This window comes from Nelumbo lutea, chromosome 8 (assembly GCF_056320005.1).
Source record: "Nelumbo lutea isolate HS-2025 chromosome 8, American lotus-T2T, whole genome shotgun sequence".
Classification (NCBI taxonomy): Eukaryota; Viridiplantae; Streptophyta; class Magnoliopsida; order Proteales; family Nelumbonaceae; genus Nelumbo; species Nelumbo lutea.
In genome coordinates this window covers 41,785,010-41,929,188 of record NC_142691.1, presented here as the reverse complement: position 1 = coordinate 41,929,188, position 144,179 = coordinate 41,785,010, and the positions used below count along the sequence as shown (strand labels likewise).

The following is a 144,179-nucleotide window of genomic DNA, read 5'->3' as shown; positions in this document are numbered from 1 at the left end:
AGCACATAAATTGCAGTATCTAATGCATAACCCCAAAAGGATGTGGGTAACTCTGAGTGTATGAGAAGTGACCAGACCATATCCAATAAGGTCCTATTCCTCCTCTCTGAAACACCGTTAAGTTGTGGTGTAGCAGGAGGAGCTAATTGTGATACAATCTCATTGTCCTTTAAGTAGTCCCTGAACTCGTTAGAGAGATACTCGCCACCTCGATCAGATCGAAGGGCTTTAACTTCTCTCCCCAACTGTTTCTCGACCTATTGTCTAAACTCTTTGAACTTTCCAAAGGATTCAGACTTGTGTCTCATTAGGTACACGTAACCATATCGTGAGAAATCATCTGTGAAGGTGATGAAATACACATGTTGATTCCGTGTCCTAACACTCAGGGGGGTCATTTTGTCATCTTGCCTTGCAGGCAAGGCTCACAGGTGGGAAGATCTTCTACAGTTAGAAAATCCAAAGGGTCATTCTTTACCAACCTTGTGATTCGGTCAACACCGATGTGGCCAATTCGTAATGCCACAGACACGTGAGATTAACCGTATCACGAGCTCTCTTCTTGGGGATTTCAGCTGACGTAGTTTCGATTATGTTAGTTTCTAGAGAAGAATGTAGAACATAGAGATCGTTCTCCAGTTCCCCATATGCAATGAATCTGTTGTTTCTTTTATTAGTAATTGTATTGCTAAAGAAGACAAAATAACCATCTGCACAAAATTTTAAAACATAAATCAAATTTCTTCTTAAGTTTTGTACATAAAGACAATCTTTTAGTATAACTTTTCCTTCTCTAAAAATTAACTCCATGGTTCCTATTGCTGCGGCTGCAACAGTTGCAGTAGTCCCCAAGTAGAGAGTGACTTCCTTCACACAGCCTTCTGCTTACCTTGAACCCCTACAGTGAGTTACACGCATGAGTTGAAGCCTAGGAGTCAATACACCAGGACGCAGAAGCTACCAATAAGTTGGTTTCTATAACACAAGTTTTCAAATTACCTTTCTTGGATTCCAGGTAGGCAGGACAATTCCATTTCCAGTGGTCGGTCTTCTTGCAGAAGTGACAGGCATCCAATGCTTTGTCTTTTTTCTGCCTTTTGCCCTTGGTGGCTTTCTTCTAACGCTTCTTTGCCTTCCTCTTTCTCTTGCCCGTTTTGCTAGCTTCAACAAGCAAAGCGACAGGCTCATCCTTTTTAATCATTCTTCACCTCTTTGCAACATATTGCTGAGCTCTTGCAAGCTGACATTCAGCTTGTTCATGTTATAGTTCATGATGAACGGATTAAAGGAATGAGGCAAAGAATTAAGGATAGCATCTATCTGGGTTGCAAGGTCTAGCCTAGATCCAAGAGCCTCCAGTTCGTTGATGTAACCCATCATCCGAAGACAATGGTCATTAACTTGTTGGCCCTTAGACATTTGAGTGGTCATGAACTGCTTCAAGACCTTTTGCCGAGTAGAATAATTATGCTCTTCATACATCGTCCTCAGGCTGTCCAATATGTCCTTGGCAAGTTCTATCTGATCGAACTGCCTCTGTATTGGGTTGTCCAAGGAGGCGATGATGTAACACCGGGCTAGGGAGTTCTTCTCCTCCCATTCCTGATAGTCTCTCCTTCGGGCCTCAGAAACCCTGTCACCCGGACGCTCCGGGGTAGGATTCTTTGTCACTCTTTTCTAATGCTGGGACCAGCATAAGGTTCTTGTGCCAGTCGGCGTAGTTTGGGCCCTTAAGCATGTTGTCATCAAGAAGCTTTGCAAAAGATTCGTTTGCCATTTTCTAATAAAAGAGCAAACATCAGTCCACAACCTAATTTGATTCATGTTCATTTCATAGATATGGATTTTAATCTACGATCCATTTGCATTTATTCATCTTTGACATTTCCCTCCTTTCTTAGTGATGGAGACTACGGGTTGTCTCTAGAAATGTGGGAAATCACATAGGGTGCATGGGGCCAACTGTTTCAGCTGCATAACCCCACCACCTTTCTGTGAAGGATCATATCCACTCATCATATGAGTTTTCCCTTTGGCCTCAGTCAGACAAGGTTCAGAGCCGTTTTCAGGTAAACTTTTCTGTCCAGTGAGTGCTTTCCCATTATATTCGTGAACGCCAAGGTACCGTGAGAGAGTTCCCATTTTCTGGTGAGGCCCCTCCCACATCGGTCTATGACGCCCCTATCATCTTATGAAACACTCAAACAAGTCCAACAGCAAATGGATAGCCCATTTTCTGGTGCGTTTCCTCATTACTGAAGGACCCATCCTCATGCTAATGATGGAAGGCCTTTAGAGAGTTCATCATATGAATCTCCCTATCACATGCACTCATATTAGCTGGAGGGAACAAATAATTACGCCCTAGTTTGATTTAGGTCAAACCAAAGTGGCTCCCACTGACTTTCATAAAGCCAGATTTCGGTGGGCCTTAAATCGACTAGGGTTCCGCACGTAACCTCTCAATGAGGTGTGGGGCCTACCACTAAGGGAGGTCATCCAATGATCAAAAGGGACACCATGGCAATGATGTGCATTCAGCCATGGTGTGCGCAAGAGCCATTGTCAAATGAGCATGGGCCAAGTACTTATGGCCCATGTACGAAGCACATCACACATCCATACATCTCATGTAGGGATAAATTGATCTAATAAATTAATTATCTATAATGCCCGTTGGAAGCCCGTTAAAATTCCATAATATTAACCATTAATATTATCTAGGTATATGGGCTGAATTAGGGTTACCCAGTTCGGCTCATATAGCTTTATCCTTTAAATGGGCTTTTAGCAGTTTAAACTATTTAAAACTAGGCCTTTACAGGCCGGGATGAATTAACCATTTAATTAAATATCAATCCTCAGGCCCCTTAGTGGGAAAAATTAGGGCTGACTTTCAGCCTTGATTAAACCCTAGAATTGGTCCAAACAGTTTGAACCAATCTTGGTTCAAATGGGTCTAGGGTTTGATTTTTTAATTAAATCCTTAATTCAAGAAAATAATCTGAAATTAAATAACTGATAAAAGAAAAACAATAATCAGTTAATCAGGGCTATTCGCACACTCCATCCCTCAAAACAGAGGTTAGATCACAGATTGCAGTTTCTCAAACTACAAATCGCTGATAGCGAATCTCCAATCTGCGAAATATCCGTCTCTGCACCGCCATCTTCGATCCAAAATTAAAATTAAATAGAAATCCTATTTCTATTAATTATTACATCAGATCGAATGCCTATACATTGAGTCTAAAAATTAAAAAAAATTATTTACAGACCAAATGTAATAAATAAATTCAATAAACTGCAAATCTTGCAGTTCTCCCTGCGCAAACCAAGATTTCGATCTCCTCTTGTACGAACAGCCCATAAATCAAGAAAATTATAAATAATTATTGTAAACAATAATCAGATTTATTTAAAATTAATTTCAGATTATTTGCCCATTTGTTTTGGGAACAAATTTCTCAAAACCCATAGCAATGCAAATTGGGTAGAACGCCTTCTCCCTTTTTCGCAGGTTCAGATCTGAAACAGAATGGTTCAAGATTTGAACCATGGCTCTGATACCACTAAAGGAATAGGAAATCCATCACATGGATGCCCAAGATTGCGGAATAAATGGGGTGAATTTCAAAAAACTTTTTCTTTCCCTTCAACTGGGAATAGAATTCCATATTTAGAAAATCATATTTTCAAAGATCATTCTTGAACCATAAACTGAACCAGATCTGAATCAAAAGGAGGAGAGAGAGATAATATCTGATACAGAGAAATAATATCTCTCAATGGAGATGTTCACGCCGAAGGTAAAAACCAAAAACTGCTCCCACTGAAGATGGCGCAGTGCAGGGTGGAGCAGAATCAGCAGTGTCCTTCCTAAGAACTCGATTCTTCCTAAGAATCACCTGGACGGCTTGTGAATACAACTCCTACCAATCTTTTCTACAAAAGATTGGAATCAAGATCCAATCTTGATTTCTCCCAAGCAATGGAGATCGAACTGCTATAGGCGGCGGCTGCAGGAAGGAGGCGGCTAGAAAGAATTTGCAGGGTACAAAATTCTCTCCTCTGTGATCTCAGCTCTGAAGACAAGACTTGAGTCTATTGGATGTTGTGTCTAAAGGCTGCTGCCCCCTCTTCCTTTTATAGACTTAAAGGGATCAGCTCATAATCCCATTAGGAGTTGCTAACCCAAATCATATCTGGATTAAAAGTCCCTTTAAGATAAGGGATAATCCTTATCTTATCTATAGATTAGATCAGCCAGGTCCTAATCTAATTAGGAAGTTTATGAATCTAAATATCATTTAGATCTTGGACTCTCTGAGAGGATAGGGTGTGGGCCCAATCCTATCAATTGATCTTATCTCAGAATTCGCCCCATAAAGACTAATCAAATTAGCCCAGTTCGAAATGGGCTTAAGGCCCATTTAGGGTTATGTATTCATCAAGCCTTCCAATCTGCTGCCCAGTTGGGCTTCCTTGTATGGCGTGGGACCCAAACATTGATCTACACATCAGCCACATGGGTTCAGCCCAGCCTTCGTTACAAGGCCTGGCCGAATACACTGTTATGGACAGTGCACCCCCTGTAAACCCATCAGATGGAGCCCAACACTTACCCTAAGTGGCCCCTGGGCCAAGCCACCTTGTAACACCCAGGGACTGTGGGCAGATGCAAGATTTGCCCATCAGGTATTATCCTCAATGGCCTTACACCTAACCTCTCAGCCCATAATGATCATACACTGCCCGACAAGAAAGGACCTCTCCCTCAGCTGCAAGGAACAGTGTTGCACTCTCTCAAATATGGATCCCGGGAATTAAAACATATTTGCAAATATTTGGAAACCATAATATGCATACTTTTATATCTCATATAAAATATATTTTTCAAAACAAATTTCAACGATTGAAATCGGCTGCCGGTAGTCTTGGTTTCCATCAGTGAGAGTGCATCCCCGATCATTACCTTTGTCCGACAAAGGGGCTGATCATGTCACTATGATCACCCACTCAGATGAATTCTTAGATTGTCCCAACATACCCAGGTTTTGACCCCCGCTAAGGATCTCACTGATTGGTACATCAAAGATAGCCCAATCCGACACCTAGTGCAGTATCATAATCGAGTCTAGGGGTCGGGTGTAACTTTCCAATTTTGCCCATCAATCTCCAAGGTCCAGGGCAATACTGGAAATCTGGTTCAGTTCAAATATTCAATTAATCCCACACTGTGTGTGCCTAGGGTCTCACCCTGGTATCTGAGACAAGCCACCCCAACCGACTTGGTGGCACCACAGTGTCAGCCTTGTCAGGATAGGTCTCCCCAGACCGACCCACTGGCTGTGAACATTCTAAACTAACACGAGTCCCATTAAGTGTCCAGTTTAAGGGTATTACACAGAAACATAACAAGGGAACATGAATCAAATATGCAATTTTATCCATTTACAATAAACTCATAAAGTACATCATTTTGATTGAAGCTAAGGGCATACAAAACTGTCTAACACGGTTCCCTTTGTATGGCGTGGGACTCTATCATTGATCTACACATCAGCTACATGTGTTCAACTTAGCCTCTGTTACAAGGCCTGGTCGAATTCACTACTGAATAAAGTTAACCCTTGAGTCCATCACTAGGGGCTCTTTATGGGCCCAACATTTATACTAAATGGTCCTTGGGTCCAGCCATCTTATGAAGGCTCAAGGACTATGGGTAGATGCGAGATTAGCCCATCAGGTATAACCCTCAATGGTCTTACACTTAACCTCTCAGCCCTTAATGATCAAACATTGCCCAACAAGAGAGGACCTCTCCCTCGGTTATAAGGTACAGTGTTATACTCTCTACTCAAATGTATCCTAGGAATTTTAACATTTTGCAAACAATTTGTGAAAACATAATATATAAGTATATCTCTATATAAACATATTTTGAAAAACAAAATTTCAAACACATATGAAATCCACTACCGACAAATTAGGTTTCTATCAAAGAGAGTGCATTTCCTCGATAACTCACTTTGTCTGACAAAGAGACTGATCATGTCACTATGATCACCCACTCATGTGAATTCTTGAACTGTCCCAACATACCCAAGTTTTGACCCCCTCTAAGGATTTCACTGATTGACATATCAAAGACAGCCCAATCTGACACCTAGTGAAGTACCATAATCGAGTCTAGGGGTCAGGTGTAACATTCCAATTTTTCCCATTTGTCTCCAAGGTCCCGGGAAACACTAGAGTTTAGTCCTGTTCAGGGTTTCAAGAAAACCCACACTACATGTATCTCAGGTCTCACCCTAGCATCTGAGACAAGCCACCACAACCAACTTGGTGGCACATCAGTGTTAGCCTTGGCAGGATAAATCTCTACAGATCTATCCAATGGCTGTAAAGATTCTAAACTAACACAAGTCTCATATGGGTCTAGTTTAAGGGTGTTACACAAAAACACTCCACAATAACATGATTCAAATATGTGCTTTATTCATTTACAACAACTGACATAATGTACATCAAGCTGATTGGGGATAAGGGCATACACTGTCTAACAGCTCCCACTTGCACTTAGGTCCAATCGGGTACAAGCTGGAGTCCTATACTTTCCACGTGTTTTTTGAACATTTTCTGTGTCAATGGCTTAGTCATTGGGTCCGCCACATTCTCCGCTGATGTTATCTTTTAACATCAATCTTCTGTAAAAATAGTGTTGTCAGACAATAGTGGAATGGGTGATGTGCTGAATTCCAAATTCTATAATGTATACCTTCATTCATTAAGCAGCCTCTCTTATGGCAATGTGTTTGCCTTGCATTGTGGAATCTACTATTTTTACTACTCATGACCCTATCGTGAAGATGTAACCAAATGTAAATATTCTATCATCTAGGCCTGATTAGAAGTCGATATTAGTATACCTGATGATGTGTAGTGAATTACCATCGAACACCAAACAAAACTCTTTTGTCTTTCAAATGTATTTAAGTATATTTTTTACAGCAGTCCAATGCTCTTGTCCTGTGTTAGATTGATATCTATTTACCACACTCATGGCCTGAGCAATGTCTGGCTAAGTACACAGCATGGCATACATGATGCACCCTACAGCAAAGGCATAGGGAACTTCCTTCATGCCCTCAATCTCCTCAGGTGTCTTGGGAGACATTCCCTTGGAGAGAGTGACTCCATGCCTGAAAGGAACATTTCCTTTCTTAGAGTTCTCCATACTATATCTCTTGACTATTTTGTCAATGCAAGTAGATTGGGATAATCCTATTATCCTCTTCGATCTATCTCTATAGAGTCAAAGTCCCAAGATATAAGAGGCTTCTCTAAGATCTTTCATGGAGAATTGTTGTGAAAGACATACTTTCACCGTAGTCAACATTCTTACATCATTCCTAATGAGTAGAATGCCGTCTACATATAGATCCAAGAATGTAACCTTATCCCCACTAGTCTTCCTATAAACACAGGGTTCATCTGGATTCTGTTCAAAGTCAAATTGTTTGATGGTAGAGTCAAACCAGATGTTCCAACTCCTAAAAGCTTGCTTTAAGTCCATATATGGATCGATTAAGTTTACATACCATGTGTTCCTATCCTGCAGCTATGAAACCTTGCGGTTGCTACATATAAATATCTTCAGTAAGATCTCCATTCAGGAACGCAATTTTGACTTCCATTTTCCAAATCTCATAGTCACGGCATGCTACTACAACTACTAGGATCCTAATGTATTTAAGTATGGCCACGGGCAAAAAGATTTCCTCATAGTCGATTCCCTCTTTCTGAGTGTACCATTTCACCACAAGACGAGCCTTGTAGGTCTCAACCTTACAATTGGGGCTCTTCTTCCTCTTATATATCCATTTGCAACCAATTGCTTTTACTCTACGGGGCGAATCTACTAGAGTTCATACTCCATTGCTCTCCATTGAGTCCATCTCAGCTCTCATGGCATCTACCCTCTTTAAGGAATCTATGTCCAACATAGTTTCTGTATAAGTCACAGGATCCTCCTCACTGGTCGTGGCTTCCACCAAGTAACTTTCTTTGTCATAGTTGTAACGAACTGGAGGCCTGGATACCCTGGTAGATCTCCTAGGTTGGTTATTAACTGGAGCTTGTGGGACATCTCCCACTACCCTTAAGCTCTCCTCATCAAGAACAACTTCTTGATGATGATTGTTCAGGATCCAATCTTCCTCCAAGAAATGGGCATTTTGACAATAAAACACTTTCTTTTCTCCTAGGTCAGAGAATAAATACCCTACAAAGCCTTTGGAGTAACCTACAAATAGGCAACGACTGGTCTTGGATTCCAATTTGTCAGCATATGATCTTTTAACATGTGTTGGATAACCCAAAATCTTCAAGTGTCTCACACTTGGTTTCTTACCGGTCCAAAGCTCATAGGGAGTCTTCAGAACGGATTTAGTTGGAACTTGATTCAGCACATATATCGCAGTCTCTAATGCGTATCCCTAAAAGGATGCAGGTAATTCCGAGTGGACGAGAAGTGATCGGACCATATCCAATAAAGTCCAGTTCCTCCTCTCTGACACACCGTTTAACTGTGGTGTAGCAAGAGAAGCCAGTTGTGATATTATCCCATTTTCCTTTAAGTAGTCCCTGAATTTGTCAGAGAGATATTCACCTCCTCGATCTAAATGAAGGGCCTTAACTATTTCTCAACCCCCTGTCTAAACTCTTTGAACTTTTCAAAGGATTCAAACTTGTGTCTCATTAAGTACACGTAACCATACTGTAAGTGATCATTGGTAAATGTTATGAAATAAACGTGCTGGTTATGTGTCCTAACATTTATGGGACCACATACATCAGTATGTATGAGGTCAAGTGTGCCTATTGATCTTTTAGTCTTATCGGTAAATGGTTGTTTCGTCATCTTACCCTAAAAACAAGGTTCACAGGTTGGAAGATCTTATATAGTTAAAAATCCAAAGGACCATCATTTATCAACCTTGTGATACGATCTATGTTAATGTGGCTAAGTCGGTAATGCCACAGGCACGTGAGATTAATTGTATCACGAGTTCTTTCTTGGGGATATTATTTGACGTAGTTTCAGTTATATTTGTTTCCAGAGAATGATGAAAAACATAGAGACCATTCTCAAGTTCTCCATATGCGAGGAATTTGTTATTCCTTTTTTATAATAATCACATTACTGAAAAGAACAGAATAACCATCCACACATAGTTTTTAAACAGAAATCAAATTTCTTCTCAAATTAGGTACATAAAGACAATCTTTTGTTGTAATAATTCATTTTCTGAAATACAATTCTACAGTTCCAATAGTTGTAGCTACAATACTTGCAAAAGTCCCCAAGTAAAGAATCACTTCTCTATCACTCAGTCTTCTGCTAGTCCTAAACCCCTACAATGTATTACATGCATGAGTAGAAGCCCCAGAGTCAATACACCAAGAAGCAGAAGTAACCAACAATTTGGTCTTTATGACAAAGGAATCGAAATTACCTTGTTTCTTGGCCTCTAGGTACTGAGGACAATTCCTCTTCCAGTGGCCAGTCTACTTGCAGAAGTCGCAGGCATCAGATGTCTTGCCCTTCTTTTATTTTTTAGGCTTGCTAGTTTTGTTCCGAGGTTTCTTCTTTGCCTTCCTCTTTTTCTTGCATGATTTTCCACTTTCAACAAGCATGGATATGGGCTAACATTTAACTTGTTCATATTATAGTTCATAATGAATTGATTGAAAAGAGGCAAAGAGTTCAGGATGACATCAACTTTGGTGACATGATCTAGCCCAGACCCAAGAGCCTCCAGTTCATTAATATATCCCATCATCTAAAGACAATGGTCATGAACTAACTAGTTCTTGGACATTTGAGTGGTCGTAAACTACTTTAGGACCTTTATGTGAGTAGCATGATTCTGCTCTTTGTACATGTTCCTTAGATTATCCAAGATTTCCTTGGATACTTGATCTGATCGAACTATCATTGTATCGAGTTGTCTAAGGAGGCAATGATGTAGCACCAGACAAGAGAGTTTTTCTCCTCCCATTCTTGATATTTCCTCCTGTGGGCCTCAGAAGCCCTATCACCTGGACGATTCGGAGCAGGGTTTTTAGCAACATTGTCCAATTTCTCAAACGTCAGAATCAGCATAAGGTTACGAAACCAGTCAACGTAGTTTAGGCCCTTAAACTTCTTATCGTTCAACAGTTTGGCAAATTGTCCATTTTCCATTTCTGATAAAAGGCAAAGCAAAAATTATTCCACAACCTGATTTGATTCATGTTATCTACATAGAAATGACTTTTAATCTATATTCCATTTCCATTTGCTCATCTCTGAGATTTCCCTCCTATCTCAGTGACGAAGACTACGAATTATGTCTCTGGAAATGTAGAAAACCACATACTGTGCATGGAGCCAACTGTTTCAGCAGCATAACCCCACCACCTTCTATGAAGGATTATATCCACTCATCTTATGAGCTTTCCCTTTGGCCTCTATAAGACAAGGTTCATTGTCATTTTAGGTTAAACCTTTCTGTCCAATAAGTACTTACCCATCATATTTGTGAATGTCAAGGTACAGTAAGAGAGTCTTCCATTTTAGGATAGGCCCCTCCCACATCCGTCTATGACGCCCCTATCATCTTATGAAACAATATGACAGATCCAAAAACATATGGGTTGCCCAATTTTATGGTGCATCTCCTCATTACTGAAGGACTCATCTTCATGCTAAGGATGGAAGGCCTTTAAAAAGTTCATTATATGAATCTCTTTATCACTAGAGGGAACGAAATATTATGCCCTAGTTCTGATTTAGGTCAAACAAAAGTGGATCCCACTAACTTTCTCAGAGTTAGATTTAAATGGGCCCTAAACGGCTAGGATTCCACACGGTTTCTCTTGGGGAGGAAGTTGATGTGAGGCCCATTAAGCAGGGAGATCATCCAATGATCTTATGGATACCATGGAAATGATGTGCATTCAACCATGGTCTGAGAAAGAGCCACTATCGAATTACATGGGCAAAGTGCTTATGGCCCATGTACGTAGCACATCACACATCTATACATGACATGCATGAAACAAATTGATCCAATTAATTAAAATATCTATAAAACCCTAAATTAATTAGGTTAAATCAGTGTCAACCCAATAGAGCCCATAATATTATCAAATAACATTATCTAGGTATATGGGATGAATTGCAAAGAGCAGTTCGGCCCATATAGTTGAATCAGGGCTGATGCAGTTTTAACATATTAAAGCTGGGTTTTACAGAGGTGGGCCAAATTAGAACTTGAAGTAAGTCATCAACCCTCTGGCTGAAATTGAATTTGGGACAGAAAAACCAACCCATCAAACCAACAATTTGGTCCAACCAGTTTGGACCAAATCTGGTGCAAATCGGCCCAAGTTTTGGTGTTCAGTTCAAGATTTGATTCAAGAATAATGACCTGAAAAATAAAGTAAATCTAAATAATCAAAATTATCAAGAAAACGAAATCAGAGGGCTGCACTGTGATTTTCTTGGACATCCTGCAAACCTACAAAGAAAAAATAATCGTAGGTTGCAGAATAGATATCTACAAATCACAGATCGCATAACTTCTTAATGCGAAATCTTTTTCTCCTTTGTCGTGCACTCCAACAATCTCTAGATGAAAATAAAATAGAAAAACCTAATTTTTCTATTATTATTACATCACATTGAAGTCCTATACAATTTGTCTAAAAAATTAAAAAAATATATATTTATAGACCAAATTGAATAGAAAAGAAATAGCAGGGTACAAAAATCTTGGCACCAAAAAGATTCGATCTCCATCACACGTGCAGCCCAAATATTCAAGAAATATTCACAGAACAATTCCATAAATATAATATAATAATAAAGATTTATTTTTCAGATCATATGCCCATAAATTTGGGAACTAATTCCTAGAGAAACTACTAATTGCGCAAATCGGGTAGAATGTCTTCTGCCCATTTGCATAGATCCAGATCAGATCTAATTTGATTCAAGACCTAAAGCTGTCTCTAATACCAATGAAGGGTGGGATATCCATCATATGGATGGCCGAACCCTACAAGAAGGTTGGGCGAAATTTCAAAAATTTCATCTCCCATCCGGGAATCGTATTCCCAATTTAGAAAATTACATTTTCAAGGTTTGTTCTTGTAACCAAACCAGACCAAATCTAAAGCCAAGATTAGGTCCCAACGCAAGTGTTCACACCCAAAGAGTGTACCAAACCCTCCCTCCACTGAATATGACATAGCTTAGGATGAAGCAGGATCAGTAGGTAGTTCTTCACCAAGAACCTCTAATTCTTCAATAAGAATCGAATGGGGTAGTGAGCACAGCTTTAGAATAGTTTCTTCTAACAAGAAATAATACTAAGATCTAATCTTGATCAGTTCCAAGTAAATGGAGATCGAACAGGGTAGGGCTACAAGAGCAAAGAGAGAAGAAGGCAGAAACAATCAAACTGTGTTTTCTATGTATCCTTTATTTTTTAGTTCGCCCTCCTCTTAAAATTTAACCCTTAAAAAGTCAATCTCCTAATCTGATTATGAGTTTCTTGATCCAAATCTTTATTTGGACATGAACTATTTAAGTGATAAGGATAATCTCTTATCTTATCTGCAGATCAAAATCAGCTACTCCAAATCAAATTAGAAGTTCCCTAATCCAAATCTCTATTTGGATCTAGACTCTTTAAGTGGATAAGAGTTATCATCTTATCCTCATCTGCTGATCTATACTCAGATTCGCCACTAATTAATTAATTTAACTAACCCAATTCGAAATGGGCTTTAGGCCCATTAAGCTTTTAGGCTCACTTTCTTCTAATGCTGGCTAGCTTGGTTCTCTTTGTATGGCATGGGACCCTTCATTGATCTACACATTAGCCACATGGGTTCAGCCTAGCCTTTGTTACAAGGCCTATTCGAATTCACTACTGAATACGGTGAACCCTTGAGTCCATCACCATGGGCTCTTAATGGGCCCAACATTTACACTAAATGGTCATTGGGTCCAACCATCTTATGAATGCCTAAGGACTAAGGGAAAATGTGAGATTAGCCCATAAGGTATAATCCCCAATGGTCTTACAATTAACCTCTCAACCCTTAATGATCAAACAGTGTCCGATAAGAGATGACCTCTCTCTCAGCTACAAGGTACAGTATTGCACTCTCTACTCACATGGATCCTAAGAATTAAAACCTTTTGCAAACAATTTGTGAAAACATATATATATAAGTATATCTTTATATAAATATATTTTACAAAACCAAATTTTAAACACATTTGAAATTCACTACCGACAATTTAGGTTTCCATCAAAGAGAGTGCATTTCCCCGATCACTCACTTTGTCCAACAAAGGGGCCGATCCTATCACTATCATCACCCACTCAAGTGAATTCTCGAATTGTCCCGTTCACTCACTTGGACCCCCTCTAAGGATTTCACTAATTTACATATCAAAGACAACCCATAATTGAGTCTAGGGTTCAGGTGTAACATTTTAGTTTTGCCCTTTGTCTCCAAGGTCCAGGGCAACACAGAAATTTAGTCTGGTTCAGGGTTTCAAGAAAACTCACACTGCATGTATCTTAGGTCTCACCCTAGCAACTGAGACAAGCCAACCCAACCAACTTGGCGGCACATCAGTGCTAGCCTTGATAGGATAAATCTCCCCAAATCTATCCAACGATTGTGAAGATTCTAAACTAACACGAATCTCATATGTGTCCAATTTAAGGGTATTACACCGAACCACACCACAATAACATGAACCAAATATGTACTTTATTCATTTACAATAAATGTCATAATGTACATCAAACTGATTGGAGCTTAGGGAATACACTATTTAATAGGAAATTCATAACCATTATGGTTGAGTATACTTTATAATAAGATAATTAATGAAAGGGCAAACTAGAAATACCCCACTATACAATCATTTGCAACAAAGGCATCCTGAACATTACTGGAGCTTGTAGAGGAAACCTTGGCTCTGGTGGCGAGGGGGTATCATTAGATATAATGAAGGCAGATTCGTGGCAAGCTTTATGTTTCTTCATGGCTAGTGCACATCAATGCAAGCTGAAGTGTATTCCCTCTATGATGGACTTCGGTTTTGTTTAAACCAAGGATGGAATGATATATTGGTAGAATGTGATAATTTAAAGCTCATTAGTCTCATGATCATAGGCAAGACTCCCCTTCTAACGTCTATTATCAATTTCATGAAGTGACTATGATCTCTTCCCAACTAAGAGTGTTGTTTAATCACATCTTTAGAGAAGCAAATAGATCTGTGCATTATCTTCCAAATTTGGGTATTATTATACATCCACAAACAGTTGTACAATCAACCAAGTCTGTTTGCTTGCAATGTGATCTCTGATTTACCCAATCCAAGGTTATTTTAATTCTTTTTGTTTTGTTTTGGGTGGTTCTAAGAATGAGTGAAGGAACATACAACATAAGTGGTTCTATGTCCTCCCCTTTATTGTTGATCTTACATTGGTTTGTTTAATAAAATTTTAAGATGCAGCCCCTCCACCTGAAACCAAGGAATTACGATTGGAGACTGCAAGTTACCTTAGTGTTATATCTTCCATTACCTTCCTGATTTGATAAATTAAAACAAGAGAATGATCAAGGAAAACATCATTCGTAGAATTAAAGTGGGCTGGAATAAATGCAGTACATCTAAACTAATATATGATGTAAGGATGCCACCAAGACTAAAAGGAAAGTTTCATAAAATAACTTCATGTAAGGCAAGCAATGCTGTATATAAAGTAAAGTTTTACATAGTCTAGAAATGAATAATCCAAAAATTTACTGTGGAAGAGATGTGAATGTTGAGATGAACTAGATTTAAAAATCCAAAAAAAAAAAATGATAAAGAGCAAGCATATTCATAAGTAGACCTGTTAGTGGGCCAGGTTTCGGCCTTAGGTGTTGCCAAAATTTGAATGGGCTTGGACTTCGAGCAATGTAAAATGTTCATAGGCCAAGCCCCAAGCCAGCCCATGAACAAATCTGCTCATAGGAATCTTAAATTGCCCTAGTGAATGATAAAATGAGGAAAGGTAGACTTACATAGTCTGATCATGTGCATGAGGTACCATTTATGGAACAAAGGGAAAAAAAGAAATGACTTGTTGCATGTTAAAGTGGTCTAAAAGAACTAGACAATGTTCAACGTATTGAAAACACAAAGAGTATTAAAGGGGCGTATCTAATAGATATGCTCTTAGCTCCAATTAGATTGATGTACAGATACATTTATTGTAAATGAATAAAAGTATATCATTGTTTCATGTTGATATTGATATGTTTCTGTGTAATTACCCCTTAAACTAAACATTTATGAGACCCGTGTTATTTTAGAATGTTTTCAGTCATTGGATAGACTTGGGGAGTTTATCCTATCAAAACTTGTTAAACAGTGTATGCCCTTAGCTCCAATCAGAATGATGTACATTATGACATTTAATGTAAATGAATAAAGTACATATTTTATTCATGTTATTATGGTGTGTTTCTGTGTAATACCCTTAAACTGGACACATATGCCCGTGTTAGTTTAGAATCTTCACAGTCGTTGGATAGATCTGGGGAAGTTTATCTTGCCAAGGCTGACACTGATGTGCCACCAAGTTGGTTGGGGTAATTTGTCTCAGCTGCCAGGGTGAGACCTGAGGTACATGCAGTGTGGGTTTTCTTAAAACCCTGAACCGGACTAAAATTCCAGTATTGCCCTAGACATTGGAGATAGATGGGCAAAACTGGAATGTTACACTTGACCCCTAGACTTGATTATGATACTACACTAGGTGTCGGATTGGGCTGTCTTTGATATTCCGATCAGTGAGATCTTTAGAGTGGGTCAAAACTTAGGTATGTTGGGACAGTTCAAGAATTCATCTGAGTGGGTGATCATAGTGACAGGATTAGCCCCTTTGTCGGACAAAATGAATGATCGGGGATGCACTCTCTCTGATAGAAACCAAAATTGCCGACAGTCGATTTCAACCGTTGAAATTTGTTTTTGCAAAATATATTTATATAGAGATATACATATATATATTATGGTTTCAAATTATTTGCAAAAGGTTTTAATTCCCGGGATCCATGTGAGTAGAGAGTGCAACACAATACCCTGCAGCCAAGGGAGAGGTCCTCTCTTGTTGGGCAGTGTTTCATCATTATGGACTGAGAGGTCAAGTGTAAGACCATTGAGGGTAATACCTGATGGGATAATCTCGCATATGCCCACAGTCCTTGGGTTTTATATGGTGGCTTGACCCAAAGACCATTTAGTGTAAATGTTGGGCCCATTAAGAGCCCATGGTGATGGACTTAGGGGTTCATTGTCTCCTACAGTGAATTCAGCCAGGCCTTGTAATAGAGGCTGGGCTGAACCCATGTGACTGATGTGTAGATCAATGTTTGGGTCCCATGCCACACAAGGATATCCAACTGGGTAGCAAATAGGAAGGTAAGTAAGCAAATGGACTTAATGGGCCTAAAGCCCAGATCGAACTAGCTTAATGTGATTAATTAAAAGATGGCGATTTTAGGATTCAGATCAGTAGATAGGACAAGGGGTTATCCCTATCCTATCAGAGAGTCCAAATCCAAATAAAGATTTGGATCAGGAAACTCCTAATTAGATTAGGAGGGTTGATCTTTATCTGTAAATAAGATAAGGGATTATCCTTATCTCTTAAAGAGATTCTAGATCCAAATACAAGATTTGGATTAGGAAACCCCTAATGGGATTAGGAGAACCTCTCTTTAAAGGCTATAAATAGAGCAGCAAAGGGCGAACCAAAAAACACAGAAAAGAAGAGAGATCTTCTGATTCGCAGATCACAAGAAATAAATCTTGTAGTCTAACTACCTCAGATTTCTACCCTTTCTTGCTCTTGTCGCCTCTACTAGTTCGATTTCCACCTGTAGGAGCAATCAAAAAGAGTTATTGATATTATCTTTTGGGAGAAAAGATAATTAGAAGTCGTGTTCACCTCCATCGAGTTCTTGCTGAAGAAACATCCTGTTGATTCTGTTTCACCCAACGCTGTGTCATCTTCAGTGGGAACAGTCTTTGGTGTTCTCCTTGGGCATGAACACATTCGTTGGGGGTTATTATTACTCCGTATCAGGTATATCCCTCTCCTACCTTTTAGTTTCAGATCTGGTCTGGTTTAGGTTCAAGATTGGTCCTTGAAAATGCAACTTTCTAAATTAGGGAATGTGATTCCCACATGGGAGAGAGAGAAATTTTTGAAATTACGCCCAACCTACCTGTAGGGTTTGGCCATCCATATGTTAGATCTCTCATCCCTTCAAAACTGACACTGATGTACTGTCAAACAAATTGGGGCAACTTGTCTCAGCTACTAGGGTTAGACCCGAAGCACATGCAGTGTGTGTTTGGATGAAACATTGAACCCGAACCATTTTCCAGTTATGCCCTGTAACTTGAAAATTGATGAGAAAAACTAGAAAGTTATACATAATCCCTAGACTTGATTATGGTATTACACTAGGTATTCGACTAGGCTATCTTTGATATGCTAATTATGAGATCCATTAAGGGTCAAAACCTGAGAATATTGGGGTAGTTTGAGAATTCATCTGAGTAAGTGATCATAGTGTTAGGATCAACCCCTTTGTCGGAAAAAGTGAATGATATGGTTTACATTCTCTCTGATGGAAACTTAAATTATCAATAGTGAATTTCAATTGTATTTAAAATCTGATTTTGCAAAATATATTTATGATATATATTATTAAAAATATTTGCAAAAGATTTTAATTCCCGGGATCCATCCAAATTGAGAGTGTGACATCGTATCTTGCAGCTAGAGGAGAGGTCATTCTCTATCGAGTAATGTTGTGATCATTATGGGTCAAGAGGTTAAGTGTAAAGACCACTACAAGGTTGATTATCTTATGGACTTTATCTTACTTAAGTCTATTATCCTTGTATGTTCATATGATAGTTGAATTCAATGATCATTTAAGTGTAAATCTTGGGCCCATATTGAGCCCATAGTGATGTGCTCAGGGGTTTACGGCATTTAGTAGTGAATTCGATCAAGCCTTTTCATAGAGGCTGAGTCGAACCCATGGGGAATTATGTGAGGTCATTGTGGAGTCTCACACCATACAAATCAGGCCTAAGTTGGCCATGCAACACCCTTGGGTCGTGAGCCTTATAGCTGATGGGCATAAGGCCCATAATTAATAAGATCAATTAAACTGTCACATGATAGTTGTCATGTTCCATGGGGCAAATCTGGGTTTGGATCTGAGTATGGAGCACCTAATTTTATAAGAAAATAAGGTATATCTCTAATTGGAGTCCATATTTGATTTAGATCTAGATTATCTCCTAATTAGATTAGAAGATAGCTCCATTAAAAGATGAGGGGGTGGACCAATCTAAGACAACTTCATATTTTTGTTGTTTCTAGTTTTCTCTACACCATTTTATCTCTCAGTTTTTCCTAGTTCAACATCAACTACCTGGGACTGGTATAAATCCGTTTTTCCTATGATTTTTTAAATAAAAATTCAGGGGATATCAGGCTCATCATCCTCAAATCGATTCAAGCAATTGGATCTTAGTTTTGCTGAAAATTGTGTTGTTGAATCAACTTCACATATATACTGTACCATCTTCAATGGAGGCTCATTTTAGGACTGATTTAGGTGTGAAATTCCACCTTGGGACCTACGTTTGTGGTATCTATATCAGGTACAAATCTCCCTCTTTGTTTGGTTTCAAATCTGGTCCGATTTAGTACAAGACTAATCATAAAAAATGTAGTTTTTCAAAACATAGGAAATTCGATTCCCAAAAGGATTAGGAAATTTTTGAAATTTCGCCCAACCATCTAGCATGGTTTGAACATCCATATGATGGATCCCAACCCTTCTAACAATCATGATACACTTTAATATGGTGAAGTAATTAAAAATACACTTGATTCGCTAGGAAAACTCATGTAAATCCCAAAATACATCAATAACACTAAATCTTAAGTTCAAAGGACTATAAATAATGCATAAAACATATTTGGAAGACATCTAGGGAAGATGTGAAACGATAGAAGAAATACTAAATGATAAAATAATTATTCTCACTCTTCTTCTTTTTTTAATTCTCAAGTTGATATAATACCACCAATAAAAGCACGTAAAATGTAAAACCTATGTCATTTTGAGAAACAATTGTGATAAGGTGTAGTGGGTGTGCAAGAGAAAAAACTTGCCTCATACCACGTTGGAGGACATACACCCTACCATATGCATTTTACACACTAGTTTTAGGGTTTATGGGATTAGAGTTTATGATTTAAGGGTTTAGAATTCAGAGTTTATCTTTTAGGATTTACGATTTAAGGTTAGGATTGTCTTAAGGTTTAGACTTTAGTGTTTAGATTTTAGGGTTTTAGGTTTAAGATTTAGGGTTAGGGTTTAGGCTCTTAGGGCTTTAGAATTTATATTTTAGGGTTTAAAACTTTAAGACTTAAGGATAAGGTTTAGGGGCTTAGGATTTAGGGTTTAAGAGTTTAAGAGTATAGAGTCTAGGGCTTAAATCTAAAAATCAAGAGGTGGTAGAACATATGTCCTCCAACGTGGTAGGAGCCAAGTATTGCCCAAGTGCAAGTCAGGCCAGGTTAGGTTGGGTTAGACCAATCCTAACCCAAACTGAGCTATTGAACTCCACCAACTTTATCCCTAACTCAATCATGTTGGATTCAGGTCAGACCAATTTCTCTGCCTCCTTTTGCCAAATGTTGATATTTCCTATACCAAAGGGTTATCGGGTCACTTGGGCAATACTTGGCTCCAACCAGGCCAGCTTAGGTTGGGTTAGATCAATCCTAACCCAAACTGAGCTATTGAACTCCACCAACCTTATCCCTAACTCAATCATGTTGGATTCAGGTCAGACCAATTTCTCTGCTTCCTTTTGCCAAATGTTGATATTTCCTATACTAAAGGGTTATCATTTTTAGCATTATTATGGTTTAAAAAATTCTACCTGTAAACTTCAAATTGTTACATATACATACATATATTCATACATACATACATACATATATATATAAAGAAAGAAAGAGAGAGAGAGAAGGGTAGATGGATATATTTTTTTAGCCCCAAACAGTGAAGGGGCAGCGACCTTAAATTTTTATTAAATAAAACCAGTAATATCAAAAACAAAGGGGAGGACAGAACTGCCTTCCCCTAACCAAATACAAAGATCTCACCCTTATCCACTCAACCCTCCCAAATACAAGAAAAAGAAACCAACAAAACCTGAGAACAGGAAATGCAGACTCTCATTACTAAAAGCACTTTTATGTGATTGAGAAGAAAAAGGCTAAATGAGTATAACACGTACCTGAGTCAATGCCCCAGTTAGCAAGAGCTGACTGATAATGTGATGAAAGGAAACCCTCAACCAGGACCTGAGTTGAATCGCATCATGAAACTGATGATAGATATTCAAAAGGGGAATGCCATCGTGATTCTGGAGATGCACCAAGGTTTGATTAATTATCACGTTCCACCATTATGTCATTACCAATTAAGTGCAAGACATAGTTGGAGCCCATCTTTCAGAACATTTACCTCAGCATTAAATAAGGGCGTTGATTTGTCAAATTAGAGAGGTGATTAAATATATGCAGAAATTAATTAGAAAAGACGATTAAATATACCTGTCAATACCCCATATAGTTGGAACAATGCTTACGAGTTGAGTTGAATAAGAGATTTTTTACTATGGACAAAGAGGATTTTATTAACTCATAAAAATGGTCCAAAGTACAATATCCTTTCAAATTTCCTCACTATAAATTTCAATTGTTGATTTAATTTTCTACGTGAAATTACAAAAATTGGCCATAAACGTAACCACATGTTTAATGGAGCTTTTGTGGGACCCCAAAAAGGGGGCATGCAGAAATTTATGTTACAGAGTAACAACATTCATAAATTTTCTCTTTGCAAATGCTAACCACCATTTATTTGGAGTTCCATTAGGTCTGTATGCAACACTCAGTAGTCTTCCACTGGTTTCTTCCCTTATCTGCTTCAGATAATTCCTGAACAGATCTGCAATCACATGATACAACACCAAATAAATGTTCCTGTCAAATATTTCCCGCACTTAATCCAATCATTGACAGACCAAAATTAGAAAGGATTTGTCACCGTTAATCATATCTGATATTAGCCACAATTCACACCATAGCTCAAATAGCCAAAATTTGTATTACTGAATAAATAAAGAAACAAGTAAATGGGGGGAGTGCCTTTGCCAAGGAAATATGAGATTAAAGCATGTAAGAAAAAAGTAGTAATAGACAGAAGCATTAAGCTAAGCCATACAAAAAAGTATTCATCAGGAATGGGGCAAACTGAGCTATTAAAACAGCCAAGAAAGTGCACACATAGAGAACATTCAACAATACGTAGTCAAACCACATTAAATTGGTCAAGTAGCTTCCAAATCCCATAGCATGTAAAAAACTCAACCTTTCTGACAAGCGTAACCAAGAGTTTTATTAATCACTTTAGCAGCCAAAAGCCAACAGATTAGAGGTCCTAGCCCTACAGTACTGGAATCATCCAGAAAAACTCAGGGTTGGTGGTTTCCAATTTAGCAAATAGTGAAAGGGCCAGCTACCTTACAAAAACATTTGACTTTTTATTCTGATAGTAGAGAAAAAATTTCCATAAAAATAAAAGAGAACAAGTGCTGACAAAAAATCACCACAATGACAACAGTCAACAGACAACTACCACCCCACCCTACTTGGAGCATTCAAGCCAAACCTTTAACATAAATAATAAACCATCCCCCCAAAATAAGGAAGACACTCCCCTTTTCAATTAAAGCACCCAGCCACCACAATGACCAACTTGATGTAGTCAGATTCATCACCGCAATCATATAAGGACATGTGGCATGCCCACGGGGGCAACATCGTCATCATGTAAACCCCGGAGGGCACCCTTGGCATTTCCTCATCAACTTAATGAGGAGCCTTAATAACAGGCGTTACGACCTCGGCCGAGCCCCTCTTGATGAATTCATGACAGGGTAATGCTCGGCCACGTGGTCATCACCTTAATGACCCCAATCTTAATGGCGCCCAATGTGTGGAGCCATTACCAAGAACTCACCATGCCAATGTAAGGGGGACTTTGACTATAAGTACAGACTCAAGGCCTCGGATAACTCTCTTATGCTTCCTAACACACTTAACTGCTCTTGCACTCTTACCACCTCGGCTTCCTTGAATCCTTGGCTAACTTAACTGTTGGAGTCCTCACCCTTGGGACCACACCCTAGGGCATCTGATGTCTTTTCTATGCTTACAGGTGGGACCTTCAACCTCATCACTTCAGAAGTTCCAACTTTAACATTGCTGCTATCTTTGGTAGCATCACAATCAAACAACGATACTCCAACAATTATACTGTCGACTTTCAAATGGGAGAGAGGAAGGAAAAGGCTGGCCTATCATGAAGCAAATACAATTTGCAGGATCAAAAACCACTAGGCCAAGCTTGAATCCTCAAACACAACATCCAAGTGCCAGCACATCTAGAACCCTTAATTTTATGGTATTCTGGTAAATTGAGTGTTATTATACAGGCTACTAGAAAATTAATCTACAAGTAATAACTTATATAACACTTAATTCCCTCTCCTCCACTCTCCCAAAATGCTCCCTATTCCGCTCTTTAATTTTTCCTTTTAGCGTTCGGATTTTCTTATGGAACTTACCACCCTTGCAATGAGCTGCCACCACTTCATTCCACCACACTTTAACCTTATGAATAAATTTAATATGTGTTAGCCACATATTTTCAAATCTAAAAGGTTTAGGACCACTCAAAAATTCTTAGATCCAGTGCCAACCAAGCAGTGACCTGAAGTGACTCTTGGCAAAGCTCTAGCTGACAACCCTATCCAATGTTCTTCCCATACAGAATTGAAGATGAAACTATCCAGCTTAGAGCACCTTGGGGGAGATTGTAGATTGAACCAAGTGAAAATAGTTTACTGGAGGGGAATTTCGAATAGATCACACTCATTAATGAACTCATTGAAGCTAGTTGTGACCGCTTGAGTGGGATTATTTCTCATATGTAAATCTGATCACATTAAAATCACCACCTAGGCGCCACGGACCATCCCACAAACCCCTCATATCAGAGAGCTCTTCCCACATTTCACCTCTCTCTCCATATTTAATTAGGACCATAGACATTTGTCAATACCCAAGTAAACTCTTCTCCCAAACTCTTGAGTTTTAACGAAACCAAGAACCAACTTGTTAGTTCCTCCAGTGGCTCCACTACCTCCTTGTCGACATTGTCGCTATACCCCCTAAAGCCCTCGATGTGGGTATAAAAGACCAACTTATCCCTCTAGAGCTCCATACACTTCTCACCCATCTCCTATCCCAATCTACCACTTTTGTTTCATATAGCATGATTATGTCCAGATTTTGTTTCCAAATCAGGTCTTTTATTACCCGCCTTTTCCTAGCACTACCCAAGCCTCTAACGTTCCTGCTAATTATCTTCACAGAAACACTTCAAAGATTCCACCCCCAAGCAATCATTCCCTCACTTTGTGTCTTTCCTTCTCTCCCCCTTGCACTTAACTCTAAATCTGCAGCCACATCTACATTTAATCTCTCAACCTATGTCAACTTCCTCTTTCTTTGACATTCCTCCTTTTCCCCCTTCTTTTTGGTCTTTCTTCTTTATCTTCCTCCAGAAACAGTTGCTCAATGCTGAAGCTTTCATCCCCCTGGAAAAACCAGAAGTTCTTTCCTGACAAACACTCCCAATACTCGAAATATCTGTCTTATCCAAATCAGAACCTTCCTCTCAAGCTCCAATGAACCTTCTGCTTCACCTCATTCCAAAGACATTTTCCGATTTATGGGATTGGATCTTTCTAGTGCAACATACTCTGCTACTAAAGGTCTCCACTGCAACAAGCTTCCCCGCCCCAAATCCTTTGGCTCTGTGTGTGTGTGTGTTTTGTTTTTTGCTTTGGGGACAATGATGGACCAGAACTAAAGTCCATCATTGGCCTCACCAGAGGTCCCATGTGACCACTTAAATCGTCACCTGACCCTGTCTTCGTAAAAATACATGGGCCTGGCCCATTTGTTCTTCTTTAAGACCTTTTAACATTTTGGACCATGAACTTTTAATACTATCTCGGCCCAGCCTGCGTTCCACCTCTTGGGCTCCAAGTTCCTGTACTTTGGGCCCATTCGATCTACACTCCACTTGGTTTTAATAAAGGTCCATTTACTTTATTTTGAGAAGATAAACAGGCACCTTTTCTAATCGTGCCCACATGGCCCTCCCCCCTGACCAACTGACCTCCTTGAATATTTAATCTTTGTTTTACCCCAGTTACTCCTAGTTGACTATTCAGTTGCTTCTTTGGTGAAAATTGCTGACCTAACGTCTGCCTACTGATGAGAGTAGAATTTATCACATTTTTATCCCCAAATATTCTGTCTTGCATACTTAATTAGTACTTAATTGGACTCATATTTCTTGTATTTCGGTTCAGGGCATGAAAGAAGGCATTAGGAGCAAAGAAAGGCAAATCGGATGATTTTTCACAGTTTAGGCATCGTTCAGTAATCTGGGCCTAACCCGCGTATCCGAACTCCGATTGGGCTGATTCAAGACCCACTGGATAGATAAGAGAAAAAGCCACAACTTTCATGTTTTGGACTTCCGCAGATTCGGCCTGCATCGAAGTCAAATCCGGGCCCGAAGTCGGGGAAAATTCGCAGGAAGGCCCAATCCACAGCTTAAGCCCAACTTGCAGAAAAGCCTGGCAGTAGCCCAATTCGCAGAAGAGGTCTAATACGAATCCAAGAACAAGAAACTGAGGAGTCTTATCAGATCTAAATTCATGATGTAATCCCATAAAGATAAAGAGAGACAGAGATAAAGAGTAGGATTAGACTAGGACTTTCTATTTTTGAGAGATTAACTTCAAGAAAGAGTAGGAGACCACCCCCTCCCCTTAAGCTATATAAAGGGGTAGGGGACGGACTAGAGAGGCATCAAGAAGCAGAGGAGCAATCCATCTATCAAGCAAGAAGTCTACAAGAAGGAGGTGGCGGCAAGGAGAAGAGGAGATCTCAACTCCAAGGGCAAAACCATGAGTTCTTTCTTTCCATTTGTTTGTTTTATTTCTACTAGTATGAACTAATTTATCTGTAGTTAGGGTTGTGGAAAGCCTAATCATATCAATGAATATATTTTTATTCTGATTTATTCAAGATCGTGATTTCCATACAGTCTATGAATTATCTTGCTTAATGCTATTAGGAGTGACCATCTCTTAATTGATCAGGCGTATGTGAATGAATCGAGAGAGGAATTCACATAGCTGACCACATAATTCATGGTGTGAATTTAATGGTATATAGGGGTATATACACATGATTCATCTCAATATAATAGTTTTTCCTTGGACTTAATGCGCTTCTCTCTTGAGAACTCCAGTCGAGAGATCGAGGGGTTACCTAATAGAAGTAGTTTTAGTATATATCGAGAGAGAATATTAAATAAAATTGGAAAGACTTCAGCTTATGGGAATGACAAATTATCTTGGATAAACTCATCTATTAATATTCATTGGAATGGTTAGGTGGACCGAAAGCCCTAGCGAATTCAACCAATCGTTACATACTTCAGCATTGTTACTTCTGCTCTTGTTTTCCTGTTTCTGTTTTTTTCATTAGTTCTTATTCTCAAATCTGAAATTCGATTGTCCAAATAATTAGGGAAGGCTGTAGTTCTAATACTTATTTTGTTAAATCCTCGTGGGAACGATATTTTTATACTACTTGATAATTAGTGCACTTGCTAGGGTTATATTTATAGCTATCACCTACAGCCAGCATCTATCAGCACCTGAACATAGGACCTTTGGCATGCTTCCTTTTCCTTTTCTCTTATTCATTCCTCCCATCTAGTTGCTGATGTCTTCCCCTTTAATTCCTTCTCCCACAACTTATCACATTAGTGAAAGGCTCACCCAAATTTGAATGAACCAATCCCATACTTCCACATAACCAGTCTTCTTCTACCTTCTCCCCTCTCTCCACAAGGCAGCTTCAATGGCCTCACAAGCCAAGCTGAGTAGAATACTCCATCAACCAGCACCTTTACTAAATGGGGGATATCTTCAGGGTTCACAATACTTAGATAAACTGCAGCTAAATGGAGATCTTTGAAAAAAAACCATCCAGTCTCGCCTTGCACAGAGAAGCTATAGAATCAAAAACTTCTAAAGTCCAAAGATGAAAAGGCAGACCTAAGATCTGAACAATTACTCTGTCTCTCGCATACAGGTCAACTGAATCCAATTGATAGCACACAGCATGGAGTTCAACCTCTTCTCCTACTAACTCAAGAAAGGCCTTACACTTGTCAAAAGAGTTTAAAATGATGGTACAGGTCAACTTTAGCATCTGTAATAACTCTTCAGCAATTCTCTTCCAATCTTTCGGTGAGGCTGTAAAAAACAAACTTTCTCCCATCCATTCTTGGATAAATTGAAGACTATTCTACAGTCCTTTGATGCTTGACCTATGACCTGCATTCCTGCTACTTATTTGGACTGTTCCATCTGCTTCCCCGCTACAGAATCTCCACTAACAACCTGTGTCTTTTCTTCAATCTCCATTCTCCTACCTTCCCCAACTTCCTCCCAGGTAAAAAACTCCTTCAGAGCACTTGAAACCTCTTTCCAACCAGTCCCAAGCTTTCCTTCGGGAATCAAACCATTCGCTTTTTTCCTTCCCCAAAGAATTACATAAGCACCATATACCTTCTTTTTCTTCTTTCTGCTACATACCTCCTGCCATTAATTAACCTCAGTTGAATCTTTGCAATCTATCTTCCAACTCATCTGAATAGCATCCTCCATGAAAGTCTGGAACCAACCAAGTGCTTCTTCCCTACCAGGAAAACCATGGCCATATTTATTTCTCTGATTTTTAAAGCTTTCTTCCCCTTCACCCTGAAGCTTTCAAAGAGGAACTGCTTTGCTTCAACCTTTAGAGATCTCCAAACTGCTGCCTGCGGAAACTTCCCTTTCTCCATTGTTTGCTAGTTATAAACTCTGCCACTTTTGTTTCCACAATTTTTTTTTTTTGAGAAAAGATTAACTTTATTCAAAATAAGAAAGGTACATGAGGAGATGTACACAGAAATCAGACACTCAAAGAGTTACATAGGCAGAAAACTATCACTGAATAAGTAATCCCTGTAAGCGCCAGATTTAGCTAGACTGTCAGCTTCAGAGTTTAGCTCCCTTGGAACCCAGCCCATGTGAGCATTCAAGGAGGAGAGGATGTCTCTCTCTTCAGCCAAGTAGTGAGCTAAGGCCCAAGGCCCACTATCAGGATTAGTGAACCAATTAAAGGTGTTGGCTGAATCTCCTTTAATGGTAAGATTTAATAAACCCAGGTCTCTTGCAATCCTGATGCTTAAACCTTTGTTGAGGAAGCTATCCCAACCGGCCCAATAAAAGCCCAACTGATAGTACCATCTCTTCTTCGAATTACACCTCCAATACCCGTTGCACCTGGGTTTCCGAAAGCACTCCCATCAAAGTGCAAAGTTGTCTCCCCTTCCTTGGCAAATCTAAAACTGCGGTAAGTGTTGAGGTGTATGTGATTAGAGTGAAGAAAATTTATGGCATTTCTTTGGAGGTCGGAAAATGTGACACCTCTGAAATAATTTGAGCTGGAAGTCCACAGGAAGCATCTGTAACAGATTAGAGAAATAAGCTCCTCACAGATTTTTGTTCTGTTGTTAAACACCCAGTTGTTTCTCACTTCCCAAATGCTCCAAAATATAGCATGTGCAGCAGATTGCCAGAGTTCCCCCCCCCCCTTTTGCTTAAACCTCTTCCTGACCATTGTCCCAAGCATACGACCACATGTTCTGGGAAAACACAACTGTATTCAAATAATGTTAGGAAAAAGTTCCAAAATGTTCTAGTTTCCTCACAGTGAAGTGGGATGTGGTTAGCAGATTCCCCAGCCTTAAGGCAGAAGCAACAGACATGAGGGGAAATAAGACCTTCCATGGTTCTTTTTCTAAAGGAGATCATAAGTGTTGATTTTCTTTAAGCTGGCCTCCCACACGAAAAAAAAAAAAAAAACAGACCCTGGAAGGGATATGGGCATACCAAATTCTCTTGTACGGGTACTGATCAGTGGTTTGTTCATCCCTAACTAAAGCCTTGAAGCAAGATTTGGTTGAAAACTTACCAGATGGGTGAAGGGTCCACATATGAAGGTCAGGAGAGGTATACCTCTCTGAGAGTGTGCAAGAAGTTAGTGATTTCACTAAGTTCCAGGTCCCTTAGTGGTCTCCTAAGAGTTAGGTTCCAATTAAAATAAGGGGGGAAGGGGGTAAAACCTGGGATATGGAAGCTTCTTGGTTTGAGATAAGGCTGAAAAGGTGAGGGAAGGAGTTGGCCAAGGTTGAGTTACCCCACCAAAGATCAGTCCAGAACTTAATTCTATCACCCTTTTCCCACCTTATATCTGATAAAAGAGATGAAAAAAGTGTAAGTCGAGGTTATACCTTTCCAAGGGTGGGTGTATTTGACCCAATTCAAGTGAAGCTTGCTATCCCAACCGTTGGCGTTCTTCCTGTATTTGCGAGTGATTACAGCAGTCTATAGAGCACTTGGTTCTAGGGGGAATTTCCACAACCATTTACTGAGAAGAGTTGTGTTTATTTCTTTCAAGTTGCATACTCCCAATCCACCACCTTCCTTTGGTTTGCAGACCTGAGACCACCTCACAAGGTGAGAGCCCCTTTCCCCACCTCCTTCCCAAATAAAATTTCTCTGAAGCTTTTCTAACTGAATAGCTATCTTGTTTGGCAAGAAGAAAATAGAAAGGTAGTAGGTGGGAAGGTTTGCCAAAGAGGCTCTAATGAAAATGAGTCCCCCCCCCTTTGGACAGGTAGTTCCTTTTCCATGAGGCTAGCTTCTTCTCACATTTTTCTAGTATTGGTTCCCAAAAACTTTGATTTCTTGGATTCCCTCCAAGAGGCATCCCCAGATAGGAGAAGGGGAGATTCTCCGCTTTGCATCCCAAGATCTCTGAAAGTATTCAGGGAATGTGCACCAACTAGATTTAGGCAAACGATACTGCTCTTAGAGAAGTTGACTTGCAGTCCAGAGATCCATTCAAAGCAGGTGATGACCCTTTTCAGATTTGAAACAATTTCTTCATCAGCCTCTAGGAAAAAGATAGTGTTGTAGGCGAACTGGAGATGTGAAATCTGAGTGGCTTCCCGTCTGACTTCAAAACCTCTCAACAGACCCAGAGAAATAGACTTATTCATCAATTGGCTAAAAATTTCTGTGACAAGAGTAAAAAGCAATGGGGAGAGAGGGCAGCCTTGTCTTATACACCCCTCAACCCACTGAATCCACTTTCTTCCAAACTCCATTAACCTCATAGTTTCCATGAGACACTCCCAGTCTACTTTGTCGTATGCTTTTTCCAAGTCAAGTTTCACAATTACACCTAGTTTTCCATTCAGCTTCCTCTCTTCTATACATTTGTTTGCTATTATGATGCTGTCAACAATTTGTCACCCTTTGACAAATGCAAATTGATTTGGGAAAATGATTTCACCTAAAACTTTCTTTAGTCTTTCAGCTAGAACCTTTGCTAAAATTTTGTACATGCTCCCAATCAAGCTGATAGGTCTGAAATCTTTTACTTCTAAAGTACCCTTTCATTTCCACAGATGGAATGACAAGCCTATAACACACACCAGCACACCATCTTTGATGAACTCCTTGGAGTTAGACGTTGGACTCCATTTGGCAACTGTAAAGGACCCAACATCAGACTGAATGTTAATAGCCAAAACATCAACTCCGTTTTCTACCAGGTCTAAAAGAGCTTTACATTCATCGAAGGGGATTACTATGAACACTCCTTTTAGTTTCAATCTTAAGTCCATTAAGCCGGAAACCCTCCTCCAATCACTAACCTAATCCTATGCTTGGATTACAAATTTTCTCCCCCACTCTTCTCTCTTTGAAGCACCCACCATTCTGCACTGGCCATTTGTTTTCACCATGAACACAGGCTCCTGTTCCATGGCTTCCTCCCTACTAATACTTTGGTCCACCTTCTCCTCCCTTGTGAAGATTTCCTTTTCAGTTGATACCCTTTGACACAAAAACTCATTAAGTAATCTGTTAATTTCCCCCCAGCCATGGCTCTGTCTTCCTTCTGGGAAACATACTAAGCTGATTTCTTCCCCTACCAAAGTGTTCAAACAGGGCTATGTAAAATCCTTTGATATTCCTCTTACATTCAACCACATATCTTTTGCCTTCTTCAGTACCAGACTCCTGCCCATTTGTTTGCTTGCCTTCAGAACATGCTTCAGTTATGAAGTCCCTAAACCATTCAACTACTTCTAGCCCTTCCAGCGGAATCATACCCTTCTTGCTTCCCTTACATTCAGGCTTGGCTTTCCCCTGATTCCCATTTCTTCAAAGAATAACTCCTTTGCTTCTACCTTCAAAATTCTCCATAGACCTGCCTGCATGAACATCTCCATTTCCCCCAATCAAGACTTTGCCAAATTCTTTTAAGCAAATCAATCCTTTTGTTGTCATACTCTGTTTTTTCATAAATACAGCAGAGAAACCTGACACCCAAACCTGTGAATTGGGAGCTGCAACTGGAGCTGAATCGACAATGCAACCTCTAATCCTTCCCATCAGAGATGGATTCTGCTTCTGAAACTTCTTGAGAATAACTCCATACCAGCTATTTTAATGAGGCTGTGATGCTAATGATGTTAGTAATATAGAAAGAGAGTATGCCTTCTGCTTCAAAGTTGTAATTGAGTTGTCATACTATTATGACAGCCCAATAATCTCCACCAGGCATGCTCCTTCTCTCATAACAGAGTTCTTATCCTGTCAGCTTTTAGTATTGACAAAGCAAATTTTATCTATTTGTTGTTTTTGTTATTAAATTTTTGCTATCCTTGAATAGCACAATCTAGATCAGTTTCCCTTTATTTTTCTTAAACTTTCTGGCACTCGAGTTCTTTCCAGACCCTTTGCAAGTTACATTAAGCAGTTTCAAAACTAAGCAAGCAGACAGCCTTGCAGCCAGTTTCCAGCTTGATATAGATTCTTCCAGGCATCACTATTCTTTTCTTCTGGAGATCCAGTATTAGGTAACATACATCCATGCAAGAAAACTATTTTCCACTACCACAGTCACAAAGAACAGAAAATACAAACACATATAAAGATAATCCTTCAGCCTTACCCCCTGTCTATCACCCAACCCAGAACCTTAGAACTTAAATATAATACCATAACCACACAGAATCCACAAAAAGAAACAAGAGACATGACCCAATTACCCCAATAGACTCACAATCCTACAACCTAAAATGACACACTAACATACAAATCCTGCTTATGGTAATACAATGAAAATAGCCCCTGATCAGACCTATCTGCCTGACCTGACCCAAATATTATGTCAGACTCCAAATTATCTGACGAACACTCCAACACTGGATGGAGAACTTTTATAGAACTTTTTTAACATGAAAAGAGGAATGTAGATTCTCATATTTTGACAAAGCTAAACTTTATGGTTTATCTAATAAATCATTGGAATAAAAAGGTAAATGTTGATGAGGTTTTCTTGTATCATAATGGGGATGCGCTTAAACTATGACAGCACAAACAACCACTTTACACCCTAAAAGTGATTTATAAAACACTGAAGATAACTAGAGACATAAACGGATACTTACCTGCTTCTTGCGGAGACTCAGGAGGTGCAAACAGGCCCCCAAAGGGAAAACCCGGCTCTCCAGGAACAGGGACCTTCTCAAGACCCAAGTTGATGACAGCTTTTGTTCCTTCAGCCAAAGTTCTGCAGCCTTCTATCCTCTTCAATGCTACATTGATGTAAAATGTGAGATAGATGAGAAGCTTGTCAGCTGCACTCTGGATATCAAAGTTTCTGAAGAATACATTGGCACGAAAGAATGTAATAGCTTCATCAACAATATCGGTTGTGTCTGCAAAAAATAAATGAAGTAACAAAGGTAATCTTAGGTGATCAATGAAAGTCCAAGAAATATAATGAGACTATAGTTGAACAAAACCTAAGAGCATAAAATAACCTTGATCTGAAACTGGAGCAGGACCCTTTATATGGCTTTTTAGAGGAAGTAGAGGGCATCCACAAGCCTTTGTAATACCTTCCTCATCAACAAAACTCGAATGGTATACCTGCCATGATAAACCTTCTAAGTTTTAGTTCAGGTAAGCAACAGTTACCAGTTATGCAACTAAGAACACAATAAACAAAATAGCATATGAGCATGAATTCCACAAGTCATGGTTAATCAATAATAAAAATGTAATACAGTTTTGATGGCAGTGAAGAATCAGAAATTCATTAGGGTATCAAACTTCTAAGCATCTTTAACATCCTTGCTCTCTTGCTCTTATTTATGGAAGGACAAGCAATCTGCATGCCACATTTGTGAACTTACAGAATCTAGCATTCTAATAGACCACTCAACCTCTTTGACTGCAATCTTTACATAACACTGACTCTGAAACATGAAAGACTTCAACATCCTTCATTTCCTTTTGAGTGAGTTGGCATCCTTTTGTCTTCAATACAGTAAATTCCTCTTCTATTTGGATATATAGCAGAAAGTTATCTGTGTTATCCCAATATGCTTCTTTTATTGCTATCAGGTATCTGTTTCACCACAGAGGCAACTGAGGGCATCTACCCCCTCCCACCCCATACACAACTAAAATCATAGTTTAGTAATAATAATAAGAATAATAACAACAACAACAACAAATGCGCATTGGAAGGCAACATACCCTTGAAATTGTTGAGTGTTGATGGGCCCCATCAATAAAACTCAACTCCAAATAGAAGAAATCCTATTGATTTCGTCGCTAAGGGAATACAGGAAACACCTCTACTCTAAAAACCTCTTCATCTTTTACAGCAAACATTCAGTACTTAAGTACTTAGGTGGCATTTGATAAATCTGAAAAGTTAAAAAGATATTAACGGCATCTAAAATCTGAAAAGAGAGATGCTTTTCGACATTTTGGATGCTCTGAACAGAGAAGGTTGTTTGTGTTCGATCAAACCTTCAGCATCTGAAATTCCTTAATTTTACTATTTTACCCCTAGAACATTTTATTTGGTAATTTTGAGTTCAAATTGTACTATTTCATAAAATATAATTTATTAAATTCAAAATAATATTGAAAAATATGAACAAATTACTATAAATTATAAAAAAATAAAAATTTATTAAAATAAGAATAATTTTGAAAATAAATATAAATTTATAAATTAAAAACAAATTATTAAAAGTTAAATAATAACGAAAATAGTAATAAAGTCCATGAAGCAATGAAAAAAATATTTAATAATTATCAAATTATTAAATTAAACCTGTTAAACTATTTAATAATTAAAAAATAAAATAATTAATAATTAATACAAATAAAAATTATAAAAAATAATTTATTAAAATAAGAATAAAATTGGAAATGCATATAAATTTATAAATTAAAAATAAATTATTAAGAATTAAAAGAATAATAAATTATTAAGAATTAAATTCTAATGCCACTGCTAATAGTTGCAGTGGCAGTGGTGGGAATACAGGGGGAGAGAGAGGGAGAGGGAAAGGGAGAGGGAGAGGGAACCCAAACGCCACTGCTGAGAGTTGCAGCGACAGTGACGGGAAGACAGGGGAAGAGAGGGAGAGAGGGTGAGGGTGAGGGAAATCGAATGCCAATGCAAAGAGTTGCAGCGGTGGTGGCGAGAAGATAGGGGGGGAGAGAGAGAGAGAGAGAGAGAGAGAGGGAGGGAGGGAGGGAGAAGGAAATGCCATTGCTGAGAGTTGCAGCGGTGGTGGAAAGAAGACAAGGGGAGAGAGAGAGAGAGAGAGGGAAATCGAATGTTGCTAGGGGGAGGAATCCTTGATCAAGATGGGAAGATCCTTTTAAACCACTGGGCCTATCAACTTATTGGCAATTAATGGCTGATCCAGTGGGAATATAGGATATTTGGCGGGGCACAGGGGGGAGGAATCCTTGATCAAGAGGGGAAGATCATTTTGTCTTTCTTTCAGGATCTATAGAGATAAGAGGGTGACTGTTGTGCTGTTATCAAATGGATGAGAAACAATGGTGAAGAGCCTTGGTCTCTTCAACCTCGCATCAAATAGTCTAGATCTTTTTGCATCCACGTGAATATCTTCATATGGGTGCAAAGATACCAGTTCTTTGGTTGACTCTCTTGAAATAAGGGGTTCCAAGTTGTACTGGGGCACCTATTCTCCCAAATTATTTTTTCTTCTCTTTTTCAGATTGCTTTTTATGTGATGCCATGTGCTTGAGGGCTATTTGTGTCTTCTCATGAAGAATTACCACTTTTCTTCTATTTTTCTTAACAAGGCTCCACATAACCAATAATAGAAGGCCTAGCTTCAAATTTTCAAACCACCAATCTAAGACATAACCTTGGATTCTATCCCCAAACCCCAATCAACGAGATCTTCTTGCAGAAATAGGGTTTGTAGACAAATAGATCTTTCTGAGTTCAATGTAATAAATCTGAAATTATATTTCTTAGGCTATAGAAGTTTATTTTAATTAATATAATAGTTATAAAACCCCAGACCAGCATGGGTTGATTAAGCATAAAGCCCTGACGCCCAGTAATCTTGAGTCTAGATCTGCATAAAACCATGAATTCCAGCTACAATAGACTGAGTCTAGTTTCTCCACTTACTCTATGACAAAGTAAAGAAATGATGCCCCAACAAAGTTTCATGAATCATCACCCCAGCTATTGATAAATATGATTGAGCTTTAGAGTCTAGGCATAAATGGTAAGTGGAGAAACAGTGAGTAAGCCTGTCTAAACACAAGAAGTCCAGAATTTTGTTCAAATATATGGAATTTCACAAGCATAGTGAGGAAGATGTTATCCTCCATATGATCATGTCCCCAAAATTCAAAGATCCATGCAGACAAGTGCCACCTAAGGTGTGATCCATAACACTTCCAGGCATAACTCTATTCTCCAAAAAATGCAAAATGCCTTCACTGAGAGGGAAGGAAATAGAATGTCCACAATTAGGCAACTCTTTGTGGATTTTCCTGACTAAACATCCTCTTTTCTAGTCTTGTAATTTTTATCTTTCTGATCTTTAATGAACTCCCATTGTTGGTAATATAAATAATTAGACTGTCAGGTCAATATAGAACTTGAATCATTTTTAGAACATTTTCAAAGTGCAAGGAAACTGATCATCAATTCTCTGGTGTGTATAATCCATAAACAATTGTCAAAACTGAAAAAAAAAAATCAAGTTTAGCATCAGCTGTCTAACTGAATACAATGTAACTAGAGTAGGAATTTTAAGAATTTAGTTGATCTATAATAACATAATTATTTGATACTCCGAAAATCCCTTGTTTGAGGTCCTTTATAATTAAGCACTAAACCCTTCCAAGGACTTGGTTTTCTTACCATTACATGCATTTTCTAGAAAAGGCATTCATGCCTTTACTAGTAATTTGGTTAATCCAGACTCCAGCCTGCAGGATCAGAGGGAATGAAAAATACGGTCAATGTAAACTACCAACTTATACAGCTTGGTGCCTACAAGGTTGACGTTTCCAAAGGATTGGCTCTTTCTTCAATGCCTAACATCACTGATACATTCAATTTTCATGGTGGAAAATCGAGAATCCCTATTGCACTAAGTATGGTTGAAGCATACAATTTTCATTTTGACCAATGACAATAAAGCAGTACAGTGTGTTAACCACCATTAAAATAGTCACCAAAGGTAACATTGAACGAGATTCCAACTTGAAAATTACAAATACATAAAGGTAATCATATAAACAAGGCCAGCCAAGCGAAGTAAGTCAGAAATCAAATAAATTGGATTAATTACATTCAAGCCTTAGCAAGTTGAAAGAAAGATTATCTTTCTAAGGGTGGAAGAATTGTTTTAATCAAAGCAGCCTTAGCAGATCTCCCAACATACTTTCTTTCAGCCTTCAAAATTTCAACCCGAATTAGAGACAGAATTGAAAGGCTTCAGAGGGAATTTCTTTGGGAGGGTACAAATGGTCATGGGGAACATGGTCAAATGGGATATGGTCTGCCAACCTAAGAATGTAGGTGGTTTAGGAATTGGAAGAATCAGTCAGATGAACATTGCTCTACTTGGGAAATAGCTCTGGTGGTATCCTCTTGAACAAGGCAGCCTATGGGCTAGAGTCATGAAAAGCAGGTATGGACAGCATGCCAACGGTTGGGATTGTAGACTCCACACCAACAGAGTGCACTCCCAATTCCCTAGGAAAGGTACTTAAACCATACGCTCTCTTTTTATTACACACTGTAAATATACAGTAGGCAATGGACACCATATTGGGTTCTGGACTGGTCTTTGGTGACGTAATAGTCCCCAAGCCATGTCCTTACCGTCTTTCTAGACTCTCTCTTAATATGCCAATGTTTCTAGTCTTGTTGCTCATTCTGCCCCCCCCCCTTTCTTGGAATCTTCATAGGCGTAGACCCCTACATGATACCAAAGCCCAAGACCTTTTGAGACTCCTCACTTCCCTTGCAGAGATTTATCTCTCTCCACGTCACTTGGACCATAGAATCTGGATAGTTCAGGCTTCAGGCAAGTTCTCAACTAGCTCTTTTTTTCAGGTTCTAAGCTCAGATGTGCATGCTCAACCTTTCCCAATGAAGAAGATCTGGAACACTGCTTCTCCAAGTAAAGTTAGTTTTTTTATTTGGGAAGCCTATCTGGGAAAATTAACACAGCTGAGGTCAGAAAAAAGAAGTGTGCAAGTCAGGTTTTATTTCTCACCACATGTGTGTTTTATGTTTCCAAGAAAGGGAGACGATAAACCACCTTCTTCTTCACTATGAGATGATGAGAAAAATGTGGATCTTTTTTCTAGTGCCCTAACTCTTCACTGGATTTTCCCTCTTCATGTTTCTGATTTAATCTGTCAATGGAGACTAAAAGGTTTGGGACAACGAGGTAAATTAGTTTGGAACCTTATCCCTCATGCAGTATTGTGGGGAATATGGGAATAGAGGAACTGACATATCTTTGAAATTAAAGTGAGTAGTTTCATGTCGATCAAAGATAATATCTTAATGGTATGCCAGTTCATGGGCTTTGGAAGATTAGATTTTTAAGGGTATTGCCTCAGATGGCATTCAAAGAAAGCTGCATTGCTACCTCTGGTCAAGCCCGATAGCGAGGTCTATGGATTTCTCTTTTAATCTTAACTGGTCTGGTGTATGGCTATTTTTTTATGGCAGTTCTTCTGGAAACCTGGGTCCTGTGGGAATTGGTGGTCTATTACTATCTGCTCATGGTGAGACCTTATCACTTTTAGTGGCCCACTTGGTGTTGCTAATAACACAAAGGAAAAAGCAATGGCTGTGTACTGCGAATTGCTATTAGGATAGGCACCTCCTCCCTTTTTGTGCTTGGTGATTCTGCTAATGTAATCAAGTGGTTGGGGTCACAAGAGGGAGATTCCTGGAGGATTTTTCATTACTTAACTGAATCCCAAAACCTTGCAAGCTCATTGCACTCTCAATTTCATTGGATCCCAAGAGATTATTTTGAACTCTGTTGCTTGATAGTCCACCAAAGGCTGGAGTTCTGTGATCTGATTTGCGTAGCAGTCATTTAGTGCCCTGATTTTTGTTTAGGCACCCCTGTTTTTTTTTTTTACTGTGTACATCCTCCTATATATCTCTCTCCTTTTTTCTTACTGAAGTTAACCTTTTCTCCAGATGGGATAAGTTTATCTTCTCAGTTTTGAAGATTTAGCCTCCTCTCTGGGTTCACAATAGTTAATTGGATTGCAGATTATTATATTTCCATTTTATCATGATAAGTGAATCATATGCCACAATGAGAAAGAACCATAAAAAGGATAGAGGAGTTAAGAGTTTCCTCCACAAAACCCAAGCTTATCTGCGTTTGGTTTCTCACGAAACTAGTGAGAAAGGGAAATTTGTGGGGAAGTCCTTCACTTCCTTCAGGAATTTTATGAAATTCCTTAAGAACTTTCTCTCAACTTTCTGCTTCTCACTTATTTTCAAAGGAATCAAACACAGCATAACTGAAAATTTGTCACCTTCCTGATCCTAGGGTGCCATATTAAATGATTATCTGAAAAAAGCACCCTTCAAGTTGGGAGATCCCACTAAAATCCAGCAAAAATACCAAACTTATATTAAGCAACCCAAAACAAATCATCAAAGAAACATCTTTTATTTTCATTAGTATGACAATAAGGATTCAGTTATACCTTGAGTCACAAAAACAGGATGTTAAGTGGCATGAAGATATTACAACATGTAGACATCTTGACTCTTGCATAGAAAACAATTCAAATGAATGCCATGTTACCAAGTCATATCAGACAAACCATCACTTGCCATCATTTCTGAAATTATGTCGCCAACCCCAATTAAGTTGTTTTCAAAAATAAACAAAGAGAACTGTGTTACCCAGATATGACAAGAACATGGATGGACAACGTATCCAGATAAAAAAATTACATTAAAAGATCAAGTACCCAACACAATATGCATCTTTGTACAATTATCTCAGTATCATAGACCATTGTTACCAAAAAACCAAGGAAATAAAGAAAGAACCTACCAATTTCTCAATATCTTAAAGCCCACAAGAGGGCCTAGACATGTTAATTTTGTGTGCTGTGCAGCTATATAACTCACTGACCCATAATGATAACTTATGCTTTTCCTATTGAAATTACCCTGAAGTGTTGAAAATACCACTGGAAGCAATAGAAACAGGTGGTATAAGTTGTTTCAAATAAATTTATTTGGAACAACGTATAGCTAGTTTTTTCTTAAGGTTAAGAGATCACATGAAATAGCATTCTTTAGTTTCTGAGCACAGCCAGAGCATATGATCTCTGAACCTCAATAAATAACAATAACAGGTTTTTATGTAAATGATTTTATAACATCTTGATGGTAAATGTTAAGATTCAGATATAGAATGCTATTTCATGGGGTCAAGCTTTACTGATTCAATATTGAACATTATCGATATATGTCAAGCTTCTTGTGAATTGACAACCTAGATCTCTCTCTCTCTCTCTCTCTCTGCACCCAGTGGTATTCTATCCACATGGCACCAAATCCTGATATTGGATTTGCAACCTAAGGAATTAAGGAAACAATACCGGAGATTCAAACTGACCCAAGAACTTCATGGGGACAAATCTGAGTACTTGATCCAGAATTATGTAAAATTCATATCATCCAGACTATCATAGCAATAATATAATTTAATCCTCCCAAATCAATTCACTGATCCGAATCACATCAAAAAGAAATGTCCAATTCAATAAAATTAACCCAACATCAAAACTATGACACAAAAAAGAAACAAATCAAATCAAATTCCGCTATTTGAAATCCAAACAACAATACAGGCCAAGATCCAAAAACCTCCCAAAATTCGAAAAGAATCAAATTGGAAATTCAGTTCCGTACCATATTCTTCCCCAAATAAATTGACCTCTCACTGCGCAAGGAGTCCAAGCTTAACGAACAGAATGTCCAACGGAAAACGCTAGAGATTCTGCGAAGAACATCCGCACTAAATTCAACCGCAATGACAATTATGATCAGCGTGAAACTCTAAATCCCAGAATCAAAACTTGCAAACTAAATTTGAAATGCGAAAAAAGGTTCGATTTCCCTCAAGAAATGACCGGCAGTGGAGGGCGAGATATCTCTTTCTTCGCACTTCGCAGGGAGAACCGGACGGAAGGGGTGAGCTCGAGCCGAGCCAAGGATTCACCAAAAAAACATCGGGCTCGAGTTTGAATTCGGACTCAATTCGGGTTAAAAATTTGAGTTTGAATTCGGCGGCTTGGTTGGAGCTCGACCTTTTTTATTTTATATATATAAATTAAGAATTATAAAAATTATTCATTTAAAAATAATAACATTAGTTAAATATTATAATGAGCCAAGGTTTATTGAGCTCGAGCTCGACTCAATTAACAAATAAGATTAAATATTGGGCTCAAACTCTACTTAAAACTCGGTTTAGATCGAGCCAAATCCAACATTTCATGCATCGAGCTCGAATAGCTCATGAAATGTTTGTTTTGTATCACCCTATTCGTAATGAATATACATAATCGTCTCTAGGGCTCAATGGGTCGGGTTTGCCCAATCCAAATAATTATGTTTTGACATTTTCTCTCGATTCTTGATTAATAACTGGGCCAGAATTGGTTCTTGTTGTTCTAAATCAATTCAAATTCGAACGGATTATTGTTAATAATATATAATGCCTCCTGGTTTTCTTATAATATTTGTTATACTTTGTGTCAAAAGTATAGATTTTATATATTTTATATAAAACAATTTTGGTTAAAACATTTGTTTTATCAATATAATTATTTTTATGAAGGCAGGAGAACATCACTTACCCCCACCTAACAAATTCTAATTTCACCATACAATTGGGGAACAGTGATAGGAGGGAATTAATTCCAATACAAGGGGACAAGGGGGCTATTGGTAGGGGTGAGCATTATTCGGTTAAAACCAAACCAAAAACTTCAATTTCAGTTTTTTCGGTTTGGTTTTTCTGGTTTTGTTAAATCAGTTTGATTAATTCAATTTTTTATTCATTTGGTTTTCAGTTTTGATCTTAACAATTAGAAATTAGGTTAATCGAATTAATAGGACTTTATAATATATATAATAGATTATATATTATTAAATTTTGATTTTAATCGAAACCGGATTGAAAATCTTGGTTTTTCTATAATTTAGTTTTAGTTCAGTTTTTAATCGAATAAACCGAATTCTCACCCCTAGCTATTGGTGTTTAGGGTGGGGTGTTGGAAGTTTCGGTTGAGTTAAAATTTCTAAGATGAGTTTGAGTGAGATTTTTTTGTATAAAAAAAGCTTTACATTTTTATTTTTATAATATGTATTTAAAGATCTCAAGTGCAATCAAGTTTAATCAGGTCAAATCCAATTATCCCAATTAATAAATACAACAGTTCTAGTTCTATCATATGAAACCGATTGATAAATCAATTTGGGACTAATGCACCTGACCCCAACCCATTGGCAATGATACTACTCATGGTTTAAAATGTTGGGACATGTCGTAATATCTCTTGACATACGTTGGTGTTGAGACCCAATACAAAAACTTTTAGGTGATAAAGAAAAATACAAGATGTCATTCGATATTTTCGATATTTCAATCAAGTTCAACCAAGTCGGCCCAAACACAAAATATTACATTGTTTTCTAATATTTTGAACATTGGGAATTTTATTTAACATAAATAAAAATCAAAGAGTGAGAGGTAGAGGGAGCTGTTTGAAAAGAAATAAAAGCAAAACATGTGTAGCATGAAGATGCGAGCTTAAAGAATGGAAAAAGGAAGAAGGGTTTCATATTTCCATACTCGTTAGCTTGAACATCTAAATCAACAATATTAGGGTTCAAATCAATTGGCTTTACAGTTGTAAGTTGTAAGGTATGGCTACAAAGGGGTTTACCTGAAGGATGAATGTAAAGGTATAGGCTAGAGCAAGGTAACAAGGAATTCTAGGAAAGCAAAAGGTTATGTTGCTTGGACTCTCGTAGTGGTCTATTGACGTGATATTGTGTGAAGGGCTTTGAGCCTCCCCTATTTATAGAGGAAAACACGTGGCTATAAGAAGGAACAGGGAAGAAGATAGAGGAAAACTTTCCTGTCCCAAAAAAGGTAATTATAAATTGTTGGATGCACAACGGGTGTAAGTAGTTCAGGGTTTCACCACATGTCTGTGAGAATCTCTTTAAGATAAGGAACCCATGTCTTTAGAGTTCTCACATGGGTACAAGGAGATGAGCAGGATCGTCGCAAGCATAATTGCATGTCTTGTGTGGTTTAGAGAATTAGGTAATCCTTTGATTTTAATTGTTGACAACACAGTTTTTGGCTATGGATAGTTTTTATTACAGGTTCCGTAGTGGTTACTTTTGCATTATTATGATCTTATCGTAGGCTTTGCAATGATTATCTACATATACTTACATTTAGCCCCTGACTTATTGATAGAGTATTCTATCAATAGGCATAACTTATTTGTCAATCAAATATGTTCTAAGTTATTTCTTAAATAGGGTTGGTGACTTAGCGATTTAAAATGGGACTGTTGATTTTGTGATTCCTATTCCTAATGTTAGCCCCCTATTTTCTGATAGAAGTATTATGTCAATAAGCAAGAGTGCTAGCAAATGAATATAATTGTTGTTGTGATAGCGTTACCAAGAAACATGCCCATTGTTTAGGCATGATTTGTTGACAATATTGGAGTAACAGTCGGCCTCTTCAAATCTCATGTGAGAGCCATTGGGGTTTAAATTTGCTCGTTACAATTGATGTGTGTGGGTTAGCGATGATGTGAACATTAAGATGGCGTTTAGTAGGTCTTTTTAGGAAGATCTTCCAAAAGCTCAAGATCTCAAAAGACTGATAGACTTTCATAGGTAGATCTTCAAAGACCAAAGACTGATTGATTGCAATTCTTTTTAAAGATCATTTAAAAACTAGAAAGATCAAAAGACCATTTGGCAAATATGCTTATTGGTTCTTCTTACATATATGTTAAATATTATGTGCGGGACCTAGTAAAGCATTCAAATATGCAAAATATTACATGTGGGTCCCACTTACACATTTACCCACACAAAATATTAAAACATGCAACTGGAACTTAGGACAAGCCAGATCGAGGTACTGCAAACAAATACAGCCCAAGAGACTAGAACGTTAAGGAGAATCAATAACTACACTAGTAGAAACTGAGGGAAGTAGATATGTATGTCTCACAATATAAAATTCATTGATAAAGCTGGTAAAGAGAGTTGCCATGCAGGATTGGAGAGCAAAGTTGGCTTTGCCATTTAGAATGATTTACCACTGAGCAGTTTAAAAATAAAAAGATAAAGTAGTTGTGAGAGCAAAGTTCTAGTACATTATTAGTTTCATATCTACTGTTGTCTGGATTTTATTTCAGTATCTTAATCTGTTTAAACACTTGATGATGGTTATTTCTTAATTCATTTGTTCTGGATTTGTTTCAGGGTGGTTTTGCAATGAGGCAGTATCTTTCTGAGCTTATGCCATTAATTTTTGAAGCTTTGCTGGATGGTGCTGTTGTTACTAAACGTGAAGTTGTTGTTGCAACTCTTGGTCAAGTTGTACAGAGCACAGGGTATTCGACATGCTTTATATGTAGTTCTATTTTGTAGAAGCAGTTAATGGTCTTTCATTTGTATTGGTGTTTGTTTAAAAGTTTTATTTGAACTATAATTAATTTGACCATATATAAATACATGTTGACTGGTCACACTTAGCACATGTTTTTATTTTCTTGCATGTATGATGGAACTGTAGATCTGTAAGCATTATATGGCTAGATTTTTGTCACTTAAAGCTTTTCTGTTCTCTGTTTACCTTATTACTGCCAAGGTTTTAAAAAACATACTTTTCTGTTTTTGAAATTATGTTATATATTCTTTTTGTTTTTGAATTTTAGTTTTTAGTTTGTTTCATGGTTATAAATTTTACCTATATAAAACAATCCATCTGCTTAATTTGCACATTTTCTAGTATATTCAGATATACTTTATTTCATTCACAGTTCATTTATGTATTTACTTTTTATCAGATTATATTCTTTTTAATATGATACTATTAAATTTTATTTTATATCTATAACCTTTTTCTACATAAATAAAATAATATCTTTACTCAAAGTTTCATATTTTCTACCATTTTTTCAATATAACCTAATTTATAAATGATGAAGACTGTCTTGTATAGAGGATAAAGAATTGTACCCAACAGGGGAATACATTTTTATTTATATTCAAGCAAATAATCAAGATTTAATTTTGGGGACTACGATTTTCACACCTTTTGAGACATGAAAAGCTCTTGTTGATTTGGTAGATGAGGTGTTGAAGTTAGGAGCAGAAAATATTAGTTCAGATCACGGTAATATTTTGGGATCAAAATGGTCTCCCTTGTCCAACTCAGAGGTCAAAATGCTCTGAGTTTCCACAGGAATTAATCTTGACTTCTCTTCCATCTCAACACTGTTTGACAGTAAGCTCTACGCCCATGTTCTTCCATGTTCTTTATCAGTTAAAAACATTCTGTTTCTGAACCTGGTGCCAAAAACCACCAGAGGTCAAAGTACTGTAACAAATCTGATCCTCTTCCCATTGATATCTACAAAAAGCTTATCAGATCATGGAGAGTAACTGTTCTAATCTAATTGCAATATCCCAAATAACACCTGGATCTCAACAAGATGTCTAGACCAAACGGATCAATAACCATGAAATATACAGGGGAATTTCTTGCTAGTTTCAGCCCTGAACATGACAAATAACAGAACCTGTGCTCAGGATGAAGTTTTGAGGGTGTCAGTACCTCCTTTCTCAGGGGACCTCCCTCTGCAAACACTCTACAGCAGCAATGGAGGTGACACTTAAGCTTGGGCATTCAAGGTCACTTCTAATGTTGCTAAGGTGACATTTCACAACCCTGGGATTCAAGAGGACCCCACATGTGGCCCCCTCCTGGATGCAGTTGCAATCAAGGAAATCATCCCTCCCTTGCCCACTATAGGTAAACTTCTATTAATCCTTGGTTTTGTTACTTTCTCCTTGTTTCATTTATCTGTAATTAGTTCTGATATTGGAAGTTTCACATGATATAAAAACTATTTAGTTTATCTGTTTTTGGTAAGAAAGCTACTTAGTTGATCAGTCCAGACTAGAGAGCATATTCAATATTCAACAAACACTTGTATGACAGAGATTCAAAGTCATTATAGAGTAACTTTCCAATCACATAACACCTGGTGGGCTCTATATTCCACCTCATTGATCTTAAATCAAGATCAAACAGATAAATACAGTGAAGAAATGGATCATAACCAAAAAAAATATTCTTTCTATTTCAGAAGAAATTTTGCCAACCCCCCAAAATATCAGAAAAGGAAGAAGAAAAAAGCTTTCAGTTTTGTTAAAGGCTTACAATTGGTTGTTCTATTATATGTTTTTGCAGGTAATTTGGTTAAGAATGGTGATTTTGAATATGGGCCTCACTTGTTCAAGAACTTCTCTACCGGAGTCCTCCTCCCAAACAAAAAGACCATGTATCCCCACTCCCTGGTTGGACTGTAGTGTCCCTCAAAGCAGTGAAGATTCAAAGCACTTCTCCGTCCCATCAGGATTCACAACAATTGAATTGGTTGCAGGGAGAGAGAGTGCCAATATTGCTCAAGTCCTGAGAACAGTCCCCGGAAAATCCTACAACCTCACATTCACTGTTGGAGATGCCAAGAATGGGTGCCATGGATCGGTGATGGTCGAAGCCTTTGCTGCAAAAGAGACCCTGAAAGTCCCATTCCAAGCCCGTGGCAGTAGTAAGTTCAAGACTGTGAATCTCAAATTCAGAGCAGTTGAGCCCATTGTAACATTGTAGATGTTACAAGAGAAACACCAGAATTGCAAATGACTGTACTCTTCTTTTTGACTTTTTAAGTTCTTAATTATTTGGTGCCATTTTTTGTTGTGAAGAAAAACTTGTCTTTGAAGAAAAAGAGAATGCACAAGAAGAAGGTGTTCAAGCCTTGATTGGCATATTGCTATTGATACAAGTTCTGGAAAGGGAGCAATAGTATTCTTCCAATTCCAAATTAAAGCAATATATGCAAATAAGTACATAAAGAGGAAGGGGGCAAGAATAATCATTCCTTAACTTGATTAGACTTGAACTGAAATTAAGCCTTAATGAATTCAAGTCTGTACTATTTAAGTAAAGTTCAATTCAATTGCACTCCTAAACATCAATGCAATGCAGGCCTCCCATTGTTATTTTGAAAACAAAACCAAGCATTTTTTTTTCAAAATTTAGAAACATCATAGTTAGTGGTTAATAGGTTAGAAGGAAACCCAAAGCACTAAATTAAGCTTCTAATCTAATTAATAATGCTAAACCACTATTAGTGGAAAAATCATGAAAACTAGGGGATATACTCGTAATAAAATCAAGAAAACAAGGCAAACTAACTAATCATTTTTATTATACAATAATCCTTGGCAAGTGTTGCCTCTCCAAACGAATAAATTATACATGGAATCCACTAACTTCACCCATGTGATAATTCCCTTTGCAGTAAAGGGGATTAAACCTCTTCTCTCTCCCATTGGAGCCCTCCATTATTTTATATTGATTTGTGCATTAAATAATTAATTAGGAGGGTACTTCCTAAAAAACAGTTCGATAAACCATGTTTGAGCAGATTTGGCCAAAGCTACGTCCTAAAAAAACAATGCAGAAGCTACTTCCTAAAAAACAACGCAGAAGCTACTTCCTAAAAAAACCTATTTCAAGGTGCAGAGATCCAGAAGTTAGTGTGAACCAAGATTAGTTTGATTCTTCAGAAGCTTCATCACCAGAGATCAGAGATCATGGAGAACAACAGAAGAGGATAAGAAAACTAGAGATCAGAAATGAAAAAATGACAACAATAGGCCAGCATTAATGATTTTACAGGGACCGATTCTGCAGAAGTTTCATCCCACTTTGATAAACCACTAAACTACTAAAGCATCAAAAACCAATAAGCCACTAAAGCTTCATCACCAGTTCGATAAACCACTAAAGCTACTACAACGTAGAGAGACTACGACGATGAAGAGATTTACCGGAATCAATGTGGATGATGGACAGCGACGAGAAGGATCTCTAAAAGACAGTGAGAAACTGCCGAAAACGTGAGTGAAAATGTGGTGAATATCACCGCTGTGATGGCCAGAGAACAGGGGTGAAAAATCTTTAGAAAACAGTTGTCGACGAGAAGAAAGGAGGGGAGGAAGCTGAGAGTTCGAACTCAATGCTTCTCAGTTCAATTTCTGGGGTAGAGAGTTCGAACTCTGAGTCAAATTTTTGTCAAAATGTCGGGAAGCTGAGAAGCCCGAATTGACAGGCTTAGCTCGGATCTTCTCGGATCTAGACCATTTTGGTCTTTTTTTGGCACCTGTCTTTTGTTCTATCGGGCTTCTAAAAACCCAAAAGATCTTTTAAGAAGACTTGCCAAACAATGCCTAAATGTTTTGTGGGCTGTTATGGTTAGTGTTCAAGGGTTTCTATGTAAATATTATAAACTAGTGACCCTTTTAGGGAAATTGTGGGGTGCAAAATGTCTATGTTTTCCATGTGGCTTGGGACGTGTGATGTGCCATTAAGGACATGGTAGGGGTGACTTCGAATCTCCATTGTTGCTTGTTGTTTGCTCCTTTTCTCTCCTTGCCTTTCTTCTATGAAGTTTCCTAATCTCTGTTCTTAGCCCTCAGTTAAAATGTCACAAGGAAGGGTTATGCAACCTATTGTCTGCTCATTCATCAATTATGCCAAGCTCCTTGACACTGAGTATTTGCATGCTTAGGTAGAGGTGGCAAAGGAAAAGGACAAGAGCGAGGGTTTTTGAATTCTAGTTGAAAAAATGGTAGGATCCATCTAATGGACGCCATAAAGGTTGCGGAATGGGTGGGCGAATTTCAAAAATTTTTCTACCTTCTCCCAACTGGGAATCATATTCCCTAAATTTAGAATACAATATTCAAGAATCCTACTTGAACCATAATCAAACCAGATATGTACCAAAAGACAAATGGGAGGAATATGCCTGATCCGGAGAAGCACTATCTCCCAAAGTTGGTGTTCACGCCCAAAGAATGCTCCAAGATCCGTTCCTGCTGAAGATGACACAGCTGTGGATGGAACAGAACCAGCAGGGTGCGTCCTACACACTGGATCCTTTGCAAGTATCCTCTGGAAGCACTAAACACTAAATCTATTTCAGTCTTTCTTACAAGACTGATGTCAAGAACATATTTCTTGACTTTCTTTTCTACAAAGATCAAATCTTGCAAAGGAGATGGCGGTGGCAGGAGGAGAACTCTAAAGGCGAAAAGGCTGAACTGCCCTTTTTTTTTTCTTTTTCTGGAGTATGAGATCTGATCTCAATTCGCAGGAACCTTTCTTGCGATTTTTCTTGATTCGAAATCTGTTGTATTTCTCTCCTTTTTGGTTAGGGTTTCTCCTCCTTTCTTCTTGATTAAGAATCCTCCTAATTAGGAGTTATCCCAATCCAAATCAGTATTTGGATAGGGGATAATCTTAATCCTATCTGCAGATAAAGTTAGCTTATTCCTGATCTTATCATGAGGTTACCAGATTCAAATCTAATTTGAATTTGGTCTCCAAGAGTGGATAAGGCTAAAGGCCCAATCCTTTTACTAACATTAATCTCAGATTCGCCCCAAGGATGGGTGATCATATCAGCCCACCTCGAAATGGGCTTCCGGCCCATTAAGTGTTCAGTGTCTAATTACTTTCCAATCTGCTGCCCAGTTGGGCTTCTTTGTATGGCGTGGGACCCAAGCATTGACCTACACACTAGCCACATGGGTTCGGCCCAGCCTTTAATACAAGGCCCAACCGAATTCACTGAAAAACTCAATGAACTCCTTGAGTCCATCATATGGACCATATGGGCCCAACACTTACATTAAGTGGTCCCTGGGCCAAGCCATCTTATAAAAACCTAGGGACTGTGGGCAGGTGCAAGATTAGCCCATCAGGTATTATCCTCAATGGTCTTACACTTAACCTCTCAGCCCTTAATGATCAAGCACTGCCCAACAAGAGAGGACCTCTCCCTCGGCTGCAAGGAACAGTGCCGCACTCTTCTCTCACATGGATCCCGGGAATTAAAACCATTTGCAAACAATTTGAAACCGTACATATATATATAAATATATTAATTTTGTAAAACAAAATTCCAACGATTGAAATCAACTGCCGGCAGTTTGGTTTCCATCAGAGAGAGTGCATTCCTGATCATTACCCTTTGTCCGACAAAGTGGCTGATTCTGTCACTATGATCACCCACTCAGATGAATTCTCAAACTGCCCCAACATACCTAGGTTTTGATCCCCGCTAAGGATCTCACTGATTGGCATATCAAAGGCAGCCTGATCCAACACCTAGTGAAGTGTCATAATCGAGTCTAGGGGTCAGGTGTAACTTCCAGTTTTGCCCATCTATCTCCAAGGTCCAGGGCAATACTGGAAATCTGGCCCGGTTCAAGGATTCAAGTAATCCCATACTGCATGTGCCTCGGGTCTTACCCTGGTGGCTGAGACAGGCCATCCCAACACTTGATGGCACACTAGTATCAGCCTTGGCAGGATAAATCTCCCCAGACTTATCCAACAGCTATGAACATTTAAAACTAACACGAGTCTCTATAAATGTCTAGTTTTAGGGTTTTACACAGAATTAAACCAAACAACATGAATCAAACATACACTTTATTTATTTCCACTAAATAACAAAAGTACATCAAATCAGATTGAAGCTAAGGGCATACAAAAACTGTCTAACACTAGTCCCCGTATCGATAGGAGAAAACAACAATTTTAACATGGTTGATGGGTCAAAATTGTTGGGTTTCTATGATTTTCCTAAAATAAAAGGTTGCCTTTTGATGCCAAGAGGCAGAAACCTAATGCTTCACGAACTGAGCAGACTTCATCCTAGAGAACCCCATGTTTATTGTTTGCTGGAGGCTATAGGGTTGTTAAAGGTTGTGAATTGCTTCATACACTTAGAGGGCCGTGACAGGGTAGAGTACAAGGAGTCATTGCTTGCTCATTGGTGCTGCCAAACGCACACTTTCGTTGGTGCCTTTGATGAATTTGGCATATCAATGGAGGATGTGTTTATGTTGTTGTTGGTGCCAATCAAATGAGTCTTCTCACCATTCGAACTACAATATGAGGAATGTGTGCCAAAGGCAATAAAGGGTGCGATCAAAACCCTTAGTAATGACCTCAAGGAATTCAAATTTGTCATCAATGAGATTAAGGACGAAACTAAAGCATGTAGGAAGATGTCAATGAACAAGTTGCTTCTGCACTGGTATCATCGCAAGGGCGATGATGACATGACCATATGAGACGGTGAGCTTTAGATCCATTTGAGTCCATTTATTCTTTATGTTTTGTCTTGGTTTTCATTTCTTGGTAGCACTGATTAAGGGATCAAATTTTGATTGGCCCCTATGGCAGCACTGGCCGTAGGTGGGTATAGGTTACCCCTAGCCTCAATGCTTTTACAATACATGTACGATCAAATGGACGAGACTATCCATCAGCTTGTGGATGCTTCTTGCCAACACATGACTTTTTATGTCCACACTCTCTTTTTGTATATGTTTATCTATGAGCACTTGAGCTTTAGTATCACGTCACGACCATTGGAGCCATTGGTTGTGAACATTGATGCAACAAATGGTTGGGAAGCAAAGGAGGTTTGATTCTAAGAGCTAGTTAGACAAGAAGAGCTTTAGTATCACATCATGTGCAAAGGCAAGCGATGGCTTATTGTGCATCCCAAAACATGCTATTCTAAGAGCTAGCTAGGTTGAGGAGCATCACAGGGATGGATTTTATGTCTACCGGCCCTATGCCTCGATTATGGCAAATGTTGAGTGTTACTCTGTTGGGAAGCACATTGGGAAAACTGGGAATCAACAACTTGAGGTGGCAATTAATGACCCTAATGTAGTGATGGCAAGATATGTACTATGTCCATGCATCATCAGTTATCTGCATAAGAAGTGCATGCTATTCTAAGAGCTAGGTTGAGGAGCACATCGTAGGGGTGGGGAAGCATGTTGGGTAAACTAGGGATCAACAACTTGTGGTGGCAGTGGATGATCTTGATGTGGTGATGGCAAGATATGTACTATGTCCAAGCATTATCAGTTATCTAGACAAGAAGGGCACCACTAAGTTAGGGAGCTATCTATCATGTACGTATACTCCTCCAGCGTCTCGTGCGGCACTTGGGAAGTAATCCACCGTTCCACAAATCAGCTTTCACTACTTAGAGCACTCTCCCGGCTCTTGAGACCAATTAGTTTACCAACTCATCCCTCACACTAAGACACACTTTTAGGCAACAAAGGCACAAAACATAAGAGGAAAGAGAGATGGAGAACTCAAAGAACTTTTTGTATTGCTTAAGAGAGGGATATAACACTTGATTGCTTGGTTGCTTACTACAAATGAGGGACGGGGTCCCCTTTTTATGGGCACCTCCACAAGAAATTTTTGAAATTTCGCCTAGCCACCCTATATGGTTCGGCCATCCATATGATGCATCTCCCTTCCCTTCAAAAACCCCCCTATAGTTTTGAAAAGTTCAGCAATTACTACCCTTCCATCAATGTACTACCTAAAAACATTGGCTTAATGCATTAATTTTTTGAAAACACCTATTTCACACTTATATCTATCAATTGAAATGGAGATTTACTAAAATACCCCAAAAAAATTAATTTTTAACTAAAAAAATTCCATAGATCAAATTAAAAAGAGTAAAGTAATAATTACATTTTGTAAATTCATTATGATTGAGTGAAGTCTAAAAGGGTAAATTTTGCATTTTGATTATATTGAAAGATTTCCTAACAAGTAGTAAGGGCAATTTTGTAATTCAAAGTTTCTAACATGAAGGCAATAATATTTCAATAAACTGAGACAATAATGGAAGGGAAGTAAGTGCATGTTTTTCCAAAACTATAGGGAGGTTTTTGTTAAAATAAAACCCGAGGGAAGGTATTTGTTAAAGCAAAACCATTAGGGAGGTTTTTGTTAAAATAAAACTGTTGATACTCAGGTTGGTCAAGGAGAACCAAGTAATTTCGCCCCTGAGCTCTGAAGGTGGGCCGACGGCTTTGAAGGATTCGGGGATGAGGTATCGAGGCTGATGGTGTACCGAGTTCCGTAGAAGCCGGGGGAAAATAGCTAAGGTGCTGCAAGACAGAGGATGTCAGAGACCTCCGGTAAGAACCCGAGGCAGAGACTTCGATGGTCAAGCCAGTACAAGGGTACGAAAAGGGGAATCAAGTACAAACGAGGGCTCCGAGGAGGCTACTCGTAGATACTAAATTCACAAAGTGAGGACTTTTAAGTTCTGTAGTAGGATTAGATCTCAAGATCAAGATCCCTTACTTTGGAAGGGTACCCCCTATGTATACTTGAGTCATCTGGAGGTTGGTGGAGATGAACACTTGAGATGGGAGCCGTACAAGGGCAGTCAGCGAGCTCTGCGAGGATACATGGGCGCTCCGCGATTGGCTCCGTACGAGGGGTGTAGGGTAGCCCCAACTGTGGCTAGTCGCATCCTTGGTTCTGGCATTCGTGGGCTGGGCCACCCTACATCACTTGCCCCCCACTCCCGAGGCCGAGGTGAAGAATTCAGCTTTGGCTGATAGGAGTAGAAATGGTGAGCGCTAGTGGGTCCAACAGTCGAGCTGTATCCTGTAGTGGCATTCTCTTTCGCGTCTCCGCCTGGTTCATCTTCATAAGTTGGGCCAAAGCTGCGAGCGATCTGCGGCACTACTGCTTTGGACAGATGATTAGGGGTCGTATTCTACATGGGTCTATACGTTAGGAGAACACCCCGTGCATAGAAATAATTTCCGATCAAACCGGTGTGCATGTTTGCGTGACCGGGTCACATAAACCAGTGGGTCGCAATGGGTGGACACGCTGGTTCGCCATGAGCATTGTTTCGCCTTCTGAGGATGGGCGCTCAAGGGTGCAGCGCGGCTGGATAGCAAGTGTGGAGGCATTTTGCGTCCGTTAGATCTAAGATGATCCAAGCCGTCACTAGCGCATCGTTTCGCCTTCCAAGGATGAGCTTTACGCGACATGCTGTAGTTGGCTTTTGGAGGCGATGGCTCCTCAACCGTTGGAACTCGAGATACTTGGGCCATTCTTTCTCCCTAAATAGGGGCCTTAGCGACAGCGTTCTTGTCGTTTGCCTCTAAGTGCCTTTGCTTTCGAATGAACTCAGCTCCTAGATTCTCCAACCTTCAACACTCCATTCTCACTTCTTCTTCCTCCACATCCTTTAGGTAATCTCGAACGATGTCTTTCTTAGATTTTGGACCTAAGTGCTATGGCCTTCCTAATGAGTGGGAGGGAAGCTCCTCCCATACACCTTCTCCCCTTTCTCCTTTTAGTCCTTCTGCCCTTGCTCCCCTTCGGGGACCATAACCTTCCTGAGGATGAGGTCTCCTTTTTGATAGTGTCTTTCCTTTACCCTGGAGTTGTAGTAGCGGGCCACTCACTGCTAGTAGGCAGCCACTCTTATTTGTGCTTGCTCCCAGGCTTCTTCTAGCATATCCAAATTTGCTCTAAGGGCTTCGTTATTTTTGGCTTCGCAATATGCCTCAACTAGGGGTGTCGGTTGGCCGATTTCTGTAGGGATAACTGCTTCTGTGCCGTAGGTTAAACCAAAGGTGTTTCTCCAGTGGTTGTCCAAGGTGTGGTTCGATAGGCTCAGAGTACACTACTTAGTTCATCAGTCCATAGGCTTTTTGCCGGGTGTAATCTAGTCTTTAGCCCATCTAGTATCGTTCTGTTGGTGACCTCGGCTAGGCCATTGGTTTGGGGCTAGCCTACCGAGGTGTACTATTGCCTGATGACGAGGAAAGCGCACCACAGCCAGAATTTGGCATCATCAAACTACTTCCTATTGTCGGTGACCAGCATGTGGGGTAGGCCGAAGCGATAGATAATGTTTTTCCAAAAGAAGTTTTGTATTGCTCGGGCCGTGATGGTGGCCAAGGTCTTGACTTCTACCCATTTGGTGAAGTAATCTATAGCTACAATAAGGTATTTTTTGGCCCCGTGGCCTGTAGGAAAGGGCCAAGGAGGTCTATCACTCACTTGGTGAAGGGTCTGGGGCTGCTGAGGGTTGAGAGAGTGGTGGCCTATTGGTGGCATAAGTTGGCATGCCTCCGGCATGGATTGCACTTTGCCACTAGCTCAGCAGCGTCCTTGTGGAGAGGGCCGGCTGGAAGTACCCATGCCTTAGAGTTTCTTGGGGTAGGGCCCTTCCACCGAGGTGATTACCGTAGATGACTTTGTGAATTTCCTGCAATACATACTCACCCTCCTTTGGATGGAGGCATCGGAGGTAGGGTAGGGTGAAGGATCTTCAGTACAGCTTCCCCTCTAACAAAGCATAGTGGGCTGCTTGACGTCTGAGTCGCTTCGCCGCATTCTTGTCTTCGGGCAGCTGTCCTATTGATTGGAAATTGATGATGGGATCCATCCATGACGGCCCAACCTCTATTGGGAGCACTTGGACTTCTTCAATGGAGGGTCAAAGTCGCTTTTCTACGCGCACGGTCCAGCCGAGGACTTCGCTTGAGGTGCTTGCCAATTTGGAAAGGGCGTTGGCTCTTGTGTTCTCGGCTCACAGGACCTGCTGCAAGGAGAAGCACTAGAAGTAGCGGGCTAAACCTTGGACTTTGGTAGGTACTTGAACACGCTTTGTTCTCTGTCCTCGTACTCGCCGTTTACTTGATTCACCACCAGTTGAGAGTCGCTGAAGGCTTCAACGTGTGAGGAGCTGAGGTCGCTAACTAACTGTAGACCAGCGAGGTGGGCCTCATACTCGACTTCGTTGTTTGATGCTGGGAGGTCAAATCTCAGCGCATATTCTATAGCAACATCATCGGGGGTGAGAAGGATGAGGCTCGCTCCACTTCCTTTAGCATTGGAAGAGCCATCGATAAAGAGTTTCCAACGGGGTGAGCCCCATCGTCCACATGATCCCTTTCATCATTTTTTGGGGTCTGGTGGAGGGCTTGACTGAAGGTGCATTCCACTATGAAGTCTGCTAGAGCTTGTGCCTTGATTGCGGGCCTCGGCTGGTACTGAACATCAAACTCGAAAAGCTCGATGGCCCACTTCATCAGGCGTCCCAAGTCCTTGAGCTTGGCGAGGATAGCTTTGAGGTACTAGTTCATCAAGACCACGATTGAGTGAGCTTGGAAGTATGCTCTAAGCTTTCTAGCCGTAACCATGAGGGTGAAAGCCAATTTCTCTATCTCAGGATACCTAGTTTCAATGTCACAGAGTACCTTGCTAGTATAATAAGATGGCTTCTGCATGCTGTCTTCTTTAATCAGGACTGAACTGACTGCTTCGTCCCTAGTCAAGAGGAATAGGTACAAGGTGTCTCCATCGATCGGTCGGGTGAGGAGGGGAAGTGAGGTAAGGTACACCTTGAGGTCGTTGAAGGCGTGCTGGCACTCCTCCGTCCATTGGAAATCTTTTAGCTTCTTGATGGCATGGAAGAAGGGTACGCAGTAGTCGACTGACTTCGACATGAAGCAATTGAGGGTTGCTATTTGGCCGGAGAACCTCTAGGTTTCCTTCACCATCCGAGGAGGTGCCATATCTAGTATGGCTTGTATCCTCTCAAGGTTAGCCTCAATGCCTCTTTGAGTGACAGCGAAGCCCACAAGTGACAGCCATCTGATGCTTTGTCCTTCTACTTTTTAGTCTTGCTAATTTTTTTCTTAGGTTTCTTCTTTACCTTCCTCTTCTTTTTGCCCGATTTGCCACCTCCAACAAGCATGGTTAAGGGCTCATCTTTCTTTATCAGGTCTTCAGCCCTCTACAACATATTACTGAGTTCCTAAAGGCTAACAATTAGCTTGTTCATATTATAGTTCATTATAAACTGATTGAAGGAAGGAGGCCAAGAGTTCAAGATGGCAACAACTTTGGTGACAGGATTTAGCATAGATCCAAGAGCCTCTAGTTCATTAATGTATCCCATCATCTTAAGACAATGGTCATGAACTATTTGGTTCTTGGACATTTGTGTGGTCATTAAACTGTTTCAGCACCTTTTGACGAGTAGAAATATTATGCTCTTCATACATGGTCCGGTCACTTCTCGTCCACTCAGAATTACCCACATCCTTTTGGGGATATGCATTAGAGACTACAATTTACGTACTGAATCGGGTTCCAACCAAATCGGTTCCAAAGACTCCATATGAACTATGGACCGAAAGGAAGCCAAGTGTAAGACACTTGAAGGTTTGGGGTTGTCCTATATGCGTTAAAAGAACAAGTGCAGACAAGTTGGAATCCAAAACCAGTCGTTGCCTATTTATAGGCTACCCAAAAGATTCAGTGGGTTATCCATTCTATGACCCAAGTGAGCAGAAAGTGTTCCGCAATCGAAACGACAATTCTAAGAAACCGAATACATCCTGGACTTCCATCGTCAAGAAATAGTTCTTGATGAGGAGAGCTCAGGTGCAGTGGGAGATGTCCCACAAGCTCCAGGTAGTGACCAACCTAGAAGATCCACTCGGGTATCTAGGCCACCAGTCCAATATGGTTATGACCAGGATAGTTACCTGGTAAAAGTCTTGACTAGTGAAAAGGATCCTGTGACTTACGCGGAAACTATTTTAGACATAGATTCCCAGAAGTGGGTGGAGGCCATGAGAGCTTATCCACTCTAGGAGACCAAATTCAAATCTGATTTGAATCTGGTAACATCCTGATAAGATCAGGAGTAAACTAACTTAATCTGCAGATAGGATTAAGATTATCCCCTATCCAAATATTGATTTGGATTGGGATGACTCCTAATTAGGAGGATTTCTTAATCAAGAAGCAAAGAGGAGAAAACAATTCGAATATACCAGATTTCAAACCAAGTTTTTCCAAGAGAGAAGAAAGTCTTCTGGATACAGAGATTAGATCTCACAAACTCCAGAGAGAAGAAAAGTTGTTCAGTCGTCCCAAGAGTTCTGCTCCAGCCACCGCCAATCCCTCTTGCAAGATTCAATCTTTGTAGGAGAAAGAGGTCAAGAAATCAGTTCTTGACATCAGTCTTATAGAAAAGAGTGAAAAGGATTCGGCGTTCAGAGTTTCCAGTGGATTCTTGCAAAGGATCCAATGTGTAGGACGCACCCTGCTGGTTCCATTCCATCCACAGCTATGTCATCTTCAGCAGGAGCGAATCTTGGTATCTTCTTTGGGCGTGAACACCAACTTTGGGAGATACTGTTTCTCCGAATCACGTATAATCCTTCCTATTTCCTTTTGGTTTAGATCTGGTTTGATTATGGTTCAAGTAGAATCCTTGAATATTGTATTCTAAATTTAAGGAATATGATTCCCAATTGGGAGAAGGTAGGAAAATTTTTTGAAATTCGCCCACCCATTCCGCACCTTTCTTGGCGTCCATTAGATGGATCCTACCATTCTTTCATATGGTTCAAGTAGAATCTTTGAATATTGTATTCTAAATTTAGGGAATATGATTCCCAGTTGGAGGAAGGTAGAAAATTTTTTAAATTCGCCCACCCATTCCGCAACCTTTTTGGCGTCCATACGATGGATCCTACCATTCTTTCAGTGGTATTAGGGCCACATGTTCGAATCTTGAACCAAAAGAAAATCAAATCTGAACCCACGTAGATGGATAGAAGATGTTCTACCAAGATTTGCGCATATTATTTTCTTTATTTCAAGAAATTGTTTCTTGTTAAGGGCGATTGATCTGAAATTAATTTCTGTTAAATCTAAAATTTATTTAGAACTGTTCTTTATTTATTTTGATTTAATGGATTGTTCGAACCAAGAGATCACAGTGCAGATTTGGCGTAGATGGTCTGCACACCCTTTTATTTATTATTCATTCAATTCGGTCTGTAAATAATTTTTTTTCTAGACTGAATGTATAGGATTTGATCAAAAATGTAATTAATTAATAGAAATATCATTTTTATAATTTTTTATTTTCTTGATTGAAGAAGAAGGGGGCATTGGAGATTTGCAGATGGAGAGATCGCTTTCTACGATTTGCAGTTTATGAAACTGCAACCGTAGTGATTAACCTCCGTTTTGTAGATGGAGCGAATAGTCCATTATTTGATTTGTAATTTTCTAAAATTAAAATTATTAATGTCATATCTTTCATTAATTAATTCTTGAATTGAAAATCAGTTTCGGACAATTTCGAACTAGATTGAACCAAAACTGTTTGGACCAAATCTAGGGTTCGAAGGGGAATGTTTTCCAATCCAACTTTCTCCCTCTTGTAGTTCCAAATATGATGTTCAATTGCAGGGATTAATTCGGCCCACATGTAAAGCCCAGTTTTAAAAGGTTAAAACTGCAAAAGCCCACTCTAGTGAGAAAAGTTGTATGGGCCGAACAACTAACTACGATTCCACCCATATACCTAGTCGACATTAATTGTTAAAGTTATGAATTTTAAATGGGCTGTTCAGTGAGCTTTACAGTAGTTAAATGATTGGATCAATTCTTCCTTAACATTGATGTTTGGATGTTTGATGTGTTGCGACCATGGACCATAAGGACTTGGCCCATGATCACTCGTTAGTGGCTCTTGCACACACCATGGCTGAATGCACATCATTGCCATGGTGTCCCTTAAGGTCATTGGATACCCCTCCTTACTTGGTGGGCCCCACAACCCTGAAAAGGGATGCGTGTGGAAACCCTAGTCGATTAAGGCCCACTAGAAATCTGACTTTATGAAAGTCAGTGGGAGCCACTCTGGTTTGACCTAAATTAGAACTATGGCGTAATTTTGTTCCCTCTAGCAAATATAAGTGCATGTGTTGGGAGATCCATATGATGGACTCTCTAAAGGCCTTTTGTCATTAGCACAATGATGGATCCTTTAGTAATGAGGAAACGCACCATAAAATTGGGCTATCCATTTGCTGTTGGATCTGTCAGAGTGTTTCATAAGATGATAAAGGCGTCATAGACTGATGTGGGAGGGGCTTCACCAGAAAATGGGAACTCTCTCACGGTACTTTGGCGTAACCTGAATATGATGGGTGAGCACTCACTGGACAGAATTGTTTACCTGAAAATGGCTCTGAACCTTATCTGACAAAGGCCAAGGGGAAAACTCATACGATAAGTGGATATGATCCGTCACAGAAAGGTGGTGGGGTTTTGCAACTGAAATAGTTGGCTTCACGCACCCTATGTGATTTCCCACATTTTCAGAGACATTTCACCGTCTCCGTCACTGAGAAATGAGGGAAATCTCAGAGATAAACAAATGGAAATGGAACATAGATTAAAAGCCATATCTATGTAGGTAACATGAATCAAACTAAGGTTGTGGACTAACGTCTTTGTCATTTTATCAGAAAATGGCAAACGGTCAATTCGCAAAGCTTCTAGACAATAAAAAGCTTAAGGGCCCAAACTATGCCGACTGGTACAGAAATCTTATGCTGGTCCTAACTTCCAAATAGTTAGATAAGGTAGTGAAAAATCCTGCCCCGGAGCGTCCGGGTGATGGTGCTTCTGAGGCCCGAAGGAGGGAGTACCAAGATTGGGAGGATAAGAACTCCCTAGCCCGCTGCTATATCATTGCCTTACTAGACAACTCAATACAGAGGCAGTTCGATCAGATCGAACTAGCCAATGACATATTGGACAGTCTAAAGACAATGTATGAAGAGCATAACCGTTCTACTCAACAGAAGGTCTTGAAATTGTTCATGACCGAGTAGATGTCCAAAGGGCAGAAAGTTCATGCCCGTTGTCTTCGGATGATGGGCTACATTAATGAACTCGAAGCCCTTGGATCCAGGCTAGATTTTGGCACACAAGTAGATGCCATCCTGAATTATTTGCCCTCTTCCTTCAATGCGTTCACAATGAACTATAACATGAACAAACCGAATGTCAGCATCCAAGAACTCAGCAATATGTTGCAAAGGGCCGATGATGTACTTAATAAGGATGATCCTGTGGTTATGCTTGCTGAAGCTAACAAATCGGGTAAGAAAAAGAGAAAGGCAAAGAAGCCCTAGAAGAAAGCTGTCAAGCCCAAGAAGCAGAAGAAGAACGAGGCATATGATGTCTGTCACTTCTATAAGCAGACCGACCATTGGAAGAGGAACTGTCCTACCTACTAGGAATCTAAGAAAGGTAACGTCGAAACTTGTGTCATAGAATCTAAGATGTTAGTGACTTCTATGTCCTGGTGTGTTGACTCTGGGGCTTCAACACATGCATGTAACTCACTACAGGGCTTCAAAGTTAGCAGAAGATTGAGTGAAGAAGTGACGCTATTCTTGGGAACGACTGCAAGTGTTGTAGTTGCGGCAATAGGAATCATAGAATTAGTCTTTAGAGAAGGAGTGTTTATACTTAAATATTGTCTTTATGTACAGACTGAAAACTAATTGAGCATTGATTATTTAATGGGTCAAAAGCCCATTTTGAACTGGACTGATATGATCACCCACTTAAGGGGCGGATATGAGATTAAGGTTAGAAAAAGGATTAGGCCTTTAACCTAATCCACTATAGGAGACCAAATTCAAATCAGATTTGAATGTGGTAATCTCCTGATAAGATCATGAGTCATCTAACCTAATATGAGATATGATTAAGATTATCCCCTATCCAAATGCTGATTTGGATTAGGATAACTCCTAATTAGGAGGTTTCTTAATCAAGAAGAAAAGAGGAGAAACCCTAAGAGAGAGAAAACAGAATTCAAACATAGGGTTTTTGGCAAGATAGTTTGCTGCGAATTCAGATAGGATCTCATTACTCTCCAGAGAGAAGAGAAGCAATATTCGCCATCTTCATCTCAGGAATTCTCCTCCAGCTACCGCCATTCTTTGAAAAGATTGGATCTTTGAAGGAAAGAAATCAAGAAATAAGTTCTTGATATCAGTTTTGTAGAAAGAACTGAAAAGCTTTGGTGCTCAGAGTTTCTAGATGATTCTTGCGAAGGATTCAGTGTGTAGGACGCACTCTGCTTGTTCCATTCCACATATTGCTGTGTCATTTTCGGTAGGAGCAGATCTTGGTGTCTTCTTTGGGCGTGAACACCAACTTTGGGAGATACTGCTTCTCTGGATCAGGTATAATTCCTCCATTGTCTTTTGGTTCAGATCTGGTTCGATTATGGTTTAAGTAGGATCCTTGAATATTGTATTCCAAATTTAGGGAATATGATTCCCATTTTGAAGAAAGTAGAAATTTTTTGAAATTCTCTCACCCATTCTGCAACCTTTTTGGCGTCCATACGGTGGATCCTACCATTTTTTCATTTATGGACACCATGGTAATGATGTTCATTCAACCAAGGTGTGCAAAAGAGCCACTATCGAATTAACATGGGCCAAGTTCTTATGGCCCATGTACATAACACATCACACATCCATACATCACATGCATGAAATAAATTGATCCAATCAATTAAAATGTCTATAAAACCCTTAATTAATTAAATTAAATCAGTATCATCCCAATAGAGCCCATAACATTATCATATAACATTATATAGGTATATGGGTTGTACTGCAAAAAGCAGTTCGACCCATATAGCTAAAATAGGGCTGATGTGGTACTGAAAGTTAAAAGTGCAAAAACATAAATAAATACAAAAATAAATTAACAAAAGAAACAAAATAAAAATCTGTAATCCAATCAGAGGTAGCAGTTTTAGGATTTCTCCTTTGACCCTCAAACTTCTCGAGCTAGGCCTTCTGTCTTACCTGACCGAATTGTAGATTTGCAAAAAATAAAACGAAGATCAAACAAAATGAAAATAAATTGCAGAATGGAAATAATGAAACTAGAATTGAAAGAATAGAATAAAACTAAAACTAATGTAAAATGGTTGGGATCTGATTCTAAAGGTGGCAGTAGTGGTGTTGGCAAACTACAAGTAAGAACCCCTCATCTTGCCTAGGTGTCCTCATTTTCCTCTACCCTTGAACTTCTCAAGATCAGCCTTCCATCTTACTTGGGGGCAGAATCCAACCCTTTCTTAAGAGATCTTGGGTCCTTTTTATAGAGAATGGTGGATATAACTAGATTTAGAGAGAAAAATGGGGGCGGCAACTGGGTTTTAGCAAAAATATGGGTTTCCTAGGGTTTAGAATACAGGGTTAGGATGGTTCTAGGGTGTTCCTAAGGCTGAGAAGAAAAGGAGAGGGTTGCCAATATTATATAGGGCTGAGATTTAATGGTTAGGGGTTGAATGGTGAGGATTAGTAGTTAGGTGGCACCCTAGGGTTTAAAAACTACAAAAAGAGTGCACTAGAATGGATGGTGGAGATTAGAAGGAGTGGAGGGTGGAGATTAATTAGCAAGGGGTGGCTAGGGTTTGCTAAGAGTGAAAAGAATGGGTTAAAAGGCGCCCCTAATGTTTGTTAAAACGTGGGGAGCATGCTAATATAGTAGGAGGGGTGCCAAAGTGGGTTTAGCTACTAGGAGGCGTCCTCCTGCTTTCAGTTATTTACAAAATTCCCCCTCTCTCAGTTGGATTTCACACCATCTTTCTAAAATCTGCATTTTAGCCATAAAAACTTCCCAGTTTTGCACAGAATTTGCACAGGGATCCTTAGAGGTCACAAGATTGAAATTAACTGGAAAAATGACACAATTTGACTACGCTAAAAAATTCCCCTGAATTGACGCCCTTAAGGCATCAAAATGCAGAGTTATCAGTGTTCATTTTAAGGGTATTACACAGAAACATACCACAATAACATAAAACAAATATGTACTTTATTCATTTACAATAAATGTCGCAATATACATCATGCTGGTTGGAGCTAAGGGCATACACTGTTAACAATGTGGGCCTCAATTTTCAGGCTTTTTACTACCATGTCATCCACATAGGCTTCGGCGTTCCTCCCCATCTGCTCTTTGAACACCTTATTAACAAAGAGTTGGTAGGTGTCCCCAGCATTTTTGAGGCCGAAGGGCATCACTGGGTTGCAATATGTGCCATGCTCGGTGATGAACGAAGTCTTCTCTTCATCACCCGTGTGCATCTTTATTTGGTTATATCCGGAGAAGGCATCCATGAAGCTGAGTAGTTCGTACCCTGCAGTAGCATCAATAAGGTGGTATATTCTTGGCAGAGGAAAACTGCCCTTGGGGCAGGCTCGGTTAAGGTCTGTGAAATCAATACAGATTTGCCATTTCCCGTTAGTTTTCTTTACCATAACCACATTTGACAAACAGTTAGAGTAGTGTACCTCTCGGATGAAATCGGCATTGAATAGCTTCCCAACTTCCTCTTCTATGGCCTTCTATCATTCAGGTGCAAAGTTTCTCTTCTTCTGCCAGACTGGCCTAGAGCTCGGGTCTACACTCAGCCTGTGAGTAATGACCAAAGGGTCAATTCCAGGCATATCAACGGCAAACTAGGAAAGGACGTCGGCATTAAGAATGAGGAAACTTACCAATTTAGATAGGCTCTCCGAGGGAAGGTTGGACCCGACGCGGACTACTTTCTCAGGCTCGTCCTCGTCTAGGGGACTGAGACGAGGTCCTCGTCCGGTTGGCTTCGGCTCGTTGGTTCCTCCCTGAGGTCGAAGCCCTCTAGTGTCAAGGTTTCTTTGGGCGAAATTTCAAAAATTTTTCTCTCTCCCATGTGGGAATCGCATTTCCTATTTTAGAAAACTGCATTTTCAATGATCAATCTTGAAACCAAACCGGATCATATCTGAAACCAAAAGGGAGTGGAGGGATATACTTGATACGAAGTAATAACAACCTCCAATGAAAATGTTCATGCCTAAGGAAAAATCCAAAGACTACTTCCACCGAAAATGACATGGTGTAGGATGAAGCAGAATCAGCAGGACGACTCTCCAGCAAAAACTGAATTCTTCAGCAAGAATTTGATGGAGAGCTAGTGAGCATGACTTTAGATTACCTTTTCTACCAAAAGGTAATACCAAGAACCCTTCTTGATCACTCCCACAGGTGGAGATCGAACTGGTATGGCGGCAAGAGCAGGAGAGAAGGAGATAGTGCAGTAAAATTGTGTTGTCTCTCTCTAAAATTCAGCAGTCTGTTAAGATCTAGAGATTCACCCTGCTCTTCTATTTATAGCCTTAAAGAGAGGTTATCTTAATCCCATTAGGAGTTTCCTAATCCAAATCTTTTATTTAGATCTAGACTCTCTTTAAGAGATAAAGATAATCCCTTATCTTATCTATAGATAAAGATAAGCATTCCTAATCTAATTAGGAGTTTCCTTATCCAAATCTTTATTTGAATCTGTACTGTTTGAGGGCAATCAGTGAGCTCTGCGGGGATGCGTGAGTGCTCTACGATTGGCTCTGTACGAGGGGTGTATGGTAGCCCCAACTATGACTAGTCACATCCCTAATTCTGGCATTCGTGGGCTGGGTTCTAGGCTGGACTGGCCACCCAACATCAAAAACCATTGGGGAACTTTTTATATTTTATCCAAAAAAATAAACATCAGTTTCAACCTCAATTCTTTGGATCGTTTGGTTAGATATCCACTTTAAGAATGGTTATTTTAAATGCCTTCCCAATATCATAATCGGACTTTAGAATGATATTTTGACTAAGATTTCAGCAGCAAAACACAATGCTTTTATGCTGTGAATCTGTGATTGGTTTATAAAATAACTATTGGGTATTTTTGGTAATTTAACAAGATTAGATGCATTGACCAAAATGCACATGCGGGTCCTATGTGTCTGGATTACAGATGTGTTAATTTGTCATGGATTATGGGCATGCCACACTCGGCAAGAAACCCATTTCTAGAATGACATTGAACTAGTATCTATTCCAAACATAATCTTGGCCCATTTCTATCCAATCATAACAAGAATGGGTCAGAAGATGTGAAGCAAATAGGCCCTCTCACACGCACATCGAGGAGGGTAGTTATATGAATATCTACATTAAAAATGATTATTTTTAATGGTTTTTTTAGTATCATAGTCACTCTTGAAATTGTATTTTAAGCAAGGTTTCAATTCAACATCAAAATGGGGTGGTGTTTTGCAGTGATTGGCTAAGGAAATAACTCGGCGGTATTTTGGTAGTCTAATAAGTACACGTGCATTGATCCGAAGTCCAACTGAAAACCTTATTAAATAAGCAAGTTAGCACCTTCTTTGGTCAATACATTAGGTAAGGTAAGTCTTTGCATTAAAAATGACTATTTTTAATACCTTTTTGTAACATAGTAAGAATTAGACTGCGGGTTAGGAACAAAATGTGGGGCTATATAGTGCCACGTTTGGTTGAGAAAGTAACTCTGGGGTATTCGCGTAAAACCCAAATGCACCACATAATAATATTAAGGCCCGTTTGGTTCATGGGAATAGGGGTTTGGAATCGGAATTGGAATGGGCTATTCTGATTCTAATTTGTTGATTGAGTAGAATCGGAATCTCATTCTCATTCTTATTAGAATGGCATTCTTCCATTTGAGGGAATGGTCATTCCCTGCCCCTACCTTGAGAAGAAATTTCATTCTTGTTCACTCCAATTTCCATCCCAATTCCTATCTGGACCAAACAGAATATGGGAACGGACCATACTGCTGACTCTGATTCCAAACGATTTCGATTCCGATTTTGAATGAAACCAAACATACCTAAGTCCCCATTTGGTTCATAGGAATAGGGTCTGGAATCGGAATCGGAATGGGTTATTTTGATTCTAATTATTAGATTGGGTGGAATCGGAATCCCATTCCCATTCATGCTGGAATGGCATCTCATTCTTGCTGATTTCAATTCCAAGAAATGGGCATTTCGACTACAGAACACCTTATGTTTTTCTGGATCATAGAATAAGTAACCCACAGAGCCTTTGGGGTAGCCTATGAATAAGCAACGGCTGGTCTTGGATTCCAATTTGTCCACACTCGTTCTTTTAACATGTATCAGATAACCCCAAATCTTCAAGTGTCTTACACTTGGTTTCTTACCGATCCAAACCTCATAGGGAGTCTTCGGAACCGTTTTGGTTGGAATCCGATTCAGTATATATATCGCATTCTCTAATGCATAACCCCAAAAGGATGTGGGTAATTTTGAGTGTACGAGAAGTGATTAGGCCATATCCAATAATGTCTGGTTCCTCTATTCTGACATACCATTTAGTTGTGGTGTAACAGGAGGAGACAGTTGTGGTACCATCCCATTGACTTTTAAGTAGTCCCTGAATTCGTCCGAGAGATACTCGCCACCTCAATCTGATTTAAGGGTCTTAATTTCTCTCCCTAAATGATTATCGACCTCTTGTCTGAATTCTTTGAACTTTTCAAAAGTTTCAGACTTATGTCTCATTTGGTACACGTAACCATACCGTGAATAATCATCGTTAAATGTTATGAAGTAAACATGTTGGTTTAGTGTCCTAACATTCATGGGATCACGTACATTAGTATGTATAAGCTCAAGTGTGTCTGTCGACTCTTGGGCTTACCATTAAATGATCGTTTTGTCATCATATCCTAAAGTCAAGGTTCATAGGTTGGAAGATCTTTTACAGTTAGAAAATCCAAAAGACCATCATTTACCAACCTTGTGATACGATCAATGTTAATATGGCCAAATCGGTAATGCCACAGGCACATGGAATTGACTGTATCACGGGTTCTTTTCTTGGGGATATCATTTGACGTAGTTTCGGTTATATTTATTTCCAGAGAATGATGGAGAACACAGAGACCATTCTCTAGTTCTCTATATACGAGAAATTTGTTATTTCTTTTAATAGTAATCGTATTACTAAATAGAATAGAATATCCATCTGCACATAGTTTGAAACAGAAATCAAAATTCTACTCAAATTCGGTACATAAAGACAATCTTTTAATGTAATTAGTCCTTCTCTGAAATACAATTTTACAGTCCCTATGGCTATAGCTGCAACACTTGCAGAAGCCACCAAGTAAAGAATCACCCATCTGTCACTCAGTCTTCTGCTTGTCCTGAACCCCTGTAGTGAGTTACACGCATGAGTTGAAGCCCCAGAGTCAATACACCAAGAAGCAAAAGTTATCAACAAATTGGTTTCTATGACAAAGGATTCGAAATTTCCTTGTTTCTTGGTCTCCGTTTCGATATATCTCTATAGAATCAAAGACCCAATTATTAGGAGGCTTCTCCAAGATCTTTCATGGAGAATTGCTGTGAAAGCCATACTTTCACCATAGTCAACATTCCTACATCATTGCCAATGAGTAGAATGCCGTCTACATACAGAACTAGGAACGTAACCTTATCCCCACTGAACTTCCTGTAAATACAGGGCTCATCCGAATTCTACTCAAAGTTAAACTTTTTGAAGGTAGAGTCAAACTGGATGTTCCAGCTTCTAGAAGCTTGATTAAGTCCATATATGAATCTATTCAACTTACACACCATGTGTTCCTGACCTGCAGCAATGAAACCTTGCGGTTGCTGCATGTAGATATATTCAGTAAGATCTCCATTCAGGACACAGTTTTCACATCCATTTGCCAAATCTCATAGTCATGGTATCCTACTATAGCTAGCAGGATCCAAATGGATTTAAGCACGGCCACGGGCGAAAAGGTTTCCTCATAATCGATGCCCTCTTTCTGAGCATACCCTTTCGCCACTAGACGAGCTTTGTAGGTCTCAACCTTACCATTTGGGCCCTTCTTCCTCTTATAGATCCATTTGCAACCAATTGCTTTTACCCTGAGGGGCGGATCTACAAGAGTCCAGACTCCACTGATCTCCATTGAGTCCAAAGGTTTCATCATAATCGATGGCCCTTCAAATGTCTGACACTTGGTTTCTTTCCAGTCCAAAGTTCGTATGGAGTATTCCGAACTGATTTGGTTGGAACCCGATTTAGCATGTATATCGCAGTCTCTAATGCGTAACCCTAAACGGATGTGGATAACTTTGAGTGTACGAGAAGTGACCAGACCATATCCAATAAGTTCCTATTACTCCTCTCTGAAACACCGTTAAGTTGTGGTGTAGCAGGAGGAGCCAACTGTAATACTATCCCATTGACCTTCATGTAGTCCCTGAATTCATCAGAGAGATATTCACCACCTCGATCCGATCAAAGGGCCTTAATTTCTCTCCCTAACTGTTTGTTGACCTCTTGTCTGAACTCTTTTAACTTTTCAAAGGATTCGGACTTATGTCTCATTAGGTATACGTAATCATACCGAAAATAGTCATCGGTAAATGTAATGAAATACACGTGCTGGTTACGAGTCCTAGCACTCAGGGGACCACATACATCACTATGTATAAGGTCAAATGTGTCTGTACATCTTTCCGGCTTACCGTTAAATGGCATTTTATCTTCTTACCCTGAAGGCAATGCTCACAAGTGGGAAGATCTTTTACAGTTAGAAAATCCAAATGACCATCCTTTATCAGCCTTGTGATACGATCTATATTAATATGGTCAAATCGGTAATGCCAAGTCGGTAATGAATGTTTTTATCCCAAAATATTCATTCTTTTACATTAATTTAGCACTCAATTGGACTCATTACTCTTGTATTTCAATTCAGGGCAAACAAGAAGGCGATTGGAAGAAAATAAGGCTAATCGAATGATTTTGCACAGTTTCAGCACCATTCAGTAATATGGGATTAACTATTGATCTCGAACTCCAATTTGGATGATTCAAGATGCACTAGAAAGATAAGGGAAAGGCCCACAACTCTCATGTTTTGGGTTTTGACAGATTCGATCTGCATCAAGGACAAAATTGGATCTACAATCGAAACAATTTTGCAACAAAGCCCAGCCCACAACTGAAGCCCAAATTCGTAAAAGAGTCCTATAGCGGCCCAAGTCATTAAAGAAGCCCAACTCGAATTCAAGAATGAAGAGTCCTATCAGATTTAAATTTTAATTGTAATTGTAAAAAGATAAGAGATTGATATTATGATCAGTTCGGCCTTCTGAGAAGCAAAGCCTGGAGGATTCAAAAATCATGAGCAACTAAGCTTTTCTAGTCTGGTTCAAGGGGGATTTCTGATTCAATTGTGTCATCGTGAGGTTATGTGTTTAATTTAAGTTCTTGCTTTTAATTCAAGTATTTTTTGATTCTTTTGCTTTCTCTGGATGTTAATGTTAATTAGTCTGACAAATTAATTAATGTTGATTTTCCTACTGCTATCCACGATTCGGTGATCCGTAATTGTCATGAATAGTGGTACAAGTAGCAATTAGGTTAATATATTTCTGGGTCAATTGTTTGTGACAGCCTTTCACCAATGTATTGACATGTTTTAACCTAAAGGGAATCAATGGAACAAGATTCGATAATTGCAGCTATCTCAATTATTATTATTTTGGTTTAACTGTTTTCACAAAGCTTAATGCTATCACTAGTTAATATGGAATGCTATTGTACCCTGTCGATTAGTGATAAGTGTTGATCGAATGCTGGGTTTGGTTAGCTGATTTAGGAAAACACAATGTTTATTATGGCTATCCTAATAAATCTAAGGTTAAATGCTTGAATTGCAAGACTGCCGAAGTTTGCCTATGATTGATGACCAATTGATTAATCTGAACCCTTGAATTAGAATCCGGTAAGACTGATTTCTCTTGTTTGATATTGCTATTGCTTTCTTGTTCTTTTAGAAATTTTAATTATTTAATTTTCCCACTATTATATTGCGCTTTTGACTAAGAAATTATTCCCTAGCTCCCTGTGGGATTCGACCTAGTACCACTATTACTACAAAAATTTTATTGTGGGACTAGCATTAATTTTGAGGGCTTCGACAACCTATCAGTCGAGCACAGCCTGGAATTGTTCACTAGTGACAAGGTTCTGGATGTTCATGGCTCTTCACACCATGGTGATTGGAGCTTAGGGACTTTTTAGTTTGTTATAGATTTTTAGGGGATCGTCTTAGCAATGCATCCTATAGATGGCACCAGTTGTTGATACTTGGGTTGGCTGAGGACAACCAACCAATTTCTCCCCTGAGCTCTGAAGGTGGGCCGAGGGCTTCAAAGGATTCAGGGACAAGGTGCAGAAGCCGAAGATTGGAGGTCGAGGCGCCGAGGCTGATGGTGTACCAAGTTCTGTAGAAGTCGAGGGTTGATAGCTAAGGTGCTGCAAGGCAGAGGATATCAGAGGCCTTGGGTAAGAACCCGAGGTAGAGGCTCGGACAGTCAAGTTAGTATGAGGGTACGAAGAGGGGAATCAAGTATAGACTAAAGGAATGAGAGATCCATCATATGGATGGCCGAACCCTATAGGTAGGTTGGGCGAAATTTCAAAAATTTCCTCTCCCCTCATCTGGGAATCACATTCCCTGTTCTAGAAAATCTGCATTTTTTATGATCAATCTTGAACCATAAACCGAACCAGATCTGAAACCAGAAGCAAGTGAGGGGTATACCTAATACGGAGAATCAATATCTCCCAATGGAGGTGTTCACGCCCAAGGAAGGAACCAAAGACTGCTCCCACTGAAGATGACAAAGTGTAGGATGGAGCAGAATCGGTTGTGCTCTTCCAAAGAACCAGATCCTTTGTAAGAATTAGCTGGACGTCACGTGAGCATGACTTCCAATCAGCCCTTTCACAAAGGACTGATATCAAGAACCATTTTTTATCACTCCTACTGTCATGGAGATGCATTGGCAATGGCGGCGATGACAGGAAGGAGGCAGCAGGGAGAAATCAACGCAGTCTTACTGGAAGTTGTTTTCTCTCTTCTGTAATTTTTTCTCTGTAGGTGAGAATGTGATCTTCTTAAAGGCTGCCGTCCCCTCCTCCTTTTATAACCTTAAAGGGATCAACTTCTAATCCTATTAGGAGTTGCTGGTCCAAATCTTATTTGGATCTAAATCTCCTTGAAGTGATAAGGATGAGTTCTTATCTTTTCTGCAGATTAGATCAGCCCTTGCTGATCTTATCAGGAGGTTTCCAGATTCAAATCTTTATTTGGATTTGGACTCTTTGAGTGGATAGGGATAAGACCTTATCCTATCTGCTAATCTAATCTCAGATCTGCCCCCTTCTTTAACTGATAAAATCAGCCCAGTTCGAAATGGGCTTTAGGCCCAATAAGTATATGTGCTCACTTAGCCTTCCAAATTGCTGCCTAGTTGGGCTTCCTTGTATGGCGTGGGACCCAAGCATTGATCTACACATTAGCCACAAGGGTTTGGCTCAGCCTTTATTACAAGATTTAGTCGAATTCACTAGAAAGCCTTATGAACCCCTTGAGTCCATGACATGGACTCTATGGGACCAACACTTACACTAAGTGGTCCCTGGGCCAAGCCACCTTGTAACACCCAGGGACTGTGGACAGATGCAAGATTAGCCCATCAGGTATAACCCTTAATGGCCTTACACTTAACCTCTCGGCCCATAATGATCAAACACTGCCCGACAAGAAAGGACCTCTCCCTCGGCTGCAAGGAACAGTGTTGCACTCTCTACTCACATGGATCCTGAGAATTAAAATCTTTTTGCAAACAATTTGAAACCATAATATATTATATTTAAATCTGTATATAAAATATATTTTGCAAAACAAATTTCAACGATTGAAATTGACTGCTGACCGTCTTGGTTTCCATCAGAGAGAGTGCATCCCCGATCATTACCTTTGTCCGACAAAGGGCCTGATCCTATCATTATGATCACCCACTCAGATGAATTCTCGGACTGTCCCAACATACCTAGGTTTTGACCCCCGCTAAGGATCTCATTGATTGGCATATCAAAGACAGCCTAGTCTGACACCTAGTGCAATATCATAATCGAGTCTAGGGATCAGGTGTAACTTTTTAGTTTTGCCCACTAATCTCCATGGTCCAAAGCAACACTAGAAATCTAGTCCGGTTCAGAGTTTCAAGCAAACCTAAACTGCATGTACCTCGGATCTCACCCTGCCAGATGAGAGAAGACACCCCAACACTTGGCAGCACATCAGTGTCAGCCTTACTAGGATAAATCTCCCCAGACTTATCCAACAACTATGAATGATTATTTTAAATGCCTTCCCAATATCATAATCGGACTTTAGAATGATATTTTGACTAAGATTTCATCAGCAAAACACAATGCTTTTATGGTGTGATTCTGTGAATCTGTGATTGGTTTATAAAATAACTATTGGGTATTTTTTGTAATCTAACAAGTTTAGATGCATTGACCAAAATGCACATGCGGGTCCTATGTGTCAGGATTACAGGTGTGTTAATTAGTCATGGATTATGGGCATGCCACACTCGGCAAGAAACCCATTTCTAGAATGACATTGAACTAGTGTCTATTCCAAACATAATCTTGGCCCATTTCTATCCAATCATGACAAGAATGGGTCAGAAGATGTGAAGCAAATAGGCCCTCTCACACGCACATCGAGGAGGATAGTTATATGAATATCTACATTAAAAATGATTATTTTTAATGATTTTTTAGTATCATAGTCAGACTCTTGAAATTGTATTTTAAGCAAGGTTTCAATTCAACAACAAAATGGGGTGGTGTTATGCAGTGATTGGCTAAGGAAATAACTCGGCGGTATTTTGGTACTCTAATGAGTACACGTGCATTGATCCGAAGTCCAACTGAAAACCTTATTAATTAAGCAAGCACCTTCTCTGGTCAATACATTAGGTAAGGTAAGTATTTGCATTAAAAATGACTATTTTTAATACCTTTTTGTAACATAGTAAGAATTAGACTGCAGGTTAGGAACAAAATGTGGTGCTATATAGTGCCACGTTTGTCTGAGAAAGTAACTCTGGGGTATTCGCGTAAAACCCAAATGCACCACATAATAATATACATTAAGGCCCGTTTGGTTTATGGGAATAGGGGTCTGGAATCGGAATTGGAATGGGTTATTCTGATTCCAATTTTTTGATTGAGTAGAATCAGAATCTCATTTCCATTTCTGCTAGAATGAGATTCTTTCATTTGAGGGAATGGCCATTTCCTGCCCCTTCCTTGAGAATGAAATTCCAATCCTGCTCACTCCAATTTTCATCCCCATTCCTATTTGGACCAAGCGGACTATGGGAACGGACCATACCGCTGATTCTGATTCGAAACGATTTCGATTCCAATTTTGAATGCAAACCAAACATACCCTAAGGCCCCATTTGGTTCATAGGAATAGGGTCTGGAATCGGAATCAGAATTGGGTGGAATCGGAATCCCATTCCCATTCATGCTGGATTGGCATTCTCCCATTTGAGGGAATGACCATTCCTTACCCCTCCCTTGGGAATGAAATCTCATTCTTGCTAATTTCAATTCCCATTCCCATTCTTGTCTGAACCCAACGGACTATGGGAATAGACTATTCCGATTCTGATTCCAAAGGATTTTAATTCCGATTTTGATTGTTAACCAAATGGATCCAAAGTTATTTCTTATTCACAACATGACTTTTAGACGTGTCACACTTCAGCAAGAAACCCATATCTTACCCATTTATAAAAAAGAATAAATGAATGAATCGTCCAACACCCTGATTTTATATTTCCAATCCTACGCCTCCATGATTTTATATTTCCATTCTTATCCCCTCTTAAAATGCCTGAAGAGAATGGGACAAGCAGAGTATGGGGGTTTCCAATTTTACCCCTCCCTGATTTCATTTTTCGAATCCTATCCCCTCTTAAAATGCTTGAAGAGAATGGATTCGTCCAACACCCTGATTTTATATTTCCAATCCTACCCCCTCCCTGACTTCATATTTCCAATCCTATCCCTCTTAAAATGCCTAAAGAGAATAGGAGTATGGGACAAGTAGAGTTTGGGGGTTTCCAATCTTACCCCCTTCTTGATTTCATATTTCCAATCCTATCCCCTCTTAAAATGCTTGAAGAGAATGGGACAAGTAAAGTTTTGGCGAACACCCTAGACTACACATGTTTGGTTCATTTTTAGAATAGGGTCAGTCCAACCAGATTAGTAATTGAGATAATTAATAAATTACTAATGCATTAATTAATAAATAAGTATATTACAATAATCTATAATTAATATATTAATTAGCGAGGCAATAATTAATAAATTAGAACAATTAAAGCATTACTATTATTAATAAATTTATTATTTATAATTATTAATCAATAATATTCATTTAAACTTACAAAAATAATAATAGTAATTTCTGAAAATAAATACAAATAATTAATTTATTAATAAATTACTACTATATTTATCAATAATTTCTAAAAAATTTTATTAATTGATTGTTGGTAAAAGATATTCAAATAAGTACATTTCTAAAAATTATAATTACGATTCCAGATAATTATAAATTATTGATTAATTTCATTAAAAAATGAAAGATAGTTTGGTGTAGTTTTTGAAAATTATGGATAATTTATTGATTATCCAATACATTGCTGAAATTATTGAAAATTTATTGATTATTCAACCAATAAATAATTATTGAAAATTATTAATTGATTATTTAGAAAATTAGCATAATTCTCATTATTCCATTTTCAGAAAATTATTGATTAATTTTAATTCAAAATAACAGATAAATTTGTGAAATTTTTGAATTTTATGACATTTTTTAATTTTTGGAAAATTATGGAAAATTATTGTAATTATTGAAAACTTATAATTATGTTATCATAATTTATAATTATTGAAATTTTTATTATTATTAATGTAATTATAATTATTACACTAAAATAATTGTTAGTGTAGTCTAACTAATTCCTTTTTTCATAATCTCAAATAGTAATTCCCATTATCTACTAATTTTTTGAAAAATTAATAATAGAAAAAACTGGGAATCTTGATTTAAAATAATGGAAATTAATAGTAATAATTATTGTTACATAATTAACAATTTTCCATTTTGTATCAATTCCAATAATGTAATTATTTAATTACTCAAATTTCCATTATTTAAAAATAATAATTACTACAGAATTATAAATTACAATAAAATCTGTTATTTGAAATTACTGTAATTACAGTAATTTTGAAATACAGAAATTCCAATAATAATTATTAGTGTAATAATTACAGTTGTTTCAAACTAATTTTATTACACAAATAAATCTTATTGGAATTTTATTGTAATAATTCAATTACAACAATTATTGTAATGAAAATTTTATTTCTAATTACAGATTTGTTTTTTATATTAACTTTATTACAGAAATAATTATCTTTGGAATTTTAGTGTAAATTATTATTTTACGGAAATTTATAAGAATAATTATTATTGGAATTTTATTGCTGATAATAATTACAGTAATAATTATCATTGGAATTTACATTTTCAGAAATTTATTAATGTAATTTTATTAGTGTAATTTTATTCGTGTAGTTTTATTATTAGTGTAATAATAATTATTAAGTTACATTAATTATTATAGTAAAATTTGTTATTTTCAAAATACTGTAATTACAGTAATTTTGAAATAACTGTAATTCCAATAATAATTATTAGTTCAGTTAAATTATTTATTTTTTCAAAATAATTATTATTGGAATTTTGGTGTAATAATTAAATAGAGTAATCATTATAATAAATATTTTACTATAGTTACAATTCCTTAAAATTAATTTTATTACACTAACAATTAAATTGTGTTATTTTCCAGAAAAATTACTAGAAATCAATGAATATACAAAATTTTCAACCAATAATTTCTTTATAAATGTCGTTTAAAATTAATTAAAAATTATAAAATTGAAAAATAAAGTCAACAATTATAGCTCCAGGAAAGAGTTGGTGGAGTTTGCAAATTGGCAAACAAAATATCATAATTTTGGAAAATTTTGGAGAAGAAAATAAAAAATATGTTAATGTAATTTTGGAAAATTTATTTAAAATGTAGTAAATAGTTATTGAAAATTATTGGAATATTTTGGAAATTTGGGAAATTTTATTACATTTGATAGATTTTGGAAAATTATTTAAAAATTGTGTGATTTTCATTTTAAATTATTAAATATAAATTATTATTGGTAAAGGAAAATGGTAATTTGAACCAATAATTACACAAATTATTTCTATTATTAATATAAATTAGTATAATATTGGAAAATTTTAGAAAAGGAATTTATTATTTAACTTATATTGAAAAATAAAAGATAAATTAGTGTAATTTTGTAAATAATATATTTAAAAAGAAAATAAATTATTTAATATATTTAAAAATCAATAATTTAGTATATATACTTTTGGAAATTTACCAGCAGCCGACATTCAATATATCCTTTTGATCCTTTTTACCAGCAAATTAGACATTGGATTTTCCCGTGCATCGCACGGGTCCCCTACTAGTCTGAATAAAAATGGTATGACATGGTTTCTTTTCTATTTTTTGGTAACTGATAAGGCATGGTTTCAAGTCTTACCAAAATGAGACACATTTTAGACAGTAGAAAATGATTTTAATACCTTCATTACTGTCATCTATTTAATAATAATAATAATGATGATAATAATAATAATAATAATAATAATAATAATAATAATAATAATAATAATAATAATAACAATAATAATAATAATAATAATAATAATAATAATAATAATAATAATAATAATAATAATGATAATAATAATAATAATATCGATGTTGTTACAAAATATTTATTATTAATTAGTAAATATCATTTATTTATTTAAATAAATAATAATATTTATATAAGAATAAGAATATTTGATAATATCTTTATTAATAATAATTAAAATATTTTTATTTGTTATTAGTTAATAATAATAAATAAATATTATTAATAATTAGCTAATAAATAATCATTTATTTCAAAAAATCATAATATTTATTTATTAATAGAATACTATTTTATTTAATATTCTTTATATTATTTATAATTAATTATCAAAAAGTCTATTTCTAAGGGTAAAATAGTAAACTTTACAGTTTCAAATGTTGGAGAATCAACTCAAATAATCTTATCTTTTCAGAGGTTTTAAAAAATAAAAAATCCTTTCTAGTTCTTTTAAGATTTTAGTCCCAAATAATAATTTTCTGACTTTTTAGACATTGGACTTCAGATTTATTAAATGCCACTGTTGAAGGTCCATTTTTGTCTACATTAGAGAATAATATCAATCAGACTCCAAGATTATATTTTGACTAAAGTTCTAGTAGGGGGTGTAAATTGACCAAATCATGATCTGACGCGGATATCCCTGGTCAGATTTTCATCCTCCTTTTATCGGATTTTCGAATTGGAGCGGATCGCAAAACAGGACCCGTTCGGAAATTGGATTAGTCTGAGACATATTGCATATATCGATTTCAATCGGACCCTTATCACATATTCAATAAAATGATCCGAATAGAATTGAATCAGGGCTAGAGAATCCGGTGGATTCAAATTCAAATTCGGATAACACAGTGCTGTTGTTCCCTTACCGAAATATGTGTGCTCCGGAGTCGACCCGGCCAAGTACGGATTCCGGCACGGCATCATAGTTGAATCCATTTGGATTTGCTCCTCACCCCTCACACCAACCTGAATTGCACTTTCCTGCCACGCAGAGATATGTCTGATGTCTCCCCTCTCTCTATTCATTGAAGTTCCAGTTGACGTCATACCACCCATCATCTCAGAAATCTCTCTCTCTCTCTCTGCTTTTTTAATTACATGTCTCTCGGTGAGGGCCTAATAGTGGCCCCGAGCTGTGAGCGAAAACTGTGTGGACGTCTTCCCTAGTTGGGAGTTTCGTTTCAAGATTGAGAATCTAAGGTCTCTTATCTCCCTTGTTGCAGTTAGCCAGTTTTTCTTTGAAAACTTCATTTTAATGGTGCTATTCCTTGAATTACATGTGTATCTATGCCAACTCCTGCGTTGTTTCTTGTTTGTTTCCTGGCGATGGAACCCGCAGGTTAACAATGAGAGCGAAAGGTGTGGAGGAGGACTGTCTCGCATGGGCTGCAAGAGATGAGTCTGGAATTCTTTCTCCCTTCAAGTTCAGCCGCAGGTAGCACATGACTTAGTGCATCTGGTTTTTGAGATTTTTCTCTCTAATTGAGCTTGGTATTGCTTATTCTTCTGATCATGGGGTAATTTGGAATTTTATGTTAAAAGATGAATTTCTGATGAAACAGTGATGAGATTGAGTTTTGCATGTTCAAATCATGCCATAGGGATTGATGTTATTACATGCTATTTGTCGATTCAATGTAAAAGATTGCTGTATATCTTTATTGCTTAACATTCATGTTCTACTTCCTGAAATGTGTATCTCATAAATATCAATGTGTTCTGTTCCTCATGATCTCTTTAACTTACTTTCCTATCTCACTGCAGTATGGTGCATAAAACCTAAAGGTTGAAAATTCACTAATCTTTGTATCATTTCTTCTCTTTGCAAAACTAATTGATATTTGCATAGTAGTTGTGGCGTATGCATGCCATTGCCAGCCTGCTTTCATATGCATCAGGCAGTATTTCATATACGTCCTTCTATAAAGTGGAGTACTTGTGGTATTTCTTAGCTTTCTGCCAAAATTTATTAATTGAAAACCCCGCTTTAGTATTTCTGCAAGGATTGAACATATATGCATTTGGGGTGTATCATGCATAACTGGGTTGTAAACCTCAAGTGCAATTAGTTATATGTCAACTTCCCCTCAGTTTGTTCTCAGATGGTTCATTCCTACGGGACAAAAAGGATCACAAAAGCTTGATACAGTAAAAAAGGGTAAAAAACCTTGATACATAAAAGCAAGGTTTTCAATTTATTTCTGCAGGAATCGGACATATATGCATTTTGGTGTGCCATAGCAACTTTTTTTTTTTTTTGGGACGAACCAAAGATGAATATTTTCCTTTGCTTGAGGAAGAACAGTTGCTATCATTAGTTATATGTCAACTTCCCTCAGCTTGTGCTCAGATGGCTCATTCATATGGGAGAAAAAAGTTCGTAGAAGCAAGAATATTTGTTGAGATGCAATAATCTCTCCATCCTCAGAGCAAATTGCATATGATATTGGATATGTTTAGCTCTGTTTTCTCTTTTATTTTTATGGGTGCAGTTGAAGCCTTATTTCTCAAGTCATAGTTAGCATTGTAAGCCACATTTCTGACTTCCCTTTTTTTTCCAATTTTGATGTCATGTCCTTTCCTTCACCTTCCATGTTATAAAAAGAGACCCCAAGAAAATTTTCTAACTCCACATTCACATGACTTGTCTTCATGGGTCTTCTATACTTTGATCCTTGTCTTCATGGGTCTTCTATACTTCTCTTCTCTGAAGAGAAACAGTGGATCAACAATCTAAACTGCAACTAATAAATATTCCCCATCTTTCCAGATCAGCCCAGAAAACTAAAAACCTATTAAACAGGAGACCAGGTGACTCAGTAACAACTGAAAAATAAAAGTATCTAATATGAAACATTCAGAACCCTGACAACCAAGGGATTGGAATACATGTTGTTCTCTCTAAAAGCATCCTCGTCTATGGCTAGACCTCTCCTTAAGCTCACATTCTGAACTAAGTCCTCAGTTATGGTATTAGAGGATCCTTTTGCTGCCTGCATCATTGTTCTCTAAACTATCAAATATGTCCTTGTGTTTTCCACAAGCATTTTTCCAATTCAGAATGATAATTATTGTTTCCTTAAAAAAAGCACTGCTATGATTTTCCATCTGATTGATTTCTGGGGTGGATTACTTGAATACAATAGAAAGCAATACTGAGAGGATTTTACTGCAGTTGGTCGCTAAATTGTTTATGGTTATGTATTGATATCTCCTCAATTTTCTATTTTCACATTGTAAATATGAGACACTAATTTTTTCTATGAACTTATAACAATCCCCGCCTTTCATATCCAAATATGAAATGGACGGTAGCTCTTAATCTAAGAGCTGGACCTGAGGGTTGCTACCAACAAAGTATTTATGCAAGGCTACTTCTTAGAAAGACCAAGTTCTCCAGGAAATATGGACCGTGTTCTCTAACTACATAGGCCTCCTCATCTCTTGCAATGCTAACAGCTCGACCCCTCCCAAAAGAGTGAGAGATTGGTGAGATTTTGAGAGATCCCCTTTCAACTTTCTTCACCGGTTCCCATGGAAAAACCGGTAGCTAGTCGATTTTGGGTGAAACTAGGGTGCCTAGTTGTCTAGGCGATAAAAATTTTATGATATAAAAAAATGAACTTTTGGTTAGTTCCCTAGTTTTATATACTATTCAGCATGTATATTAATTGAAAAATTAGCAATTCTCTTTATTAAGAACATCAAATTTCCTCTAAAAATGTGGTAAATCATCACATCTAAAAGATACAAATATTTCACATATATTAATTTCATTATTTTAAAAAATAATACTACTATAATAAGTATTTAATAGAGCAATTTCATATCAATTAGCAGCTAAAGAAGGTTATTAACTTTATATGATAAATATTCAACATGGAAAGTAAAATAGAAAAAACAAGGATGGAGTTTCTGTTTTATTTAATTAGAGAGAGAATATAAAAAAGAACATTTTATAATTCTATTCTTTTTTCCTCTTTCTTTCTTTCTTTTTCTCTCCTCAAAACCCTTTGATCTTTTAAATTTCAATAGTAAAACAGTAAAACAAAGTAAAATTGGTACAAATAGCATGTAATAAAATGTATTAACACATATATTAATATGATACAGCAATATAAATGATATTATAAAAGGCGATCGCCTTGTCATTTTTGTCGCCTAGGTGACACCTTAACAACTATGACCATTACATTACATGACATATTTAGTTACAAACTAGAATTTGGATTTATCTAGATTCTTGATCAGTATCAATGCCATAGTTGATTTTACCATCCTCTGCTCCCCCCCCCCCCCCCAAAAAAAAAAAAAAAAAAAAAAAAAAAAACTGAAACTCTTACTCTTTTCGTTTTCTGGGGCATCATTTGCCAGAGTCAGATCGTGAATCTATATAACAGAGAAGACAACAGATTTATGGGTGTGTCAAAAGTGACAGTCAACACCTTAGGAAAGGTATTTATATTATTATTAGTGAAAGGACAAATCTGTCCTTAATATTCAAGAGATAGTGTACAAAAGAATAAGAGAAATCTAATGTACAACAAAAGATAAAATTACAATTATAGCCCTCTTAGCTTTCTTTATCTCTACACTCCCCCTCAAGCTAATGCCTAGGAATGAGCATCAGTTTGTCCATAAGAAAATTGTATCGGGCCCTATTCATTGCTTTTGTCAACAACAAGTTTGCAAGTTGAAGGCTAGAGGACACGTGTGGAAGGGAGAAGATGCCCGCAAGAAGGAGATTGCGAATGAAATGGCAATCAACTTATATGTCCGTGTGCTCATGAAAAACAGGATTTGATGCAATCTTAATGACACTAATATTGTCTACAAAGAGAGGAACTGAAGGTGGATGCTCATGTAGAAGATCATGTAGGAGAGCCTTGAACTAGATGATTTCACTACACACTGAGGACATGGATCTATACTTACCTTCAGTGGAAGAGATACAGTAGATTGTTTCTTGCACTTCCAAGAAAAGAGTGAGTCACCCAAGAAAACACACCAACCCGTAGTAGATCTCCGTGTGTCTAGGCAACCGATCTAATTAGCATCAGCATAGGCAGTATGACAAATAGCGAATGATGAAGAGAAGAATAAGCCATGAGATAAAGTCCCCCATACATATCTAATAATCCAATAGACTGCAAACATATGTGGTTGGTGTGGAGAGGATACAAACTGACTTACAACCTGAACTGGATAAGATATACCTAGCTGAGTCATAGTAAGTTAGATTAGACAGCCTACCAATTGGCGATAAATGTAGGATCTTCAAGGGGGGGAACTATCTTCCTTACTGAGTTTCAAAGTAACCTCTAAGGGAGTATCAATTGTCTTGGAATCAGTTAGGTTAGCCATTTTGACAAGATTGACTATAGAGTTATGACTAACCTCTAATCCCAAAAAGTAAGTCAAGGGACCTAAGTCCTTCATCTTGAAGGATTCACTGAGAAGTCTTTTCAAAGCAACAATTTCTTTTGCATCACTTCTTGTAATGATGATATCATCAACATAGAGAAGAAGTATGACCACTCCTTGGTTCCGATGCAAAGTAAAAAGAGAGTGATCGAGGGGCTCTGGATAAAGCTAGGCATTAATGATAACAAAGCGGAATCTCTCAAATCAGGCCCTAGGTGGTTGTTTGAGACCATATAGGGATTCCTTGAGGTGTCATACAAGATGGGGATTAGTACAATATCCAGGAGGAGGCTTCATGTACATAGTTTCCTTCAACTTTCCATGTAGAAATGCATTCTTCACATCCATGTGATGGATCTTCCATTGTTTAGCTATAGCGATGGCTAACAGAATTTGAACAGTAGTCATCTTTTCCACTAGAGCAAGGGTATCCTCATAATCTACCCTATACTCCTGTCTATAGCCTTGAGCAACGAGTCTAGCCTTGTATCTATCTAGACTCCCATCCGACTTTAACTTCACTGAATAAACCAGTGGCTACCAATAATAAAAGCTTTAGCAGGTGCTTTAACTAGTTCCTAGGTGTCATTCTCAAGGAGAGCTTGGATTTTAGAGTCCATGGAATCCTTCCAATGAGGGATTGCTACAACTTGCTGGTAAGACTTAGGGATATCTGTGGTGGACAAAAAAATAGAAAAAAAGAGCTATGATCTGGACAGAAACGATAGTGGTTAAGAGGTTGAGAAATTCTAGAGACGATACAATGTGGGTGCACTGGGAGAAGTAGGTTCAGATATGGGGACAAAAGAACTTACAAGAATGGATGGAGTGATAAAACTAGTAGTTAGAGGTGGAGAGGAAAGAGGCATAGGAGCTGATGTAGGCCATTCCTTCTTGAAGTAGGTTTGAAATTGCTACAAAGGTGATGTAGGAACTCTTAAAGAATTTGTAGAGTCAAAACTGTGTAAGTAGAGGGAGTGGGTAATTTAGCAATATGCTCAAAGAAAGATACATTTTCAAGAAATATAACATTGCGAGAAATCCAAATGTAATGGGCTGTAGGATCATAGAAAAGGAAGCTCTTGTGACTATAGCCCATAAAAGCACACAAAGCTGCTTGAGTAGTTAGCTTAGTGCGTTCATGGAGCGGAAGGTGAACAAAACAGACAACCGAATACCCAAAGCATGGAGAAGTTTGAAGGATGGTGAAAAAGAGACTGGAAAGGAGAGGAGTTATCTAGGACTGATGACGGAAGAAGGTTTATGAGATAAACAACAATGTTGGCCGCCTCCACCCAAAACCAGGAGGGTACATGGGAATCTTCCAAGAGAGTTTTGACTACACTCAAAATGTGTCTATTCTTTCTTTTTGCTATTCCATTTTGTTGTGGAGTATCGAGAAAATATTTTTGGTATTGGATACCTTATTGTTTCAAGTAAGCTAGAAAAACCTCATCAAAGTACTCTCCCCCTGAATCTGACCATAGGATACATATCTTAGCTTTAAACTGAGTAGCAACTTGTTCTTGAAATAGTTTGAATGTAGGGTATACTTCGGATTTTTTGCGAAGAAAATAAATCCAAGTAAAACGAGTGCAATCATCAATGAAAGTCACAAAGTACTTCTATCTCAATCTAGAAATAATTGGAGACGACCACACATCACTATGTATTAAATGAAATGGGACTGTTGCATGCTTAGAATGAGAAGGGAAAGGTATAATATAGCTCTTGCATACACAACAAGTAATGCAATCTTTATTTAATATTCTTAAGAGAAACAATAGAAGTTGGTAAACTACTTGAAGTAAATAAATAATTAATTTTCTTAGTAAAAGGGTGACCAAGATGTCCATGCCACAAGTGCCAGGCATTATTACAATTTCAGCCATCTGGATTTTCCCCATAAAAAATAGGTAGCTCCAATTTCCGAGGAAGTGAATCAAGAGTATGTTCCGGTACTGGCATCGAGGAAGACGTTGGAAATGCTGCACTCTTCCCTTTGTCAGCCGCACGACTTGATGCAACTAAAGGAGGAGCAATGTCAGCCGTGGACAAAGGAGCTGAATAGGCCTGTTGCTGAAGCAACAGATCTAAACATCTCACCAGATCTTGAACGCCTCCTTCCAGAGATTGTACCGAGCTTTCAAGAGACGAGATCTTCGAAAGTCCAGCTGCTACCTTTTCTAGATCGAGTCGTTGAATCTCATTGTGTAAGCCATCCATCTCCACACGAAATTCAGAATGCAGAGAAGTCAAGCGTTCTTCGAAACCCTCCACCTGCGATGCCACTTCCTTAATTGTCACCATGGCTGAGGAAAGACGAGCTCTGATACCACTGTTATGTCCTAGAAACTTTACACACAATTCTCAGACTCATAGCAGAATTCACACAACTCGAATATCAACAAAGAAACTGGTATTCATTCAGAGGAGAACATTAATAGTAACAGTTGGTCGGTTCTTCAAGAGATCGCCGGCTCTCCCAATCACTCACAGTATTCTGCACTCAACCAAAGCCCTCCTTCCCCATCCCCCAAAGACCCTTCTTATATTCTTCTGACAGCATAACTGACTTCCTCCCCCCCCATAAATGCCCAACTGGCCTAGTTATAAATGCCCAACACTCTTCTTATTCATAACTGACATAGCTATAAATGCCCCAAGACTCTTCTTATTCCCTTCTGACTTCCTCTATAAATGCCCAGCTGGCAAGCCCCATGTGTTCAATTATTTCCCCCCTTAACCGATTGCTGCCCTTTCCCTTTTCCTAGCATACGTAAGGTTAATTGGGGGCCTATCAGGCGGCACTAGATTTGAGGTTTCAAGCTGATCCAATGTTTCTAAGTGAGGGTTTGAAAAATAAAAGGTGAACCTGGTGGTGCAACTTTCCATGTTCTAGGTCTGTTAAGGTCTGATCGAAACAACCTTAAGAAGAGATATTCAAGGGCATAAAAGGGATTCCCAAATACTGTTAAGGAGACCCCTAAATGCTAGGAGAATCAAAGAACAAATGTCTCTTTACAGCAGATCAGATCGTGAATTTGATGCAACCGCAAATTAGTCAACACTATTTGTGGATGAATTCTGTTAAGGAAATATGGGATAGTGTTGCTGAAACCTATTCACAAAAATTGAATGTGGCTAGTGCTTATAAGTTAAGAAGTGATGTGAACAATCTAAGGTAGGGGGAGAAACCTTTAGCAGTCTACTTCTCAATGCTGAAATCCTTGTGGCAAGAGATAGATCTCATGGAAACAGTTGTCTGGGAAAGTACAAATGATGCAGAGGCATATAGAAAACTAGTTGAGAGGAATAGGGTTTTTGAATTTCTGACAGAGTTGAATCCAGATATTGATATTATCAGACATAATATCGTAGCTAAAGACAATCTATCTTTGTCTCAGGCTTATTCCATGGTGAGCAGTGAGGAGAGTAGGAGGATGGTTCAGGTTCAAGGGACTATTCCAGTTGACCATTTTGCTAATATGGGGTTGAAACATAAGATGACTATAGGTGCTACAGGGAAGAAGGAGGTTATATGTGAATATTGTAAGAAACCAAGACATACAAAGAATAAATGTTGGAAGCTACATCCAGACCTTCTTCCACCCCGTTTTCAAAAGTAGGTGGAAAATGGGAAGACTGGGAGTGCCAATGCAGCCATAGTGTCAGATAATGACAGGAGTGCCACCGATGAGAAAGCTGCTAGTGAGAAGTTTAGATGTTATGAAGGCAGAGCATGAGAAATATGGTAGGATGATTAGCCACCTTGAGAGTGCAACCACCTCCTCCAACTCTTCAGGCAATCCAACTACGTCTGCATTTGCTCATTCAGGTATATGTACTACTGCCAACCATGCAGCCATCTTAGGTAATCATAAGATCCCTTGGATTATTGATTCATGTGCTTTTGATCATATAACCAGCATTTCTACCATGTTTAGCTCTTATGACTTACTTTCTGGCCGTGATAAGATTACCCTAGCCAATAGCTCTCTTGCTCCTAACTCTAGCAAGGGAGTCATCAATGCTACATACTCCCTTTCCCTTACTTTTGTCCTTCATGTCCCTAAATTGCATATAATTTGATGTCAGTAAATAGCCTAACTAAATCCTTAAACTGTAGTGTAACCTTCCCTTATTGTGTTTTCTTCAGGACTTGAAGTCTCAGAAAGTAATTGGGAGTGGCCATGAGGCAAATGGAATATATCTGCTAGATACTCCTGGACAAAGCCAAGGACAACCTAAAAGAGTGGCTTTTGGGTCTACTTCTACAAACTCTTTTAGTCATGTCATGTTATGTCATTTTCGTTTGGGTCATTTACCCTTTTCTGCTTTGAGCCATTTATTCCCAAAGTTGTTTAAGGGAATTAACTTGTCTAGTCTTCTTTGCGAGTCATGTGAGTTATCAAAACATTGTAGAAGCACTTATCCTTGAAGTAATAAGAGGTCCATTTTTTCCTTTAATATTGTGCACTCTGATGTGTGGGGGCCATACCACTTGCCTTCTATGGGTGGTTATTGATACTTTATCTTGTTCATTGACAATTTTTCTTGGTATACTTGGTTATTTTTTATGATATCTTGTGATGAAGTTCCCAAGCTTGTAAGACAATTTCATGAATTTGTTCTTATCTAGTTTGATACAAGAATCAAGATATTTAGGTATGATAATGCAAAAGAATCCTTTGAGAGAAACCTAACCTCTTATCTCACTGACTTTGGGGTCATCCACCAAAGTTCGTGTTCGTACTCCGGAACCAAATGGAGTAGCTGAGAGGAAGAATCATTATATAGTTGAAGTTGCAAGAAGCATTTTGTTTGCCTCACATGTTCCTACAAAGTTCTGGGGGGATGCTGTTCTCATTGCAATATACCTAATCAATCGTATGCCATATAGAGTTTTGGGCTTTAAGTCTCATTTTAATCTTCTTTATCCAGATAAGGACCTTTTTTCTTCCCCTTTGTCTTTGGATGTACCTGTTATATACACATTTTTAGTACCTAGAAACATAAATTTGAACCAAAGGCCCATAAGTGCATTTTTCTTGGTTTTGCCTCCACACAGAAGGGTTATTGCTGTTTGATCCTAGTAGTGGAACTCGTTATGTCTCAATGGATGTCACTTTTGTTGATTCCACTCCTTTTTATGGTTCATCTCAGGGGGAGCATCGTTCTCAGGGGTAGTATTTGTCATAGTTGTTTGCACTCCCCCTTCTAGTTCATAAAAGGGTATGGACAGATGGTAGGCCCATTAACCCAACTCTTGTGCAAGGATTCCTTTGTCTGGACTAATATGGCCCAAGCCGCATTCAATCGCCTAAAGCAATCTCTCTCCAGTCCACCAACACTTGCCTTAACAGACTTCCTTAAAACCTTTATTATTGAATGTGATGCTTTCGGGAGTGGTCTAGGTGCTGTTCTTATTGCAAGCGGGCCAGCCAGTAGCATATTTCATCAAGGCCCTTAGTGGACAATCCTTATGTAAATCCACATATGAAAGGGAGTTAATGACAATTGTTCTTGTAGTCCAGAAATGGAGAGCCTACCTAATGGGTCGTAAGTTCATTATCTGTATAGATCAACAAAGTTTGAAACACTTGCTTGAACAATAAGTCCATACAGAGGCTCAACTCAAATGGGCCTAAAAGCTCATGGGATTTGATTATGTGATCGAGTATAAGGCAGGAACATCCAATAGAGCAGCAGATGCCTTATCTCACAGATAGGTTAGCTTTGGAAAACACCACATCCAATCAATCTTATGCCATATAGAGTTAGATGCATGATCCACTAAGTGTATCTTCCTTGGCTATTCTTGGACCTAGAAAGGGTATAAGTGTTATAACCAAGGTTTCATATTTCGATACGATATGTCCGAAACAGGGCGTATCGTATTGTATCTTTAAAGGTTCGATACAAGATACGGTGGAAAATTGGCGGTATGATCTTTTTTCCATCGTACTAGACCTGTGTCGTATCGTATTGTATTGGGCCGTATCAGGGGGTGTATCGGGCATTTTGACCAATACACTATGAAAAAGATACGACCAAAAACTGAAAAAAAAAAGGGTGGAAGCAAGCCTCTTTCCCCTGAAATAAGCCTTCTTTCACCCCTAAATAGCTCTAAAACTCTAAACCTCATTCCTAGAGTGCTAAATATGCAAAAATTTGCAACAAAACAAGCGTGAATTGTTATTTTTTTTGAAGATTTTTCAAAATTTGAAAAATATGGCAAAAATAGTTGTTGAGCAAGAGCAAGAGAGAGAAGAGAAGAGAGGAGAGAAGAGAGGGAGAGAGGAGAGGAGAGCCAAGAGGACTGAAAGCCCCTTCTGAACTTAGGGGTCGAAAGAATGATATATTATTATTTATACTAGTACAGTCGAACAATATAAACAGAGGAGAAATTACAATAGTACCCTTATGGTACTAAACCTGAATACATAAACAACTGACAACACTCCCCCTCAAGTTGGAGCATAGATATCAATCATGCCCAACTTGTCACAAAGATCATGATGTCTGGAAAGGTTTAAACCCTTTGTAAAGATGTCTGCAAGCTGGTTCTCAGAAGTGACATAGGGGGTACACACTTTGCCTGTGATAACTTTCTCTCTGATAAAATGCTTGTCAACTTCGATGTGCTTTGTTCTATCATGTAGCACCGGATTGGCAGCAATGCTTATAGCTGCTTTGTTATCACAAAATAGAGTTATAGGTTTGGTCACTGGGAAACCCAACTCCCCCAACAAATTCTTTATCCACATGCCTTCAGCAACCCCGTGGGCCATAGCATGATATTCAGCTTCAGCACTGGATCTAGCTACCACATTTTGCTTTTTACTCCTCCATGTAACAAGGTTCCCTCCTATAAAGGTGCAGTAGCCACTGGTAGACTTTCTGTCACTTTGGGATCCAGCCCAATCTGCATCTGTATAAACTTCAACTTTCAAATGTCCGTGCTTTTGAAACAACAAACCAGTACCCGGATACTTCTTCAGATATCGGAGGATTCTCTCTGTTGCTTCAAGATGAGAAGACCTAGGAGCATGCATGAATTGACTGAGGACACCAACAACATATGCAATGTCTGGGTGAGTCATAGAAAGGTATACAATCTCCCTACAAGCCTTTGAAACTGTTTCACATCCTTGAGCGATTCACCACAGTTGTCACCTAATTTATGGTTGGGGTCAATGGGAGAGTCAACTGGCTTCACCCCCATCTTTCCAGTGTCTTGAAGTAAATCTAGGACATATTTCCTTTGAGAAATGAAGATACCCTTCTTTGATCGGGTAACTTCAATTCCAAGGAAGTATCTAGCAGGTCCTAGATCCTTCACTTCAAATTGAGTGGCAAGAAAAAGTTTCAATTTCTGAATTTCATCCTCCCAATCACCAGTAACAATTATGTCATCCACATATACAATTAGAGCAGCAATTTTACCTTCTCATTTTTTCACGAACAGTGTGTGATCTGATTGACATTGCCTGTATCCTTTCTACTGAACTGCCACATGGAATCTACTGAACCAAGCTCTTGGTGATTGTTTCAGCCCGTATAAGGACTTCTTCAACTTGCACACTTTCTGTTCATTGCCTTGGGCTAGAAACCCAGGAGGTTGAATCATGTACACTTCCTCTTCAAGGTCACCATTCAAGAATGCATTCTTGATGTCCAACTGGTGTAAAACCCAATCCAGATTGGCCGCAAGAGAGAAAAGGACTCTAATGGAATTCATCTTGGCAACGGGGGAAAAAGTTTATGCATAATCAACTCCATACACTTGAGTAAATCCCTTTGCCACTAAGCGAGCTTTATACCTTTCCATTGTTCCATCAGCCTTATGCTTGACTGTGAACACCTATTTACATCCAACTGGAACCTTTCCCTTAGGAAGATCAACAAGTTCCCATGTGCCATTTTTGTGAAGGGCATTAATTTCTTCCCTCATGGCATTTGTCCATTCAGGAACTGAAAGAGCTTCTGCCACATTCTTAGGGATAGGGACACTGTCAATAGAGGTAAGGAAGGCACGGAATGAGGATGAAATGTTCTCATAGGAGATAAAGTTGGAAATGGGATGTTTAGTGGTGCACAATCTAACACCCTTCCTGTGAGCAATAGGACGGTCAAGATCATTAGCAGTAGAGGAATCATTTTCAATAGATTCAAGGACATCATTGGGAGCCAAAATACCTGAGTGAGTATGATCCTCCCTCGAGGAGTCTGGTGGCATTGGAGGTACAACTTCTGGATTCTCTACAGCTCTTGGATTTGGCTGGCCTTTGCGACGACGAGAAAAAACACGAAAAGGTGGAGGGTCAGGGAGAGAGGGAAGCTGAACCAGTTTCTCCTCATGTCTACACTCCCCTTGAGGAGAAACAGGATAGAAAGGCTCATCTTCAAAGAAAAAAACATACATGGAGACATAGAATTTGAGAAACAGGATCAAAAACACGGTATCCCTTTTGAGTGAAGGAGTAACCAAGAAATATGCAAGGTATAGCACGAGAATCCAATTTCCCACGGGTGGGAGACAGATTTTGGACAAAACACCGGCAACCAAAGACACGAGGAGGAATAGAAAGAAGGGGAGCCTTAGGAAAGAGAAGTTGATGTGGGGCTTTGTACTCTAACCGACGAGAGGGCATACGGTTTATAAGGTAAGTGGAACAAAGAACAACTTCAAGCCAAAACCGTTTGGGAACATTCATATGAAGTAGTAAACCTCGAGCCACTTCAAGGAGATGTCGGTTCTTCCTTCGGCCACACCATTTTGTTGTGGTGTGCGGGCACAAGAGCTACGGTGAAGGGAACCATGCGAAGCAAAAAATTCCGTGAGGTCACTATGAAAAAATTCTTTTGCATTATCTGATTGAAAAATTTGGATTTCAGTTTGAAATTGAGTGAAGACCATCCGCTGGAAATCTTGAATGATTTTTGGTACTTCTTCCCTAGTTCGCATCGGGTATACCCAAGTAAATCTAGAATAATCATCAATGAGGGTAATGAAATACTTGTAGCCACTCTCAGATGGTAAAGTAACAGGGCCCCACACATCAGAATGAACAATGTGAAATGGAGATTCAGATTTACTATTTCTTTGAAGAAAATGAGTTCTACAATGCTTACTCAACTGACACGTTTGACAAGAAAAATCAGAAACAAACATTGACTTAAACAGTTCTGGGAATACAACTTTCAAAGACTCAAAAGACAAATGACCAAGACGATAATGCCATAAATAGACTTTTTTCTTACAGGACTGACTCATAGACTCTGTAACATGAAGACCAGCCTTATTCTCCAGCATGTAAAGTCCATTAGCCATACGACCCCTACCAATTGTCCTCCCCGAGGCCAGATCCTGTCACACAATGAGAAGGGAAAAAAGTCATTAAGCAATTCAAGGAATTAGTAACACTATTAACAGAGAACAAATTAATGGGAAAATTTGGAACATGAAGAACATAAAAAAGGGTAAGGCCAAGAGGAAGAGAGAGAGTTCCTTGACCAGCTATGGAAGAGTATGATCCATCAGCTAGTCTCACCTTGTCTCTTCCAGAAAGAGGGTGATAGGTTTGAACGTAAGAGGACGTATCAGTCATATGTTTTGATGCTCCAGAATCAATAATCCATGGAGAGTCAGGGGTGTGAGAAGCAACATGGAAAGCAGTGGCAGGGTTACCTGACGTAGATGCAAATGAGGTTGAGGGAGGAGTATCCATCTGACAAATTGCTCTACCATAGAGCTCTAAATGGTCACGGAAAGAATTCATAATGTCCTCCCTCGGGTCAGGTCCAGTGAGATGTGTCTGAGTCACAGTAGAAATGGGGGGCTGATGCTCCTGAGTAGCCATGTTGGCCATGTGATGTTTCTTTGTACTTTGCTGTCCGTACTTCTTATTCACCTCTGAACCTTGCTTCTTAGTCAGATCTTGAGCCCATTTTGGTTTCCCATGAAGATCCCAACAGGTATCTTTGGTGTGTTGGGGTTTCTGGCAATGAGTGCATCACAATTTTTCCTTATCTTCTGTTTTTTTCTGGAGATCTCCTTTCCGGGAAGAAGATCCCACACCAGTAGATACACCCCCTTTTGCAACTAACACAACAGCATCCCCACCAAGGCTGTTCATCAAATTTCTCCTGCTTTCTTCAGATTGTACAAGAGCATAGACTCCTGAACAGAAGGGAGATCCTTAGAGCTGAGAATCTGAACCCTGATAGATTCATGCATAGGATTCAGACCATGTAAGAATGCAAACACCCTTTGCTGGGAGACAAGCTGTTTGTACTTCTTAGCATCCTCATCACACTTCCAATCCACACTCTGGTAGTGATCCAACTCCTTCAAGGCAGATGTTAAGTCAGAGTAATAGACCGATAAACACCTCTCCCCCCGTCTGCAAGTAGAAGATGCTGCCTACAGTTGATAAATTTTGGCATAGTGTCGCAATTCTGAATATGTAGACTTTGCTTGTTCCCAGATTTCATTCGCAGTTTCAGCCCACATGAAATTCTTCCTGATTTGAGGTTTCATGGAAACCAAGAGCCAGGACATAACAATACTGTTCTCCTGATTCCATCTATCATATTCAGCACTCCCGGAGGATGGTTCTTTTATCCTCCCATTAATATAGCCTATCTTCCCCCTTGTAGTGATGTATAACTTGATCCCTCTTGACCACTCTAGGTAATTTAAACCATCAAGAGGGACAACAACCATAGGAAAGGATATGTCACCCCCACCCATTCCATTCAGCATTGAGGAAACTCCAGATGTGGCTGAATCTTCACTACTCATGATTTCGGGTTTAAGAAAAAACAACCAAAGGGGTACTTCCGTACAAGGCTATTATAGAAACATGCCCTTCTGACCTACGGTTTCACTGGGAGCAAAGATTGAACATTGCTGTTGTAGTATTGGAATAGGTCTGTATAACCTACGGTCTTGTAGGAATCCAAAAAACAACATTGCAGTTGCAGTACATAACCAGGTCTGTATGACCTACAATTGTACAGAGGTCATATGACCCCCTAACAGAATGGAAAATACAAGGTGAAGTTCACCACACCCCTAATCGGCAGGCCTGGTAGCCGAACAGTCAATGACTGAGATCAATACAGCATCTGCTTTAGGGCATCAACAGTCCATCAAAGGGGTAAAGAAATACAAAAAAAAAAAAAATTGTCGAATACAACTGCTTTGTTAAAGAAATACAACCCATCAATAGTCCATCAATCGACTTTCAGTCAATCAATAAACAGTCAATCCGTAGGGCAGCCGAACAGTACCTCTTTTAACTTCAGATGATAGCTTCTCTGTAAACCAGAACTCCCTCTACGAACCTCAGATGATAGCCTCTCTACAGTCGAACAGACAATGGATACAACTTCTGGGCTGGAAGATGAAAAGTCTCTATAACTTTTGGGTCGAACTGAATACAACTGATTAGCATTTCGGTGGATACAACTCTGGGAGATGAAGAGACTATCTGCTCGACATTGAACAACAGGTTTGCTTGACACCACCCTTCAGGCCTGGATGACTTGCTATGATACCATGTTGAGCAAGAGCAAGAGAGAGAAGAGAAGAGAGGAGAGAAGAGAGGGAGAGAGGAGAGGAGAGCCGAGAGGACTGAAAGCCCCTTCTGAACTTAGGGGTCGAAAGAATGATATATTATTATTTATACTAGTACAGTCGAACAATATAAACAGAGGAGAAATTACAACAGTACCCTTATGGTACTAAACCTGAATACATAAACAACTGACAACAATAGTTAAGTTTTTTTAATTTTTTATAATATCTTGTGATTTCTTTTTTTCTTTGAGTGCTTAAATCTATGTTGATCTACATTTCTTACATTCAAAATCACAATTTTTTTTGTGTTATGAATAGATGGATCTATGGATTTATCTATCTTATCCATAGATCAATTGAAATTTATTCTTTAATTTTTTTTTATTTTTTATATTTTTAGAATTAATTATATTTTATCATTTGATCATGTGATAGAACAAGAATTAGAAGAAATTGATGTCTTTCTATTGAGAAAGTAGTACATATATATACAATCCTTGTAGATACTAAAAAGGAAGAAAATCATACAGCCTTGTAGATACAAAAAAGGAAGAAAATCATACAACCTTGCAGATACAAAAAAGGAAGAAAATCATACAGCCTTGTAGATACTAAAATAGGAAGAAAATCAAAGAAAGAATAATTCCTATAATCAAGCTATTCCTAATTGGGCTAATACTACATATTTACAGCCTATAATTTCGTAACACTCCCCCTCAAGATGGAGCATAGATGTTAATCATGCTCAGCTTGTTACAAATATAAGAAATTCGAGCTCCATTAAGAGCTTTTGTAAAGATATCTCCTAACTGCTCTCCAGTCTTCACATATGCTGTAGAGATCAAGTTTTGTTGAATTTTCTCATGAACGAAATGACAGTCTATCTCGATATGTTTAGTTCGTTCATGAAAAACTGGATTCGAAGCAATATGAATCGCAGCTTGATTATCGTACTATAGCTTCGTTGGAACTGAGACTTTAAGACCGACCTCAGTTAAGAGTTGAGAAACCCACATAACCTCACACGAAGCTTGTGCCATTGCACTATACTCAGATTCTGCATTAGATCGCGACACCACATTTTGCTTCTTGCTCTTCCACAAAACCAAATTACCACCAACGAAAACACAATAGCCAGTAGTGGACCTTCGATCAATCTTGGAACTTGCCTAGTCCGCATCAGAAAAACACTCAATGTTACTGTGACCATGTTTCCGATACAGTATCCCCCGTCCAGGAGCTCCTTTCAAGTAACACAAGATTTGTTCTAAGGTTGCCCAATGATGCACTGTAGGAGAGGACATAAATTGACTTGCAATACTAACTGGATAAGCAATGTCTGGACGAGTCACTGTGAGATAGTTCAACTTTCCAACTAATCTTCTATATCATTTAGGATCATCAAAAGCATCTCCATCCTTTGTGAGTTGCTGGTTAGGAAGCATTGGAGTACTGCATGGTTTGACTCCCAGTTTCCCAGTTTTTATTAACAGGTCCAAAACATACTTCATTTGAGACAGGAAAATGCCTTTTTTACTCCTTGCCACGTCAATCCCTAAGAAGTATTTTAGGTGCCCCAAATCTTTAGTATTGAATTGGCTCTACAAGAAGGATTTCAAGGATGAGATTCCCTTCGTGTCACTCCCAGTGATAACAATATCGTCTACATATACAAGAAGTAGAATGATGCCAAATGTGGACTGCTTATAGAAAGCAGTATGGTCAGATTTGCACTTCCTCATCCCAAACCTCTCTACTGCCTGACTGAATTTTCCAAACCAAGCTCGAGGACTCTGTTTTAGTCTACAACGATTTTCGAAGACGACAAACTTTCCTAGACTCCCCTTGAGCAACAAACCTAGGTGGTTTCTCCATATAAACCTCCTCCTGAAGAACTCCATGCAGGAAAGCATTTTTAATATCAAGCTGGTAAAGTGGCCAATCATATGTAGCTGCCAGAGAAATAAATAATCGAACTGAAGTCAATTTTGCCATAGGGGAGAAAGTATCAGAATAGTCCACTCCATATGTCTGTGCATAGCCCTTGGCCACCAGGCGAGCCACTGATCCATCAGAATTAAATTTGACTGCAAATACCCATTTGCATTCAACCGCTTTCTTACCAGCAGGTAAATCGACCAGATCCCAAGTACCATTCTCAGTCAAGGCATTCATTTCCTCAAACATGGCATCACGCCACCCAGGATGGGATAAAGCCTGGTGAACAGTTTTGGGAATCCCTACAGAATCAAGAGAGGCAACAAACGAACAAGAAGTAGAGGACAAACGATCATAGGTAACATAAGAGGAAATTGGATAAGTACACTGACGTTTACCTTTCCGAAGAGCAATAGGTAGATCAATATCACTGGGCATTGGATTTGATGACGAAGAAGAGACCGGTGCCCGACTTGTCACAGGAGGATTAGGTTGTCGAGAATGGACTTGAGTAATAGGTAGTTTTGGTTGAGAAGGTGGCGGTGGGGGTATTGGAAAAACACTAGCGTCTGGACCGGTGACATGATACACTAGTAGATCATCATCCTCTTGTGGACACACAGGTGTAGATGGGGCAGTAAAGAAAGGAAGATGTTCATGGAATGTAACATCAGCTGACACAAGGTACCTGTTCAAGAGAGTAGAAAAACACTTGTACCCTTTTTGGAGACGAGAGTATCCCAGGAAGACACATTTTAATGACTTGGGGTCCAATTTGGAAACCTGTGGACGAACATCACGAACAAAACAAGAACATCCAAAGATACGAGGTTCAACAGGAAACACAGATTTATTAGGAAGCAGAATCTTATAAGGGATCTGATCATTTAGAACAGTGGAAGGCATGCGATTAATCAAAAAACACGCTGTAGAAACAGCATCAGCCCAAAACTGTTTAGGAACATGTGTTTGAAATAAAAGAGCCCTGGCAATTTCAAGAAGATGTCTATTTTTTCTCTCAGCCACTCCATTTTGAGATGGAGTATCAACACAAGATGATTGATGGAGAATTCCATTCTGAGTCATGTAAGTCTGGAAGGAACCAGAGAAATATTCTTTGGCATTATCACTTCGCAATGTTTGTATAGACACATCAAACTGGGTTTTTATTTCAGCACAAAAGCTTTTAAAATGTGAAAGCAACTCAGAACGAGATTTCATTAAATAAAGCCAAGTCATACGAGAAAAATCATCCACAAAGGTAACAAAATATCGAAATCCAGTCTTAGACATAATAGGATAAGGTCCCCAAACATCTGAATGTACTAACTCAAAAGCATGACTAGACCTTTTATTAACTCGAGAAACAGACGATAGACGATGATGTTTTGCAAACTGACAAGACTCACAATCTAAAGAAGATACATCATGAAACTGAGGAGATTAACTTTTTTAACAAAGGTAAAGATGGATGTCCCAACCGACAATGAGCTTCAAAAGGAGATAAAGTACTAGAACAGGCAATGGTCTGAGGTTCCTGGGTATCCAAAATGTATAGACCTCCTGGTTCTCGTCTTTTACCAATAATCCTCTTCGTCATAAGATCCTGAAACAGAGTGAGTTTGCTAACAGATACCAAATTAAAAGAAAATTTTGGTAAACTCAATATAGATGACAGAAAGTGTTGGTGTGGGATTGATAGTGCCAGAACCAAGGACAGAAGAAATAGAACCATCTGCTAAGGTGACTGAAGAAGGAAAAGTGTGATTGGAAAGTGGAAAAGAGACTAGGATTACCTGTCATATGATCTGTTGCACTAGAATCAATGACCCACTAAGAGGAAGAAGAAAGAAGACATGTATTGGTTTTACCTGACTCAACAAGGGCACTGATGGACTGAGAGTTCTTTAATGCCTTTTGATACTGGGTAAATTTTGCATACTCATCTGCAGAAATTGTAATGGTCTGATTTGACGATGGATAAGGAGCATCACTCGTAGTTACAACATGAGCTGACTGAGACCCAGAAGACTTCTGGTTTTTCTTTAGTAATTTCTGGCAAGTCCTTTTAGTGTGTCCTGGTTCATGACAATAGTAGCAAACTACTCCCTCTGTGGCCTGAGTTCCAGCATTCCAACCACTATTACTGCCACCTCTGCTACTATTCTGAGAATGAGATCGGCCAGTTGATCCACTATTTTGACTGACAAGTGCACTAGGTTGTTGTACAGGTGAGGTATGGGAACCTGTATCTGTACGAAGGACCCTAGTAAAGACCTCTTTTAAAGAGGTAATCTCAGGATTAGACAAAATCTGTGACTTAGCACCATCAAATTGAGGATTAAGGCCAGCTAGAAAACTCATAATAGCCATCTATTCACGTTGAGTCTGTTGAACTTTGATACAGTACTGAAAGGTAACAAGGCGTTCAATTCTTCATAAGTGCGCTTGAAATTCATGAAATAGGTCTGAAGAGACTGATCCTGTTGTTCAGCCCGATAAAATGTCTTGCAAACATAAAAAATACGGGAAATATTTTCTATACCAGAGAACAGAAAAGCCAAATATTCCATTAGTTCTTTTACAAACTCACTATGAGAGACATGACCGACGTACTCATTCTAAATAGAATTGCGGATTTGCAAAAACAATTGAGCGTCAATCCTTAGCCATTCAGTGCGGGTCTCATCAGTAGGAGGGTCCTTAGTCAGATGGTTGTCCTTAGAGATACTCCGTAAATACAAACGAACAATCTTACTCCAGTCTAAATAATTAGTTTCGTTTAGTTTTTGTTCAGTGATCTTAGACAATGGGGATAACACTAGGCATAGCCAAGTTCTTTTGTTCAACTGCCATCATAAACACAGGAAAATAAACTTTTAACAACCAGCAAAGCCAATAAAACAAAATCGACAGCAGATGCAACACCCAATAGCAAGAAACCACAACTGACAGCACCGAAATATCAACCGTATAAAAAGAACAGAGAAGAAAGACTTTCCTGATGGGCAAACAAACACCACAGGAGTAACATCGAGGCTATTGTACTACTCTCCGACCTATTGTAGACTTGGAAGCCCTCTCCCGATCGAAGTGAAGAAGAGATGGGTGAAGGTGGGTAGGCCGATCTGGGATTCCGCTTCCACTGGTAGGGGCGGTGAGATGCAGATGTCACTCGGAATGGGGGACCTAGAGATCGCAGCTACTGCTCACTTGGGCAACGTAAAGAATTCAAAGCTGCTCACTTGGGCAGCAGAGGGAAGAAAACCAGAAATTAGTTTCAGACTGGAATTGGTGTCTCTAGCTCTGATACCATGTGATAGAACAAGAATTAGAAGAAATTGATGTCTTTCTATTGAGAAAGTAGTACATATATATACAACCTTGCAGATACAAAAAAGGAAGAAAATCATACAGCCTTGTAGATACTAAAATAGGAAGAAAATCAAAGAAAGAATAATTCCTATAATCAAGCTATTCCTAATTGAGCTAATACTACATATTTACAGCCTATAATTTCGTAATAGATCACAATGATTGAATATATTATAATTCTATTGATGATCTATCATATCCATAGAGCAATTGAAATTTCTTTTTTAATAATTATTATTTTTTATTTTTATATTTTTAGAATTAAAAATAAATAATAATTAATTATATTTTATCATTTTATGACAATGATTGAATATATTATAATTCTATGGATGATCTATCATATCCATAAAGCAATTGAAATTCCTTCTTTAATAACTATTTTTTGAATATATTGTACAATATTTATTTGTTTTTTATAATTTTCAAAATAAAAATTAAATAATAATTATTAATTATGTTTTCACTTAGAAATTGTGCCAGTGCATGTTTTATGGTTGGATAGGAGAGTTGGGTTTTTCCCATCCCATAAAACTTGAGAATTATAATTTATAAATTATAGTTAAGCATAGGTATTTTAATGAGAAAACCACTAACTACAATGTATTTCTTCATAAAACCACTAAGATATTAATTTAATGTATATATACCTCTTTGAGGTCTAATATTTAGTGTTATTGTTGTATTTATGACACCTTCTTGAAACTGCAAGAGCTTTGTTATTTCAAATGAAGGTTCCTAAACCTTTCTGTGCTGATGCAGTTTCCACAGCATTTTTTTGATTAACCGTATGCCTTCATTTGTCCTTCAGGGTAAGACTCCTTATCATGTTATGTTTCCAAATAAAACACTGTTTCCTATTGAGCCTAGGGTATTTGGGTGTACATGCTTTGTTCGGGATGTTCGTCCTCAGGTTACCAAACTAGATCCATAATCTTTGAAGTGTGTTTTTCTTGGGTATTCTCGTGTTTAAAAAGGGTATAGATGTTATTGTCCTACTCTTCACAGATATCTTGTGTCAAGTGATGTTAATTTCCTAGAAGATACACCTTTCTTTCCATCTACTCCTCATTCAAGTCAGGGGGAGGATGATGATTTGTTAATCTATACTGTCACATCATCTGTTTCACATCCTATTGAATCTGCTCTTGCCAGGCCTAAGCCACCTACAATACAGGTTTATTCTCGGCGACCAACCCCTTTGGATCCATGTCCTGCACCAGCTCCTTCGTCGGCATATCCAATCTCAACTGATCCTATTCCTTCGTCATCAGAACCAGTCTCTAATGATGATCTTCCTATTGCTCTTCGTAAAGGTAAGTGTAAGTGTACTTATCCAGTATCTTCATTTGTGTCTTATAATCATTTGTTGTCCTCTTCTTGTTCTTTTATTGCATCTCTTGATTCTATCTCTGTTCCTAAGACTGTTAAAGAAGCCCTTTCTCACTCTGGATGGCGTAATGCTATGATTGAGGAGATGAATGCTTTAGAGGACAATGGTACTTGGACCTTGGTAAATTTATCTGCAAATAAGAAGGCTATGGGTGTTTATAGTTAAAGTCAATCTTGATGGGTCCATTGCCCGATTGAAAGCCCGTCTTGTTGCTAAAGGATATGCTCAGACTTATGGAGTGGATTATTCTGATACCTTTTCTCTTGTTGCTAAACTTACTTCTGTCAGATTGTTTATTTCTATGGCAACTACTTATAATTGGGCCCTTCATCAGTTAGACATCAAGAATGCTTTTCTTCATGGGGATCTTCAAGAGGAAGTTTATATGAAGCAACCGCCTGGCTTTATTGCTTAGGGGGAGTATGGGAAAGTTTGCTATCTTCATAAGTCTCTGTACGGATTGACGCAGAGTCCTCATGCCTGGTTTGGAAAGTTTAGTCAGGCAATCAAGAATTTTGGTATGAAGAAAAATAAGTCTGATCATTTTGTTTTCTTCAAGCACTCTGCTGCCGGCATCATTTCGTTAGTTGTATATGTGGATGATATTGTCATTACAGGGAGTGATAGTACATGGATTTCATCCCTTAAATCCTTTCTCCACACTCAGTTTCAGACCAAAGATTTGGGAATGTTGGAATACTTCTTGGGTGTTGAGGTAACAAGAAGCAAGAAGGGAATATTCTTATCTCAAAGGAAATATGTACTTGACTTGTTGTCTGAGACGGGAAAGTTGGGAGCTAAGCCATGTAGCACTCCAATGGTTCCTAACTTGCATCTCACAAAAGATGGTGAATTATTTGAAGATCCTGAGAGATATAGAAGATTGGTTGGAAAGTTGAATTATCTTACTGTAATTCGTCCAGATATTGCATATTCAGTTAGTGTGGTGAGCAGTACATGTCCTCTCCAACAGTTAATCACTGGACAACTGTAGAACAAATTTTGTGCTACTTAAAAGGAGCACCTGGGCAAGGAATTTTGTATGGCAATCATGGTCATACTAGAATTGAATGTTTTTCAGATGTTGACTGGGTAGGATCCAAGGAAGATCGAAGGTCTACTTCAGGCTATTATGTATTTGTTGGAGGGAATCTAGTTTAATAGAAAAGCAAGACGCAGAATGTTGTTTCACGTTCGAGTGCAGAATCGGAATATAGAGCTATGGCCAAGTCTGTATGTGAAATAATGTGGATATATCAGCTTTTGACTGAAGTTGGTCTTAAAACTTCAGTACCAGCCAAGTTGTGGTGTGATAACCAAGCTGCTCTTCACATTGCATCTAATCTTATTTTTCATGAACGAACTAAGCATATCGAGATTGGTTGCCATTTCGTTCGTGAAAAGATTCAGCAAGGTTTGATTTCCACAGGTTATGTGAAAATAGAACAACTGGGAGATATCTTCACGAAGGCTCTTAATGGGGTTAGGGTTGATTATCTTTGTAACAAGCTGGGCATGATTAATATCTATGCTCCAGCTTGAGGGGGAGTGTTACAAACTGTATAATTACAATAGGAAGTAAATACTAGGGAGATATGATGTTACAGACTGTATAATTAAAATAGGAAGTAAATACTAGGGAGATATGATTTACAGATTGTATAATTAAAATAGGAAGTAAATACTAGGGAGATATGATTTACCTTGATTGTATGACTGATTTGTAGGAATTTGATTAGTCTTCTTTCCTTACATATTCTTAACATAGAATTTGTAACTTGTATATATACATACGAGATTGATGAATAATATAACAAATTCTTCTTCTTCCTTTGTTTACTCTTGTTTTACAATTCTAAACTAACACAAGTCTCCTAATTGTTCAGTTTAGGGGTAATTACACAGAAACATACCAAGTATAACATGAATCAATTATATACTTTTATTCATTTACAATAAATGTTTAATGTACATCAATCTGATTGGTGCTAAGGGCATACACCGTCTAACAGATCCGGTAGTTGTTACCACACTAGCCCCACCTACTGTTTTTGATCTTGGTCTTCCTATTTCCTTGCGGAAAGGTAAACGTAGTTGCACACTTCATCCCATTTCCAATTATGCTTTTGTATCTCACATTTTTTCTTTCCATTGCCAGTTTGTTTCTTTGTTGTTTTCTATTTCTGTTCCTACGGATGTCCAGGAAGCCCTTGCCTCTCCAGAGTGGTGCCATGCAATAGAAGAACTCTTAGTTTTGGCTCATAATCATACGTGGGATCTCATCACGCATTCACGCTCCCCCTGGTAAGCATGTTGTAGGTTGTAAGTGGGTATACATTGTTAAGTATTTACCTGATGGTAAAGTAGAGCAGTTGAAAGCTCGATTGATTGCCAAAGGATATTCCCAAACGTATGATATTGGCTACACCGAGACCTTCCCTCTTGTTGCTAAAATTGGTTTAATTCGTGTTTTGATATCTCTAGCTGTTATGTATGATTGGCGACCTTTATTTCAGCTTGACATCAAGAATGCTTTTTTACATGGTGATCTCCTTGAGGATGGTAAGGTTGTAGACTGAAGAAGGCCATTTATGGACTTAAACAATCCCCCTATGCGTGGTTTGGTAGATTCAGTGAAATGATAAAGAAGTTTTACTGGTGGAATATGTAGATGACATTGTTATTACTGGCAGTGACAGATTGGGGATTGATAGGCTGAAGACCTTTGTGTAGGAGCACTTCCAAAAGAAGGACCTTGGTAAATTAAAATATCTCTTGGGGATAGAAGTAGAAAGGTCTAAACAAGGTATTAATCTGTGTCAGAGGAAGTGTGTTCTTGATTTGTTGGAGGAGACAATATTGGAGGACACAAGAAGTATGTTCTTGACGGAAGGCACAAGAGGTTGGTGGGTAAGCTAAACTACCTAACCATTACTCGGCCAGACATTTCATTTGCAGTTAGTGTGGTGAGTCAGTTTATGCAGAATCCTCGGGTTCCACATTGGGATGCAGTTCTAAGGATTGTATAGTATTTGAAGGGAGCTCCTGGTCGTGGCTTGTTATACAAGAGTGGAGGAAATTTTGAAATAGAGGGATACATTGATGCTAATTGGGCTAGTTCTGTATCTGGCCGGAAGGTACTCGGCCAGATATTTCATTTGTAGTTAGTGTGGTGAGTCAGTTTATGCAGAATCCTCAGGTTTCACATTAGGATGTAGTTCTAAAGATTGTACGGTATTTGAAGGGAGCTCTTGGTCGTGGCTTGTTATACAAGAGTGGAGGAAATCATGAAATAAAGGGATACACCAATGCTGATTGGGCTGGTTCTGTATCTGATAGAAGGTCCACTATAGGTTATTGTACCTTTCTTGGGGGTAGTTTGGTGACATGGAAGAGTAAGAAGCAGACAGTGGTGGCAAGAAACAGTGCAAAAGCTAAATACAAAACCATGACACATACAACTTGATGTCACTTTGTGAGAGAGAAGGTACTTAGTAGAGTGATAAGTACTGCATATGTTAACATAGGAAGTCAATAGACAGACTTGTTCACCAAAGGGTTGAGTCAAGGAAGAGTGGACTACATATATAACAAGCTGGGACTATACGATAGATACTCACCAGCTTGAGGGGGAGTGTTAATGTCGACTGTATAGGGGTAGTTTAGTCTTTTTATTTATGTTTGGTGTTGTAATGTTTAAGTTAAGTGAGGTATCCCATACTAAAGTAGGGGTACAACAGACATTGTCTTATTATAGAAAACTATAAATATAACCTGGCCGACCAGAGAGAGTAGATTTTTCTCTCTTGTTCGAACCAGTCTTTTCTTCTCCTCTCTTCTCTTCTCTTCTTCTCTTTTCTATCTCCTCTAATCCCTTTCTACTGCTGTTCTCAACTGAATACTAGTACAGATCTGAACTTTATAAGTAACCATCACATTGCGTCTACTTAAAACTAGATCAGGGCATACACCTCTTGGACTAAAAGCAGCTCACTACACCCCAAAATCTGAATTCTAAGGGGTTCATACACAGGGTTTAGCCCCAACAAGAAGGCAAAAACCTGTTGTTGAGGGACCAACTTCTTATATGCTTTGGCATCATCATCATGTTTCCACTCAATAGTCTGGTAGTAGTCTAACCCCTCTCACATTGAGGTAAGGCTGAGTAGTAGGTTGACAAACTGTGATCTCCCTATAAGTTGAGGACTCAGCTTGCAACTGATAAATCATGGCATAAAATTCTTCCTCACACCGGGCTCCATGGCTACAAGAAATCAAAACATCACTATACTATTATTCTCCTAATCCTACTACCATGTTCAGCAGTTCCACTTTTAGGTTCTTTCACCTTCCCATTAATACATCCGGCTTTTCCCCTTTAGAGCTTTATGCCCTTAAACCATTCCAAATAGTTAAGGCCATTCAACGGGGTATCGGCATAGGGAAAATCATGTTTTAAACCTTTACACTATTACAACACTAGAAAGCAAAATAAGGAGCTGAAATGTACAACTGGTCACAACTCACCTCCAACACCCATGATCACAAATAGTGTTAGGTACCTGCCTAACTCAGGGCTCTTTGAGGGGCCAACCTCCTGAATTCTTGGGAAGGAGAGAGAGAGAGAGAGGGAGGGGGAGAGAGAGAGAGAGAGAGAGTTTAGTGCTGAAAGAGTGTTTAATTCTGAAAGAGTCCTCCCTTATTCCTTTTTGGCTCTACTACTTATAGTGTTACAATCTTGACTGTTACAGCTGTTACAAGTGGATGGCAGTTGTGACAAGTGGCTGCTGATGTGGCCTCTTCTTGTAACTGACTAACTGCCTTCTGTTGGTCTGTTCCAACAGTCTTGACAGTCCAATTGGGTGGCAGTTATTACAAGTGGATGGCGGTTATTGCAAGTGGCTGGTTAGTTGAGCTGATGTGGCCTCCTCTTGTAAAACTAACTAACTGCCTTCTGTTGGTCTGTTCCAACAGTCTTGACAATCCCCCCTTCCTTTAGAGCGACCTTGCCCTCAAGGTCTAATGCGGGAAATTTGATTGCAGATCTAAGTAGGAAAATTTGAGTCCATGTGCATGAATATGGGCTGATCTGGGTCTCCTCTTTGCTTTGTCAGTGTTGCAAGACTGATGAGCCTTGGGCCCTTGCATGTCTGCCCTTGTAGATGAACTATAGAGTTTCTTGATGTGAAGTCCATGGTGAGACGGGCCCAGTCACAGACCACGGGTCCTAGCTGCCTTAACCATTGAATGCCTAGCACCACGTCTGCTCCACTGCGATGGAGAGGATATAGGTCCACCGCAAACTGATGATCCTGAATCTTTAGTGGTAGGCTCATGCAAATGCTATTGCAAGAGAGGCTGTTACCATTGGCCACATGAACCGTAAAGGCTGTTGTTGGCTGAACCGGAAGTCCCATTTTATCTACCAAGACTTGGGTTATGAAGTTAAGGGAGCTGCCACTGTCTATAAGGATTGACACTTGGCGCCCTAGAATCAGCCCTGCAACTCTCATTGTTTAAGGGGACGCAAGTCCCGTAAAGGCTTGTAAGGATATTTCAGGCATGCCATTGGATTGTATTTCCCAACCTGGGTTAGATTCTCTGCAACCGGGGATGTCGTCTTCCTCTTCGGCATCTGTTTGGAGGAGAAACGCTTGCTGTTTCTTGCAGCGATGGCCCGGCCCAAATTTCTCTTCGCAGTTGTAACAGAGACCTTTGTCTCTACGGGCTTGCATCTCTGCCCAAGTCAGCCGTTTGAAAGGAACCAGTGGGTCTGGGTCCAGTACTCCTTCCTCCTTGTCTGGTGCTGTTGTCTTCTCTTGCTCCCTTCTTGCTTCTGGACCCCATGGTCGCTGCACCTTTCTTGCTAGACTGAACTTGTCCTCATACAATCATGCTAGTGCTGCCACATTGATGACGGAAGTGGGCTGCATTGCCTTCACTTCCAGTCGCAATTCTTTTTTTAGGCCGCCGCCGAAGCTTCCCACCAACGCCTTCTCAGTCCATCCTTGGACTCTCACGTTCAGCCTTTCAAACTCCATCTGGTATTATTTTACTGATCCCACCTGCCGCAGTTTTGCCAAGTTGTCATCAAGATCTTTGAACCCAGATGATCCAAAATGGACAGTCATGGCGTCCGTGAAGTCTGCCCAGGTTTGACGGGGGTGCCCCCTTTGGTACCATTGAAACCAGAGGATAGCTTCCCCTTCAAGATGTGCAGAAGCCAGAGCTACCCTATCCTGTCCTGGTGTTTCATGGTAATTGAAATACCTTTCTGCTCTGAGAATCCAGGGGGTTGGGTCACCGCCTGAGACAATGGGGAAGTCGATTTTGGCTATTCGTGTTGTCGCCCCTGTTCTGCGACTGTTTTCATTGCTGCGCTCTTCGGGGCTTCCTCTGTCAATGTTTGTTGCCCCCTGCTCCAGTCGATGGAGGAGAGCAGTGAAGCTTTCCTTCATTTCTTTGAGATCTGAAGACATCCGATGGATCTCGACTTCCATCTGATCCACTCGGGTGTCTACTGATGTGTTTCTTGTGTTGGTCATGCTGGCTCTGATACCAAATTGTTAGGAACCTTCCTAACTCAGGGCTCTTCGAGGGGCCAACCTCCTGAATTCTTGGGAAGGAGAGAGAGAGAGAGGGAGAGAGATAGAGAGAGAGTGGATGGCAGTTGTGACAAGTGGCTGCTGATGTGGCCTCTTCTTGTAACTGACTAATTGCCTTCTGTTGGTCTGTTCCAACTGTCTTGACAGTCCAATTGGGTGGCAGTTGTTACAAGTGGATGGCGGTTATTGCAAGTGGCTGGTTAGTTGAGCTGATGTGGCCTCCTCTTGTAAAACTAACTAACTGCCTTCTGTTGGTCTGTTCCAACAGTCTTGACAAATAGGGGCACAAGACGTCAATTGAACTGTTCAAAGTAGTCAATCGAACTGCTGAAACCAAACAACCACAGCTGCACAGCACTAGAACTTCCAGGTTTCACCACTTTCAGTCCACATACACCATATGGCAATAAGAGCTGTACATACTACTTATGGAGTCACACAACTCTTTTCCATACAGGTACAAAGGCACACATTCCAAAAAATGTCACCTTTACTGCATTGAACTGTCACCAAAACAGAAAAAATCTGGGTATGAACAGAGATATGAATTCAGATCTGATCATGTTTTCATACAATAAACAACAGAAAATTCAGATGAGAATAAGGAGAAGAAAAGAAAGTGTTTAGGGAGCAAAGGGATGGGCTGGTAGTGCCCTTTTCTTTATTTATAACAGGGTGACAAAATAAAAAATAGTGGAATTACAATAATGCCCCTGGTGGCAAACTCTAATAAAAAATAATAATAAAGGATGCTGACAGCACAATAACAGTAAGTAGCTTACAGCATAGTAGCATACTAACAGTAAACTAACAACAGCAAGAATTTTGAAAAGTATTCTTGCTAGGGACAACCTGTTAAAGAGAGGTATAGTTGCTTCTATTGTAAGACCTAGAGTGTTTGGGTTGGGCCTGTTATGTTTCTGTTTTTCTTTTCTTTTTTATTGGGCTGTGTAGGACTGGGTTTATGCTTTGTTTTTAACTTGTTTCTTGCTGCTGCCTAATCATTGGCAGTTTTGTCATTTTTTTTCATTTTAAATCATCATATAGAAGATAGTTTAGGGCTGAATATAAGAGGATCTGCCACCCCTTCTCATGTTTCTCTCTGATCCTTATTCTTCCACCACTGAATGACTTATCAGAGCTCTCAGTTGAAAATAATTCAGCAACAAATTTGATCATTAATCAAAAGAAGTAACAAAGAAAGAAGAGGAAAGATGATCATCCCTCTCCAGTCCATTAATGATCTTTTATTAGATATAATTGTAATTAATTGTGTAATTACAAGGGTGCCCTTACTAGGGTTGCTAAACTAAAAACAATAAAAAATTTACTAAAGCAGACCTATGGCCAAGTCCTATTAGCCAATAAATAAAACATTTGATAGACCTAAGAGGAAAAGACACTAAGGCACATTTGGCCCAACATCTCTACACTCTTAAGACCCTAAGAACACTTTTACTTGATTGGAATACGGATGAGATCAGAGATGCCACCATTGGGGCAAACGATTCCATATCTTCGGTTAGAGCAAAACCTAAAATAGCATAACTGTTGAAGTTCGGCCTGCCCTAGAAGTCTATTTTGTTTGTTAGCTGAAAAGTAAAGTAAACAGCATTCTCAACAGGTACAAAGACCGAAATACCCCTTCACTAACACTCCCCCTCAAGCTGGTGAGTATATATCATATAATCTGCTATGGATGCATTCCTCGGGAAGAAGTATCATCGTCGCCGGCAGCAGCAGGAACCTGACTCACTGCCAGCAGCAGCAGTGATTCAATGATTCTCATCCAAACCAGTTCGGCAACAACAGTCTCATCCAAATTAAATTAGATCATCTTACTTGTTCTTATCTTATTGTTCTTATCTTATCCTATTGTTCTTATCTTATCTTATTAGTTGCTTATCAGATTAGGATTAACTTATCTTATCCCTAACAAGATAGAACTGGAAGTCTCCCTATTCAGCAAGGAGATGCCCTAGGATTAGGACTCTTGTAATCTCCTATTTAAGGAGACACCATTATTGAATGAGGATATCGAATATTCAGTTAAGAAGTGAGTTAGGAGAGTTGGTGATCTCTTGAACAAATCACCAAGGCGCCAAGAAAGGTTCATCAAGAGCAGGAAGGAACAAGGGAAAACATGAGGTTTTCCCCGTGGACCGACCCGTGACGAGATCCTATTCTCGAGCCCTTAACAACTTGGTATTAGAGTAAGGCGTCATGGGAGATCTGGAGCAGCTGCCATCTAGGGTCCACGACCTCGAGCACCAACTCGTGGAGACCAGTTCAGAAGTGCGTGAGATCAAAGACGAAGTAAGGGAGCTGCGGCGTCTGATGGATTTACTCCTTTCTAGCAAGGAAAGGAACACTGAAGGGGGGATAGCCACTAGCGGCCACCGACTAGATCTGCCGAAGTCTTCCGGCGAACAACAGTTCGTTAGCCAAGGAGCCGCAATCATCCCCAAGTATAGCAGGTTAGAATTTCCGTCGTACAACAACAACGGAGACCCCTTGGGCTGGCTGTACCGGTGCGAGTAGTTTTTTCAGAATCAACAGGCAGATGACCGGGATAAGGTAAGTCTTGCCGCCTTTCACTTAACAAAGGAAGCACAACTTTGGTTCTATCGGTTAGAACAAGAAGAACTCGGGCTCAGTTGGCCCCAGTTTAAGTCCTATTGCCTTCTTAGGTTCGGACCCCCATTGACCAGCAACCCCCTAGGCGAGCTGATTAACCTTAAACAGACCGACACGGTGGCAGAATACCGGCGCCAGTTCCAAACCATCCTCGCGAGGGCATCCTTAGTGCGACCGGACCAGCAGGTGGACATGTTCATGGCTGGGTTAGCAGAACCCCTGCGGGTGGATGTCGAAATGTAGAATCCCCAAAATTTGGTTACAACCATGAACTTAGCCCGTGCGTTCGAGCGCAAGCTATAGCTCAGCTGCGGGACCTACAACATGAGTCGTTCGCCGAACTCATGGGCACCCCCAAAATCAGCGACAGCGACCCTCTTCTGCAACCATCCGGGAACTGAGATCTCACACAACCACCACCTCTAGATCGGTGACAAGTGCGGGAAGCAACATGGCTGCTCCACCCATTAAGCGTTTGACCAGGGCAGAAATGGCAGAACGCCGAGCGAGAGGCCAATGTTTCAACTGCGATGACCTTTACTCGGCAGGACACAGGTCCAAGAGGCTTTTTTGCCTCCTAGTCGATGAGCAAGAGGAGGATGAAGAAGAACCCGTCGTATTCGAGCTGAAGATCTCTCTCCATGCGATCATCGGTATTAAAACCTCTCAGACCATGCAGTTACAGGCATAGATAGCAGGTAATCCGGTGCGCATTCTCGTCGATTCAGGGAGCACACACAACTTCATAAGTGAACATGCCACCCTTCAGTTTAAAACTACCAATGGAACTCCGACCACGACTGCAGGTAGCCGTCGCAAACGGTGAAAGAGTTCACAGTCCGGGAATTTGTAAGAACATCCAGATACAGGTCAATTCTGTACTATTTTCTGCTGATTTATTTGTACTCTCCTTGGATGGGTTCGATATTGTTCTTGGGGTCAAATGGTTAATTACCCTAGGCCCGATTTTATGGGACTTCAGCGCTCTCACAATGACATTCCACTTAAATGAGAAGCAAGTTTCATGGCACGGTTGCAGGGTTAAAGAGAAGACACCACAGGTCCATGCACTTCAAACAGAATTGGCGGCTATGGAAAGACTCCTCGTCGAGTTTTCAGATATATTCTAGGAACCCAAGGGACTCCCTCCTCCCCGAGCATGCGACCATCGAATTCCTTTGTTGGCGGGTTCAGAACCAGTCGTTGTCTGGCCTTATCGCTACCCTCACCTATAGAAGGACGAGATAGAAAAACAATGTACAAAGATGCTGAAACAAGGGATCATACGCAAGAGCCACTCCCCTTTCTCTTCGCCGGTTCTGTTGGTGGCGAAATAGGATGGAACTTGGAGGTTCTGTGTTGACTACAGAGAGCTCAACGGCCGGATGATCAAGGATAAGTTCCCTATTCCCGTTGTGGACGAACTGCTGGACGAGCTGCATGGTCCTCAATACTTCTCTAAGTTGGACCTCAGGTTCGGGTATTTCCAGGTTCGCATGGCTCCCAGTGATGTGAAGAAGATTGCCTTTTGGGCCCACCATGGCCACTTCGAATTTTTAGTAATGCCATTCAGTCTCTCCAACGCCCCATCCACTTTCCAGTCATTGATGAATGAGGTATTTCAGCCCCATTTGCGCAAATTTGTTTTAGTATTCTTTGACGACATCCTCGTTTATAGCAAATCATGGGTAGAGCATGTGCACCATCTGCAGACCGTTTTCGAGCTCCTGCGCCAACACAAACTCTTCCTCAAACGGTCCAAGTACTCCTTCGGGGAGCGACAGGTTCTTTATCTCGGCCACGTCATCCACGGGCAAGGTGTGACGATTGACAGTTCCAAAATTCAGGCTATCAAGGAATGGCCCAAGCCTCAATCAGCCAAGGCCTTATGCGGGTTCCTTGGATTAACGGGTTACTACCACAAATTTGTACAGAATTATGGACTGTTGGCTGCCCCGTTAACCAACCTGTTAAAGAAAAATTCCTTCTGGTGGGACGACGCAGTCAAGGCCGCTTTTCTGACACTAAGAAATGCCTTGTCTTCCACCCCCGCCCTGCAATTACCAAATTTTGCTCTCGAATTTACAGTCGTGTGTGATGCCTCTGGGTTGGGTATCGGGGCCGTGTTACAGCAGCAAGGGCACCCGATTGCTTTCTTTAGCCGCAGACTGGCTCACCGACATCTGAAGCTTCCAGCCTATGAGCACGAACTAATCAGCCTAGCTTGAGCCGTCTAGCACTGGAGGCCGTATTTGTGGGGGCGGTTGTTCGTCGTCAAAACTGATCATTACAGCCTCAAATACCTGTTGGAGCAACGTCTCACCACTTCCCCTTAGCAGCATTGGATTAGCAAACTGCTCGGGTTCGATTTCCGGGTGGAATACAAGGCGGGAACCTCGAATCGCGCAACTGATGCCTTGTCTAGGCGATATGAAGACGCGATGGCTCAGTGTGGAATTTCCCAACCCCGGATCTCTCTATTAGATGACATTAAGAAGGCAACGCCACAGTCTCCGGAATGGTCGTTCCTGGTCTAGAAGATCCAGTTCGGCGCTGCCGACTCCAATTGGTTGCTTCAGGACGAGTTGGTGCTATATAAAGGCCGGGTACATCTTTCGCCAGACTCCCCATTGATTTCCATCATCATCACCAGCATCCATAACTCCACCCATGAGGGCGCTCAGAAAACGCTACACCGCGTTCGGGCTGATTTCCATTGGCGAGGTATGAAGACTTCTATAAGGGATTTTGTCCAGAATTGCTCCACGTGCCAACAACATAAATGGGAAAACCTACACCTGGCAGGCCTCCTTCAGCCCCTTTCGATCTCGACATAGATCTGGGCCGACATCTCCATGGACTTCATTGAGAGACTTCCCAAGGTAGGCGGCAAATCGGTCCTCTTCGTGGTGGTAAATCGCTTCTCTAAATATGCCCACTTCATTCCTCTATTACATCCGTACAGTGCCACTTCAGTTGCCCTCGCCTTCTTTACGCATGTTTTTCGCTTACATGGATTACCAGAATCCATCGTCAGCGATAGGGACCCGGTCTTCACTAGTGCCTTCTAGAAGGAGTTATTTCGGCTACACGGCACCACCCTGGCCTTCTCCTCAGCTTATCATCCACAGTCCGACGGTCAGACGGAGCTGGTAAACCGCACGATCGAGATGTATCTCCGTTGCTTCGTAGGGGATCAACTGAGACGGTGGGTGGATTGGCTTCCTTGGGCCGAGTACTGTTACAACACGACCTACCATTCTTCCCTTGGCATGACTCCCTTTCGCGTCGTTTATGTCTGGGACCCTCCTTGCTTGCTGTCCTATGAGCCCGGTTCTACTCGTTTGGAAGAAATTGATCACTCCTTACAAGAACGCGACGCCCTCCTAGCCGACGTCCACCTTCGCTTACAGCAGGCCCAGCTCTGCATGAAGCTCACCTATGACAAGCACCGTCGGGAACTGTCGTTCGAACCAGGACAATTTGTTTGGTTAAAACTCCAGCCCTACCGGCAACGCTCCTTGCGCCACAGGGCTGCCCCGAAACTGGCCCCTAAGTTCTATGGGCCCTTCAAGGTTCTACGGCGGATTGGCAGTGTGGCCTACCAGCTGGAATTGCCGGAGAATAGTCGGATTCATGATGTTTTCCACATCTCCTTGCTGAAACCATTTACGGGTGTTCCTCCGAACCAAGTCCCCTCCCTGCCACCCTTGAAAGAAGGAAAACTTGTTCCCCAGCCTAAGGCTCTCACCCACTCTCGTATCAATCGAGGTATTCTTGAAGTCTTGGTGGAATGAGGTAGCTTACCATCGGTCGAAGCCACCTGGATCCCATTGGCAGAGTTCCAAGCCACGTATCCGGAGTTCGAGCTTGAGGACAAGCTCTTAGTCCAGGAGGGGAGTAATGTTATGGACACATTCCTCGGGAAGAAGTATCATCGTCGCCGGCAGCAGCAGGAACCTGACCCACGGCCAGCAGTAGCAGTGATTCAATGATTCTCATCCTACCCAGTTCGGCAACAACAGTCTCATCCAGATTAGATTAGATAATCTTGCTTGTTCTTATCTTATTGTTCTTATCTTATCCTATTGTTCTTATCTTATCTTATTAGTTGCTTATCATATTAGGATTAACTTATCTTATCCCTAGCAAGATATAACTGGAAGTCTCCCTATTCAGCAAGGAGACTCCCTAGGATTAGGACTCTTGTAATATCCTATTTAAGGAGACACTATTATTGAATGAGGATATCGAATATTTAGTTACGAAGTGAGTTAGGAGAGTTGGTGATCTCTTGAACAAATCACCAAGGCGCCAAGATAGGTTCATCAAGAGCAAGAAGGAACAAGGGAAAACAGGAGGTTTTCCCCGTGGACCGACCCGCGACGAGATCCTATTCTCGGGCCCTCAACATAATCCCAGCTTGTTATATATGTAGTCTACTCTCCCCCGACTCAAACCTTTTGTAAACAAGTCTGCCCACTGGTTTCCCGTATTAACATATGCAGTCTCTATCACTCCATTCAGCACCTCTCTCACAAAATGACAGTCAACTTCGATGTGCTTGGTTCTTTCATGAAACACCGGATTGGAAGAGATATGAACCGCTGCCTGATTGTCACAATAGAGCTTCATTGGAGTACTGATGTCATATCCTATCTCCTGTAGAAGGTTCCTTAGCCACACTAATTCACAAGCAGTATGTGCCATGGCCCTATATTCTGCTTCTGCACTGCTTCTTGCCACAACTGTTTGCTTCTTACTTTTCCATGTTACCAGGTTACCCCCCAGAAAGGTGCAATAGCCAGTGGTAGACCGTCTATCAAACATAGAACCTACCCAATCAGCATCGGTATATCCTTCTACTTCCAGTTTTCCGCCACTTTTGTACAGCAAACCATGGCCAGGAGCTCCTTTCAAGTACCTCACAATCCTTAGTACTGCATTCCATTGTGGGAACAAAGGTTTCTGCATGAACTGACTCACCACACTAACCGCAAATGAAATATCTGGCCAAGTAATGGTTAGGTAGTTTAGTTTGCCTACAAGTCGTCGGTATCTGCCAGGGTCTTCAAATACTTCACCTATATCACTGCTCAGCCTCGTATTTGTTTCCATAGGTGTCTCAGTCAGTTTAGTACCCAATAGACATGTTTCTTCCAGTAAATCAAGCACATATTTCCTCTGACACAAATTAATGCCATGCTTAGATCTTGCTACCTCTATGCCCAAAAGTATTTCAATTTGCCAAGGTCCTTTGTCTGAAAGTGTTCCTGTAGGAATGCCTTCAATCTGTCAATGCCCATTTTATCATTCCCAATCACAACGATATCATCTACATACACCACCAGTAGTATTTTGCCTACCGGAGAGTCATGACTGAAGACAGAGTGATCAACTTGGCATTGTTTCATACCAAACTTCTTGACCACCTCACTGAACCTACCAAACCATGCTCGAGGGGACTGTTTAAGTCCATATATAGCCTTCTTAAGTCTGCATACCTTACCATCCTCCCCCTGAGCAACAAACCCTGGTGGTTGCTCCATGTAGACCTCCTCAAGCAAATCACCATGCAAAAAGGCATTTTTGGTATCTAGCTGATATAGAGGCCAATCATACATAGGTACAAGGGAGATGACAACACGAACTGACCCTATCTTAGCAACCGGGGAGAATGTCTCTGTGTAGTCAATGCCATAGTTTTGGGAGTACCCTTTTGCAACCAGCCGCGCCTTCAGGCGCTCAACACGACCATCTGGCAAATACTTAACGGTATACACCCACTTACAACCGACAGCCTGCTTCCCAAGAGGAAGAGCAGTGAGGTCCCAAGTGTGATTATGATGGAGGGAAGAGAGCTCTTCTTCCATAGCACGGCACCACTCTGGAGAGGTAAGGGCTTCACATCCTTAGGAACAACCACTGAGGATAACAAAGAGATGAACTGGCGATGGGAGGCGGAGAGGTAAGGGAATCACAATTGGAAATGGGGTGAAGGGTGTAGGTGCGTTTTCCTTTCCGTAAGGCAATGGGAAGATCAAAGTCGGAGGCTAGTGTTGGATCTGGAGCTGGATCTGTCGACGGTGATGAAGCCGGAGGAGTCGCAGCCGGTACACGTGGGCGATGTGTATACACGTGACGGATAGGTGGATGGTCAACGGACGGTGGCACCGGAGGCACGACTAGAACCAAAGGAGGAGGATCTGCCACAGGAAGGGGAAGAGGAGGAGGTGATGTGGAGGAAGCAGCATCACCAGACCCCACGAAGAATGGAGAAGACTCGAAGAAAGTAACATCAGTACATACCAAGGAATGACGAGAACTGGGATGGTAACACTTGTACTCTTTCTGAATCAGGGAATATCCCAGGAAGATACACTTAAGGGATCGTGCATCTAAATTGTCAGTCCTGGGACCCAGATTATGGACGAGGCAGACACACCCAAATACCCGAGGAGGAAGCGGAAACGGAGACATGTTGGGGAACAAGACACTAAAAGGAGAACGACCATCAAGAATAGACGTGGGCATCTGATTAATTAAGAAACAAGAGGTGAGCATTGCATCACTCCAAAAGGGTTTGGGAACATTCATGTGGTGCATGAGTGAGCGTGTGCCGTTTCTACAAGATGTCAGTTCTATCTCTCAGCAACCCCATTTTGTTGTGGGGTGTAGGTACATGAAGTTTGGTGTATAATGCCATGTTGGTCCAAGTATTCTTGAAAAGATGAAGACAAGTATTCATGGCCATTATCAAAACGGAAAATTTTGATGTGAACGCCAAATTGATTGTGGATCTCAGCATAAAATTTCTGGAAGATGGCAAATAATTCACTTCTTTCTTTCATTAAATAGAGCCACGTCATTCTTGAAAAGTCATCAACAAAAATAACAAAATATCTGTATCCATTATATGACATCACTTTATAAGGACCCCAAACATCTGAATGAATTAAAGAAAAAGGACTCGACACACGGTTATCAACCTTAGAACTAAAGGGAACATGATGGTGTTTCCCAAATTGACACGACTCACAATCTAGAACAGAAAGCTGACTCAATGAAGGGACCAAGGACTTCAGCACTTTCAGCGAAGGATGACCAAATCTACAATGCCACTGGAGAGGAGAAATAGATGACTGAAGGGCCATTGACGTTCTTCCACCACCATCAAGATAATACAGTCCACCAGCTTCATGCCCTCCACCAATCTTCATCCCTGTCTTGAGATCCTGAAAAATACACATAGAGGGGTAAAATGTAATGGAGCATTTAAGGGACTTGGTTAGCTTACTAACAGACATAAGATTAAATGGAAGCTTAGGTACATATAAAACAGAGGATAGGGATACAGGGTCTAGGTCAACATTACCAACACCACGAATAGATGATGTGGAGCCATTAGCAAGGGTAACAGATTGTGATGTTGAGCAATGTGAGAGATGAAAACACACCTGGAGTTCCCGTCATGTGATCGGAGGCTCCAGAGTCAATAATCCAGGGGTTGGGTGTGGATGCCAAACAAGCCATACCTAAGTGTGCAAAGGTAGTTGTGTTATGCTGCGATGTGGATTGAACAAACCTTTCATACTCATCACGAGGAACACTCACCATCTCCTTGCCTGGACCATCTGAAGAGGTAGAAGGCATTTGGTCAGCTTGACTGGTTCTCCTGTCTAAAGCTGGAACTGGTGTCACTAGTCATGGCATGGTTGGCCCACGTCGAGGGTGGACCATGTATGTCATAGCAGTAGTTAATAGTATGTCCATCCAAACCACAATGAGTACACCTCCGTGGACCCGAGCCACGTCCTCTACCACGAGCTCCCCCCGAATCTCTGCCTCAAGTACGACCACCACCACGGATATGTGTAGATCCACCACTACCACTCCGGCCATACACTGGACCACTACTGCCACCACAGCCAAGTTGGGCTCCTCGAGCCCCACTTCTGCCACCTCGACCTCTCGACACTGCAAATGCTGATTTATCTGAGATATTAGAGTTTTCCATAGATCCAATGGAAGTCCTCCGAAGACGAGCAAACATCTCTAAAGATGGAAGGGCAGATCCTCCTAGTATTTGGGCTCATACTGGTTCATACTCAGACTTAGCCCCACCAGAAACCAAGTCACATCAAGTTGCTCTCTCTGTTGCTGTTGAACCTTGACATCAGAGGTGAGAGGATGATAGACATTTAACTCATTACGGATATTTCTCATACTGGCATAGTACTCCTCAAGGCTCTGATTTCCCTGTTGCAGATTGAAGTATTCCTGATACAGTTGATATACCCTAGTTGTATTATCCTGACCAGAATACAATTTCTTAGCATGATCCCACACCCCTTTGGCTGTGTCAAGAAACATGAAGTTCACACTGATTCTGGGTTCCATACTGTTTCGCAACCATGTGATGGTCTGTGCATCTTCCTATTCCCAGTCTTCATACTCCTGAGAATTAGTGGGGGGTTTCTCCTCTCTTATGTGCTTTACCTTCTTCTTCGCCTTTAGAAAAACCTCTACAGACTTGGCCCAAGGGACATAATTCTCTCCATTCAGTTTAGTGGAGGTCATTTGGACATTCAGGTAGTCAGTAGATATCATCACACTAGCTTTACTATCACTGTTATCTGCCATTGCCGAATTCCCTTATCACTGAATCCTGAGCACTACACACTACACACTGCACACAGACACTTCACCGAAATCTGCACACTGATTTCAGCAATAATAAAGGCTGAAAGCCGTACTTGTAACACCACAAACCCTACTCTACAGCTACCGGAAGTTTCACCATTAAGTAAACACTACTTCCCTTCGAATCACACGCAAACCAGCATAAACCCTAGCATACTGCAATCTGAAAACCCATCATACGATCTGTACCACACCTCTCGTGTTCCATAACAGAAATTATGCATAAAAAAACTCCTTACCTCATCGCCTGAAGGCCAACCACACGAAGGAATGAAACACCACTGCACTACACGCACCAGCCGTACATTAATTAGGGGAGGGCTTAGAAACCACAGCAACCAATCACCAAAGACACCACCAGAGGCATAGAAACCTCCAAGGGAAGAGGGCGATCACTCCTTTTCAGCCCTTTTCCCAGTCTCCAACCAACGGCTGAGAAATCCAAGAGAAACCCTAGTTCAAATGCGCAGAAAACAGAATTCTAGCAAGTCTGATTTGTTTAATGTGGCTCTGATACCATGTTGAAGTTTGGCCTGCCCTAGAAGTCTGTTTTGTTTGTTAGCTGAAAAGTAAAGCAAACAGCATTCTCAACAGGTACAAAGACCGAAATACCCCTTCACTAACAATAACCAAATGATTATTTAGCCAATGATGGATATGTCTGCATAAGCGTATTGATTTTTATTGAGAATAAGATGATTTCATAGAAAATTATGTCCGGTATTTAACTAGCAGCTTTGAACATGTGAATGGGTGGCATGATAATTTTTTTGATCAGTTATGAGCAGTATGATAATTCTCTTTGTCAAATGGTAAGCATATATTCAACACATGAATATGGAACAATGTACAAAACAGTTGAAGTTCATAAGAATAGAGTTCCCTTGTTATAACCATAACTTCAGTTACTGATGATTATGTATTTATGTGTTAGATCATAAACTTTGCATCACCTACTTGATGTTGTTCCAATGATTGGTAGAATGCCCACATGTCTGACACTATTCTGTGACAATGTTTGAAACTTGAAAGGTTAGGATATGGAAGATGGCCCAGCATACCATGGAGTCAAGTTTTTGGTGATGGAATCTAATATTGCTGATTCCTTGGCTAAAATGGGCTGGGGTTGAAGGGATTCTATAGTGGTTGTTTTTATGCAATTGCCCTTGAACTTTTTTTTTTTTTTTGTCTTTAGGACCTTTTTGTTCAATGCTATACAAGACATGGCATGTTTCCTTAACAAAAAAAAAAATGATAGATATGCATCAATTTCCTCATACTATCAGATGAAAATAATGTTTAGTCCAATTAAGAAGAACATGATGTATGGCCTTCTAGTCAGCTTTGAAGTTTTGATTTTGTTTCAATGGTGGAAATATTGATATGCTGTAGCTTGATTTGCCTTTGTGATCTAGAATGCCATCATACGGAAACATCTAGATTCAGTTGATAAATGGGCCCAGAAACAAGACTCTTTTATGATTATTCATTATTCGCTAACTAGTGTTAAAATACTCGTGCAGGATTCTTGGGCCTGATGATGTTTCTATGACCATAACTCATTGTGGAGTTTGTTATGCTGATGTTATATGGACAAGAAATAAACATGGAGACTCGAAGTACCCTTTGGTGCCTGGGTATGTGTCATTTCTTACACAGTTATTGGTGTAAGTCTGCTCTTTGCTTTCATTAGAATTGATGATTACATACTGTTTTATGTACCAGGCATGAGATTGTTGGAATTGTAAGAGAAGTTGGTTCAAATGTTCACCGTTTCAAAATTGGTGACCATGTTGGAGTGGGGACATATGTCAACTCATGCAGAGATTGTGAGTATTGCAATGATGGGATAGAAGTTAATTGCTCAAGGGGTTCAACCTTTACATTTAATGCTGTTGATGCGGATGGGACAATCACAAAAGGAGGGTATTCAAGTTATATTGTAGTTCATGAAAGGTGAGTCGGTTATTCTGTTAAGCTAGTTTTTCTGTATTCATTTTTATTTCTTTTTTTACTGTATTTAAATTTCGTAGCTACAGTAGTTACCTTTCCTTGAAAAGTTTCCATAGTTTAGAAGTTCAAGACTGCTATCAGCCTTGAACCCTAATAGATTTCAGGTTCGAAAATAGAAGGAAAATGTAGAGAAGAGAAGAGGAAGAGAAGAGAGAACTGTAGAACACAAAGGGTTGAAAGGAGGGACAGAATCTGAATGTTCTCCCGCCGCCACTTCTATTTAGTATTTACATGGAAAGGACAGATCTGCCCTTAATATTTACATAACAAATAGAACAAAATAAAACTGAAATAACCAACTGACCACCAGCTAACCCTAGGATGACTAGAACACATTCTACCCTGCGAACACAGTGGGACCATAGCTGTGGGGCCCACATCAGTGTTCTCTACACTCCCCCTCAAGTTGGGACTAAATGTTTATCATTCCCAACTTGGATAGATCCGCCTCTAGTTTCTTCCTTGGTACAACTTTGGTGAGGATATCTGCTAGCTGCATGTTGGATGTGATGTACGGGAGACACACTCGATCAACTTCAATATGTTTAGTTCTGTCATGCTGCACTGGATTGTGTGCTATATTAATAGCCGCTTGATTATCACAATACAGCATCAAGGACTTCTCATACTCAATACCCAACTCCTCAAGTAGTGATCTCAGCCATAGAATTTCAGCCACTCCGTTAGCCATTGACCTGTATTCTGCTTCAACACTAGATCGGGAGACAACACTCTGTTTTTTACTCCTCCAAGAGACAATGTTACCTCCCACAAGGGCACAATATCCAGAGGTAGACCTTTTGTCATCAACACTCCCATCCCAATCGGCATTCGTATAGACCTCCACCTTCATGTGGTCATTGTTCTTGAACAATATACCTCTAACTGGGCATCTCTTCAAGAATGCTAATATTCTTTCTACTGCAAGAAGATGCATGGTTCTAGGAGAATGCATGTACTGGCTGACAACACTAATTGCATAACTGATATCTGGCCAAGTGAGGCAGAGATATAGGAGCTTTCCCACTAATCGCTGGAACATAACTTTGTCTTCAAGAGGCTCCTCACTCTCTGCACTAATCCTATGGTTCTGTTCAATGGGTGTATCTGCAAGCTTGACACCTAACTTTCCAGTTTCTGCCAACAGATCTAGAACATATTTCCTCTAAGAGACAGAGATCCCTTGTTTAGATCTAGCAACCTCAATACCCAAAAAATACCGTAGTGCACCAAGATCTTTCACCTCAAACTCTTGATGAAGGAGCTGTTTGAGGGACTCAATCTCATGGCTATCATTTCCTGTCACCACAATATCATCAACATATATTGCAAGTAGTGTCAGAGAGGACTCCATCCTCTTGATGAACAGTGTATGATCTAACTGGGCCTGTACATAACCGAACTTCCCAAGGGCTAGCCTGAATCTATCAAACCAAGCTCTAGGTGACTGCTTCAAACCATACAATGCCTTATTGAGCCAACAGACCTTCTTACCTGTCTCTGTATCATAGAATCTAGGAGGCAACTGCATGTAAACCTCTTCCTGCAGGTCTCCATTCAGAAAAGCATTTTTAACGTCCATTTGGTACAAAGGCCAAGTGTGGCTTGCTGCAAGAGACAATAGAACTCGAATTGTGGTCATCTTGGCTACCGGGGCAAAGGTCTCCAAGTAATCTATACCATAAGTCTGGGTGAACCCTTTTGCAACTAGCTTTGTACCTCTCAATGGAGCCATCTGCATTGTGCTTCACAATAAATACCCATCTGCATCCAATTGGTTTCTTTCCTTTGGGCAGATCAACTAGCTCCCAGGTATTATTTTTCAACAGGGCATCCGTTTCAACTTGCATTGCACCTCTCCACTCTGGGACTGATAGGGCTTCTTGCACTGTTCTTGGAATAGGGACATTGGCAACGGAAGTAAGATAGGACCTGTAGGAGGGAGATAGGCGATCATAGGATAAAAATTGGGAAATGCAGTGGGCTGTAGATGTGGTGCAATGTCGTTTCCCTTTACGGACGACAATGGGAAGGTCAAAGTCGTCTGCAGGAGGTGAAGTGGAAATAGTGGAAGGAGTCTCTGTGGGCCCTGAGACTGTAATACCAGGACTTGGAGCCACAGAAGAGGTTGGAGCTGGCCTGGACTGCTGATGACCGTGATCAACCTGCCTGCATCGCTTGTGATAGACTCTTAACTCTTGATCCCTCTGACCACCCTCACTACTACAGCCCTCATCACCCAATGGAATAGGTAAAGGAACAGCCCCAAAAGTATTAACCCTACCCTCACTGCGTTCCCCCTGAAGAAAAGGACCAAAATCCCCACTCTCACTGCTTTCCCCCTGAGGAGAAACCCGAGAATAATAGGGTGTATCCTCAAAGAAAGTAACATCCATGGAGACAAACTTCTTCCCTGAGACAAGATCATAGCAGCAATAACCCTTTTGAGTTTGTGCATAACCAAGAAAGATGCATTTGGAGGCCTTTGGTTCGAACTTGGAGTGATGGGGTTAGAGAAGCTGAACAAAACAGGTACAACCAAATGTTTTAAGGGGAACAATAAACAACTCCTCATTTGGGTATAGAAGGGAAAAAGGAGGTTTCATATCAAGAACCCGAGAAGGAACCCGATTAATAAGATATACTGCTGTGAGGATAGCATCACCCCAGAAGCGAATAGGGACATTGGAGGTAAACATAATACTTATAGCCACCTCCAAGATGTGCCTATTCTTCCTTTCTGCAACCCCATTCTGCTGAGGTGTATGAGGGCAAGTGCTCTGGTGGATAACCCCATGATTAAGAAGGTAAGATGCCAATGGCTTAGCAAAGTATTCCTTTACATTATCAGATCTAAGAACTTCGATCTTGGCATCAAACTGGGTTAGGATCATTTGGTGGAAGTTTTGGGTCAGGGCGGAAAACTCATCTCGTGAACGCATAAGATAAACCCAAGAAAACCGAGTATGGTCATCAACAAATAACAAAAAATATCTATACCCACCCATAGAAGGGATGTGATATGGCCCCCAAACATCAGTATGCACAATATCAAAAGAACTATTACTCCTTTTATTACTCAATGAATAAGAGTTTCTACCATGTTTAGCAAACTGACAACTTTCACATTTCAACTGGGACAACTCAACAGACTCAAACAAAGTAGGAAACAGACTCTTTAAGGATCGAAAAGACAAATGACCCAATCGGTTATGCCAAAGCATAACTGGACTCACACTCTGAGAAACAAGTGACTTCTTATCCACTGACTCTTCCTGAAGAGAACTCTCCTCGAGCAGATAGATCCCATTCGTCTCACGGACAGTCCCAACCACCTTCTTCGTTTCTAGGTCCTAAAAAACACATCGGTCAGGGAAGAAAGTTACTGAGCAGTTCATATGTTTGGTAATACTACTAACTGAAAGAATGTTAGTATCAAGCTTAGGAACATGCAAGACAGAAGACAATAAGATAGTATCCGATAGCTTGATATCACCCTTGCCAGAAATGGGGACAAGAGAACCATCAACAATAGATACTTTATCCTTACCAGAAGACAAATGATAAGTGGTAAACAATGAAGGCAAGCTAGTCATATGGTCGGATGCACCTGAATCTATTACCCAACAGGGTTCAGTAGTACCTGGAGCTGAGGCATGATAGGCCGAGGCTTGAGTACCTGAATGTGCGAAAGCAGATGTGGCAGGGGCTGATGATGACTGCGATGGCTAAGCTGAGTTCCCAACTTCCTTTTCCAATTGTATTAGAGCAGCCCGAACTGCAGCTAAGGTCTCTAAAGGTGTGGCTCTTGTGCCAGACGAGGATGCTGAATCAGTGTTCACGGCCACATGAGCATTACCCTTCTTGCTTCTCAACTTTGTCGGGACCAAATGAGGATGCAGTTTCCAACATGTTTCTTTTGTGTGTTTAGGTTTCTTACAATGCTCACATACCACATCTCTTTTATCTTCCTTCTTCCTGTCCCTTTCTGAATCACCTCCTGATTTGGGTTTAACAGCTACAAGGGCTGGTGTAAGAGGCTGAGGTTGCATCATGACTTTCCTCCTGGTCTCTTCACTATGCACTAAGGAGTATGCCTGGGAGAGAGTCACACTATCTTTGGTCAATATCTGTTGTCGCACAATATCATACTCTGAATTCAGACCTGCCAGAAACTCAAACACCCTGTTTGTCTCGACTTGCTTTCTATGGGTCTATGCATCTTTGGGACTCTCCCACTCAAGAGTCTCTAAGTGATCAATCTCATGCCACAGGGACTTCAAGGTAGAGAAGTAGGCCGAAACCGGTTTCTCTCCTTGTTTAAGAGTGTTCACCTCACATTTCAATTCATAAGCTATGGCAACATTAAGGGGTTGGGAATAAGTTTCTTTTATAACATCCCATATCTCCTTGGTTGTCTTTGCCTACAAGTAATTTCGACTGATATGAGGCTGCATAGAATTACACAGCCATGTCATAACCAAGTAGTTTTCTTGGACCTACTTGGTATACATGGGGTCTCCCTTGGAAGGTTCTTTCACATCTCCCAAGAGATACCCTAATTTACCCCTTCCCCCAATAGCCATCATGGCTGATTGGGCCCATTCCAAATAGTTTGATCCATCAAATCTTACGGTTGTAATCTGAAAACTTGTCTCAGAAACACTATGATAACTGTTGTTCCCAGAACTGCCTTCTGCGTGATTTTTAAACTCCATTTCGTTTAAGAACCAGTAGTCTCAAAAATTAGGGTTACTATAGTCGAAGAGCAGCACTTGGACTATCAATCACAATAAAAAATCAGTATAAAACTAATCTGTATGCACGGTATATGTGCATGAAACCAGTATAAGTCTGGTCTGAAACCAATTAGCAAACACGACAGCAGCAGTCCGTACAATTTTCACTCCTTAAAAGAGTTTGAAACCCCAAAAAAGATTTGAATACAGTTTGGAGAATGATCTGATATGTTGAAGCATAATTAGGGTTTTAATCAGTCCTTAAAAAAATCTCAGCCGCACATTCCAAGCAGTACCAACAGATAAGACTTGTAGTAGGGTTAATATGAAACCCTAAAACTGATCAATGCTGAAACAAAAAAAAACTTAAGAAGAGCTTCATAGGTAGATCACAAGACTCGGCCCAGCAGCAGGGTTTGCAGCAAGATTAGTAGGGTTTGCCGTAGGGTTAAGACCAAACCCTAGAGAATAGAAAGAAGAAAACCCTAGAATGGTTCGGCCGCCCTTTCTAGATAGGTCCAACCTATCTCCTCTGATAGTACTTCTCTTAGAAAATAAAATAACTTATAAGAGAATGTTGTTCGCTGCCTTCCAAGGTTACCCGAACCCCAGTCCTCTCTGAAATTTCTGATCACCAACACTTTGCAACCGTGGCAAGTCTTCAACAGCTGCTAAACCCTCTGGCGATCTCCAAGAATCAGTCAACGAACTCTACTTTCTCAGCTTCCAGCCCTAGATGGTTCTCATGTGGTCGGCTGGACTAGACTCACATGAGAAACCCTAACCATGTAGAAGTTCAAGACTGCTATCAGCCTTGAACCCTAATAGATTTCAGGTTCGAAAATAGAAGGAAAATGTAGAGAAGAGAAGAGAAGAGAAGAGGAAGAGAAGAGAGAACTGTAGAACACAAAGGGTAGAAAGGAGGGACAGAATCTGAATGTTTGCTGCCGCCACTTCTATTTAGTATTTATAGGTTATGCTCATTACATGGAAAGGACATATCTGCCCTTAGTATTTACATGACAAATAGAACAAAATAAAACTGAAATAAATAGCAACTGAAATAACTAACTGACCACCAGCTAACCCTAGTATGACTAGAACACATTCTTGTTGGACAGTTTTGTATGCCCTTAGCTTCAATCAGAATGATGTACTTTATGAGTTTATTGTAAATGAATAAAAGTGCATATTTGATTCATGTTCCCTTGGTATGTTTCTGTGTAATGCCCTTAAACTGGACACTTAATGAGGCTCGCGTTAGTTTAGAATGTTCACAGCCAGTGGATCGGTCTGGGGAGACCTATCCTGATAAGGCTGACACTGTGGTGCTACCAAGTCGGTTGGGGTGGCCTGTCTCAGCTGCCAGGGTGAGACCCTAGGCACATACAGTGTAGGATTAATTGAATCTATGAACTGGACCAGATTTCCAGTATTGCCCTAGACCTTGGAGATTGATGGGCAAAACTGAAAAGTTACACCCGACCCCTAGACTCGATTATGATACTACACTAGGTGTCGGATTGGGCTGTCTTTGATGTATCAATCAGTGAGATCCTTAGCGGGGGTCAAAACCTGAGTATGTTGGGACAGTCTGAGAATTCATATGAGTGGGTGATCATAGTGACAGGATCTGCCCCTTTGTCAGACAAAGGTAATGATCGGGATGCACTCTCACTGATGGAAACCAAGACTGCCGGCAGCCGATTTCAATCGTTGGGATTTGTTTTGCAAAATATATTTTATATGATATATAAAAGTATGTATATAATGATTTCTAAAAGTTTTGCAAAAGGTTTTAATTCCCAGGATCCATACAAGTAGAGAGTGCAACACTGTTCCTTGCAGTCGAGGGAGAGGTCTTCTCTTGTCGGGCAGTGTATGATCATTATGGGCTGAGAGGTTAAATGTAAGACCATTGAGGATAATACCTGATGGGCTAATCTTGCATCTGCCCACAGTCTTTGGGTGTTACAAGGTGGCTTGGCCCAGGGACCACTTAGGGTAAGTGTTGGGCCCATAGAGCCCATTTGATGGGTTTCAGGGGGTGCACTATCCATAATAGTGTATTCGGCCAGGCCTTGTAACAAAGGCTGGGCCGAACCCATGTGGCTGATGTGTAGATCAATGCTTGGGTCTCACGCCATACAAGGAAGCCCAATTGGGCAGCAGTTTGGAAGGCTTAATGAATACATAACCCTTAATGGGCCTAAAGACCATTTCGAACTGGGTTATTTAATTAGTTATTTATGGGGCGAATTCTGAGATAGATTAGCAGATAGGATAGAGTCTTGACCTATCCACTCAGAGAGTCTAGATCTGAATGTGATTCAGATCTAAAAACCTCCTAATGAGATTAGGAGAAAGCTAATCTAATCTACAGATAAGATAAGGGTTTATCCTTATCACCTGAAGAGAAGGCTGATCCAAATATGATTTGGATATGCAACTCCTAATTGGATTAGGAGCTGATCCTTTAGGTTAACAAAAGAAGGAGGGGGCGGCAACCTTTAGATGAATGAGATATTCACATCCTCTTGAGTGCTGAAATCACAGAAGGAAGAATTAAGCATCCCTGCAGAATTCTTTCTTGCCGCCTCCCTGTTCTTGCCGCCCCTGTTTGCCAGTTCGATCTCCAGTTGTGGGAGAAGTCAAGATTCGATCTTGACATCAGTTCTTTGAGAAAGAACCGATAGGAAGCTGTGCTCACGTGCCATCTTGTTGTTTCTTGCGAAGGACAAAGTTCTTGGAGAAGAACACTGTTGAATCTGCTCCATCCTGCACTGCACCATCTTCAGTGGGAGCAGTCTTTGGATCCTTCCTTGGGCTTGAACACCTTCGTTGGGGGATACTATATCTCCGTATCAGGTATAATCCTCTCCTACTCCTTTTGGTTCAGATCTGGTTCAGTTTATGGTTCAAGAATGATCATTGAAAATATGATTTTCTAAATAGGGAATGCGATTCCCAGTTGAAGGGAGAGAAAAAAATTTTGAAATTCGCCCCCTTATTCCGCATTCTTTGGGAGTCCATACGATGGGTCTCTCATCCCTTCAATTCTACCCTACGAACACAGTAGGACCATAGCTGTGGGGCCCACATCAGTGTTCTCTACAGTTATAGAGGCAGGCAAGAAGTCCATATGATGAAATCACCCACATCTTTTAGAAAGTGAGTGGTATAGAGAAAAGGATACTTTTTAAGGCAATGTGGCAGGGGCCACTGTACTGAAACTTGCCACATGAAGAGAGGATCATGTGCAAATTGCAATATTTGGTCTTGGTTCTTTACCAGTACATGCCCTCCAAAGATATCGTAACCCCATCCCTATTTCCAAATACCATAATCTCAATGTATAGTCTATAAATCCTTTTCATTTACCAGTGATGAAATAAAAATCATCTAATTTCCTTTTTAATCCATCTTGTCTGGAAGTAATTGCCTGTGGTGAAACAAATATTATGATAAGACACTGAATAGAATAGAATGGTGGAATAGGATTTATGTAGTCAACCCCAAATAGTTGGGAGAAGGCCTTAAATGATGATGATGATATTGATGTTGCTGCTGTTGATGATGATGTAATAATAAGATGCAACTATTGCATTGATTTTGTGTTTCTTTTCTAAGCATTCAATTCATAAATGTAGAGAAAGTGTTCCATTAATGGGAATGGGCGTGGAAGTCAAGCCTTTGGAGGAGTGTGAATAACTGAGGAATCTTTCATATGGTTATGGTTGAGGTGCAAAACCCATCTGTATCTTGTTGTGTGCCCTCGATAAACCTTTTTATAGGACTTCTACTTGAACAATAGAACATTTGAGTGGATAATGTAGCAAAGAGAAAACCCCAATAATTTTCTATTATTATTTAATTTTTTTTCCATTAGAAGGTGGGGCATAAGGCTGACATGGACTGGGCTAGTGAAGAAATGATGAGTTTCAATGATCACCTATGTTATGATGGCAGGTAGTTTTAGTCATTAGGTGAACAATTCTGACACGTTGAAGAAATAGGTAAGGTCATCTAGAGGAGCCTATCTGACCTGAATAGCTTACCTCTCTTCTTGATCAGTTCCTCGAAAACCTATTAGTCATGATTCAGGTCTGTGGACAAAACTATGGCCTTTTTTCCAAAATTTTATTTTCTCAAAGTAACTGCCTTTCCCTATGTTTTGCATATGTGTTCTATATACTTGCTTTTGGAGATTGTAATCCAACAGAAAGAATTCTACTCAAGTCTTCAGTTTTTTTGCAGTTAGAATGTTTATGGAACTCAGCCAACCCCATATAGTTGGGATATGGCATGGATGATGATGATGATAAATGTTTAAACTTGGTCCATATGCCTGACCACTAATTAGCAAAATTTACATCAGACTGATTTATGAAGTGCTTATGACATAATGGCAATAGATTTTCTGGTCATGACTGTTATACCATTTGGTCCACTTCATTTTTGCTGAAGTGGGAATTTTAGTGCCAAAGTTTCAGTTTTTCTTTTTGGTTAAGAGGACAAGATTTTATAATTTCATTCCATCTTTCTAGCCATTGACATTGTGCTTTTGTGGATTATAGTCATTATTTAGTTTACATTAAATCTAATTTAACATTCTTTTTCATGGTCTCAATTTGCCAAAATAATTTGAATCGACTCCCTGCTGATAGAAAGTTGATTCTATTTAACCAGATATGACCAATGTCATTGGTGTTACTTCAACAGGTATTGCTATAGGATACCTGATGATTACCCATTAGCATCAGCTGCACCCTTGCTCTGTGCTGGAATTACAGTCTACAGTCCCATGATGCGCCATAAGATGAACCAACCTGGTAAATCCCTTGGGGTAATTGGGTTAGGAGGCCTTGGTCATATGGCAGTGAAGTTTGGAAAGGCATTTGGACTACATGTAACAGTTTTCAGCACAAGCATGTCCAAGAAAGAGGAGGCCTTGAATCTTCTTAAAGCAGACAAATTTGTGCTTTCGTCTGATCCGGAGCAGATGCAGGTAATATTCATTTGGAAGCAGCTATTAATATGTCCTTTGCAGTTTATTTTCTATTTTTTATTTTTTAACCTTATGTTTACAGGCCGCGGGAAAATCTCTTGACTTCATAATTGACACTGCATCTGGAGATCATCCATTTGATCCGTACATGTCGCTTTTGAAGACTTACGGTGTTTTAGTCTTGGTGGGTTTTCCAAGCGAGGTCAAATTCTATCCTGCAAGCCTTAATATAGGTATTCCATCTTGCAATCCTTTGAAACCTGACAATGTATTTGCTTCATTAATTGCTTCATTTATCAAATAACACAAATTGATTTTGGCAATTGGCAGGTATGAAAACTGTTTCTGGTAGTGTAACAGGTGGCACAAGAGAGACACAAGAAATGATAAATTTCTGTGCAGCACATAAAGTATACCCTGAAATTGAAGTTATCCCTATTCAGTATGTGAATGAAGCTCTGGAGAGACTAATAAAAAGGGATGTGAAGTACCGTTTTGTTATTGATATTGAGAACACCTTGAAGTGATGCAGGAAAGAAAAAGGGTATCTCGCCCTCTCTACTCACTGTGCGTTTTTAATGTCCTAGGGTATGGAGCAGCTTCTGGGCTTTAGACCATATACAGATGGATTTTTCCAAGATTATATATAAAAGAAAAAGGTATCTGACATTTTTAAGTGATATGTGTTTGACAATGTATGCCAGGGTCTAATATGAGATGTAGACTGATTTTATAAATTTTTTCCTACTTTATTACATGTGTTATTGGGTGTGTTTCTGAATAATAATTCTCAATCTATATTTTAGAATTTTGATAATCATTAAATTGGTTAGAGATATTCATAATTGGTGTGTAGGCTAAATGTTCTTAATCAGTGCATGTAGCTTATTCTGACAAGGTTGATACTTTTGTATTCCTTTGTGAAGAGTGGTTTTTCTCAACCACTAGGGTCAAATTCAAGGTATGAGTGTGAGTGTTTTGTGATATGCTAAACTGAGCCATTCCAAATTATTCTTAGATTTTATGATTGGTGGAATATCTAGATAATTATATATAGTCCTCGAACTTGATAATGATACTTGGCTAGAGTAAATACCCCAAATATGTTTTCTCTGATGGATATGCAAATCTACCAATAGTGGGTTTCAAAAGAGTTTGTTTTATAAAATGTATTTATATTAATAAATACTTTATTTTCTACACTAGTTTGCAAAGTATTTTTCTTGGGATTTCCCTCATGGTAGAAAACATAATACTGTATTTTCCAGAGTAAGGATTAAATCTACCCTAAATTATAGTGTAAGGCATCTATCATGGTGCAAGTGTTTTAGTAGGCTCAAGAACCTGATTGACATGCCCCAATTTGGACCAATGGGTTTGGGCTCCAAGAGTGGTAGAGCTTGGACATAAAAGGCTGAATGTCGAGCCGATTTGCTTGGTGCGATTTCTTGAGGAGAATTAGACCATAGTGGGTCCCATCCTAGGGATTTGATTTCAGGGATGGGTTCTCTCTTTTATTGGGTCAAATTTGGTTCCAATGAGTTCCACACCCTATAAGCTACCTTATTCATAGCTTTTTGAGAATAAGCATTCCAAATTTAGTTTGTTGAGAAAAAGGAAGGTTCTAATTCGATTAAGATTCTTTCTTAACAATAAAGAGGCCTATTTTAGGCCTTGTTTGGGAGTGTTTATGTTAAAAATAAATGTTTATTGAATAAGTGCTTAAAAATAAGTGTTTATACGAATAAACACTTATTTGCATTTGGCACCAAGCTTTTTCAAATGTTTATTTTAAAAAATAAGCATTTATTTCCCTACCTCTTTATTATAGCCGAAGAAGTTTTAAGTAGAGGGCTTTCTCATTTGTTTTTGGATAACCCTTCTCTTTATATCGGGTTCCATGAGGATGCTCATATATCACTCACTTTTTATACGCAGACAACACCATTATTTTTGTAAATGGCACTGAGAGTTCTCTAGTGAAACTCATGGATTTCCTCAAACAACATGAACAACATTCCAGGCAAAAAATTAACATGAGTTAGAGTGCTTTTTATATATCCTCCAAAGCCTCGAATGCTCGTTGTAATGTGGTGAAGGTTGCGTTAGGTTTTGAGAAACACCCTCTCCCTTGTAAGTACCTTGGAGCGCCAATTCATAAAGGTAAGGCCATACCTTGTATGTTTGAGGAACTTTTTGCTAAATTTCAGAACAAAGTTGCTTCTTGGGTTCTTCACGGGGCAAGCTTATTTTGCTTAAACATGTTATTTTCTATTAATATTTACATTATGATGGCTCTAGAGTTGCCGAAACTCACTATCTCTAGAATGGAGAGACTTCTAAACAAATTCTTATTTTCAAGTCCGAGTGAGGATAGCAAGAAAAGTTGGGTTTCTTGGAAAGATGTTTGCAGGAATATTAAGGAGGGTGGCCTAGGCTTAAGGCAACTACATGATGTCAATAAAGTCTTTAGGCTTAAAGCTTTGTGGAGAACACTAAATATAGAAGGGGTTTGGCCCAGTTTCTTCCAATCCAAGTTGATCACTGCCCTCACCAAGAATCAGCATTACAAAGGTTCCTCTACATGGAAGAAAAAAATTTCTTTACTGGAAGAGTTTTATACTTTAATTGACTTGGCACGTTAGAGAGGTTAAAATGAATTTCTGGCTTGAGAACTGGTTTTCAACAGACCATTATTATGGCATGCCCAAAACCCTGCCGAGGTAGATACCTCACTTAGATTATGTGATGTTCTTGACTCCTCGGGCGCATGAAATTGGAATGCTATTAATAATAATTTGGAGCCATCTATTAAAGAAGAGATTGCTGCCTTGGATTTACAATTGAAGTTGGGTTCACAGTCGGAATCGAAATTGGAATCAGAATCGAAATCTTCCTAAATTGGAATCGGAATGGTCCATTCTCATAGTCTGTTTGGTTCAGAGAGGAATAGGAATAAGAATTAAAAACAGCAGGCATGGGGTTTCATTCCCAAGGGAGGGGCAGGGAATGGTCATTCCCCATTGGGGGAATGTCATTCCAGCAGGAATAGGAATGGGATTCCGATTCCATCTAACCAAACAGTTGGAATCGGAATAGTCCATTCCGATTCCGATTCCAGACTCCTATTCCCACGAACCAAGCGGGGCCTTAATTGTTGTTCGATTATGAAAGATGTTAGACTCGTAGCCAATCAGGTTTTGTAGTGAAAAATTTTATGAAACCGATGGATCCCAATGAAGATAGTCATTCATTGCTGGAAAATTTTAGTGGGTAATATTCCCACTTTTGCGGCTATCCAGAACCTTGGAATTTTTATGGCTTTAGGTTGTAACTGCTACAAGGAGAGGAAAGTTGAAATCACTGATAATCTGCTAGCTTTTGGCACCCTTCCTACAAAGGTTTGGATTCATTTAAGTCAAATTTTAGATATCCCCTTGATTCCTCATCAATGCATTAGAGATCGAATTCTGTTTTGGTTTGACATTGTAAAAAACCGCAACTCCCAGCTGAATTTAATAGTTGCTTCCTTGCTGCCACTAATTGTTTGGGAGATATGAAAAGAAAGGTGCATTAGAATGGAGGGCAAGTCTTGCTCTTCCCAAGTTATTATTCATAAAATTTCTCATTGGAATCATGATATGAATTACCCAATCCCGAGTCAACCTGCAATAAAGAGAATTTTTTCTTAAATTTTCTCAGTATACCATTCCATAATGGTCCTCTTCCCAGAATTAGAGTTGTTAAATGGGAACACCTACCAGTTGAAAAGATTAAAATTAATGTAAATGGAATGTGCTCAGGTAATCCAGACAAGTGTGGGGGTGGCAGCATATTTAGAGATGAGCATGGATCCTTTTATCTTTGCCTTCGCCTCCTTCTACAATTTCGGCTCTAATATTATTGCTGAATGTCGAGTCATTTTAGACGCTATCATTTATGCTAAATCACTCGGTCTCAATTCGGTGATTATAGTCTTATAGAGATTGATTCTAAGGTATTGGTGGACATCATTCAAGACAAAGTTGCAGCCCATGGCATGGATCGATGACATTCAGGCATGGTTTTAAAAAATGATCTGGAAATGGAATCGTTCTGGTTATCGGTTTTTGGGTCGATGGTCCGACCATTCGGTTTGAATGGACAGCTTATTTTGATAAAAAATTAAAAAAAAAATTAAAAATAAAAAATGACTATAAACAGTTAAACGGGTTGATGGGTCGACGATTTAATCACCCGGATCAATGGGTTATTGACTTTTCCAACGGTTTTTGGCCAAAGACTGGATTTGGAATAAAACGGAACCGATTGTCTGAACAGTTCCCGCCTTCCTGGGCTGAATGGTCTGACCGTGTGAATGGTCTGCCAGTTCAATGATATTCAAGTGCAGTATAGTCTTGGAGAAGGTAATTGTGTATCAGACTCGCTGGCTAAACTTGCAGTGTTGGAGGATCAATCTACAACCTATGATCATATGTCTTGCATTCCATGTATGATGACATATTGTATTTGCTGAAAATCAGAATCGGCTAAGGGAATTTTAGACTTGAGCGTTAGGGAGTGCTTTGTATGTTGGGTTTTGGGGCAAGGCGGGCTAAGTCCTCCCCTGTATTCTCTTATTTGGAGTTCTTTTATTAATAAAGTTTTAGGTGGTCTGTCCTTTCACAAAACTAATCTTGATAGAAATTTAAAACTATTTTCAAAATGCATGTGTAAGCGTGTTTTGTATGTAATTTACCAATCAAACACCCATTCGATTTTAATCTTCTAATGAAATTAAAGTCCAATAAAACCTGTTGTGCCATAGGTTCAAACCACTTGGCAGCATGTACCAATTTCTACCTTTTTGACAAATTGAAAGAGAAAGATGAAATAATAGAGAGAGCTAAGGTTCGTAGTCTTTTCTGAACTTATTTATTAGGGTGTTTTATTGCTTCTTCGGTTTTATTTCTCTAGGGGTTGCAATTTTAGGCTGATGAGATGTTCTATTTTTAGGCTGAAGCTAGTATAAATGCTTAATCTTTGGAAAAGTTAGTTGAGGAGAACCAAAAATTGGTGGTCGAGTGTGCCAACCTTTTGAGTCAAGTGTTCCATGTCTCCAATACTCAAATTGCTTAGTCCTTGTACTTAAACACACTAATTATTTCCTTTAGAATACCTTTGAAAACTATAATGTGAAATTTTCTCAGAAGAGTTATCAGTAATCTTGTGTGAGTTTTGTTGGATCAGATGGCTTTTCTAGTTATCAGCTTAGAAGAATATAAAAGAAAGGGTGGTTCTACATCCCCTGAAACAATGCAATTTTTTAAAAATCAACTGTAGTAATATGATTTTCTACATGGTTTCTCTGACCGACAAGAATCAATTTTAAAAATCAATTGTAGTAAAATGATTATCTTCACTGCGTCGTTTGGGTTCATTTAGGGGTGTCAATTGAACTGGATTTTGTCTAATCTGATCTGGCCTAATGAGTCCATTACAGATGGACGAGGTCTAATGTAATCTAATGAATACTTTTGACCATTTTGGATTGGTCTAATGCATTGTCTGGTTCATCTAATCTGTTCAAATTGGTTTTAATTTAAATTGGTTTCAACCCAAGTCCATTGACACCTGTATTCTTATCTTCTATTAATGGACTAGATATTGGTTCAATCCGACCCCATCCAATATAAATCCATTATGAATAGATCAGGTCCAATCCAATCGAATAAATACTTTGGACCGTTAAGTTTGAACTGGTCCAATTCAATATCTTATTGGTCCATCCAATCTGTCCAAATTGATTTTGATTTGGATGAGGCCCAACCCTATTGACACCCCCTAGATTCATTGCAATTCAATTGTCTGATTTGAGGCATTGTGTTGAATTATTTTTTTTTATAAGAAACTATAAAATTTCATTAATATAAACAGAAAAATATGTACAATGGTGTGCTTCAATGAACATAAAATAGCTATACAGTTAAAGAAAATAATGAGCGGGCTAGGAATTGGGAATTCAATGAAAAGAAATACAGCCCTATTAGGTAAATGGTTGTGGAGGTTTCTCATGAGGAAGATAGATTGTTGCACAGTGTCGTTGAAAGCATTCATGGTGCAGTGAATAATGGTTGGGATGCAAAATTAGTGTCTAATATAACTTCAAACTCCCCTTGGAAAGCAATTTCTAAGGTAATTCATACTTTTCTGAACTTCATTTGTGTTGATGTTGGGTGTGGGGGAAGATCTTTGGCTTGAGGATCATCCCCTATTTTTGCAATTCCCTAACCTTTACTCATTATCAAATCTTGAGACTAAACCTATAGCTAGGATTGGAGTACCCTCGGAATCTGGGATAAATTGGGATTTTGGGTTCAGAAGGGACTTAAGAGATAATGAATGTAATTCTCTCCTCCTAATTATAAAACTATATATGGTTTACTTGGATGAATATGGATTTGATAATAGAATTTGGCATCTAGCCCTTGCTGGCTTGTTTTCTTGTGCTCCCCTTTTTAATCTGCTTGTTTGTTTTGGATCTATGGGGTAAATTTCCCTATGAGAGAAACCTAATGCTGACCAATTCCCCCTAAAGTGCAAGGTCTTTGTTGGGAAATGTTCCTGAGGAAGGTAAATACTTGTTATGTGCTACAAACAAGAAGGTCAAATATTTGCTTTTTTCTTCATGTGTGTGTTTTTGTAAGGCTTGTGGTAAAACCCTTCCTCATTTATTAATTTCTTTCTCATTTTTATCTTATGTTTGGGATTATTTCTGCTCTCTTTGGTTGCAGATTCCCAAATTTTCTAAGGCAACAGAAGAAAAGGGGAAGATGTATATAGAAGGCAGAAAGAATATCATTGGTTTGGTCTATTTGGGAAAAGGAAACGAGAGGATATTCAATAAAAACAAGTAAATCAAAGGAAACATTTGAAGCTATAAAAATCAAATATGAACATTGGATTACAACTTTGGAACTCTTTGGGGTTGTCTATATAAAAGATATATTATGGAATTGGAGAGAAGTGGCACTTTCAAAAACATATAAAGAAAGTTTAAGAATGGATCGAGAACACCGGGATTAAAAAATTAAAGCTAAATTTGATGGGAGCTCCTTTAGTAATTCAGGAAGAGCAAGAATAGGAGTTTTTCAAAATCATCAGGGAGTAGTAATGGCATTATTCTTTGGACCAATCCGATTTGGTGACTCGATTGAGACAGAAACTTAGGTTCTTTTACAAGTTTCAAAAGTTATAGATAAATTAGGAATAAGAGAGCTACAAATTGAAGGGGATTCACTACTGGTCATCATAACATGGGCAGAGCAAATTGACACAACACCTTGGAAACTCAGATATATCTTCACGAAAATTGACCTAAATGCAAAGAGATATAATGCTAGTTTTGGATGGGAAAAACATGGTTTTTGAAAACCGGACCTGAACCAGATGGTTGGACTGGTTGACCTGAGAACCAGTTAGTTAATCGGTTTCATTTCACCCTAAAACCACTTTTTGGCCCAAAATTATTGATTTGGTCAACAATCCGCTGACTTGGGCGGTTGACCCAGACAGAGGTATTTAGCCATTTTTTATTTTATTTATTTATTTTTTTTAATTTTTTTAATTTTTTAAGTCAGAATAGGCCGTCCATTTGAACAGGACGATTGGGCCATTCGACCTAAAATCCGGTCCCCAAAACAATTCCGTGTGTAGTTCAATTTTTAAAACCTTGGTAAAAAGGGAAGCAAATGGGTTGGCGGATGTGTTAGCAAACCAAGGAGTTGATAGACCCAATTTATTTTGGACAATATTGTAACCTATTGTACCTTGGACTACATATATGTTGATTGTTTTTGTAATGTAACTAGTAATTATTAACTTAATAAATGAAAATTTCTTTTTCTGATAAAAAAAAGTAATATTAAAATTTGGCGAGTTGTCAAGTATAGAAAATCCAAGGATATTTCCCTCATAATGGGAGCTTATCCCACTTGCCAAATGCCATGCCATTTCACTCAAAAAGGAGATTTACTTTTTCCTCTCCCATATCATTTTATCCGAGACCATGGTTTGACAAATAAGATGTTGATAGGAACCCAAAAGTAATACATGCTTCAAATGAACACTATAGAAATGATAATCAAATGGTTCCTTAAATATGTGGCCAATTTGCATTAGCATATAACTAAAGATTTTCATAAAAATTCAATCATCTATTTTATGTTGGACTAATGAATCAAAACTGAAAATGATCAATTCAAAATATGAGGATAAATGTTAGTCTCATTGGATGAAAGGTGAAGTCTTAATTGTAGGTTCTAAAATGAAAGCATGTTAGGATTTTTTATATCAAAAGTAAACTTTGTTTTCTAGTTATATAATCTAGGAAAAGGGTTGCTTATACATGAAAAATATTTGAGATGTTTTGCTTGAACCATAAACTTGGATATTAATTCCACTTGCTTGGATCTAAACCTAAAGAAACTATAACGAGCCATCTTTGAAAGATCTAGAGTGAGTCACTTTTAAACTTGGAAAGCTTGCAATAGGTAATTCAGGGTCCGTTTGGTTTGCAGGAATAGGGGTCTGGAATCGGAATGGGCTATTCAGATTCTGACTGTTTGGTTGGGCGGAATCAGAATCTCATTCCTATTCTTGCTGGAATGGTATTTTCCCCCATTTGAGGGAATGACCATTCATTACCCCTCCATGGGAATGAAATCTCATTCCTGCTGATTTTAATTCTTATTCTCATTCCTGTCTGAACCAAACAGATTATGGGAATGAACCATTTTGATTCCAATTCCGATTCCGACTATGAACCAAACGGACCCTCAATTCTCTAGATCCTAGATAAAAACTAGGTGGTATTATTCTCAGCCAAGGATTAAATGTGAATTTGATATCCTACTTGCTTTGCTTTGATTATATATTTTTAATGATTGAAAGATGAACTCCAAACATGCTTTAAGATTATGAGATTTTAAGTTACATAAAGGAAGATGATATGAATATGTTCTAATCGGAATCAATCAAATAATGAGAATGATGATATAATTTGGTGGTTGAAATGAAAACACCTTGGTCTTCTTCATGTGAATATGTTCATCTTCTCAAACCAAGTGTATTTAATTTGAAATGGGCAAATTAGTATGATCCTTCAAGTAAAGTGCATGATTTTGGTATGCCTATACTAGCACTAAGAAATCATATGGACCACATAATCTTGCATGGTTGAAGGCTCCTATAGAGCACATTATTTAATCTTGCATTATTGGTCTTGTTTTCTTTCCAAAAGATTAAAATCAATTTGCAAATGTTGTTCTTTTCTCTTAACAAGTCGCATTGACTATACATGGCTCTGAGTTCAGTTTTAGACCGTTTGACCTGAAAACTGGTCATGGATCCGGGTCAAATTTTAGACCCAAAAACCATTTTATTAGGGTTCAGACTGAGTTGTTGGACCATTCGACCCATGAACCGGTGGTCAAAGCGATTCTGTTTTTGATCGGTTTTTAAAACCATGGTACATTGTGCCTTTGGGATTACAACAGGTTATGGGGTTGACAAGTTCAATCTCAAATGTTTATCTAACTATATTAAGATTTTCTTCGTGATCATGCATGATAATTTAAGTTGGACATTAATGTATTTGTATGTTATTAATTTATTTACCAACTAGGTACTTTTTACTCCTCATAGTATATGCTCCTATTATGGTAGTTGATTATTATATATCTTGTATTATGTTGAAATGAGCGATGTCTTATTGATATTATCTCCTAAAATTTGAATTATTTGCTGTCTGAGACCAAAGAGTGGGTATACTCCCCTTGTCAATTATTCCATCTAGACGACACTCTTCACTCATATTATTATGTTTGGTTGTGGTGTATGCTAAAACTATTATGAATAGTTGGGTTAAATTATATTATGACTCACATGCCAAGTTTCAAATTATCTTAATATGAATGATTGTACCACATAATACCACAAATGTTATTATCTCTTCCATGATCACAAAAAGGAAAAAGAAAAATTATAAAGAGGGGGACTAATTATTTTATTGTCCCTACTACCCTTTTTCATAATGAAAGACTGGGAAAAAGGTGAAGGTTACAAAATCTAATATTCTATTATGGAACAATAATTGCTTGAATATGAAATAAATGCAGAAGCAAAGCAGTAAACGTTGCTCCTATCCAGGGGAGAAGCAAAATGCTATGAGCTGAAATGACTAAAGTCTATTCAGGAAGGACTTGATTAGAGTGTATGCTGAATAGAAGTTTCCTGTTCTCATTGTTTGTGCCAATGTTTTAAAAACCGACTTGTTGGCCAAACCGTTTTTGTCTCTGGGTCATAGGCCACATGTTCAATCGGCTAGGTCGAACTGTTCAGACCATGCCACATAATCACACGTATATATATATATACATATGTGTGTGTAAATATATATTTTATCAATAAATAATGTATAAATATGTTTTAGATATTTTATATTTAATTTATTTATTATTTATAAAAAATATTAAAAATTGTAATTTGAGGCAAAAAAATGGGTTTTTTAATGAAAATAGTGAGGCAAGGCGCCTTGGGATGCATAGATCTCAAAAAGTTACCCAAAATAAAAAATCACCCCAATAGGACATTGGAGTGCAAAGTTATGGCCTTCAAAAGTTTGTAAGAATTGAGTCTTTAATTTGTGACTCGTTCACTAGGTCGAATGGGTCAATGGTCGAACCGATCAGGTTGAATGGTTCTTGACAAACTTAATGGTTTTGACTATCAGGCGGGTCTTGATTGAGCCAAACCCGGAATCCTAGTCAGTGATGGTTTGAACGGTTCAATCGGCCAGGTCAACGACGAGTTGAAAACATTGTTTTGTGCTTGATGTCATATGTTCTCCTCCCACTCTTCCTTTGTCGATGCCAAAAGGGGAAGAGATATCTAGATGAAAAATGAAAAAAAATGTTATCATTTATTCTACTATGCTCCCATATGCCAAAAAAGGGAGAGAAATTCGAATGAAAAATGCCGGATCATTCAACTTCTCATAAAGGGGAGAGAAACATTTGAAACAAATTAAAGAGATTACATGGCCTTAAATTGATACGTGATTTGCTAATTAAACACATTGCAAATGAAAAATTCAAATTGGTGTTTCCCAAAAATCCTTTTAGATCTACCAAAAATGCTAGATTATTACTTGTAGTTGTGCCTAAATTAGTTATATAAATATTTATTATGAAAGGAGCATGAATTCATGGGGAGCTTTGCATCTAAAACATTAACATGTATCTGAAAATATATTGTATCATTTTTCATCAATGGTTTGCCATCACAAAAAATGGAGAGATTGTTGACCCTATGTGCTTTGGCGATAACAAATTCATTGAGAAAATTAATGTATTTGAATCCAAATGTGTAGATAATTTAATAACTCTCTTAAATTGGAGCTGAAGTTGAACAGATGTTAAGGATTCCTCTCAAGGAAGATGAAAAGGATCAAGTTCAAGAGCTTTATGAGTCATGCGTATAGGAACTTGATGTAATTGGTGTACATTGAAAAAAATGGCTCAATATAAATCTACCCTGGCTAAATCCATACCTTAGAAACCAATAGTTAGCTTAGGAAGGGCCTTTGTAAATTTCTTAAATCTTAACCTAAGTGGAAAAACCATTTTTATTGATGATAGAATTGATTCTTAGCCTTTGGAAGCCTACTATAGCAAGTACTTGACTATTAAGTAAGCTACTTGTAACAATAGACTTTGGAAGAGCCTAAGTAGTCACTTACTACTAGTAGTCAACTACTTCAGGCAGTAAAGCTTGGCAGCTTAAGTAGTCAACCACTAAAGCTAAAAAATTGATTACATAACACTAGAGAACTCTTAACTTTGTTATACAGTGTAGGCCCTTAGCTCCAACCAGCATGTACATTATGACATTTATTGTAAATGAATAAAGTACACATTTGATTCATGTTATTATGGTGTGTTTCTGTGTAATACCCTTAAATTGGACACATATGAGACTCATGTTAGTTTAGGACCTTCACAGCCGTTGGATAGATCTAAGGAGATTTATTCTACTAAGGATGACACTTACCAAGTTGGTTGTGGTGGCTTGTCTCAGCTGCCAGGGTGAGACATGAGGTACATGCAGTGTGGGTTTTCTTGAAACATTGAATTGGACCAAAATTCTAGAATTGCCTTAGACCTTGGAGATAGATGGGCAAAACCGAAATGTTACACCTAACTCCTAGACTCGATTATGATACTGCACTAGGTGTCGGATCGAGCTATCTTTGATATGCCAATCAGTGAGATCCTTATAGGGGGGGTCAAAACCTGGGTATGTTGGGACAGTTCGAGAATTCATCTAAGTGGGTGATCATAGTGACAGGATCAGCCCCTTTGTTGAACAAAGTGAATGATTAGGGATGCACTCTCTATGATGGAAACCTAAACTATCGACAATTGAAATTTGATTTTGCAAAATATATTTATATAGAGATATACATATATACTATGGTTTCAAAATGTTTGCAAAATGTTTTAATTCCCGGGATCCATGTGAGTAGAGAGTGCAGCACTGTACCTTGCAGTCGAGGGAGAGGTCCTCTCTTATTAGGCAGTGTTTGATCATTATGGGCTGAGAGGTTAAGTGTAAGACCATTGAGGATTATACCTGATGGGCTAATCTTGCATTTGCCAAAATCCTTGGGCCTTCAGAAGATGGTTGGACCCAATGACCATTTAGTGTAAATGTTGGGCCCATTAAGAGCCCATAGTGATGGACACAGGGGTTCACTGTATTCAATAGTGAATTCGGCCAGGCCTTGTAACAGAGGATAGGTTGAACTCATGTGGCTGATGTGTAGATCAATGATAGGGTTGCACGCCATACAAAGAGAGCCAAGCTAGCTAGCATTAAATAGGAAGTGAGCTTGAAAGCTTAATGGGCCTAAAAGCCCATTTTGAACTGGGTTAATTAGATTATTTAAACAGGGGCGGATCTGGGATTTGGATCAACAGATAAGATAAAAGATTATCCTTATCCACTTAAAAGTCCAAACCCAAATAAAGTTTTTGATGAAGGAACTCCTAATTTGATTAGGAAGGTTGATCTTTATCAATAGATAAGATAAGGGATTATCCTTATGAAAGGGATGGTAGAATCCATCGTATCAAAAATTTTCTACCTACCTTTCAACTAGGAATCACATTCCCTAATTTTAGAATCAAGATTCAAGGATCCTATTTGAACCATAATCAAATCAGATCTGAACCAAAAAGAAAAGGGAGTAATTATACTTGATCCAGAGAAATAATATCTCCCAAAGTTGGTCTTCACGCCCAAAGAAGGCACCAAGATCTACTCCTGCTAAAGATGACACAACAACTATGGAACAGAACCAGCAGGGTGCGTCCTACACACTGAATCCTTCACAAGAATTCTTTGGATGACATTGAGCACCAAAACCAAATCAGACTTTCAATAAAGACTAATATCAAGAACTTTTCATGATCTTTCTCTGATAGAGAAAAACGAACAGTGACAGATGGATGGCGGCTGCAACTGGAGGGAGCTAGAGAAATAGATGGCAAATTGCTTTTCTTTTCTCTAAGGTTTTTGAGATCCTATCTCACAAAACAGTAGGGTGTGTTCTATGCAAAAACCCCTAGGGTTTGAATTTTTGTCATTCGAATAGAGTTTCTTTCAGTTGCTTAATGATTAAGAAAAAGATCTCCTGATCATATCAGGAGTTGCCCTTATCCAAATCTGTATTTGGATTAGAACTCTTCTTAATCTTATCTGTAGATTAGATAAGCATTAGGCTCATCCTAATCTCAGATCCGCCCCTTAATAGTGACTGATCAAATCAGCCCAGTTCGAAATGGGCTTTAGGCCTAATAAGGTAATGTGCTCAAATGTCTTCCAAACTGCTGCCCAGTTGGGCTTCTTTGTATGGAGTGGGACCCAAGCATTGATCTACACATCAGCCACATGGGTTCGGCCCAACCTCTGTTACAAGGGCTGGTCGAATTCACTGGAGAGCCCAGTGAACCCCCTGAGCCCATCACATGGACCCTATGGGCCCAACACTTACACTAAGTGGTCCCTGGGCCAAGCCATCTTATAAAAACCCAAGGAC

General features: G+C 39.2%; 2 protein-coding genes, 1 long non-coding RNA gene and 1 pseudogene across 5 annotated transcripts; 2 read left to right on the top strand and 2 right to left on the bottom strand.

Moving 5' to 3' along the window:
- Window positions 1–20,850: 20,850 nt before the first annotated feature.
- On the bottom strand, window positions 20,851–40,323 carry ARPC3 (actin-related protein C3). The gene is made up of 4 exons (XM_088959957.1): window positions 39,807–40,323; window positions 32,350–32,458; window positions 31,975–32,244; window positions 20,851–21,192 (listed from the first exon to the last, which is right to left on the bottom strand). Exons 1-4 carry the CDS (start codon window positions 39,807–39,809, stop codon window positions 21,050–21,052), a joined length of 525 nt encoding a protein of 174 aa, XP_088816083.1. The 5' UTR covers window positions 39,810–40,323; the 3' UTR covers window positions 20,851–21,049.
- Window positions 40,324–43,159: 2,836 nt separating this feature from the next.
- Window positions 43,160–47,322, bottom strand: LOC148843907 (uncharacterized). The gene is made up of 2 exons (XR_016103123.1): window positions 47,064–47,322; window positions 43,160–44,510 (listed from the first exon to the last, which is right to left on the bottom strand). It is a non-coding gene; the product is annotated as an uncharacterized LOC148843907 (long non-coding RNA).
- On the top strand, window positions 44,520–45,837 carry LOC148843908 (protein TEEBE pseudogene; annotated as a pseudogene). Its single transcript, XR_016103268.1, has 2 exons — window positions 44,520–44,976; window positions 45,418–45,837. The product of XR_016103268.1 is annotated as a protein TEEBE pseudogene (transcript).
- A 30,060-nt stretch (window positions 47,323–77,382) lies between the features above and the next one.
- Window positions 77,383–130,881, top strand: CAD1 (cinnamyl-alcohol dehydrogenase). Of its 2 annotated transcripts, XM_088957574.1 has the most exons (9): window positions 77,583–77,814; window positions 77,954–78,049; window positions 102,347–102,418; window positions 102,493–102,638; window positions 119,803–119,916; window positions 120,005–120,235; window positions 129,754–130,039; window positions 130,122–130,272; window positions 130,370–130,881. In XM_088957574.1, exons 5-9 carry the CDS (start codon window positions 119,828–119,830, stop codon window positions 130,564–130,566), a joined length of 954 nt encoding a protein of 317 aa, XP_088813700.1. In that variant the 5' UTR covers window positions 77,583–77,814; window positions 77,954–78,049; window positions 102,347–102,418; window positions 102,493–102,638; window positions 119,803–119,827; the 3' UTR covers window positions 130,567–130,881. The 2 variants fall into 2 exon arrangements, with proteins under 2 accessions (XP_088813699.1, XP_088813700.1); XM_088957573.1 differs by lacking the exons at window positions 102,347–102,418; window positions 102,493–102,638 and having other exon boundaries at window positions 77,383–77,814.
- The last annotated feature ends 13,298 nt before the right edge of the window (window positions 130,882–144,179 follow it).

Excerpts from the sequence above, each read along its gene's own strand:
- ARPC3 (XM_088959957.1), bottom strand. Across the intron at positions 32,245-32,349 it reads TGCTCCAGTTTCAGATCAAG|ACACAACCGATATTGTTGAT; the intron begins GTTATTTTATGC and ends TATTTTTTGCAG. Across the intron at positions 21,193-31,974 it reads TGAGTCTCCGCAAGAAGCAG|ATCTGTTCAGGAATTATCTG; the intron begins GTAAGTATCCGT and ends ATGTGATTGCAG.
- CAD1 (XM_088957573.1), top strand. The coding sequence starts at position 77,961 with ATGAGAGCGAAAGGTGTGGAGGAGGACTGTCTCGCATGGGCTGCAAGA. Across the intron at positions 78,050-119,802 it reads CCCTTCAAGTTCAGCCGCAG|GATTCTTGGGCCTGATGATG; the intron begins GTAGCACATGAC and ends ATACTCGTGCAG. Across the intron at positions 130,040-130,121 it reads CTGATCCGGAGCAGATGCAG|GCCGCGGGAAAATCTCTTGA; the intron begins GTAATATTCATT and ends TTATGTTTACAG.